The sequence below is a fragment of the Triticum aestivum genome, chromosome 4A (genome assembly GCF_018294505.1).
Source record: "Triticum aestivum cultivar Chinese Spring chromosome 4A, IWGSC CS RefSeq v2.1, whole genome shotgun sequence".
NCBI lineage: Eukaryota > Viridiplantae > Streptophyta > Magnoliopsida > Poales > Poaceae > Triticum > Triticum aestivum.
This window is the reverse complement of record NC_057803.1, coordinates 427,149,321-427,280,563: the sequence shown is the minus strand read 5'-3', so window position 1 is coordinate 427,280,563 and position 131,243 is coordinate 427,149,321. Positions and strand designations below refer to the sequence as shown.

General features: G+C 47.1%; 1 protein-coding gene and 1 pseudogene across 2 annotated transcripts; both read left to right on the top strand.

Annotated features, from left to right (window-relative positions):
- The first annotated feature begins 10,718 nt into the window (after positions 1-10,718).
- Positions 10,719-107,522, top strand: LOC123082038 (uncharacterized; annotated as a pseudogene).
- A 2,363-nt stretch (positions 107,523-109,885) lies between these two features.
- LOC123086213 (kinesin-like protein KIN-14P) lies at positions 109,886-116,317 on the top strand. Of its 2 annotated transcripts, none has more exons than XM_044507928.1 (19): positions 109,886-110,250; positions 111,012-111,175; positions 111,255-111,398; positions 111,588-111,842; positions 111,961-112,032; positions 112,116-112,184; positions 112,277-112,381; positions 112,502-112,723; positions 112,809-112,890; positions 112,986-113,081; positions 113,186-113,362; positions 113,457-113,563; positions 113,639-113,814; positions 113,938-114,099; positions 114,177-114,430; positions 114,519-114,682; positions 114,778-114,930; positions 115,276-115,658; positions 115,751-116,317. In XM_044507928.1, the coding sequence occupies exons 1-19, from the start codon at positions 110,094-110,096 to the stop codon at positions 115,896-115,898; spliced, it is 3,090 nt and encodes a 1,029-aa protein (XP_044363863.1). In that variant the 5' UTR covers positions 109,886-110,093; the 3' UTR covers positions 115,899-116,317. The 2 variants fall into 2 exon arrangements, with proteins under 2 accessions (XP_044363863.1, XP_044363862.1); XM_044507927.1 differs by having other exon boundaries at positions 109,887-110,250; positions 111,009-111,175.
- The last annotated feature ends 14,926 nt before the right edge of the window (positions 116,318-131,243 follow it).

The following is a 131,243-nucleotide window of genomic DNA, read 5'->3' as shown; positions in this document are numbered from 1 at the left end:
AGTTAATAATGATAGTGCAACTTATTTGTGGCACTACCGTTTAGGTCATATTGGTGTAAAGCGCATGAAGAAACTCCATGCTGATGGGCTTTTGGAATCACTTGATTATGAATCAGTTGATGCTTGCGAACCATGCCTCATGAGCAAGATGACTAAGGCTCTGTTCTTCGGAACAATGGAGCGAGCAACATATTTGTTGGAAATCATACATACTGATGTATGTGGTCCGATAAATATTGAGGCTCGCGACAAGTATCATTATTTTCTGATCTTCACAGATGATTTGAGCAGATATGAGTATATCTACTTGATGAAACATAAGTCTGAAACATTTGAAAAGTTCAAAGAATTTCAGAGTGAAGTGAAAAATCATCGTAACAAGAAAATAAAGTTTCTATGATCTGATCGTAGAGAAGAGTATTTGAGTTACGAGTTTGGCCTTCAGTTAAAAACAATGTGAAATAGTTTCACTACTCACGCCACCTGGAACACCACAATGTAATGGTGTGTCCGAATGTCATAACCGTACTTTATTAGATATGGTGCGATCTATGATGTCTCTTACCGATCTACCACTATCGTTTTGGGGTTATGCTCTAGAGACGGCCGCATTCACGTTAAATAGGGCACCATCAAAATCCGTTGAGATGACGCCTTATGAACTGTGGTTTGGCAAGAAACCAAAGTTGTTGTTTTTGAAAGTTTGGGGTTGCGATGCTTATGTGAAAAAGCTTTAACCTGATAAGCTCGAACCCAAATTGGAGAAATGTGTCTTCATAGGATATCCAAAGGAAACTATTGGATACACCTTCTATCACAGATCCAAAGGCAAGACTTTTTTTGCTAAATTCGGAAACTTTCTAGAGAAGGAGTTTCTCTCGAAAGAAGTGAGTGGGAGGAAAGTAGAACTTGATGAGATAACTGTACCTGCTCCCTTATTGGAAAGTAGTTCATCACAGAAATCTGTTCCTGTGACTACTAGACCGATTAGTGAGGAAGCTAATGATGATGATCATGTAACTTCAGATCAAGTTACTATCGAACCTCGTAGGTAAAAACAGAGTGAGATCCGCACCAGAGTGGTACGGTAATCCAGTTCTGGAGGTCATGTTACTTGACCATGACGAGCCTACGAACTATGAGGAAGCAATGATGAGCCCAGATTCCGCGAAATGGCTTGAGGCCATGAAATCTGAGATGAGATCCATGTATGAGAACAAAGTATGGACTTTGATTGACTTGCCCAATGATCGGCGAGCCATTGAGATTAAATGGATCTTCAAGAGGAAGACGGACACTGATAGTAGTGTTACTATCTACAAAGCTAGAATTGTCGCAAAAAGGTTTTCGACAAGTTCAAGGTGTTGACTACGATGAGAGTTTCTCACTCGTATCTATGCTTAAGTCTGTCCGAATCATGTTAGCAATTGCCGCACTTTATGAAATCCGGCAAATGGATAAACAAAACTGCATTCCTTAATGGATTTATTAAAGAAGAGTTGTATATGATACAACCAGAAGGTTTTGTCAATCCTAAAGGTGCTAACAAAATGTGCAAGCTCCAGCGATCCATCTATGGACTGGTGCAAGCATCTCGGAGTTGGAATATACGCTTTGATGAGATGATCAAAGCATATAGCTCTATACAGACTTGAAGTGAAGCCTGTATTTACAAGAAAGTGAGTGGGAGCACTACAACATTTCTGATAAGTATATGTGAATGACATATTGTTGATCGGAAATAATGTAGAATTATTCTGCAAAGCATAAAGGAGTGTTTTGAAAGAAGTTTTTTTAAAGAAAGACCTCGATGAAGCTGCTTACATATTAAGCATCAAGATCTATAGAGATAGATCAAGACGCTTGATAAGTTTTTTTCAATGAGTACATACCTTGACAATATTTTGAAGTAGTTCAAAAATTGGAACGGTCAAAGAAAGAGTTCTTGGCTGTGTTACAAGGTGTGAAATTGAGTAAGACTCAAAGCCCGACCACGGCAGAAGATAGAAAGAGAATGAAAGTCATTCCCTATGCCTCAGCCGTAGGTTCTATAAAGTATGCCATGCTGTGTACCAGATCTATTGTATACCCTACACTGTGTTAAGCAAGGGAGTACAATAGTGATCTAAGAGTAGATCACTGGACAGCGGTCAAAATTATCCTTAGTGGAATAAGGAAATATTTCTCAATTATGAAGGTGACAAAAAGGTTTGTCGTAAAAAGTTACGTCGATGCAAGTTTTGACACAGATCTGGATGACTCTAAGTCTCGATCTAGATACATATTGAAAGTGTATAGACAAGTAGAGTGTCACTAGTATGCCTCTACTTGACTAGCTCGTTAATCGAAGATGGTTATGTTTCCTAACCATGAACAAAAGAGTTGTTATTTGATTAACGGGATCACATCATTAGAAGAATGATGTGATTGACATGACCCATTCCATTAGCTTAGCACCCGATCGTTTAGTATGTTGCTATTGCTTTCTTCATGACTTATACATGTTCCTATAACTATGAGATTATGCAACTCCCGTTTGCCGGAGGAACACTTTGTGTGCTACCAAACATCACAACGTAACTGGGTGATTATAAAGGAGCTCTACAGGTGTCTCCAAAGGTACATGTTGGGTTGGCGTATTTCGAGATTGGGATTTGTCACTCCGTTTGTTGGAGAGGTATCTCTGGGCCCTCTCGGTAATGCACATCACATAAGCCTTGCAAGCATTGCAACTAATGAGTTAGTTGCGAGATGATGTATTACGAAACGAGTAAAGAGACTTGCCGGTAACGAGATTGAACTAGGTATTGAGATACCGACGATCGAATCTCGAGCAAGTAATATACCGATGACAAAGGGAACAACGTATGTTGTAATGCGGTCTGACCGATAAAGATCTTCGTAGAATATGTAGGAGCCGATATGAGCATCCATGTTCCGCTATTGGTTATTGACCGGAGACGTGTCTCGGTCATGTCTACATTGTTCTTGAACCCGTAGGGTCCGCACGCTTAAGGTTTCGATGACAGTTATATTATGAGTTTATGGTTTTTGAAGTACCGAAGTTAGTTCGGAGTCCCGGATGCGATCACGGACATGACGAGGAGTCTCGAAATGGTCGAGACATAAAGATTGATATATTGGACGGCTATATTCGGACACCGGAAGTGTTCCAGGTGATTTTAGAGAAAACCGGAGAGCCGGAGGGTTACCGGAACCCCCCCGGGAGAAGTAATGGGCCATATGGGCCTTAGTGGAGAGAGAGAAGGGCAGCCAGGGTGGGCCGCGCGCCTCCTCCCCCTGGTCCGAATTGGACTAGGAGAGGGGGGCGGCGCCCCCCTTTCCTTCTCCCTCCCCACTTCCTCCCCCTCCTAGTAGGAGTCCTACTCCTACTAGGAGGAGGACTCCTCCTTGGCGCGCCATAGGGCCGGCCGGCCTCCTCCCCTTGCTCCTTTATATACGGGGGCAGGGGCACCCCTAGACACACAAGTTGATCCACGTGATCGTTTTCTTAGCCGTGTGCGGTGCCCCCTTCCACCATAATCCTCGATAATATTGTAGTGGTGCTTAGGCGAAGCCCTGCAACAGTTAAGCATCAAGATCGTCACCACGCCGTCGTGCTGACGGAACTCTTCCCCGACACTTTGCTGGATCGGAGTCCGGGGACCGTCATCGAGCTGAACGTGTGCTAGAACTCGGAGGTGCCGTAGTTTCGGTGCTTGATCGGTCGGGCCGTGAAGACGTACGACTACATCAACCGCGTTGGCATAACGCTTCCGCTGTCGGTCTACGAGGGTACGTAGATCACACTCTCCCCTCTCGTTGCTATGCATCACCATGATCTTGCGTGTGCGTAGGAATTTTTTTGAAATTACTACATTCCCCAACAACAGCTACATGGGTCAACTCACCCAAAGCAATGGGCGGCAGGGTGGTCCTAGTCACCAACACCGGCTCTGGCTCCATCTCTGCGATGGCCATCTCCTCGCTAGCCAGGTCCGTCTGTCCTGTGGCAGCCCTGGTTTGCGTCCCCCCAGGCGAAGCACGAGGAGGGGATGTTTCTCCCTGCGCCCCAACGGAAGGCGCTTCTGCATTGCCCCGAACGGTTGAGGGAGGGCCCAGTGCCGCGGTTGCGACAGTGCCCGTGAGCGCGTCCACCAGCGACTGGCCCGCTGCCGCATGCACATGCACGTCGGGTTCCGCGGCATGATTGGCATCCGTGGATCTGATGCACATATCAACGTTAGGGTTCGGTGGCTCGTCTCCGGCCGACGCCGGCAAGGACGGCGTGCGCTCCACGCCCTGGAGGAAGCCACAGACCTGGTTGTCGTTGATGAGGGCGACACGTCACCGTGGTATGGCGCAACTTGGCTGGACATGCGGTGGAACACTGAGGGGCGGCCTGATGGCACCGACGCCGAGCGGGAGCCGTCGATGTAGTTCGTGCCCAGGGCAGCGGCCGAATGTCGATGCGGCCCCCCTTCCTTCTCGTGCCAGGTCCCTGCGGCCCTCCGGTGACGGCGAACTCCTCCAGCTCATCGAGGTGCACGAGGACGAGGCCGGCCTGAACGCGTGGGCATAGCGGGAGCGGCGAGGAGGCGTCGGTCGTCTGGACGAAGCCCGATGGGAGGGCGAGGTGGTTCAGCGGGTCGATGTTGCGGTGGGGCTCGTGGGTGCCCAGCTCCACCAACCGGGGAAGCTTGTCCGGCATTTCCACCCAGGCATAGAGGACGTAGAATGAGGTCTCGATTTCGTGGAGAGACTCTATCTCGATGGCGTGGCGTCGATCCGCACCATGGGGAGCATCTTGGCGACGTGCTGCAGCGACCAGGACTGCAGCGGCACGCCCTCGAGGAAGAGCCGCGCCCGGTAGCGCAACATCTTAAGCTCGGAGCGGGTGCGACGGGACCAGTCCTTGACCAGGTACGGCGAACCTTGGTTGTCGTGGAAGACGCCACGGTCAAAGACGATGTCGCGCCACCGCAGGTCGGCGAATCGGGCGATGAAGGAGTCAAAGAAGAAGGAGACGGAGATCCCTGCGGGCGGCATGTCCGGGAACTCTACCAGGACGCCCTCCTTGACCTTGGCCAGGTACATTCCCTCCGCAGCCACAGAGATGATGAGCGCCGTGGCCCGGAGCTGGATCTCTCGGTCCGCCATCTCCTGGGTGAAGTCGAGTAGCACCGTGGCGCTGAGCGGGCGGCGGTCTGCATCTCCAGGCCGCGATGCGGGGTTCACATCGGATGCGGAGGCCATGGAGGGGAGGGCGGCGGTTGGAGTGGGGTTGGGCCCTGGGAAGACTAGGCGGTCGCGGACGGGTGGCCTGAGAAGCGAAGGGGTGGCGGAGCGCGGCGGCGGAGCGTGGTGCATAGGCGTGGCGGCGGTGCGGCGCGTGCCAGGAAGTGGCGGGAGGGGGTTGCGCGGTAGGTGCTTGAAATGGCAGTCCTTGCGGCGGTGACCAGCCCGGGCGCAATGGATGCAACGCAAACGGTTGTGGCAACTACCAGAGTGGTGAACTGCTTCAAGGCACCGGAAGCAACGGCCCCTGAGGTCTCCCTTAAAGGAGTAGTGGAAGTGGTGCGAGGTGGGGGCTCTAGCCGGTGGAGGCGCCACCTGAGCCCGTCTCCTGGAGACCAGCTGCCACCCATGCCCAGCCTCGTCGACATTGAAGGCCGGCCCAGGTTGTCCAGGGGTAATGACCACAGGGGTAGGCGCAACCGGTGGCCCGGAGGTAATAACCTTAGGCGCTGCCGCAGCCGGAGACTCGGAGGCATGGACCGCCGTGGTGCCCGCAGTCGTGGGGCTTCGTGCAGCGACCTCCGCGTATGACCGCTGGACGGAGGGCGAGCCCTCATCCTCAGATCCGCTGTCCGAGAGGCAGATGCGTGCCTCAGAGCCAGGGGATCCGTGGCTGCGCGGGGAACCCGGAGAGGAGGGCGAAGGCGGGGCGGCGAGCGCCATAGTGGCAGCCAGGCCGGCGGCGGACTAGGGGACAGAGCTCAGGTGCCGTGGCCGAGGTGGCCACAGGCGGAGCAGAGCGGAGCTGGTGTCGAAGGCTGGTCGTAATGACAAGTATCATAGACTAGTATCATGCATATGATACTAGTGTATAATACTATATCCGTAATGCATAGTATCATATGTTAGTATCATAGATGATTTTATTTATTGCCATGCATGACACATAGTAGCACAACATTTAATATGATACGGTATCATGATACGATACTCAACCCCCTCTTTCTTCATTTAATTCTATGCCACCTCATTAAATTTGCCTAGTTGGCATGCATGATACTACCTATGATACTCCCATTACGACCAGCTGAAGGGACCGAGCTCGTAAAGTTGTTTTCACTTACTGGGCCATTTCCATCGAGCAGATATCCTATCACATGCTTATGGAAGCTAATCATGTCATTGATGACTTGTATTTACTGCATGCGTATATATTATTAAAATTCAAATTGTTTTAGTGGTTCATCCAGCACGGCAGATTTCTTGCTGGCAAATCTTAAACATTGTGCAGAACTGTGCTGATGCTTGTTGTGTGCTGTTGCAGGCAATGGAGCTCGACCCTTTTAATGCGACCTTGCGCTCAAACAGTAGCCTATGCTGGATTCGCTTCGGTAATGGGACGCAGGCCCTGAAGGACGCTCAAGCTTGCAGGATGATGCGACCTGGCTGGGCCAAGGGCTGCCACCGCGAAGGAACTGCTCTGATGCTACTGAAGGTGAGATGCGATGTTTTTTTAGATGAGTCGTGTGTCTTGTTTGTGTGGGAAAACCGTTTCGATACAAGTACACAAGTTGTGTTATTTTCTGTGGCAACAGAATCGTATTTGATGTAGTATGTACAATTCAAACTCCTTGTCTTCAGGACGATGAAAAGGCATGTGGTGCATTTCTTGATGGTCTTAAGTTGGAGCCTGGGAACGTCGAGATGGAAGACGGGTTACGGTATCCTCTTTGTTCCTGTTGGCTACATTTTATACTTACTGTGATAACCATGGATGGTCAATGATGTTTCTTCCTTGTTGCGGTGATCTTTCAGTTAGAACAGCCTGCCCCGTAGACACCATACTTAACTTACTTAGAGTTGGAACTGAACTGAAATATGCAGGGAGGCCTTGGAGTCCATGAAGATATGTGGCAAAAAGAAAAGGGGTTAGCTGGCCTAGCTGGACCAGCACCCGCGATTACTGCAAGTAGAAGTAGATGCCAGATATATACTCTTACCAGAAACTTGTACGCATGCACTTGATTTGGTCCACTCACTGAAGAAACGGAGGTGCCTTGTTTGGCTGAATTGTTAGGTTAATTGCTAGATGTCCTCTTGCTAATCATCATGAGCTAGCTGCCAGAAACGACCGGCCGGGACGCGAAACTGTTATAAGGGCGTGAGAGGGCTGAGAAGTGCTTCAGTTTTACTGAACTAAGAGCATCTCCAACAGACGCGTTAAACTAGCGCCGCGCTGCAAAATTTCTCGTTTTAGCGCGCGTAACCGGAATAGTTGTTTCAGCGGGCGCGCGAAAACAGCGCGCGCGACATACGTAGTCCAGCGCGCTGGCCGGAACTCAATCGCGCGCCGTTTATTTGTTGCGCCCGCTCTCGCGCGCTGGACTCTCGCGCGCTCGCTCGCACCTCCCACCTCGCCATCCAGCCGCGCCGCCGCCGCCGACCACGCCACCCGGCGACCGTTCCGGCGCTTCCCCGGCCTATCCCCGCCCCGCGCGCGCTTTCTCCGGCCCCCCTCTAGTCCCGCCGCCCCGCCCGCGTGCTCGCTGCCGCTCGGCGCCCGCAAGGTGTTCGAGAAAACGCCTAGAAGGTATGTATTGCTCAAAAGCCATGAATTTCGTGCATGTTGATTGTAGTTTTTTATTTATAGCATAGTATTCAACATTGTAGATGAGTTCGTCATATGATTCTTCCGAAGAAGAATTTGATATGGAAGAGGAGGAGGATCTTGCAATGATCCTAGCTATGCATATTAATGAAAAACCAAAGCACGGTGGTTCGGTTATGGGTCGGCAGAAAATTTGGAGGGATAGGATCGATGCCCACAACAGATTGATCAGGCATTATTTTGCGGAGAATCCCACATACCTCGAGTCATATTTTCGTCGCCGGTTTAGGATAAGCACCGAGTTGTTCAGGCGCATTGCAGAGAAACTAGCGAGCTATGACCGCTTTTTTCAGCAAAGGAGGAATGCCGCCGGAGAGCTCGGGCATAGCATCTTTCAGAAGGTGACAGCCGCTTTGCGTATGTTGGCATACGGTATACCGGCTGATCTAGTTGATGATCACTTGGCTATGGGTGAGAGCCAAGCCATCATGTGTGTCAAGCGCTTCGCAGTCGGAATTGTGCAAGTGTTTGGCGAGGAGTATTTGAGATCTCCCAACGCTGAAGACGTCGCAACATGATCATCGAGAATGAGCGTGGCCAAGATGCTTTGGTACATAATGCATGCTTGTGTGATCATGCACAACATGATCATCGAGAATGAGCGTGCCCAAGATGTAGACTACTCTCAGTATGAGCTCTTGGGATATCCCGTGCGAGTGCGACGGAGGGCTGAAAGGGTGGCCCGTTTTGTTGCCTTCTATCATGCCATTCGACGTCCCGCAGCGCATAACGATCTTCAGAAGAATCTCATTGAGGAGTGGTGGGCATGGAATGGACGACAAAGAGCAACATGATTTGTGCGTTCGTTATTGTATTGTTGAACTATTTGTTGTGTTTAATTGCACTATTTGTTGTATTGAACGATAAACTGTTTGTTTGAGTTGTAATAAACGAAATTGAACTATTTATTTTTGTTTGTTTGATCTTTTTGCTTCTGTTTTCGAATGCATATGTTGTTTGTGCGAGTGTCGCGCGCGCTGTTTTAACGGCGCGCGTGCTGCATTTTAGCGCGGCTGCTGGAGCCAGCGCTGCGCGCCGCGCCAAACCAGGCGATGGGCGCGCGCTATAAGCTGTTTTTTGCGCGCGGCGCGTTCGGCGCCTGTTGGAGATGCTCTAAATGCTGTTAGCTTTTCCGATTGTTCTTGCTGACCATCTATCGTCTGAGCCCTCGCCGGATCGCCTTTTGAGGGCCTTTTTTTGTACTGTGTTTGCCTCTCGTTACTTAAAGCATCTCCAACAGACGCCCAATATTAGCGCCCAAAAAATCGCAAGTTTAGCGCGCCCGGAGTTGAAAATAGCTCTCCAACGGACGCTGTATAATAGAGCATCCTGTAAAAAGCGTTCAGCGCGCCGGACAAAATTGGATCGCAAGCCGTATATTTAGCGCTTGAGCTCCAGCGCGCTGAACTTCTCACACACGTGAAAAGTGTGTCCCGTGCGTCCGGAGCCGCCGTTGGCCTCCTCGTATGCGCGCGCCAGCTCGCCAGCCGGCCACGGGCGGGGCGGACCGCTGCCACGACCACGGCGGCGGCGGGGCAGGGAGGAGCACAGGCGCGGCTAAGGCCACGGCGGCGGCGGGCCGGGAGGGGCGCAGACGCGAGCCCGACCATGACGGTGGCGGGGCGGGGCGGGGCGTGGGCCACGGCCACGAGTGGCACCGCGCGGGCGCGGCCACGGCGGGGGCGGGACGGGGAGGAGCGCAGGCACGGGCCCGGCCACGACGGCGGCAGGGCGCGGGCGCGGCCGCGATGGCGGCGGGGCGGGGCGCGGGCCACGGCCACAGCCACGAGCGGCAGCGCGCGGGCGCGGCGGGCCGCGGCCACGGCCACGAGCGGCATCATGCGGGTGCGGCGGGTCGCGGCCACAGCCACGAGCGGGAGGGAGCGGGCGCGGCGGGCCGCGGCCACGGCCATGAGCGGGAAGGCGCGGGCGCGACCATGTCCACGGCAATGGCGGGGCTGGGAAGAGCGCGGCCACGGCCACGACGAGGCGGAGCACGCCCATGGCCACAGGCGGCACGGCCACGACAAGGCGGAGCGCGGCCACGGCCACGGCGGGGCGAGCTGGGTACGGACGGGCATAGTTAATTTTAGGCGCCTGTTGAAATTGCTATTGTTGCTAGCTGGACAGTATATTTTTAAGCATCTGCGGGAAATACTCGATCATCCGATGCGCTAAAACACTATTTTGACGTTGTAAAAAAAATTTAGCGCGCGACTACGTAGAGCATCTGTTGGAGATGCTTTTACATGCATACTCCTAGAAGATTACCGAACATGTGAACGCATTTGGTATGGATACCAGTGCTACCAGTGTAATCCGCGAGTCGTAGTCTCGAGTTATACTGTTTTATTGTGAACTGTACTTTTCATCCTTTCGTCTCATCCGTACAAGGGTTTATGCATGAAAAGAAAATCATGGGTGCAGTCTGTTGCCGGCCTCCCACGAAGAGAAGATTAATCCTTACAAGTTGATCATTGCCGTTGTCCAAGTCGGCAAAAACAATAGTAATCAAATCGCTTGAAAATCGCACTATCATACTAGTAGTACAGTACACTCTTCAAATTTCATTAATCTGGCCAAACAAACTACTTTTTTTTTGCGGGCAACCAAACAAACTACCAGTAGTATCAATCATCGAATCATCATAACCAAACCAACACATTTCATGTGAATCATACGCACCAACTCTACTGCGACCGTACGTGCGGAGGAGGATCTTCTTGGCGCGCGCCAATATTAATTAATGGTTATGGTGTCCGGCAGTGGCGCGGGCGTGTCGGAGTCGGAGGTGGTGACACTGCGGTTCGCCCGACAGGTGGTGGCAGGGCGGTGGTTCATGGCGCTCGCGTGCCTGCTCATCCTGTCCGCGTCGGGGCGACCTACGCCTTCGGCATCTACTCCACGGCGCTCAAGTCGTCGCTGGGCTACGACCAGTGCACGCTCAACACGCTCGCGTTCTTCAAGGACCTCGGCAGCAACGTCGGCGTCGTCGCCGGCCTCCTGAACGAGGTCGCGCCCCCCTCGGCCGTGCTCGCCGTCGGCGCCGCCATGAACCTCACCGGCTACCTCATGGTCTACCTCGTCGTCGCCGGCCGGACGACGCGCCCGCCGCTCTGGCTCATGTGCGCCTACGTCTGCGCTGGAGCCAACTCGCAGTCCTTCGCCGGCACCGGCGCGCTCATCACCTGCGTCAAGAGCTTTCCAGGGAGCGGCCGCGGGGTCGTGCTGGGCCTGCTCAAGGGCTACGTCGGCCTCAGCGGCGCCATCCTCACGCAGCTCTACCTCGCCATCTACGGCGGGGACGACTCCAAGTCCATCCTTGTTAGACTGTATCTACATGTGTATATTGTAACGTTGTATACCACCTCATTATATATATATATATGTGTGATAGGCCACCCCTAGAGGGTTGTGCCGGTTCCCCCCAAAGCCTATTGTCTTACATGGTATCACGCTAGGTTACGTCCGCTTCCGCCTAAAAACCCTAAACCGCCGCCGCCGCCGCCGCCGCCACCGCCGCGCCCGCCGCCGCCGTCGCCCGACTGCTATGACGTCCGCCGCTGCGTCCGGCTCCACCGCCACCGGTTTTCTGCCGGCCTCCCTCGCGGCACTTCTCTCGAGGCCGCTGGATGCCGCCTCCCTTCAGGCGCCGATCGGGACACGGAGCGTCGGCTCCCTCTTCGCGCTCCCGCCGGCTGCTACTTCGCCCGGGCAGGCGCTTGTGGCCCACACCACCGCCGCCCCGTCAACCGCGGCTGTCGCGCCCTCGGCCACTGCGCTGCTGGTGGCGGAGGACGTCGCGCTGGCAGGCTTCGCGGCGTCAACCGCGGCCATCGCGCCCTCTGTCACCGCGCCGGCTGCCCCTCCGACTGTCTCCACGGTGTTCTCACCTCAGCCAGTCTCCTCGATGGGATCGCAGCCGCCGCCGCCGTTTCACTTCGGCCATCTCATCACCATCAAGTTGTCGTCGGACAATTACATCTTCTGGCGCGCGCAGGTTCTTCCGCTTCTTGGGAGTCACTACCTGCTTGGCTATGTCGACGGCTCTCTCCCTTGCCCTCCTGCGCTGGTTGACAGCGTGCATGGTCCGGTCTATAATCCGGCTCACCGTGTCTGGACAGGGCAGGATCAGGCGAACCTCTCCTCCATCCAGGGGTCGCTCTCTCCGGCCGTTGCTGGGCTTGTTGTCTTCGCCAAGACGTCCCACGAGGCATGGACTATTCTTGAGCGCTCGTTTGCGGCACAGTCGCAGGCTCGTGTATCTGGACTCCGTCGCCAACTTGGGGAGTGTCAGAAGCTTGACTCCACTGCCACTGAGTTCTACAACAAAGTCAAGAGTCTCGCCGACACGCTGGCCTCCATTGGACAGCCCCTCACCGACTCCGAGTTCAACTCCTTTATTGTCAATGGTCTTGATGAGGAGTATGACGCCCTAGTCGAGATCATCAATGAGAGGGGCAACTCCACGCCCATGCCAGCACACGAGGTCTTTTCACGCCTCCTGCTTACTGAGCAACGAGTCGAGACGCGCCGATCCAGGGGCAACGGAGCCCTCTCGGCAAACGCCGCCACCAAGGGTGGTCGCTCCTCTGCTTCATCCAGGGCTCCTTCGGGGCAGTCACCATCACCCGCCTCGGCCCCTCCTCCTACTGCGACGCTACCAGGGGCTGGCGGTCCACGTGTGTGCCAGCTTTGTGGTCGCGATGGGCACTGGGCCTCGAAGTGTCACAAGCGCTTCCAGCGGGGTTTTCTTGGTCTTGGCAATGACGGGAAGGATACACGCAACTTTGCTCGTCAGGTCGCCATGGCTGATCGTCCGCCGCCGCAGAAGCCACAGGGACACACTCAGTCCTACTCCATTGATCCCCACTGGTACATGGACTCTGGGGCGACAGAGCACCTGACCAGTGAGATGGGGAAGCTTCACACTCGTGAACCCTACCATGGCTCCTACAAGATCCACACCGCCAATGGAGCAGGTATGCACATCTCTCATATTGGTCAAGCATCACTTCTCACTAGACATGCCAATAGGAGTCTTCAACTTCGCAATGTTCTTCGAGTTCCATCTGTGACACGTAATCTTCTTTCAGTTCCTAAACTCACTCGTGATAATAATGTGCTTTGTGAATTTCATCCTTTTGATCTTTTTATTAAGGATCGGGGCACGAGGGACATTCTTCTTAGTGGGCGGCTCTGCCAAGGTCTCTATCGTCTGGAGCATCCTGGCGTCGCTCGCGTCTTCAGTGGAGTTCGGGTATCTCCGTCACAGTGGCATGCTCGTCTTGGTCACCCGGCCACACCTATTGTCCGACATGTTTTGCGTCGTCATGAGCTTCCTAGTGTGTCTAGTAATAAAGATGTAGCAGTGTGTGATGCTTGTCAGCAGGGGAAGAGTCATCAACTTCCTTTTTTGGAGTCCAGTTGTGAGGTGAAACATCCTTTAGAACTTGTGTTTTCAGATGTATGGGGTCCTGCTTAGACTTCTGTTAGTGGTCACAATTATTATATCAGTTTTGTTGATGCTTACAGCCGCTTCACCTGGCTTTATCTTATCAAACGTAAATCTGATGTGTTTGACATTTTTGTTCAGTTCCAAAAACATGTTGAACGCCTTCTCAAGCACAAAATTGTTCACGTTCAGTCAGACTGGGGTGGCGAGTATCGCAACCTCAACTCCTTCTTTCAGTCGCTTGGGATCACTCACCGTTTAGCATGTCCACATACACATCAGCAGAATGGTTCAGTAGAACGTAAGCATCGTCACATTGTTGAAGCTGGTCTGACTCTTTTGGCCCATGCATCTGTTCCGTTTCGTTTTTGGAGTGATGCTTTCACCACTGCATGTTTTCTCATCAATCGTACTCCCACTCGTGTTTTGAATATGAAGACTCCCACTGAAGTTCTCCTTAATGAACAACCGGACTACACCTTTCTCAAGGTGTTTGGGTGTGCTTGCTGGCCCCATCTTCGTCCATATAACAAGCGTAAGCTCGAGTTTCGTTCCAAGAAGTGTGTTTTTCTTGGTTATAGCTCTCTTCATAAAGGATACAAATGTCTTCATGTTCCCACTAATCGTGTCTACATCTCTCGGGATGTTGTGTTTGATGAGCATGTTTTTCCCTTTGCCAAACTCCCTGTGTCCACTACCGAGCCACCTGTCATGCATTCATCCTCTGTTGCTTCTGACCAATTTGATGATGTTATTCTCCTCTATTGTTGCCTAACCATGGTGCAGGCACTGGTCGTGGGGCTCGTTTGGAGATTCTGGAAGCGTCATCTTCCTCTTCGTCGCCATCGCCTTCATCCTCGGCACCTTCTGTTGTGCATGAGGAGCACATGGCGCCCCTGCATGGCCTCGGTTTCCGTGCTCATGCACGGCCGATCGACGTCCTGGCCCGGTCGCCTCTGGCTTCTGGGCTGCCTTCGCCATCGTCGCGCCCTGCAACCCCGCCGACTGGGCCGGCCTCCTCGGTCCCCGTCTCGCCCAGGGCGTCGGGGCAGTCATCACCAGGCCTGGCCTCGCCCGCCCCTGCCTCGCCCAGGGTGTCTGGGCCCTTCTCACCAGGGCCGGCCTCGCCTGCTCTCGCCTCGCCAAGGCCGTCTGGGCTGGTGTCACCGGAGCTGGCCTCGCCCACCCTCGGTTCGCCCATGGCCTCTGAGCCCCTGTCGTCGGACCAGTCTTCGCCATGCAGCCCGGAGTCGTCTGTCCCGAGCTCGCCTGAGGTGATTCCTGCATCTCCGGCGACCGTCACGTCTCCGTCACCTTCGCCTCCGCCGGCTCCTGCTGCTGCTCTACGTCCACATACGCGCAGTCGGAGTGGCATTTTTCAGCCTAAGCAACGTCACGATGGCACAGTTGCTTGGTTAGCGGCGTGCATGTCTGCTGCTCTCGCAGATCCATCCTCTGAGCCACGCACGTATCAAGCTGCTATGCGCATTCCTCATTGGAGAGAGGCCATGGAGTAGGAGTATCAAGCGCTTCTTCGCAATCAGACATGGACTCTTGTTCCTCCAGAATCACGGGTAAATGTCATTGATTCCAAATGGGTTTTCAAAGTGAAGAGGCATTCTGATGGGTCCATTGAGCGCTATAAGGCTCTCTGGTTGCTCGTGGTTTTCGACAGCGTTTTTGACTTGACTATGAAGACACCTTCAGTCCAGTGGTCAAGCCTACTACCATCAGACTTCTTCTCTCTCTGGCTGTTACTCGAGGTTGGTTTCTTCGTCAGCTTGATGTTCAAAATGCTTTTCTTCATGGTGTCTTGGCGGAGGAGGTTTACATGCGCCAGCCTCCGGGTTTCTCTGATCCGGATCGCCCTGATCATCTCTGTCGTCTGTCCAAGGCAATTTATGGTCTGAAGCAGGCTCCTCGTGCTTGGCATGCTCGTCTTGCAATGGCTCTTCGTGCTCATGGTTTTGCATCATCAACTGCTGACTCCTCATTGTTTCTTCTTCAAAGGCCTGAGGTTACTATGTACTTGTTGGTCTATGTAGATGATATCATTTTGGTCAGCTCCTCTCAGTCGGCTGCTACTGCGCTTGTTCGCTCACTTGGTGCTGATTTTGCGGTCAAGGACCTTGGGAAGCTTCATTACTTTCTTGGTGTGGAGGTTACTTCTCGTGCTGCTGGCCTTGTTATGACGCAGAAGAAGTACTCCCTGGATTTGTTGCAGCGAGCTGGGATGCTTAAATGCAAACCGACGACTACACCCATGTCTACCACTGATAAGCTCAATGCTGTTGATGGTGTGCTTCTTTCTTCTTCTGATGCGACCGAGTACCGGAGTATTGTTGGTGGGCTCCAGTACTTGACGATCACGCGACCAGACATTTCCTATGCTGTTAACCGAGTCTGTCAGTATCTGCAGTCACCCCGTGACACTCATTGGTCTGCTGTTAAGCGGATTTTGCGCTATATTCGTTTCACGGTGGCTCATGGTTTGCATATTCGGCCGTCTGACTCTGGTTGTCTTTCAGCATATTCTGATGCAGACTGGGCTGGCAATCCGGATGATAGGCGATCCACGGGGGGTTATGCTGTCTTCTTTGGCTCTAACCTGATTGCTTGGAGTGCTCGGAAACAGGCTACTGTCTCGCATAGCAGTACTGAGGCTGAGTATAAGGCTGTGGCCAATGCCACATCAGAGATTATCTGGGTACAGTCCTTGCTTCAGGAGTTAAGTATACCCCAATCACAGCCTCCTGTTCTTTGGTGTGATAACATCGGTGCTACATACCTTTCTGCAAATCCGGTATTCCATGCCCGAACGAAACACATTGAAGTTGACTATCACTTTGTGCGTGAACGTGTCTCTTAGAAGCAACTACAGATCAAGTTTATTTCTTCCAAGGATCAACTTGCTGACATCTTCACCAAGCCATTGCCTTTGCCACAGTTTGAGACTTGCAGGCGCAATCTTACCCTTCTAGATTCATTAGAAAGTGGCTAAGATTGAGGGAGGGTGTTAGACTGTATCTACATGTGTATATTGTAACGTTGTATACCACCTCATTATATATATATATATGTGATAGGCCACCCCTAGAGGGTTGTGCCGGTTCCCCCCAAAGCCTATTGTCTTACAATCCTGCTGCTCATCGCATGGCTCCCCGCATCCGTCTCCGTCGTCTTCCTCCCCGTCGTTCGCGTCAAGCCGCCGCCGCCTAGACGAAACGAGGATGGCGCTTTCTTCTGCTTCCTCTACATTTCCGTCGCCCTCGCCTCCTACATACTCGTGATGATCATCGTCCAGAAGCAGAGCGGCTTCTCGCACGCTGCCTACGCCGCGTCGGCCACCGCGCTGCTCATTCTCCTCACCCTTCCCCTGCTCTCTGTCGTCGTCCGGCAGGAGTACTATGTTAGCGTCCCAGCTACACCTGGGCCGAGAGAAGCCACGGTACCAAGCCGGCCCAGAAGGGAGAGGAGGCCTTGCCATAAGTTTACTGGACCCCAATGGATCTCCTACATGTTCAGCTCAGGAGACCAGGTTGCAGAAGGATATAAGGCACGTAGAAGGTAGAGAGCGGGCATGCCCACTAGGATCAGGCGGCGGCGGCGGCGTGTGTGTGTGTACCTCTCTGTAATCCTGATCCCCTTCTCATCTCCTTCCCCAATTGTACTGCTACCTGATTCAGATCACCATAGTTGAGAGGAGAAGAACTAGTGTGTACCTAACACGTCGTATCAGTCGCCAAACCGCCCCTCTTCCTACACGCTGGAGACGTGCAAGCAAGCCGTCGATCGCCAACGACTCCTCGCCACCATGGATCCGGCGTGTAACGCCCCGAGATCGATGTGCCAAGTGTCCTTCAGTTATTCGCTGTTGTTGCCTTGTCTTTTGCTTGCGTGTTGCATCTTGTCATGTCATCATGTGCATTGCATCTTCATGTTTTCAAAACTTGCATCCGTCCGGGTTCCCCCAGTTCCATTCGTTGTCCGTTCTGAGCCCAGACACACTTGCACGCGTCCGCGGCACGTCCGAATTATTATTTTATAAGTGGCCGAAAAATGTTCTCGGATTGGATTGAAAGTTGGCGTGTGGTCTTATTATAGTGTAGATAGACTGCCTGTCAAGTTTCATCGCATTCGGAGTTCGTTGGATAGCCCAACCGTTAATCTATAGCGGCAATATAGTCGGTCTAACGTCGGACATTTTCGGTCTCGGAAACAGTCGTCGGGCCTCTCTTCTCTTCTCTCAGCCTGAGACCTTCTGCACAGTCCACTACTCACCGTCAGACCCTACCTAACCTCTCTCGTCCGCCCGAGGCCAATCCTCGCGCGCGCGTTCAAAAGTTGTCCCGGACCCGACCCGAGCAGTCGTCACCGTTGGATCCGGATCATCCCCAAACATCTACAAAATATCTCCATTTTGTTAATTGGACTCTCTAGCTATTTTATCCGCGATCGTCCGATTACGATCGTAGGGTCGAGATAGCCCCTAACCTAACCCGTGGTGTATATATTCGCCCACCCCTAGTCCTTTTTGGTCAAACCCTAGAAATTAGGAGGTTTGTCCCTTCACCCGCCGCCGCACTTTCCACCTAATCCCCTCTCGGGATCCTCCCAGATCTGATCCAGCCAACCAGCGCCAGCCTCTGCTTCCCCTCGATCCACCAATCCAGCCTCGTCTCGCCTCCCGCGTCTGCTGCGCGTCGAACCAGAGGAGCCCGAGGCATCCCGCAGCCGCCGCCTCCCGTCCGATGCGTTTTCTTCCTCCCTGCCCCGCTCGAACCCAAAGGAGAGGAGCTCCTCGAGTCCCTCGTCGCCGGCCGGTCTCGTCGGAGACCACCTGCAGCAGGACCTGCGCCCCTGCCTCTTCCTTCCTCGTCCTTCTCTCCTCTCTCTCTCTCTCACCGCGTGCTCCCTCTCTCTACCGTGGCGCTGCAGGAACCATACAACGCCGCCAGCCATGGATGCCGCCAAGCTCCCCCGCTGCTGCTGCCGTTTCCCTGCCATGGCGCCTCGGCCCCTCTGCTCCCGCACCTGAGGCCCGAGCTCCTCCAGCTCTCCCTCACAGGGACGATGCCAGGATTGCCTGAAGCTTTGCGCCCGCGCCACTGGAGCTCCACCGCACCGGAGTCGTCTCCCACCGCCGGGAATGGATCGGCCCCGCTCGGATCTGTTCGGATCCGGCCAACCTCGCTGCCTCCCGCCGTCCACCGCCCCAGGTTTCTGCAGCCGCGCCGCCATCAGCCTTCGACGTCCATGCTTCTCCATGTTCATCCCCATGATCTCTGCTTCCTTCTGCATCGAGCAATGCCAGGCAACTGCGCGCGCGTTGACCGCATCGTCAACCCGCCCAAGCAGGTCGATCTCCTCTCCAGCCATGCGCCTAGGCCCAGTCCCCTCCCCTTCGCCGTTGACCGCGGCCCACAGCCCTAGCCGATCTGCTGCAGCCCGCTGACTGGGCCGTGGCCCATGGGTAAGCCACCCACATCCCAGCGCCCTCCATTTTCATTACCTGATGGGCCAACCAGATCCGGCCCGTATCCTATTTTTTTTTACATAGAACGTTTTTCCTATTTTTCAGAGTCAGTAGTTTTTACAGAAAAACCCTCCTGTTTCAAGCATATAATAACTCATCATCTATGTACTGGATTAAAATGATTTATATATGAAAGTTGCTTAGAATTTTGTGTAGTTTCATAATATGTCATTTCCATACATGTTCAAAATGTTTATAATGCTGTTTGTTTAACTTTGCTTAAATAACTTGCTAAAATGATTTAATTCATAACTATTTAACCGTAACTCGGTTTGTAACAAACTTTATATGTAAATGGGGTAGAAAAATGCCTAGTTTAACATGGTGGCACCACTTTGCATGTTTAACAACTATAAAATATGGTTTAGGGGCAGAACAGTACCAAACCTAATATATGCATATGGGGATTTACCGGAATTGTTGTCCGTTGCTTCCGGCCTCATTTAAACGTGACTAGATAGGTAGTTTTACTTTGCTTCACCCTCTTGCCATGTTAATCAACATTTAATATTGTTGGGTACACAAATGGGAGAGAACTAAATAAGTCACGTGGTGTTTCGTCAATATGCAACGGAGTTGCATATCGAGCTCCACTTAAGTTGTAGGATTGCTTTTGCACTTTGCCATGCCATGCTTCATTAAACCGGACATGCATCATACTTGGTTGTGCATCATGCCATGTTCAGGTGTTGGTTGTTTACTATGTTGTGTGCTTCTTTTCGGTGTTGCTTCTTCGGGTTGGTTCCGATAACGTCGCGTTTGTGAGGATCCATTCGACTACGTCTGGTTGTCTTCTTCATGGACTCGTTCTTCTTCCTTGCAGGATTTCAGGCAAGATGACCATACCCTCGAAATCATTCCTATCTTTGCTTGCTAGATGCTCGCTCTTTTGCTGTGCCTATGCTGCGATACCTACCACTTGCTTATCCCGCCTCCTATATTGTTGAATCAAGCCTCTAACCCACCTTGTCCTAGCAAACCGTTGTTTATACCGCTTTGCTTAGCCCCTCTTATAGCGTTGTTAGTTGCAGGTGAAGATTGAAGTTTGTTCCTTGTTGGAACATGGAGATGTTGTTCCTTGTTGGAACCTGTTTACTTGTTGGGATATCACAATATGTCTTATTTAATTAATGCATCTATACACTTGGTAAAGGGTGGAAGGCTCGGTCTTATGCCTGGTGTTTTGTTCCACTCTTGCCGCCCTAGTTTCCGTCATATCGGTGTTATGTTCCCGGATTTTGCGTTCCATACACGGTTGGGTTATAATGGGAACCCCTTGACAGTTCGCCTTGAATAAAACTCCTCCAGCAATGCCCAACATTGGTTTTACCATTCGCCACCTAGCCTTTTCTTTCCCTTGGGTTCTGCAGACTCAAGGGTCATTATTATTTTAACCCCCCCGGGCCAGTGCTCCTCTGAGTGTTGGTCCAAACTAGAGCCCTGTGCAGCGCCCCCTCGGGGAAACTCGAGGTTTGGTTTTAGTTGTATGGAGAGCTCATCTGAGTGTGCCCTGAGAATGATATATGTGCAGCTCCTATCGGGATTTGCCGGCACATTCGGGCGGTGTTGCTGGTCTTATTTTACCAATGTCGAAATGTCTTGTAACCGGGATTCCGAGCCTGATCGGGTCTTCCCGCTAGAAGGAATATCCTTCGTTGACCGTGAGAGCTTGTGATGGGCTAAGTTGGGACACCCCTACAGGGATTTGAACTTTCAAAAGCCGTGCCCGCAGTTATGGGCAGATGGGAATTTGTTAATGTCCAGTTGTAAAAAACCTGAAGTTTATCTTAATTAAAATACATCAACCGCGTGCGTAACCGTGATGGTCTCTTTCTGGCGGAGTCCGAGAAGTGAACACGATGTTGGAGTTATGTTTGACGTAGGTTGTCCTAGGATCACTTCTTGATCATAGTTTCTCGACCGTGCTTTGCCTTCTCTTCTCGCTCTCTTTTGCGTATGTTAGCCATCATATATGCTAGTCGCTTACTGCAGCTCCACCTCACACCTTTTACCTTACCATGAGCTTAAATAGTCTTGATCGCGAGGGTGTGAGATTGCTGAGTCCCTGTGACTCACAGATACTTCCAAAACCAGTTTGCAGGTGCCGTTGAACCGTGCAGATGACGCAACCAAGCTCAAGGAGGAGCCTCGATGAAGATCGTGTCCTTTGTGTTGTTTCGTTCTTGTTGTTTAGTAGTGGGGCCCAGTTGGGGTCAATCGGGGATCTGTGTAACATTTGGGGTAGTCTTCTTTTATTTTGGTTCTGTGGTCGGACCTTGATTGTATCTGGATGATGTAATGCTTTATTCATGTATTTGTGTGAAGTGGCGATTGTAAGCCAACTATGTATCTTTTCCCTTATTGTATTACATGGGTTGTTTGCGAAGATTACCTCACTTGCGACATTGCTTTCAATGCGGTTATGCCTCTAAGTCGTGCTTCGACACGTGGGAGATATAGCCGCATCGAGGGCGTCACAAGTTGGTAATCAGAGCCTTCCCCGACCTTAGGAGCCCCCTACTTGATCGAACCGCTGGCGTTATTGAGTCTAGAAATGTTTTGAGTCTTTTAGGAATTATATATATCGGAGAGTTAGGACTTCTTTTTACTCCTCAGTCCCTTCGTCGCCCTGGTGAGGCATCCTGACGTAGAGTTTTGACTCTTCTCTTCTCAAATTTCACTAAAAAAAATTTAGGATCACGCGGGTATCTTGAATCGTTCCGATCGATTTGTGACGAGAACATTGTTCTTGGTGGCTCTTGACATTTAGGGGTTGTGGCAGTGTCCCGGAGAGTTGAGCTCCGAGGTGTTGTCGTCACAATTTTATCGTTGCAGTTCTGGAATACCAGAGTTTAGTTTCGCCGACATTGAAAATCTCTTTTATGCAGTTGTTGGTGAGATAACCTCGACACCACCCAGTACTGGGGCGGGATTTCCGGAGTATTGCCATAACTCGTATAACGGATGCTTTTCGAAGGTTGAGGTAAACGATTTTCGACGGTTTCTTGGTTATGTGTTGAAGGATGGATACAGCTGGATGTAGGATTTGCTAGTTTTGGGTGAGATATTATGCTTCCCCTGTATCCCCAACACCTGATTGCATAACCGGGAAAGTTTCGGGAGTTTATAAGTGGGAATTCAAGTAGCTCCTAGGATTTCTTTCCGACAGATGTATGATTTGAAATTAGGGTTCGACGTCTAGTGGTCCGCCTATTCACGGTTGGTTTTACAGTGGTCTCGTTGTGTCTTAAAGAGTCCTTGGCTATGCCGACTCGGGGACGCTTCGTATGTCTTGTGCGCTGCCTTATACATGATGGTGCCGTACGATCGAGCCCGTGTAGGCCCCACCACGAAAACTTCGAATGAAATCTCTATCATATGTTTGTTCCGGCTTATTCTGCAAGCCAACCCTTTGTTTTTGTTTTGAGTTGTGGTATTCGAGTTGCTTCAAAGTCAAATGTTGATTCCATACCTTGTCTAAACGGTGTTCTCATGTTCCTATGTGAATACTAATCCTTCTTGATAATCGAGATTGTCATGTCAATCCTTTTCAACCGGTGTGTCTCTCTTCAAGTGGATCCGATCATTTCAATATCAGCAAGATCAATTATCAGTTCTTCTCAACGGTGTTTGTTCCATTCGTCCCAAGCTGCCTTTGTTTTCCCACCCACCCACCCCTTTTTCTTCAAGGACTCAGATTTCTTAATCAAGTATCCTTTTATTCATGTGAAGTCTCTCCATTCTTTTTCGTCAATATTCTTACCCGGTGATTCTCATGATGATCCTAACGGAGCCTCAAGTTCATCATTATTTGCTCTTTTCTTCTCCGGTGGACCAATTCAAGCTCTGTTGATCATATTCTTTCCTCGTTTCAAATACCACCTCTTACCAGTGCACCTCTTAATCATTCACCTCCTGCTTTACATTTGTTCCGGAGTGCTGAAGATAGCTTAGAAGATTCGTGTTTCCACTCTGCAGTCGTTCAAGGTCTTTTGAGGATGTTATCTCATTCTAGCCATTTAATTCAACCAGCGCAATCTATCTTTTAAATCATTTCAACGGTGTATCTTTTCAGTGGGCCCTAACCCACAGGTCTTTTTCCAGGATCTTACTTGACTCTTCTTATTTTTCCGGAGCTATCCTCAAATTCTTTCAAAGTTTGACGTAAGAATGAATTGTCATCAGTCAAATGCCTTCTCCTAGATCTTTCACAATTATTTTGATAGTTGGCTCAACCTCTTCGCTTTTTGATTCTTCCGGAGTGTCTAAATAATTCATGGTGGTGTTTCTCATCGTAACTCTCGGATTTTGAAGACAGAAAAAGAGTTTTACCTCCATATCTTATACGTTCTCTCAGAGATTTGTGATTCTAGCTTGTTGCCATCCGCTCATAATTATTTTCGATTGTGAGAATTCTTTTCACCCACCCGAAGCAATTCAAGAGTCTTCTCAGTTTAATTATCCGGATTCCATCAAATTCAGGTTTATTCATTCTCAGCTTTCTGTTATCATCCTCTAAATCTTACCGGTGCATCGATCAAATATCCTCTAATCAGTTCGTGATCTATTCGTCCTCTTGTATCTAAATTCTCTCAAGTATCTTCGTTCATTTCATAATTCTTCACGGTGTTCCTTTATATTTTCTTGGGCCATTTTAATTCTTACGGTGGTTCATTCAAGATTTCTTTTCCTTCGTTATCATATCAATTTATTCGTTGTTCCAATCCTACCGGTGGTTCGTTGAAGACCTTCCCAAGTTGATGCTATCTTAATTTTTTTCTATGAGAATAAGTAATATGCCAAATTCGTTGATTGTCATCAATTTAAAAATTGGTGATGGATACGCATAACATAATTCTTATTCTTGCTTCATCGAGTGATTAATTCCCTATTCCGGAGGCTCATCAAATTCTTGTTTCCATTTGTTCATCTTTCTTTTTCGGAGTTCCAAGTTTCCTCTTTATCACGTCGCAAAGCTTCATCTAATCATTGCAAGGATTCAACCTTACTCTTCTCATCTTTCTTTTCGTTTGATCATTCTTTTGTTTATCGGAGTTCTTCATGAAGTTTCTGCATGATGGTCCATAAAGGACTTAATCCGTTCTCGAAACGTTCATCAAGATTATTTTCAGAGGAGTTCAAGCTTTCTTCTTCTTGCAATCCGGAGTGCAATTCTTTCTACCATATTATTGGAGGTGGTATTATGTCATTCTTGATAATTTGAGTTCATGCTTCATGATTCACATGTTGTTAAGAATGATGTATTTTAAATCCATAAATCTCTTCGTTGGAGTTATCTTGTGTCATGTTTCACCTAAAGCCTTACCTAAGAATTGTTGATATCTATGGTGCTTATAAATGATCCAAGTTCTTCATTTATCCTCTCGGTGACATAAGCTTCTCGTCTCCTTGTTGATATCAATCCAATCTATCGTTTCCGTCAGTGGCAGAATTTCAACTCAGTTTTGAGATGTTTTTCCATAAGCCCACAACAAGCTTACTCTTTTCGTTTTTTTTCCAACAACTCTGTTCTAGCATATGTTGTAAACGTACTCTCTCAAGATCTTGTTTTTTTCCTCCGTTGATTCCATTCCTTTCTCTCATTTCTTCTGGAGGCATTGTGGTGTTGTTCTTTTCACCCATCATCTCGTTTTGTCAAAGATCACGTTCTTTCCTTTGCTTATCCATTCAACCGGAGTGTCGTGTTTTTATTCCAGTTCAATCATCTTATCAAGTTTTACCTCCATTCTTGACCGGAGTGATGTCTGCAATCTTTCTTACCCCTTGTGCCATTTTTTGCAATAGTTTCGGAGGCATTGTGTTATTGTTTTCGTCAAGTATCATCCCATCTCCTCAAATTCATGTTCAATTCCTTCCATTTACAGTCGGAGTGCTGTCCAAATTATATCATTCTTTTCCCTTCTCTATCTTTTTTTAACCGGAGTGTTATCGTAATTGATCCTTATCGTCCCTTGTACATCTTGTTTCAACTGGAGTACATGCATGTACTTCTTGTTCATTGCAACCTTTTTTCTTATGCTTTCAACCTACAAGGTTCTAGTAATGTTCCTTGTTCCTCTTGTCTAACGGAGAGTTTTCAACTTTGTTCACCTTCGTTGTGTTCTTTCTCGAATTTTGTTCAACCTATCAAGGTTCGTGGTTTCACTCGTTTGTCAAAGAAGCAACTTAGCTTTACCTCTCCTCTTTCTCTTCCGTTTTCCCTCCGGTGCCATCCTAGATCTCGGGACGAGATCCTCTCGTAGTGGTGGAGTGTTGTAACGCCCCGAGACCGATGTGCCAGGTGTCCTCCAGTTATTCGCTATTGTTGCCTTGTCTTTTGCTTGCATGTTGCATCTTGTCATGTCATCATGTGCATTGCATCTTCATATTTTCAAAACTTGCATCTGTCTGGGTTCCCCCAGTTCCATCCGTTCTGAGCCCAGACACACTTGCACGCACCCGCGGCACGTCCGAATTATTATTTTATAAGTGGCCGTAAAATGTGCTCGGATTGGGTTGAAAGTTGGCGTGTGGTCTTATTATAGTGTAGATAGACCGCCTGTCAAGTTTCATCGCATTCGGTGTTCGTTGGATAGCCCAACCGTTAATCTAATGCGGCAATATAGTCGGTCTAACTTCGGACGTTTTCGGTCTCCGAAAACAGTCGCCGGGCCTCTCTTCTCTTCTCTCAGCCTGAGACCTTCTGCACAGTCCACTACTCACCGTCAGACCCTACCTAACCTCTCTCGTCCACCCGCGGCCAATCCTCACGCGCGCGTCCGAAAGTTGTCCCGGACCCAACCCGAGCAGTCGTCACCGTTGGATCCGGATCATCCCCAAACATCTAAAAAACATCTCCATTTTGTTAATTGGACTCCCTAGCTATTTTATCCGCGATCGTCCGATTACGATCGTAGGGTCGAGATAGCCCCTAACCTAACCCGTGGTGTATATATTCGCACACCCCTAGTCCTTTTTGGTCAAACCCTAGAAATTAGGAGGTTTGTCCCTTCACCCGCCGCCGCACTCTCCACCTAATCCCCTCTCGGGATCCTCCCAGATCTGATCCAGCCAACCAGCACCAGCCTCTGCTTCCCCTCGATCCACCAATCCAGCCTCGTCTCGCCTCCCGCGTCTGCTGCGCGTCGAACCAGAGGAGCCCGAGGCATCCCGCAGCCGCCGCCTCCTGTCCGATGCGTTTTCTTCCTCCCTGCCCCGCTCGAACCCAAAGGAGAGGAGCTCCTCGAGTCCCTCGTCGCCGGCCAGTCTCGTCGGAGACCACCTGCAGCAGGACCTGCGCCCCTGCCTCTTCCTTCCTCGTCCTTCTCTCCTCTCTCTCTCATCGCGTGCTCCCTCTCTCTACCGTGTCGCTGCAGGAACCATACAACGCCGCCAGCCATGGATGCCGCCAAGCTCCCCCGCCGCTGCTGCCGTTTCCCTGCCATGGCGCCTCGGCCCCTCTGCTCCCGCACCTGAGGCCCGAGCTCCTCCAGCTCTCCCTCACAGGGACGATGCCAGGATTGCCTGAAGCTTTGCGCCTGCGCCGCTGGAGCTCCACCGCACCGGAGTCGTCTCCCACCGCCGGGAATGGATCGGCCCCGCTCGGATCTGTTCGGATCCGGCCAACCTTGCTGCCTCCCGCCGTCCACCGTCCTAGGTTTCTGCAGCCGCGCCGCCATCAGCCTTCGACGTCCCTGCTTCGCCATGTTCATCCCCGCGATCTCTGCTTCCTTCTGCATCGAGCAATGCCAGGCAACTGCGCGCGCGTTGACCGCATCGTCAACCCGCCCGAGCAGGTCGATCTCCTCTCCAGCCATGCGCCTAGGCCCAGTCCCCTCTCCTTCGCCGTTGACCGCGGCCCACAGCCCCAGCCGGTCTGCTGCAGCCCGCTGACTGGGCCGAGGCCCATGGGTGAGCCACCCACATCCCAACGCCCTCCATTTTCATTACCTGATGGGCCAACCAGATCCGGCCCGTATCCTATTTTTTTACATAGAACGTTTTCCCTATTTTTTAGAGTCAGTAGTTTTTACAGAAAAACCATCCTGTTTCAAGCATATAATAACTCATCATCTATGCACCGGATTAAAATGATTTACATATGAAAGTTGCTTAGAATTTTGTGTAGTTTCATAATATGTCATTTCCATCCATGTTCGAAATGTTTATAATGCTGTTTGTTTAACTTTGCTTAAATAACTTGCTAAAATGATTTAATTCATAACTATTTAACCGTAACTCGGTTTGTAACAAACTTTATATGTAAATGGGGTAGAAAAATGCCTAGTTTAACATGGTGGCACCACTTTGCATGTTTAACAACTATAAAATATGGTTTAGGGGCAGAACAGTACCAAACCTAATATATGCATATGGGGATTTACCAGAATTGTTGTTCTTTGCTTCCGGCCTCATTTAAACTTGACTAGATAGGTAGTTTTACTTTGCTTCACCCTCTTGCCATGTTAATCAACATTTAATATTGTTGGGTACACAAACGGGAGAGAACTAAATAAGTCACGTGGTGTTTCGTCAATATGCAACGGAGTTGCATATCGAGCTCCACTTAAGTTGTAGGATTGCTTGTGCACTTTGCCATGCCATGCTTCATTAAACCGGACATGCATCATACTTAGTTGTGCATCATGCCATGTTCAGGTGTTGGTTGTTTACTATGTTGTGTGCTTCTTTTCGGTGTTGCTTCTTCGGGTTGGTTCCGATAACGCCACGTTTGTGAGGATCCGTTCGACTACGTCCGGTTGTCTTCTTCATGGACTCGTTCTTCTTCCTTGCGGGATTTCAGGCAAGATGACCATACCCTCGAAATCACTTCTATCTTTGCTTGCTAGATGCTCGCTCTTTTGCTATGCCTATGCTGCGATACCTACCACTTGCTTATCATGCCTCCTATATTGTTGAACCAAGCGTCTAACCCACCTTGTCCTAGCAAACCATTGTTTGGCTATGTTACCGCTTTGCTCAGCCCCTCTTATAGCGTTGTTAGTTGCAGGTGAAGATTAAAGTTTGTTCCTTGTTGGAACATGGAGATGCTGTTCCTTGTTAGAACCTGTTTACTTGTTGGGATATCACAATATGTCTTATTTAATTAATGCATCTATACACTTGGTAAAGGGTGGAAGGCTCGGCCTTATGCCTGGTGTTTTGCTCCACTCTTGCCGCCCTAGTTTCCGTCATATCGGTGTTATGTTCCCGGATTTTGCGTTCCTTACGCGGTTGGGTTATAATGGGAACCCCTTGACAATTCGCCTTGAATAAAACTCCTCCAGCAATGCCCAACATTGGTTTTACCATTCGCCACCTAGCCTTTTCTTTCCCTTGGGTTCTGCAGACTCAAGGGTCATCATTATTTTAACCCCCCCAGGCCAATGCTCCTTTGAGTGTTGGTCCAAACTAGAGCCCTGTGCAGCGCCCCCTCGGGGAAACTCGAGGTTTGGTTTTAGTTGTATGGAGAGCTCATCTGAGTGTGCCCTAAAAACAAGATATGTGCAGCTCCTATCGGGATTTGTCGGCACATTCGGGCGGTGTTGCTGGTCTTGTTTTGCCATTGTCGAAATGTCTTGTAACCGGGATTCCGAGCCTGATCGGGTCTTCACGCTAGAAGGAATGTCCTTCGTTGACCGTGAGAGCTTGTGATGGGCTAAGTTGGGACACCCTTGCAGGGATTTGAACTTTTGAAAGCCGTGCCCGCTGTTATGGGCAGATGGGAATTTGTTAATGTCCGCTTGTAAAAAACCTGAAGTTTATCTTAATTAAAATACATCAACCGCGTGTGTAACCGTGATGGTCTCTTTCCGGCGGAGTCCGGGAAGTGAACACGGTGTTGGAGTTATGTTTGACGTAGGTTGTCCTAGGATCACTTCTTGATCATAGTTTCTCGACCGTGCTTTGCCTTCTCTTCTCGCTCTCTTTTGCGTATGTTAGCCACCATATATGCTAGTCGCTTGCTGCACCTGCACCTCATACTTTTTACCTTAACATGAGCTTAAATAGTCTTGATCGCGAGGGTGTGAGATTGCTGAGTCCCCGTGACTCACAGATACTTCCAAAACCAGTTTGCAGGTGCCGTTGAACCGTGTAGATGACGCAACCAAGCTCAAGGAGGAGCCTCGATGAAGATCTCACTACAGGAATCAGCTATTTTGCCGTCTGCCACGGCGGACGGCAAAGGCATGAACGGCGAACGGCAAAGGCCTTTGCCGTCAGCCGCGGACGGCAAAAGGCTCCGGCAAAGTAGGCTACGGTAAATAGCTACTTTGCCGTCTGCTTCCTGGCGGCTGACGCCAAAGGCCCTTTGCCGTCTGCGGCGGACGGCAAAGAGAGCAGACAACAATAATTGCGCTGTCAGTCCGTTAAGTGGCTAACGGCAGGCCTTTGCCATCCGCCGCTGACGACAAAATTTCTAGTGTCTTTGCCGTCCGCCGTATGATGTCATCTACACGTCACTACATGGCAGGTTCTTTGCCGTCTGCCACTGATGGCAAAGTGCAGGTTCTTTGCCGTCTGCCACTGATGGCAAAGTCTTTGCCGTCTGCCACTGTAAGCACAGCTGGATGCCACGTGTCTTCTTTGCCGTCCGCGGCGGACGACAAAGAGCCCGTTGCCGTCGGTGGCAGACGGCAAAGAGCCTGCATATTGGCTCTTTTATCTGTTTTTTATTAAATCCAACAATTTTCATCACAAATATATATGACATATATAGATATATTTCAAAAGGCCATTACAGAGCAAACATATAAGATATCCAACACATAACTTCATCATCCAACCATATATATTACATGCATAGTTCCATCATACATAACAAGTTCAACATAGAGGCATCCAACCATATATATTACAATAGTTTCATCCAACGATACATGCATAGTTCAACGATACAAAAGAAACATAGAAAGGGATAAGGAGCACTCCATCTATGCAAGCTTTCGTCAAGTGAATGAAATCTGCAAAATGAAAAATAAGAAAGTTAGAACAAGAAGAGTAGAACAAGAAGAAGAGTAGAATAAGAAGAAGACTAGAACAAGAAGAGTAGAACAAGAAGAAGACTAGAACAAGAAGAGTATGCCATTTATGAGCTAACTTACGTGAAATGGATCGTATATGAGCTAACTAAGTTGAAATGGGTCGTTTATGAGCTAGCTAAGGTGAAATGGATCATTTATGAGCTAACTTAGTTGAAATGGGTCGTTTATGAGCTAAATAAGGTCAAATGGATCATTTTTGAGGTAACTAAGGTGAAATGGATCGTTTTTAGCTAACTTAGGTGAAATGGATCATTTATGAGCTAACTTAGTTGAAATGGACCGTTTTGAGCTAACTTAGGTGAAATGGATCATTTATGAGCTAATTTAGTTGAAATGGATCTTTTTGAGCTAACTTAGATGAAATGGATCATTTAAGAGCTAATTTAGGTGAAATGGATCGTTTTTAGCTAACTTGGTGAAATGGATCGTTTATGAGCTAAATTAGTTGAAATGGATCGTTTATGAGATAACCTAGGTAAGATGGGTCATTTTGGAGTTAACCTAGGTGAAATGGGTCATTTTAAAGCTAACGTAGGTAAAATGGATCATTTAGGAGCTAATCTAGGTAAAATGGGTCATTTTTGAGCTAACTTGGATGAACTGGATCATTTATAAGCTAACCTAGGTAAAATGGGTCATTTTAGAGCTAACTTAGGTAAAATGGATCGTCTATGAGCTAACTAAGCTAATTATGCAATTTTTGACATAAGTAAGCTAAGTACAGATCATTTTAGAGCTAACTTAGGTAAAATGGATGGTTTTGGAGGTCAGTAAGCTTATTAAGTCATTTTGGAGGAGAAGAAGCTAAGTCTAGGTCATTATGGTAAGCATTGGAGGAAATAAAGCTAAGTCTAGGTCTTTATGCATGTGTTAAGCAAAACACTAGATAAACTTACCAAGATCCAGGAGGTGTAGGAGCGGGGTGGCTCGTGTCGGTAGCTGGAGAAGGATTGTGCGATGCTTGTCTGGAGTTACGCTGCACCAAAGATCATTTCCAATGTCTTGTTAGCATGATGACACTCAAATGTTAAGACTAGCAAGTAATGTCCATTCAAATAAAACTCACCGTGGTCCCAGGAGCAATCACTGGCATCGGCGGAGCGGTCTGACCTGTCTTCTCGCACACAGACTGCACATTTGGTTTTGACGACTCAGTCATACTAGTTAGTAATGAGACAAACACTACATGAATGTTTTGGCTAATCTGCAGAAGAAACTTACCACAAGGAGCTCGTACATGGCCCTTGCCTGTATGTCATTCCGTGCCCTCTCCTCCTCCATCATATTTGTCGTCCTCTCCTCCAACTCCCGCTGCCTCTCCGCCGCCTCCGCCAGAAGTTTCTCCGTTCTATCTCTCTCACTCTGTATAGAAGCCTGCAACACCACTCACATGACCATTTGTAATCATTGATGGAAGCGCACACAATGTAATGGAGAAAGATAACTGAGTACGTATCACTAACCTTGATGGCGAGTTGCACTGGCCGTTCACGAGGCCTTATCTCAGGAGCGGAGCTCGACTGGCGCACCTTGATCTCTGGGAGAGTGCTAGGACAACGGATAAGTCCATCTCCAATGGCTATGGAGCCATGGGACCTCCCGCCACCAGATATCATCACCATCTCTGGATCAATGGGACCCTGGCTCGGGTTAAAGTCCTCCCCTTTCCTCGCCTTCCCCTCATCTCTATATCTCACGAGCTTGTTGTGGGAGGAGATGTTGGTGAAGTTGTTTGCATCATCGAGGTCAGACTGAGAGAAAGCCTTGACTTTCTTGAAAGAGGCAGTGTGGGCCATGGCATACAGGTCGTACACCTCTGGCACCTTATCCGCCTTATTGTAGCGTGCCTGAAAGAGAGAAACAATGAAAATTAGTAATTAAAGGGCTCAAGCTAGCATGATGAATGAATTGCATGAATCATGAAGCAAACCACATACCCAGTTGCGCCCGAACTGATATAAGTTGGAGCTGCCTTGATGGTGTGGCACACCTTCCATTTGGGCACGTTTGTCCTTGGCCTCGTTGTGGAGGGCTAGCCATTGTTTTGAGCACCACTCATCGACCAACACCTCCCAACAATCCATCCGATCCGCACACCATCTCGGAGGCGCCTAAGTTAGCAAATAGAAACTTGAGCGCTACGGCTAAGAATTACTAAATGAAGGAACTTAAGTAGAGAAGGCCTTAAGAATTACCTTCATGTACTTCTCCTTACTCAGGAACTTATCGCGGCACACCGGCTTGGTCTTCTTAATACCATGCAAGGCGTAGTAGTCTCGAACAGCCTGCACCCGAGCCTCGTGCCGTAAGTTCTGGAGTAGGCGCTTGCAGACGTTCTCGATAACATGTGCCGCGTCCTCCTCGTATCCCTCCTCACACCTGTAGAATGTCTGCAATCAAATGAGACAATATTGATTAGTACAATTAATAACTAGCTAGTTGAAGATTTTTAAATGTGTAAAGGAGAAATTACCCAGAACTTTCTGATCACCATGTCTGCCCTCGTGTCGCACACGACACCGTCGATAATCTCATCCGGTGGGGCCGGGGCAGCCACGTAGTGCTCCCAGTTCAATCCAAGCTCTGGAAGCCGACCCTCACCAGGAAACCTGACAAACCCCGGGAAGATCAGCTCTGCCAGACATGGTGGATTGGCGTGATGTGGGAGGCGTCACCCCACCCCGTGGTCCCCGCAGACCATCGTTTGTTGGTCCAAGACCTCATCCTAGCCCCTATGGTCCATAGGATCCTCAGGACTGTCTATTCCCGGATAGTCACGTTGAACTTCCAGGCTATGGAGGTGACTTCTATGAGAACTACTACGGAGCTGTCTGAGTTAGTAGTAGTATCATTAGTAATGTAGTAGTTGTATCTCCACCGTCCTGCGAGACTTGTGGAATATGACTTTGTGTGTAATTAAATCCGGAGGTGTAGACAAATAATGTATAGGAGCTTGGAATGCCTCCGATGAGATGTAATGTCTTTCATCATAGTTGTACTGTAGCCTGGGCTTGTACTAAACTATGTATGATGTGTATGACCGTTGGTATATATATGGCAGTTTTATATTACCATGACATACGGATGAACATCTCTGCATTCCGTGTTATCCATTACATTCTGCACTTCCTTGCTAAGTTTGAGCCATCCTTATCTAAACCATTGTCTTGTTTTCTCCTAGGATGGTCAACACCCACAGCAACCCTGCTGCCTCGGAGCAGGGGGAAGCCAGTGCAGCTAGGGGTGAAAATCTGCCTCACCCGCCTTCTCTGGCCGAAGTAATGCTAGAGGCGGAAAGAAACAAGCGTGAGACTAACCTCCTGCCGGAGTGGATTGAGCAGAACACTGCACGCCACCCGCGAAATGACCTGGTGTCAATCAATGACTTTATCAAGCTGTACCCACCAAAGTTTAACCATTCCGTCGAGCCCCTCGACACGGATGACTGGCTTCGCAGCATCACCCACAAGCTACGTTCTGCCAACGTAGCCGAAGCCGACAAGGTTACCTATGTTGCCTATCACCTCGAAGGCCCTGCTAGCTTTTGGTGGGAAAACTTCGAAGCTATGCACCCGGTCGGCCAAATCACTACTTGGGCTGAATTGAGTGAGGCTTTCCGTGAGCATCACATTCCGGAAGGTCTCATGGATCGCAAGAGGGAGGAGTTCTGCAACTTCACCCAAGGAATACTGACTGTGGATGCTTATAGTCGTGAATTTGGGAATCTGGCACGTTATGCTCCTGAAGAGGTATCTACTGACGCTAAGAAGCAGGCAAGGTTCCACAAGGGACTTAGCCCTGAGCTTCGCCGGGATCTCCGTCTGCATGAGTGCACATCCTTTCAGAAGTTGGTCAATAAAGCCATCAGTGCTGAGACGGGCCAGACTGATTATGACGCTTCACGCAAGCACTCCCGTGATTTTGGCTCTTCATCCGGCTCTGGAACTCAGAAGCGCCGGGTGTGGATTCCAAGCATGGCACTGCCACCCAGGTTCATCCCGAGTCCATCCTTTGAGGCGCCTCATCCCAACCAACAATTTGCACCGCCCAAGCCCTATGGTGGCCCCGCTGCTAATGCTACTCCACGCCCCAATGTGGTGACATGCTTCAAGTGTGGAGAGCCGGGTCACTATAGCCGAGAGTGTCCCCAGAACAACAACCCCAATCAAACTGGAAAGTCCGTTGGCCGTGGTAAGCCAGCGGGGAAGACTTTCTACGCCAAGCCGGCCACCACTGCACGTGGCCATGTCAACTATGTTTCAGCCGAGGAGGCTCATGAGGATCCTAACGTCGTCCTTGGTATGCTCCTTGTTAACTGCCATCCGGCATCTGTTCTTTTCGATACTGGAGCATCTCATTCATTCATATCCGAGAACTATGCTCGATTGCATAACACGACATTCTGTGACATGCCCTCTACAATGGAAATTCAAACCCCTGGCTCTAGATGGCAAACTTCTAGAGTAAGCCATGGGAACGAAATTCTTGTCGATAGGCTTGTCTTCCTTGCATCCTTAATAGCTCTCAAGTCCTCGGACATAAACATCATCTTGGGTATGGACTGGATGTCAGCTCATTATGCTAAGATTGATTGTGCCACTAGAACCGTTCAACTTACTCACCCGTCGGGCAAGATAGTTAACGTCATAACCCGAGTGGGCAAGCGCCAACTTTACTCCCTAAATGCCAACCCCCTTCTAGACCTTGAGGACGTTCCGGTAGTCCGAGACTTTCCGGATGTCTTTCCAGAAGAACTGCCATGTGTTCCACCTGACAGGGATGTTGAGTTTGTGATAGACCTTGTTCCAGGAACCATTCCAATTTCTAGAAGACCCTACAAGATGGCACCCTTAGAACTAGCCGAGCTTAAGAACCAACTCGATGAGTCCTTGAAAAAGGGTTTCATCCGTCCTAGTTCCTCTCCTTGGGCTTGCCCCGTCATCTTCGTTAAGAAGAAGGATGGAACGGATCGAATGGTTGTGGATTACCGACCTGTCAACTTGGTCACCATCAAGAACAAATATCCGCTTCCCAAGATCAACGATCTGTATGATCAGCTCGCTGGATCCTCAGTCTTCTCCAAGATGGATTTGAGGTTGGGTTACCATCAAATCAAAATCAGAAACGGGGACATTCCCAAAACGGCCTTTGTTACTCGTTATGGCCAATACGAGTACACCGTCATGTCCTTCGGTTTAACCAATGCCCCAGCCACCTTCTCGTGGTTAATGAACTCGGTTTTCATGGAGTACTTGGATAAATTCGTCGTAGTATACCTCGATGACATACTCATCTACTCCAAGAATGAAGAGGAACATGCCGTACATCTAAGGCTGGTATTGATGAAACTTTGAGAGCATAGCCTTTATGCCAAATTCTCCAAGTGTGAATTTTGGTTGCCAGAAGTGACCTATCTAGGCCATGTAATCTCTGGTAAGGGTATTGCTGTCAATCCCGAGCGAGTTCAAGCCGTCCTTGATTGGACTCCACTTGAAACGGTCAAGCAAGTTCGGAGTTTCCTTGGCTTAGCGAGCTATTGCCGCTGCTTCGTCGAGAATTTCTCCAAGGTTGCTAAACCTCTAACTGAACTCCTCAAGAAAGATAAAAAGTTCGAGTGGTTCTCCCGGTTTGTATATCATTGAGGATTTTCTCGACGGGATGATCTTTGGCAATTCTTGCTCGAACTCGTGAGAGCTTTTGGTTGGGTCTTCGTTGAACATCTTCTTCATCTTGTTCTTCTTCTTGGCCTTCTTCATTGTTGACGTCGTCGTTCTCTTGTCGTGGTGGAGAAGGAGGTTGTTGATGTTCATCTTGACGTACTTCCACGTTTTCTTCATCTTGGTGTGTCCCACTTGTGGATGCTTCCGTGTCGATTCTTGGTTCACCTTGTCGTGAAGTAGAAGCTTCCACTTGGATGGATGAAGTACAATCCTTCACCTCCATTGGACGAATTTTGCCAATGGACAAGTCTTGAATTGCTTCTGAAGGGTCCATGTCTCCTACATCAATTGGCAATTGCTCTACTTGCGAGCCATTAGATTCATCAAACTTCACATCTACCGTCTCTTCAACCTTTCGGGTGAAGTTGTTGTAGACACAGTAAGTGTGAGAGTTTGAGCCATAACCAAGTAGAAAACCTTCATGAGATTTAGGAGCAAACTTTGAACGATGATGCTTATCAAGAATGTAGCACTTTGAGCCAAATACTCGAAAGTATCCAACTTGGGGTTTGTTACCGGTGAGAAGCTCGTATGTCGTCTTGCTGAGTAGCTTGTGAAGATATAAGCGATTTGTTGCATGACAAGTTGCCTCAACCGCTTCTGCCCAAAAGTGCTTTGGCGTCTTATATTCATCAAGCATCGTTTTTGCCATTTCGATGAGCGTCCGGTTCTTCCTCTCAACAACTCCATTTTGTTGAGGTGTGTACGTAGCCGAGAACTCGTGTGAAATCCCTTCTTCGTCAAGAAAGGTGTCCACATTTGTGTTCTTGAACTCCGTTCCGTTGTCACTCCGAACCTTCTTGATCTTCACATCAAACTGATTTTGGGCCTTCCTAGCGAAGTTTCTGAAGATCTTCTGGACCTGCGACTTGTCATTAAGAAAGAACACCCACGTAAATCTTGAAAAATGATCAACTATAACTAGACCAAAGGAATTTCCACCGAGACTCTTGTAGGCGTTGGGACCAAAAAGATCCATGTGAAGTAGCTCGAGTGGCCTCCTTGTGGTCATGATGTTCTTCACGGGATGTCTTCCTCCAACCTGTTTACCTGCTTGACAAGCACTGCATAGTCTATCCTTATCAAATATGACATCGTTGACTCCAAGGATATGATTTCCTTTAATAAGCTTGTCAAGGTTTCTCATACCAAGGTGACCTAGTCGTCTATGCCACAACCAACCTTTTGAGGATTTAGCAACAAAGCAAGTTTTGGGTTGTGCCTTTTTAGAGAAATCGACAATGTAAAGATCACCTCTACACATACCCGTAAAGACCATTTTATGATTGTCTCGACGAAATACTTGGCAATCTACCTCAGTAAATAGGACATTCAAACCGAAATCAGCAAGTCTAGATACTGAAAGTAAGTTGTAGCCAAGGGATTCAACGAGCATGACATTTTGAATGGAACTATCATGTGAGATGGCCACCTTACCAAGGCCAACCACTTTACCCTTTGAATTATCACCAAAGGTGACATATTTTCGAGGGCCGTCATTTTCAGCAAGCTCACGGAACATCTCTTCATCTCCGGTCATATGATCAGTACATCCACTATCAAGAACCCATTCCTTTCCTCCTGATTCATATCCCCGAAGATTTGCCATAAGACCAAAATGTCTCATTGCATCATCAAGATCGAAGTCACTATCATCATCATCATAATATTCATGTTCATCATGATCTTGTGACTCATCATTTCCTTGAGAGGGTAATTCATTAGATAAATGATCATCAAAGTGGTCACCTTTATGAATTCTTATAGCTTTGAATATGATATCATTAATGATTCCAACATCTCTTTTAGCATGCTTAAGATTGGTAAGTTCAAATAGACATTTACCAAAACTAGGATCACTAGGGTTCATCTTACTCAAGGTAATAGATTTATGGAGAATTTCATCCAAAGTTTTTAAGGAATGATCGGGAAATCGTTCCTCAAGAAATTTCCATATAGTATAGGCACAATTTTGAGTAGGCAAACTAGCAATCAAATTTTTGGGCAATCCTCTAATGATGAGCTCACTAGTTCTAAGATTGCGAATCATGTCAATATCTTCGTCTAGGGTAGGATGCAAAGGATCAATATGAGATGCACAAGGGCTAGCAATATACTTGTTCAAATGATATTGATTGAAGATTACAAGCATCTCATTTTTCCACTCATGAAAATACTCTCCATCAAGAATAGGCACTCTATGTCTAAGACTCCCTAATGTAGACACATCCATCTTCCTCCAATGGTGATTAAACCAAGGCAATGGAGACCAAAGCTCTGATACCACTTATAGGATCTAGAAGTAGATGTGTCTAGAGGGGGTGATTAGACACTTAATGCTAAAGTTGCAATTTTTAAGCTTTTTCGGTTTAAGTGGAGTTTAGGCACAATTTCAACACACACAATACATATCAAGCAAGCATGCAAAGAGTATATGAGCAGCGGAATGTAAAGCATGCAACTTGCAAGAATGTAAAGGGAAGGGTTTGGAGAGATCAAACACAATTTTAGACACGGATGTTTTTCCCGTGGTTCGGATAGGTGGTGCTATCCTACATCCACGTTGATGGAGACTTCAACCCACAAAGGGTAACGGTTGCGAGAGTCCACACAGGGCTCCACCCACAAAGGGTAATGGTTGCGCGAGTCCACACAGGGCTCCACCCACGAAGGGTCCACGAAGAAGCAACCACCCACAAAGGGTCCACGTAGAAGCAACATTGTCTATTCCACCATGGCCATCGCCCACACAGGACTTGCCTTACTAGCGGTAGATCTTCACAAAGTAGGCGATCTCCTTGCCCTTACAAACTCCTTGGTTCAACTCCACAATCTTGTCGGAGGCTCCCAAGTGACACCTAGCCAATCTAGGAGACACCACTCTCCAAGAAGTAACAAATGGTGTGTAGGTAATGAACTCCTTGCTCTTGTGCTTCAAATGATAGTCTCCCCAACACTCAACTCTCTCTCATAGGATTTGGATTTGGTGGAAAGAAGATTTGAGTGGAAAGCAACTTGGGAAGGCTAGAGATCAAGATTCATATGGTAGGAATGGAATTTCTTGGTCTCAACACATGAGTAGGTAGTTCTCTCTCAGAACATGTGAGTTGGAATGGTGTATGTGTTCTGATAGCTCTCTCTTCGAAAGAAGAATGGGTGGAGGGGTATATATAGCCTCCACACAAAATCCAACCGTTACACACAGTTTTCCAATCTCGGTGTGACCGAATCAACAAACTCGGTCGGACCGAAAATGTAAACCTAGTGACCGTTAGAGATTTCGGTGGGACTGACTGGATCAACTCGGTGGGACCGATGTGCTAGAGTTAGGGTAAATCCAAAACTCGGTTTGACCGATTACTCAAACTCGGTGGGACCGATTTGGGTAATAAGTGAAACTGAGATTTGGCCAAGCAAACTCGGTGGAACCGATTGCATATATCGGTGGGACCGAGAATATTGCAATGGGTAACAGAGAGTTTGCAAGCCCATCTCGGTGAGACCGAGATCCCATCAGTGAGACCGAACTGATTAGGGTTTGGCAGTGGCTTATGACAAGTGAAACTCGGTGGCGCCGGATAGGAAGAATCGGTAGGACCGAGTTTGGCTTAGGGTTTAGGTCATATGTGGAAGTGGGAAAGTAGCTGAGGGTTTTGGAGCATATCACTAAGCACATGAAGCAAGAGGCTCATTAAGCAACACCTCATCCCTCCTTGATAGTATTGGCTTTTCCTAAAGACTCAATGTGATCTTGGATCACTAAAATGTAAAATGATGAGTCTTGAGCTTGAAGCTTTAGCCAATCCTTTGTCCTTAGCATCTTGAAGGAGTTCCCACAACCTTTAGTCCATGCCACTCCATTGTTGAACTTATCTAAAACATGCTAGATCGAAATGTTAGTCCAACAAGAGATATGTTGTCATCAATTATCAAAACCACCTAGGGAGCACTTGTGCTTTCAATCTCCCCCTTTTTGGTAATTGATGGCAACATACATCAAAGCTTTAGATAAAGATATAAGGAACAACAAGTAAAGCTTTGGAAGGACATGTAACAAGCATAGGCTCCCCCTACATGTATGCACTCATGTAAATATGAAATATAGAGACATGTGAGAGCATAACCATGACAGAGTAGGCAATATGTTACATGCATCTTTGCCATATGCATCGGAGCAAAAGATTATCAAGGAAAATACCTTCATGCTCATGAGTCCTTCTTGCAAAAAGTATGTACATAAGCAAGAACTCCTCATACTCATGATTTTGATGCATATACTTACCTTGTGGTCTTGAGTTGTATTAGGATGCAATGAACCTGCACAAACAAGGTTAGATAACACAGGTACGTCCACTAGCCAGAGCAAACAAAAAAACCACAAGAATACCAAGACTGGGATGACATGTAGAGAGTGAGTACAAATTCAACATGTCCCCAAGAATAAAGATATGCAATGAATTTGACTGATTTCTTTTCCTTAGGTGTCTTGCTCCCCCTGAATCTTACATGGGATATTGGGAGAAGATAGGAAACAAAAAAATAGGGCTGAAAGATATGAATAGAACTTAATTCAAATGAGTTCATATGAACATGTCTTTCCCCCAAAAAGACATGTGGCATCTCTCCTCTTGAACATCAAGCATCTGGGATCCTTGAGTATTCTCTCCCCCTTAATATATGGGATCCTTGAGTATTCTCTCCCCCTTAGTACTTTCTCCTTTGTTAGGTGATAAGCTTTTGATGTGATCTCTCTCTCCCTGATGATAAGCTTTGATGTGATCTCTCTCTCCCCCTTTGACATCAATTTCCAAGAAGGTTTTTCCTGGAATCCGTCGAATAGGTTTGGTCCTTGAGATTCATTACAAAGCAGGGAATAAAACTGTGATGCTTGTAGAGGACAAGATTCATTGAGTGGAGCTGGATCAGAAGAAATATAGAATATGTGGCAAACTGTTTTTCCTGTTGCGAAATCGGTGGCACCGAGTGGCATGTTTCGGTAGTACCGAAGGGATTCGGTTGGACCGAAAATGGCAATTCGGTGAAATCGAGTTCATCACAGAGAAAAACACTTGTCACCTCAGCTCACTAGTCAAGTAAGATCTCACAAAGATTTGCAATAAATTAGCTGAAAGATTTGCAAGGAATTTGATGTAGAAATATGCAGAACAAAAATCAAAGAGAAAAGAGTGAAAGTTTCTAGATGAGGTTTTTTTTTTGAAGACGAAGGAAACAAATATGCAAGGGACAAATGCAATAACTCAGAAAAGAACACATGCGAACTTCATCTAGAATTGGGCGGTGACATAGTCACCTATGTTAGAGTATATTGACTTAGGAGTCAAGTGAGGACACTTGATCGTAGGTCATACTCATCGTTTTAAGCTCAAAATGGGGTTACCATTTTCTCGTTTAAGCATCTTGATGTATTCTCACCTTGTTAAGTTGCTTTGACTCATGTCTTGGAGTAAAGCTTCTCTAAGATGGAATAACATACCTTGGGTGGTGGTGTGGTTCTTGCTCATGTAGTTGAACTTGTGTGGGTGCTCAAGGTTGATGTAGCTCATCAAGAGTTGGGAGCACCACTTGGAGTTTGAGTTCATCTACCTACATGGGTTAGTTCTTGCAAGGAAGAGCACTTGTGTATCCAAAAATGACAATCATGAGCTTAACATAGAATTTGTCAAAGGATATGTTTGAATGGTTTTGTGCTTCCTTGTCTTCAACCACTATTGTGTAGAGTCTTGGTCTTGTAGAGATTGCTCAAGATGTGAGTGAGTCGCAATCTCATGGAATTAGATTCAACCAAGCACCTACATGGGTTAGGCAACATGCAAGGTGCAAATATATCCAAGACATAAGATAGTTATCATAAGAGATACATCATGGATTAGTCATAAGCTCATGTCCTGCATGTATCCAATGGAGTTTCTACTCCAAGTTCGAAGCATCAATGATGTTCAATTCTCCTCTCAACCTGCAAAACACTTTCTCATCAAGTGGTTTAGTGAATATATCCGCTAATTGCTTGTCGGTGCGAACATGCTTAAGATTGATGTCACCCTTAGCAACATGATCTCGAATGAAATGATGACGAACTTCAATATGCTTAGTTCGAGAATGTTGTACAGGATTATGACCAATTTTGATAGCACTTTCATTGTCACAAAGCAGTGGAACATGTTTCACATAAATCCCATAATCTTTAAGAGTTTGGGTCATCCAAAGTAATTGAGCACAACATGAACCAGCGGCAATGTATTCCGCTTCGGCGGTGGATAAGGATACCGAGTTTTGTTTCTTGGAAGACCAAGACACAAGAGATCTACCAAGAAATTGACAAGTACCCGAAGTGGACTTTCTATCAACCTTGTCTCCGGCATAATCCGAGTCGGAATAGCCAACAAGATCAAAAGAAGACCTCTTAGGATACCAAATGCCAAAATTTGGTGTATGGATTAAATATCTCACTATCCTTTTCACAGCCTTAAGATGACAATCTTTAGGAGCAGCTTGATATCGTGCACACATGCACACACTTAGCATAATATCGGGACGTGAAGCACATAGGTATAACAATGAACCAATCATAGAGCAATAAACCTTTTGATCAACTGGTTCACCGTCTTTGGTTAAATCATCATGTCCACTAGTAGGCATGGGTGTAGACATACCTTTGCATTCTTGCATATTAAACTTCTTGAATAAGTCCTTGGTGTACTTTGTTTGAGAGACAAATGTACCTTCCTTAGTTTGCTTGATTTGCAACCCGAGAAAGAATTTGAGTTCACTCATCATAGACATCTCAAACTTCTCTGACATTAGCTTTCCAAACTTTTCACTAAAGAGAGGGTTAATTGAACCAAATATGATATCATCAACATAAATTTGGCATACAAATAGTTCTCCATTAACCCTTTTTGTAAAAAGAGTAGAATCAATTTTACCAATTTCAAAACCACTTGTAGTAAGGAACTTGGTCAAGCATTTATACCAAGCTCTAGGAGCTTGTTTAAGACCATAAAGAGCTTTGTGAAGTTTGTAAACATGATTTGGTTTCTTAGGATTGATAAAGCCGGGAGGTTGTTCGACATAAACTTCCTCCTCTATTTCACCATTTACAAAAGCACTTTTAATGTCCATTTGGTACAAGGTGATATTATGGTGATTAGCATAGGCAAGTAAGATGCGAATGGACTCAAGTCTAGCAACGGGAGCATACGTCTCACCATAGTCCATACCTTCGACTTGTGTGTACCCTTGGGGCGACGAGACGTGCTTTGTTGCGAACCACTTGTCCATCTTCATCTTGCTTGTTGCGAAACACCCATTTGGTACCAATGATGTTGTGGTTGTTGTCGGGCTTCTCGACCAATGTCCAAACTTGGTTTCTCTCAAAATTATGTAGCTCTTCATGCATAGCGTTTATCCAATCCGGATCTTCCAATGCTTCTTCAACCTTCATAGGTTCAATGCTAGAGATGAATGAATAGTTTTCACAAAAGTTAGCTAAGCGAGTTTTTGAGCGAGTGATTCTCCCGGTTTGTATATCATTGAGGATTTGCTCGACGGGATGATCTTTGGCAATTCTTGCTCGAACTCGTGAGAGCTTTTGGTTGGGTCTTCGTTGAACATCTTCTTCATCTTGTTCTTCTTCTTGGCCTTCTTCATTGTTGACGTCGTCGTTCTCTTGTCGTGGTGGAGAAGGAGGTTGTTGATGTTCATCTTGACGTACTTCCACGTTTTCTTCATCTTGGTGTGTCCCACTTGTGGATGCTTCCGTGTCGATTCTTGGTTCACCTTGTCGTGAAGTAGAAGCTTCCACTTGGATGGATGAAGTACAATCCTTCACCTCCGTTGGACGAATTTTGCCAATGGACAAGTCTTGAATTGCTTCTGAAGGGTCCATGTCTCCTACATCAATTGGCAATTGCTCTACTTGCGAGCCATTAGATTCATCAAACTTCACATCTACCGTCTCTTCAACCTTTCGGGTGAAGTTGTTGTAGACACAGTAAGTGTGAGAGTTTGAGCCATAACCAAGTAGAAAACCTTCATGAGATTTAGGAGCAAACTTTGAACGACGATGCTTATCAAGAATGTAGCACTTTGAGACGAATACTCGAAAGTATCCAACTTGGGGTTTGTTACCGGTGAGAAGCTCGTATGTCGTCTTGCCGAGTAGCTTGTGAAGATATAAGCGATTTGTTGCGTGACAAGTTGCCTCAACCGCTTCTGCCCAAAAGTGCTTTGGCGTCTTATATTCATCAAGCATCGTTCTTGCCATTTCGATGAGCGTCCGGTTCTTCCTCTCAACAACTCCATTTTGTTGAGGTGTGTACGTAGCCGAGAACTCGTGTGAAATCCCTTCTTCGTCAAGAAAGGTGTCCACATTTGCGTTCTTGAACTCCGTTCCATTGTCACTCCGAACCTTCTTGATCTTCACATCAAACTGATTTTGGGCCTTCCTAGCGAAGTTTCTGAAGATCTTCTGGACCTGCGACTTGTCATTAAGAAAGAACACCCACGTAAATCTTGAAAAATCATCAACTATAACTAGACCAAAGGAATTTCCACCGAGACTCTTGTAGGCGTTGGGACCAAAAAGATCCATGTGAAGTAGCTCGAGTGGCCTCCTTGTGGTCATGATGTTCTTCACGGGATGTCTTCCTCCAACCTGTTTACCTGCTTGACAAGCACTGCATAGTCTATCCTTATCAAATATGACATCGTTGACTCCAAGGATATGATTTCCTTTAATAAGCTTGTCAAGGTTTCTCATGCCAACGTGACCTAGTCGTCTATGCCACAACCAACCTTTTGAGGATTTAGCAACAAAGCAAGTTTTGGGTTGTGCCTTTTTAGAGAAATCGACAATGTAAAGTTCACCTCTACGCATACCCGTAAAGACCATTTTATGATTGTCTCGACGAAATACTTGGCAATCTACCTCAGTAAATAGGACATTCAAACTGAAATCAGCAAGTCTAGATACTGAAAGTAAGTTGTAGCCAAGGGATTCAATGAGCATGACATTTTGAATGGAACTATCATGTGAGATGGCCACCTTACCAAGGCCAACCACTTTACCCTTTGAATTATCACCAAAGGTGACATATTTTCGAGGGCCGTCATTTTCAGCAAGCTCACGAAACATCTCTTCATCTCCGGTCATATGATCAGTACATCCACTATCAAGAACCCATTCCTTTCCTCCTGATTCATATCCCCGAAGATTTGCCATAAGACCAAAATGTCTCATTGCATCATCAAGATCGAAGTCACTATCATCATCATCATCATAATATTCATGTTCATCATGATCTTGTGACTCATCATTTCCTTGAGAGGGTAATTCATTAGATAAATGATCATCAAAGTGGTCACTTTTATGAATTCTTATAGCTTTGAATATGATATCATTAATGATTCCAACATCTCTTTTAGCATGCTTAAGATTGGTAAGTTCAAATAGACATTTACCAAAACTAGGATCACTAGAGTTCATCTTACTCAAGGCAATAGATTTATGGAGAATTTCATCCAAAGTTTTCAAGGAATGATCGGGAAATCGTTCCTCAAGAAATTTCCATATAGTATAGGCACAATTTTGAGTAGGCAAACTAGCAATCAAATTTTTGGGCAATCCTCTAATGATGAGCTCAATAGTTCTAAGATTGCGAATCATGTCAATATCTTCGTCTAGGGTAGGATGCAGAGGATCAATATGAGATGCACAAGGGCTAGCAATATACTTGTTTAAATGATATTGATTGAAGATTACAAGCATCTCATTTTTCCACTCATGAAAATACTCTCCATCAAGAATAGGCACTCTATGTCTAAGACTCCCTAATGTAGACACATCCATCTTCCTCCAATGGTGATTAAACCAAGGCAATGGAGACCAAAGCTCTGATACCACTTATAGGATCTAGAAGTAGATGTGTCTAGAGGGGGGTGATTAGACACTTAATGCTAAAGTTGCAATTTTTAAGCTTTTTCGGTTTAAGTGGAGTTTAGGCACAATTTCAACACACACAATACATATCAAGCAAGCATGCAAAGAGTATATGAGCAGCGGAATGTAAAGCATGCAACTTGCAAGAATGTAAAGGGGAGGGTTTGGAGAGATCAAACGCAATTTTAGACACGGATGTTTTTCCCATGGTTCGGATAGGTGGTGCTATCCTACATCCACGTTGATGGAGACTTCAACCCACAAAGGGTAACGGTTGCGAGAGTCCACACAGGGCTCCACCCACAAAGGGTAATGGTTGCGCGAGTCCACACAGGGCTCCACCCACGAAGGGTCCACGAAGAAGCAACCACCCACAAAGGGTCGACGAAGAAGTAACCTTGTCTATTCCACCATGGCCATCGCCCACACAGGACTTGCCTTACTAGCGGTAGATCTTCACGAAGTAGGCGATCTCCTTGCCCTTACAAACTCTTTGGTTCAACTCCACAATCTTGTCGGAGGCTCCCAAGTGACACCTAGCCAATCTAGGAGACACCACTCTCCAAGAAGTAACAAATGGTGTGTAGGTAATGAACTCCTTGCTCTTGTGCTTCAAATGATAGTCTCCCCAACACTCAACTCTCTCTCATAGGATTTGGATTTGGTGGAAAGAAGATTTGAGTGGAAAGCAACTTGGGAAGGCTAGAGATCAAGATTCATATGGTAGGAATGGAATTTCTTGGTCTCAACACATGAGTAGGTAGTTCTTTCTCAGAACATGTGAGTTGGAATGGTGTATGTGTTCTGATAGCTCTCTCTTTGAAAGAAGAATGGGTGGAGGGGTATATATAGCCTCCACACAAAAACCGTTACACACAGTTTTCCAATATCGGTGTGACCGAATCAACAAACTCGGTCAGACCGAAAATGTAAACCTAGTGACCGTTAGAGATTTCGGTGGGACTGACTGGATCAACTCGGTGGGACCGATGTGCTAGAGTTAGGGTAAATCCAAAACTCGGTTTGACCGATTACTCAAACTTGGTGGGACCGATTTGGGTAATAAGTGAAACTGAGATTTGGCCAAGCAAACTCGGTGGAACCGATTGCATATCTTGGTGGGACCGAGAATATTGCAATGGGTAACAGAGAGTTTGCAAGCCCATCTCGGTGAGACCGAGATCCCATAGGTGAGACCGAACTGATTAGGGTTTGGCAGTGGCTTATGCCAAGTGAAACTCGGTGGCGCCGGATAGGAAGAATCGGTAGGACCGAGTTTGGCTTAGGGTTTAGGTCATATGTGGAAGTGGGAAAGTAGCTGAGGGTTTTGGAGCATATCACTAAGCACATGAAGCAAGAGGCTCATTAAGCAACACCTCATCCCTCCTTGATAGTATTGGCTTTTCCTAAAGACTCAATGTGATCTTGGATCACTAAAATGTAAAATGATGAGTCTTGAGCTTGAAGCTTTAGCCAATCCTTTGTCCTTAGCATCTTGAAGGAGTTCCCACAACCTTTAGTCCATGCCACTCCATTGTTGAACTTATCTGAAACATGCTAGATTGAAATGTTAGTCCAACAAGAGATATGTTGTCATCAATTATCAAAACCACCTAGGGAGCACTTGTGCTTTCAAGCTGTAGTCCATGCACTTAAAACTTGGCGACATTACCTTCTCGGTAATCGTTGCGAGATCTTCACCGATCACCAAAGTTTGAAATATATCTTCACCCAACCAGATTTGAATCTCAGGCAAAGACGTTGGGTTGAGTTGATCTCGGATTACGACTTAGGAATAACTTACACCCCGGGCAAAGCCAATGTCATGGCTGATGCACTAAGTCGTAAATCCTATTGTAACAACCTGATGTGACAACAAAGTCAACCACTTCTCCATGAGGAATTCCGTAAGCTTAATCTTCACATTGTTCCTCGAGGATTCCTATCCACCCTGGTGGTGAAACCTAACCTTATGGATCAGATCATAACCGCCCAGCGGTATGATAAGGGCATATCCTGGATTAAGGAAAACATTGCTAGCGGAGTTGCTAAATGTTTTTTCCATGGATAAGCGGGGTGCTGTCTTCTTTGAGAACCGTTTGGTGGTTCCCAAGAAACAACATCTACGCCAATTGATCCTTAAGGAAGCTCATGAATCCCCTCTCACCATTCATCCCGGTAGTACCAAAATGTATCAAGACCTACGCTAGAGGTTTTGGTGGACTAGGATGAAAAGAGAAATCGCTCAATACATTGCTAATTGCGATGCTTGTCATCGTGTTAAAGCAGAGCATCAATGACCTGCTGGCACCCTTCAACCTTTGGCTATTCCTGAATGGAAATGGGATAAAATCAGTACAGATTTCATCACTGGGTTTCCCAGGACCAAGAGAGGGAATAATGCCATCTTCGTTGTGATCGATCGACTTTCCAAAGTAGCCCACTTTCTACCTGTTCGTGAGAGTATCACCGCCAGCCAGCTAGCTGAGTTATACATCTCCCGAATAGTGTCTCTTCATGGTGTTCCATTGGAAATTAACTCAGACCGTGGGAGTCTCTTCACCTCTCGATTTTGGGAAAGTTTCCAAAATGCTATGGGAACTCATCTCTCCTTTAGCACTGCCTTCCATCCTCAATCAAGTGGTCAAGTAGAGCGAGTCAATCGAATTCTGGAAGATATGCTCCGAGCTTCTGTCATCTCGTTCGGAATAAGTTGGGAGAAATGCCTTCCATTCGCGGAGTTTGCTTATAACAATAGTTATCAAGCCAGCTTAGGCAAGGCTCCTTTTGAAGTTCTCTATGGACGAAAATGTCGAACGCCTCTTAACTGGTCAGAAACCGGGGAAAGACAACTCTTTGGCCCGGATATGATTCAGGAAGCAGAAGAGCAGGTTCGCGTTATTCGTGAGAAATTGAAAACAGCCCAATCTCGTCAAAAGAGTCAATATGACCGTAAACATAAGCCTATGACTTATGAAGTCGACAAGAAGGCTTACCTTCGGGTTACTCCGTTAAAGGGAACCCATCGTTTCGGTATCAAAGGCAAATTGGCCCCTCGTTACATCGGACCCTTTCACATTCTTGCCAAACGAGGAGAAGTTGCCTACCAATTGGAACTACCTCCGCATCTTTCCAGAGTTCACGATGTCTTCCACGTTTCACAACTCAGGCGTTGCTTCGCGGATCCTATCTGTAAAGTGGACCACCAAATGCTTGATCTACTAGATAACCTCTCTTATCGGGAATATCCCGTTCGTATCCTTGATCAAGCCGAGCGTACCACTCGACGTCATAATATCAAGTTTCTCAAGGTTCAATGGTCACATCATTCCAAGGAAGAAGCCACTTGGGAAAGGGAGGATCGTCTTCGACTCGAGTACCCCACCTTCTTTCCAGAGGATCCTAAATCTCGGGATGAGATTCTTTTGAGTGGGGGTGAGTTGTCACACCCTAGCTAGTCCATGCATTAGAATGTGCATCATGTTTAAATTTCTCTTAAATTTGAAATGGGGAAAGCAGAAACCCCCAACACCCCCCCTGGAAAAACTAGGGTTTACTAAAATTATTTTCAATGAACCTGAAATGCCCTTCTAAAAAGTTCACCCTCTTTGTCTTGGGTTAGAACCTCTGGCAAAATTGGTGCACAATTTTCTAGGTCAACAGAAGGTCATTGAATTAAATCATAAGTATTTGAATTTGGGCATTTAAATGCTATAAAATAATTTAAATGCTCAAATAATTCTGGGAGTAAATGTTTCCTATTGCAAATAATCTAAACAGAGGCCACATTTATTTTCAGGATTTTTGGAAATGTTTTAGTATTTTTAATAAAGCTAAATAGTTGCAATTTAATAGAAAACAGAAACTAAATCAAAAAAAGGAGAAAGAAGCCCACCTGGGCCTTACCTGGCTTGGCCCAGCCTACTAGCTCGGCCAGTCACCCCCTACCTCGCGCCAGGAGGTAGGGGCGCGTGCTCGCCGTGCGCCGGCCACACGCCGGCCACCTCTTGCTTCTGCCGACGTCGGGAGACGCCCAGAGGACGCCACGCGACCCCCACGTCTCCCTCTCATCCTCTCTCACTCTCCCCCTTGTCTCCCTCATCCTCTCCCGCGATGGCCAAGCGCGTCCCTCGCCGCCGATCACTGTAGTTGCCACCATAGCCACTCCCTCGCCCCTCCGACGAGCTCATCAGCTCCGCCTCGACTCCCTCGTCCTCCCCTCCGAGCCACGCATCGCCGGAAGCCCTGCAACGCCGCCTTCGCCCTCGTCTTCAACCTCGGGCATCCGAGATCGCCGACGATCGCACCTCGTCTCCAGCCCGTCCCCGAGCCCGCTGACCCCCTCTCCGACTCCGCTGTGAGCTCCTCTTCCTTTCCCCTAGCTCCCGTGCTCGTTTGGCCCCTGTAGCCGCTGTTTCCACCGCACCCGAGAGCTCCTCGCCGCCGGCCATGTCGCCGTCGTGGCTACGGCCGTGCAAGCACGCGTCCGAGCACACCACCGCATTCAGTGCAACCCCAGGAGCCTAACGCACGCACTTCCTAGCCCTGCCGTGCACCATACCCCCTTTTCCCTCTCCGCCCAAACTCCGGCCGCCGCCACGAGCTCGATTCCGGCGATCTCGCTCCACCCCAGCTCCTCACACTTGCTCCTTTGGATGCGCGAGAGCCTGGGCTTCACACGGGTGGTCTCCACCGTTGATTTGGTCGCCTGAGGGCGTTTTCCGAAGCCCTCCGCCGTCTCGGCCTCGCCGGCGACTCAACGCCGGCGGGATTAGCCCTGTTGACCGGCGGATTTGACCACTGACGTGAACTGGGTGGGCCCAGTTGACTCCCCTGAGTCAATGACAAGTGGGCCCCCTGCTAATTATCTAGATTAGTTTCTAACTAAAATTAGTTAGTTTAACTAGTATAGTCACTGACTAGTGGGCCCTGCCCAGTAATTAGGCTAACTAAACGTAGTTAGAGCACTGAGAGGCTGACAGAAGGGGCCCACCAGTCAGGTTTGACCTGGGCTGGCGCCTTTGACCTGCTGAGGTCAGCATGATGCAATGCTGACGCAGTAATGCATTTTCTGGATTTATTTTTATTCAGGAAATTCCAGAAAATGTTTAAAACTTCTAAAAATCATAGAAATTCAACCGTAACTCCAAATGAAATAATTTATATATGAAAAGTTATCAGAAAAATTCAATCTATCCATCTGAAATGATTTCATGCATGACAAAAGAAGTTTACCTTGTTGTTTAGGCAGAATAAGGTAATGCACTATAAATGCCATGTTTAATGAACTAATATTTGAATCTTTGATTCAAATGAGTTCATTTCTTTCTGTTATAGCGTGCATTAGGCCAAGACACATTCATATCGCCATGTCATAGCATGCATCATATTGTTGCATATCGTCATGTGTTGATTGTGTTCCGATGTGTTCTTCGTGGTAGGTTCTGCCTCCGAGGATATTCACGAGTATCCAACTGAAGGGCAGTATCCCACTACCACTCCATCAGGCAAGCAACCGTTGATCATTCCGATACAAACCCATGTTCTCGCTTCTGCTCTTGCTTACTGCATTAAGACAACGCGATTCAAACTGCTGTGTGCTACGGTAGTTGAACCCTTATCCTCTACATGACCTGTCATTGCCACAATAACTAGATGAAACCCACTAGCATGTGTAGGAGTTGATTGAGCCATGTATGTGATTCCTACCTTGCTATGCCTGCTATGCTTAGAGTTGTGTCAGGTCTGGTTCATCTGGGAGATGGGCTAGAGTGAAATGCTTATGTCGGTAATGTGAGGGATGCGTTGAACATGTTTTGGTAAAGGTATCTATGAGAGGCCATGTAGGAGTACATGGTGGGTTGTTTCATTAAGGCCGTCCCTAAGAACTGAGATCTGTATGTGTGATTTAAGATTCAGCTACTACCATGCATTGGGATCCTTAATTGACCCTCTCGGCTTCTTAATCACCCTAGTACTCTGTCCAGGAGTTGCAATTAGTTTCTGGTGTTTGTAGGTTATGTGTTGGCGGCCGTGCGTAGCGCTGACCCTAGGGGTGGGCTATGTTGCGGTAGATACACCGTGGCCGGGTATGCCGGGCGCCCGTTTGGCGTCTCGGGACCCTGTTCACATCGTTCGGGGCCCTATGTGGAAACCTCGGCCGGACTCCTTGCAGATGGAACCTGGATAGGCGATAAACCTGGACTAGAGACTTAAGTGTTTAGGTAGGCCGTGGCCGACACCCTCGCTGGGCTTCCGCTTGAAGGTTGCCGAGTACATGTCGTGTAAACGGCGATAAGTGGTGAAAGCGTGTATGACGAAGTACACCCCTGCAGGGTATAAACTATTCGAATAGCTGCGTCCACGGTAAAGGACTACTTGGTTGCCTATACAGTTCATAGACAAGTTAATGGATACTACTAAAAGCCTCAAGATAAGTGTGAGTACCGAGGATGGCCCTCTCGTAGGATGACGAGGGAGGATCCCCGGTGGAGTATTGTGTTGGTGAGTAGTGGATCATGTGCGAAAACTATTTACTGGTGGAGTTCCGTAGGATAGCTTAGCCAAGAGTCAAAGCTGGCTTGCTGCATCAACCCCACCGCCTTCTTGAAAATAAGCATGTATAGTAGGTTCTGATGTAAGACTTGCTGAGTACCTTTGTACTCATGTTTGCTTAATTACTGTTTCAGACGACACCGCCCACTCCGATGGGTTCTACGTAGACCTTGACATCGACGAGTGACTAGCCACCCAGGTGGTGATCCTGGCCATGGAGGGCTTTATGTAGATAGACAGGCTTCGAGAAGCCTTCTTTCTTTCTAGAGTCTGTACTCAGACTAGTTGCTTCCGCATGTGCTTGTATGTTTGTATGACTTGAGTGTCGGGTCATGTGACCCCTATCTGTATGAACATGTTATGTATGGCTCTCTGGAGCCTTTAGATAAAGTACTTGAGTTGTAGAGTTTTGTTGTGATGCCATGTTGTATGTACTCATATCGGGCATATTGTGTGTATGATTGAAATGCTTGGTATGAGTGGGATCCGACAATCTAGTTGTTTATCCTTGGCAGCCTTTCTTATGGGGAAATGTAGTCTAGTGTTCCTCGAGCCATAGTAGTCCGCTACAGCCCGGTTCACCGGAGTCCTGCTAGCCCAGCACTACTGTTCAGGACACTTGACTGGCCGGCATGTGTTTCACTTCGTCCCTATGTCTGTCCCTTCGGGGAAATGTCACACGGTGACTTCCGGAGTCCTGCCTAGCCTGCTACAGCCCGGGGTTTCCCTGGAGTCCTGTCAGCCCAGTGCTACAGCCCGGAATCACTCGCTGATGACGGACATGCTCGATGTGATTCATGTATGCCTGTCTCCATAGGTCTGAGCCGCTTTGGGTTCACGACTAGCCATGTCGGCCCGGGTTCTCTGTCATATGGATGCTAGCGACACTATCATATACGTGAGCCAAAAGGCGCAAACGGTCTCGGGCCATGGTAAGGCGACACCCGTGGGATACCGTGCGTGAGGCCGCAAAGTGATATGAGGTGTTACCGACTAGATCGATGTGACTTGGAATCGGGGTCCTGACAGCAGCAGTAACCTCTTCTTGTTCCGGCTCTTCTTGTTCCTCCTCTGGGGTGATGTCGGATTCATTGTCGCTGTCTACTTCAATGTTTTGGGGTGAAGTATAGCGGTTCTTGAAACGCTTTTTGGAAAGACGTGTCTCTTGGAAGAATTCTCCTTCATATGTGTCTGGGTTAATGTGAGGTTCATAATCCTCTTCCTTTGGGGGAGAAAGTCTAGCACGTGGCGGCACTTCATAAACGACATCCCAACCTTTCAGATTTGGATTAGTTTGGCAGGCCCACGGTAGATAGAATACTTGGGTCGCCTGTTGAGCCATAATATAGACATCAGGAACATCTAAATGAGTGCTTTGGTTGATTTCAACTAGCCCTATATGTTCATGAGTCCTTCTAGTCTCCTTCGGCTGAAACCAATAACATTTGAAGACTACGACATTCAGTGGGTTTTCACCATAGAACAGAAGTTCATAAATTGCTTCAACTCTCCCATAATACTCGGTACCTCCTTCGCCGATAGCAGATACACAATAATTTGTAGACTTTCGGTCGTCCATAGATAGCTCTTTGCCATAGGTACGAAAGCGATACCCGTTGATGTCGTACTTGTCAAATGAACGGACCTTATAGTCAAAACCATTAGTGACTTGTCTCAATTCGGCGTCCATAGACTCTGAATTAGCCTACAAGTTTAATATGAAAGGATTGTTGCATTATGCACAAATTAGCGAATGAAATGAAATTGTCTAATAGAAATTACCGTTTGTTTGAACCAAGAGATGAAACCGGGATAGCCACCTCCTTGCTTTGCGAGAAGCTCATACTCTTCGATGGAATCCTTTTGGATCTCCGCTCCATACGAGAATATGGCGATGTATCGACTGTATGACATATCCAGGAATAAGAGTAGTTCAAAGGAAATAGAAGTTGCGAAACAATGTACCGAGAACTTACTCGATGTACGGCCGCACTTTTATCAGGTTGTTGAAGATATACAACGAAATGGTCCGACATTCTTCGTTATCCAAAGATACTGGATGTGAAACACTAGCTGGTGCGAGATTCCCTTTGAATAGGCTGAGGTTGGATCCACCCTTTCTAGGCTCGTCAGCATTGTACCGAGGCTTCGGGTTATGCAAATGACGATTTTTGGCTTCATAGTGTGCTGTTACGAAGTTTGCCGCCTCCTCTGTGATGAATGCCTCAGCCATCGATGCTTCAATTCTACGTTTATTTTTACATTTTTCTCGAAGCGTCTTCTGCATCCTCTCAGTTGGGTAGCACCAACGATTTTGCACGGGCCCCCCCAATCTTGCCTCGGTCGGGAGATGCAAAATCAAATGCTGCATTGGATTAAAGAAGCCCGGTGGAAAGATCTTCTCTAACTTGCAGATCAACTCCGGCGCCAACTCTTCCATTTCTTCTAGCACCCCAGGCGATAGTTCTTTCGCACAAAGAACACGGAAGAAATAGCTGAGTTCTGCCAGTACTAGCCATTCATCCTCAGGGATGAAGCCACGCAACATCACCGGCATTACCCGCTCAATCCATATGTGCCAATCATGACTCTTGAGACCAAATATCTTCGGTTTATCAAGATTCGCTCCCCTCTTTAGATTCGCTGCATACCCATCGGGGAACATCAACTGCTGTTGCACCCACAAGAGAATTTCCCTCATAGCTGGCCTTCCAAGATTGAACCATGCCTTTGGCTTCGTCCAGTTCTGCTTTCCTTTTGGTTCTTTCATGTTTTGTAACGGCCTATCACATAGCGCCTCCAGATCGACTCAAGCCTTAGTATTATCCTTTGACTTCCCATCTATGCCGAACAATGTACCAAAAAGTGCCTCGGCAATATTCTTCTTAGTGTGCATCACGTTGATGTTGTGTGGGCAAAGGAGGTCTTTGAAGTAAGGCAGATCCCATAAGCATGTTTTGTGAGTCCACGCGTGCTTAGTATTATACCCCTTGAAGTACCCTAGACGTTGTGGATCTGGCTCGAGAGCGTTTAACTGATCCAGGGTCTATTGGCCTGTCAATGCAGGTGGTGCAGAGTTTTTGACAACTCTACCCCTGATGAAGTTCTTCTTGTCTTTCCTGAACTTATGGCGAGGATCCAGGAACTGTCTATGCATGTCGAAGCAAGAAAACTTGCGACCGGCCTGAAGCCAACGAAACTCAAGAGCTCCCTTGCATGTGGGGCACGAGAACCTTCCATGCACACACCAGCCAACGAATAGCGCATACGCCGGCAAGTCATGCGTCGAGTACATGTACCAGACACGCATTATGAAGTTCCGTTTGCTAAAGGCGTCGTATGTCTTGAACCCATTATTCCAGGCTTCTTGCAATTCGTCCTTAAGCGGCTGCACGTACACATTCATATTTTTGCCCGGATAGTTGGGTCCTGGAATTATCAACGTCAGGAAAATGTTCTTTCTTTGCATAATCTGTCCGGGGGGGGGGGAGATTGAGTGGAAAGACAAATACGGGCCAACAACTGTATTGGGCTGCCGTCATACCAAACACACTAAACCCATCCGTGCTGATGCCGACTCGAGGATGCCTCGGATCTGCCGCTTTGTCAGCATGTAATTCATCAAACTTTTTCCACGCAACACCATCCGATGTGTGTACCATCATCAGATTCCCATCTGCATCTAGTTCGGTTCTTTTGCCTGTTTTGTGCCATGTCATCTGTCTGGCCGTCTCTTCGACCATGAAAAGACGTTGAAGTCTTGGTACGATTGGCATATACCGAAGAACACTAACGGGGATTTTGGTCTGTGTCTTCTCACCCATACCGTTGTCTACCACAATATACCTTGGGACAATAGTTCAAGTCTGCATAGTCAAGCCTAAATAAGGCACATCCTTTCTCACAGGCATGTATCTTCTCATAGGGCATCTTCAGTGCACGGAGGATTTTGTCCGACTGGTACAGGTTTGCAGGCATTACATGGCCTTTGGGTAGAAAGCGTCCAAATACTGTCATAATTGCGTCATAGCATTCTCTGCCCAAGTTGAACTGAGCCTTCAGAGCCATTACTTGTGAGATGGCAGCCAACTGACAAAGCTCAGTGTGCTCGTGGAGCGGACGTTTCGAAGACTCCAACATTTCATTGAAGGCCTTTGCAAATTCCTCCATCTCCTCGTCCGAATCCCGAGCATCATCATAGCCTTGCACCATGTTTTCCATCCTGGTACCATGCTCGTCGGTGCGACGACGATCCACCTCAGCTCGGTCACGTTGGGCAGACTCACCATGAAATGTCCACACCGTATAATCGGGCGTAAAACCACTCTTCTGCAGGTGTTTGCCCATTTCAGCCTCTGTCTTCTTTTCCCAATTGCCGCACCGGAAACAGGGGCACCAGGTTTTCTTTTGGCCATTTGCAAATGCGGCTTGCACAAACCCCTTAGTTTTTGTGAACCATTCAGCGCTCCATTTGTTCTGACCAGTGTGACCGGTATACATCCAAGCACGGTCACTCATCTTGACTTTCAGAGCTACTGGACACACAACAATTATATATGTAATTCACCATGTATATATTCATCAGTTGATCTACTTTGTCAATTTTATTACGTCCATGCAACCTACACTCTAATAGGTAATGATAGGTCCTAATCCCACCCGTGTATGTGTAGATTGGGTTCATTTTCCCATGCTATGCTCCGGATCCGACGCAAAATTTCGGCAGCACCTCCCCGCTGTTCTCCTGATACACGTCTCTGCAATAAACAGAGAGGATGTGTACCCGGAGAACAACAGGGGAGGCACTGACGAAATATATGCGTCGGATCCGGAGCAAAGCATATGGGAAAACGAACCCAATCTACACATACTCGGGCTGTCCATGGATAGCGTTGGACAATTCGAAAGAATCAAGGTTATAAATATGCAAATGCATGCATATTTATAACTATGACGCTTTCGAACGGGAGACACATATTGGTTACGCATACTGATGATTCAAGACACATATATAGCTAGCTATCAAGTTTCATCGGAATAGATCAAATAATTAATGGGGGAGGAGGACTTGTCATTTGTGCTCACCCACGAACGAAGGGGCAGAGCTCGTCAAACGCACGGCGAGGTCGTCGAACACCAAACCTCGCAGCGATGGAAACAACTGCACATTTAAAACTACACGATCAACACAATTATATATGATGTTTTTCATAACAAAATCGAAAAATATATGACCTAACTAATAATTCACAAATATATGACCCCGTCGGCCTCTGGAAGGCCAAAGAACACCTTTTCGGGAGGTGTCGGTGGTCGGGGTGTCTTGTCGGTGTCGGGGTGCCGTGTCGGGGTCGGGGTGCTGTTTCGGGGTCGGGGGGTCGGGGTGTCATGTCGATGTCGGGGTAGTGCCGTGTCGGTGTCGGGGTGTTGTTTCAGGGTCGGGGTGTGGTGTCGGGGTCAGGGTGTCGGGTCAGGCTCGGGGTCGGGTTGTTGGGTCAGGCTCGGGGGGTCGGGGTGTCGGGGTCGGGGTCGGGGTGTCGGGGTCGGGGTCGGGGTCGGGGTGTCGGGGTCGAGGTCTCGGGGTCGGGGTGCCGGGTCGGGGTCTTTTTTCCTTTTCTTCTTCTTCCTCTTCTTCCTTTTCTTCCTTTTCTTCCTTTTTTCCTTCTTCTTCTTCTTCTTCTTCTTCTTCTTCCTCCTCCTTTCCTTTTCCCTCTTCTTCTTCTCCTCCTCTCCTGTTTTTTTTCTTCTTCTTCCTCTTCTTCTTTTTTCTTCTCCTCCTCCTCTTCTTCTTCTTCCTTTCCTTTTTCCTCTTCTTCTTCTCCTCCTCTCTTGTTTTTTCTTCTTCTTCTTCCTCTTCTTCTTTTTTCTTCTCCTCCTCCTCTTCTTCTTCTTCCTTTCCTTTTTCCTCTTCTTCTTCTCCTCCTCTCCTGTTTTTTCTTCTTCTTCTTCTTTTTCTTTCCTAAAACTGAACTAAACCTAAAACTAAACCTAAATCTAATCTAAACATAAACCTAGAACTAAAAAACAGAAGAAAAAAAAGGAAAAAACTAAATCTAAACCTAAAACTAAACTAAAACTAAACCTAAACCTAAAACTAAACCTAAACCTAAAACTAAAACTAAATCTAAACTAAACATAAACCTAAAACTAAAAAAACAGAAAAAAAGGAGAGGTAGAGCTCACCTGGGCCGGTGGAGGAGGTGGCCGGTGGAGGAGGGGGGCGGGGCGGCCTGGGGCGGCGACGCTGGTCCCAGGGCGGTGGGGCGCGGGGGGGCCGGGGCGCCGGGGGGGGCGGGGCGCGGCGGGGGCGACAGGGCGGGCGACCGATGGAGCGACGGCGCCCGGGGCGGTGGGGCGCGGGGGGCCGGGTCGCTGGGGGGCCTGGGCGCGGCGGCGCCGAGACGGGGCGGGCGGCTGGTGGAGCGACGGCGCCCGGGGCGGTGGGGCGCGGGGGGGCCGGGTCGCCGGGGGGCCTGGGCGCGGCGGCGCCGAGACGGGGCGGGGGGCCGGGGCGACAAGGCGGTGGGGCGACGGGGCGGGGGGCGGTGGGGCGGCGGGGCGGTGGTGCGACCGGGCGGCGGCGCGCGTGTGTGGGAGGGAAACAGAGAGAGAGGGGGTGGGGCGCGCCGGCCGTTAATTAGATATGTTTAATCTTTGCCGTCCGCCACCTTTGTCGTCCGCTAATGTGCGCTTTGCCGTCCGCTAGCGGACGGCAAAGAGGGGGGCCATTAAGTATTTTTTAACCAGCTCCTCAGTGGGGCCCCCTCCCTCTTTGCCGTCTGCTAGCGGACGGCAAAGATTCTTTGCCATCAGCTAGCTGACGGCAAAGAACAGGCTGATGGCAAAGGCTTTCTTTGCCATCAGCCTGTTCTTTGCCGTCTGCTTTCAGGTAGCTGATGGCAAAGAGCTTCTTTGCCGTCCGCTAGCTGACGGCAAAGAGCTGGCAGATGGCAAAGTAGCTGATTCCTGTAGTGTCTTGTCCTTTGTGTTGTTTCGTTCTTGTTGTTCAGTAGTGGGGCCCAGTTGGGGTCGATCGGGGATCTGTGTAACATTTCGGGTAGTCTTCTTTTATTTTGGTTCCGTAGTCGGACCTTGATTGTATCTGGATGATGTAATGCTTTATTCATGTATTTGTGTGAAGTGGCGATTGTAAGCCAACTATGTATCTTTTCCCTTATTGTATTACATGGTTTGTTTGCGAAGATTACCTCACTTGCGACATTGCTTTCAATGCGGTTATGCCTCTAAGCCGTGCTTCGACACGTGGGAGATATAGCCGCATCGAGGGCGTCACAAGTTGGTAATCAGATCCTTCCCCGACCTTAGGAGCCCCCTGCTTGATCGAATCGCTGGCGCTATTGAGTCTAGAAATGTTTTGAGTCTTTTAGGAATTATATATATTGGAGAGTTAGGACTTCTTTTTACTCCTCAGTCCCTTCATCGCCCTGGTGAGGCATCCTGACATAGAGTTTTGACTCGTCTCTTCTCAAATTTCACAAAAAAAAATTTAGGATCACGCGGGTATCTTGGAATCGTTCCGATCGATTTGTGACGAGAACATTGTTCTTCGTGCCTCTTGACATTTAGGGGTTGTGGCAGTGTCCCGAGGAATTGAGCTCCGAGGTGTTGTCGTCACAATTTTATCGTTGCAGTTCTGGAATACCTGAGTTTAGTTTCGCCGACATCGAAAATCTCTTTTATGCAGTTGTTGGTGAGATAACCTCGACGCCACCCAGTACTAGGGCGGGAGTTCGGGAGTATTGCCATAACTCGTATAACGGACGCTTTTCGAAGGTTGAGGTAAATGATTTTCGACGGTTTCTTGGTTATGTGTTGAAGGATGGATACAGCTGGATGTAGGATTTGCTAGTTTTGGGTGAGATATTATCCCTCCCCTGTATCCCCAACACCTGATTGCATAACCGGGAAAGTTTCGGGAGTTTATAAGTGGTAATTCAAGTAGCTCCTAGGATTTCTTTCTGACAGATGTATGATTTGAAATTAGGGTTCGACGTCTAGTGGTCCGCCTATTCACGGTTGGTTTTACAGTGGTCTCATTGTGCCTTAAAGAGTCCTTGGCTATGCCGACTCGGGGACGCTTCGTATGTCTTGTGCACTGCCTTGTACATGATGGTGCTGTACGATTGAGCCCGTGTAGGCCCCACCACGAAAACTTCGGACGAAATCTCTATCATATGTTTGTTCCGGCTTATTCTGCAAGCCAACCCTTTGTTTTTGTTTTGAGTTGTGGTATTCGAGTTACTTCGAAGTCAAATGTTGATTCCATACCTTCTCTAAACGGTGTTCTCATGTTCCTATGTGAATACTAATCCTTCTTGATAATCGAGATTGTCATGTCAATCCTTTTCAACTGGTGTGTCTCTCTTCAAGTGGATCCGATCATTTCAATATCAGCAAGATCAATTATCAGTTCTTCTCAACGGTGTTTGTTCCATTCATCCCAAGCTGCCTTTGTTTTCCCACCCACCCACCCCTTTTTCTTCAAGGACTCAGATTTCTTAATCAAGTATCCTTTTATTCATGTGAAGTCTCTCTATTCTTTTCCGTCAATATTCTTACCCGGTGATTCTCATGATGATCCTAACGGAGCCTCAGGTTCATCATTATTTGCTCTTTTCTTCTCCGGTGGACCAATTCAAGCTTTGTTGATCATATTCTTTCCTCGTTTCAAATACCACCTCTTACCAGTGCACCTCTTAATCATTCACCTCCCGCTTTACATTTGTTCCGGAGTGCCGAAGATAGCTCAGAAGATTCGTGTTTCAACTCTGCAGTTGTTCAAGGTATTTTGAGGATGTTATATCATTCTAGCCATTTAATTCAACTGGCGCAATCTATCTTTTAAATCATTTCAACGGTGTATCTTTTCAGTGGGCCCTAACCCACGGGTCTTTTTCCAGGATCTTACCTGACTCTTCTTATTTTTCCGGAGCTATCCTCAAATTCTTTCAAAGTTTGACGTAAGAATGAATTGTCATCAGTCAAATGCCTTCTCCTAGATCTTTCACAATTCTTTTGATAGTTGGCTCAACCTCTTCGCTTTTTGATTCTTCCGGAGTGTCTAAATAATTCATGGTGGTGTCTCTCATCGTAACTCTCAGATTTTGAAGACAGAAGAAGAGTTTTACCTCCATATCTTATCCGTTCTCTCCGAGATTCGTGATTCTAGCATGTTGCCATCCGCTCATAATTATTTTCGATTTTGAGAATTCGTTTCACCCATCCGAAGCAATTCAAGAGTCTTCTCAGTTTGATTATCCGACTTCCATCAAATTCAGGTTTATTCATTCTCAGCTTTCAGTTATCATCCTCTAAATCTTACCGGTGCATCGATCAAATATCCTCTAATCAGTTCGTGATCTATTCGTCCTCTTGTATCTAAATTCTCTCAAGTATCTTTGTTCATTTCATAATTCTTCACGGTGTTCCTTTATCTTTTCTTGGGCCATTTTAATTCTTACGGTGGTTCATTCAAGATTTCTTTTCCTTCGTTATCATATCAATTTATTCGTTGTTCCAATCCTACCGGTGGTTCGTTGAAGACCTTCCCAAGTTGACGCTATCTTAATTTTTTTCTACGAGAATAAGTAATATGCCAAATCCGTTGATTGTCATCAATTTAAAAATTGGTGATGGATACGCATAACGTAATTCTTATTCTTGCTTCATCGAGTGATTAATTCCCTATTCCGGAGGCTCATCAAATTCTTGTTTCCATTTGTTCATCTTTCTTTTCCGGAGTTCCAAGTTTCCTCTTTATCTCGTCGCAAAGCTTCATCTAATCATTGCAAGGCTTCAACCTTACTCTTCTCATCTTTCTTTTCGTTTGATCATTCTTTTGTTTACCGGAGTTCTTCATGAAGTTTCTGCATGATGGTCCATAAAGGACTTAATCCGTTCTCGAAACGTTCATCAAGATTATTTTCAGAGGAGTTTAAGCTTTCTTCTTCTTGCAATCCGGAGTGCAATTCTTTCTACCATATTATTGGAGGTGGTATTATGTCATTCTTGATAATTTGAGTTCATGCTTCATGATTCACATGTTGTTAAGAATCATGTATTTTAAATCCATAAATCTCTTCGTTGGAGTTATCTTGTGTCATGTTTCACCTAAAGCCTTACCTAAGGATTGTTGATATCTATGGTGCTTATAAATGATCCAAGTTCTTCATTTATCCTCTCGGTGACATAAGCTTCTCGTCTCCTTGTTGATATCAATCCAATCTATCGTTTCTGTCAGTCGCAGAATTTGAACTCAGTTTTGAGATGTTTTTCCATAAGCCCACAACAAGCTTACTCTTTTCGTTGTTGTTTTTTTCCAACAACTCCGTTCTAGCATATGTTGTAAACGTACTCTCTCAAGATCTTGTTTTTTTCCTCCGTTCATTCCATTCCTTTCTCTCATTTCTTCCGGAGGCATTGTGGTGTTGTTCTTTTCACCCATCATCTCATTTTGTCAAAGATCATGTTCTTTCCTTTGCTTATCCATTCAACCGGAGTGTCGTGTTTTTATTCCAGTTCAATCATCTTATCAAGTTTTACCTCCATTCTCGACCAGAGTGATGTCTGAAATCTTTCTTACCCCTTGTGCCATTTCTTGCAATAGTTCCGGAGGCATTGTGTTATTGTTTTCATCAAGTATCATCCCATCTCCTCAAATTCATGTTCAATTCCTTCCATTTACAGTCGGAGTGCTGTCCAAATTATATCATTCTTTTCCCTTCTCTATCTTTTTTTAACCGGAGTGTTATCGTAATTGATCCTTATCGTCCCTTGTACATCTCGTTTCAACCGGAGTACTTGCATGTAGTTCTTGTTCATTGCAACATTTTTTCTTATGCTTTCAACCTACAAGGTTCTAGTGATGTTCCTTGTTCCTCTTGTCTAACAGAGAGTTTTCAACTTTGTTCACCTTCGTTGTGTTCTTTCTCGAATTTTGTTCAACCTATCAAGGTTCGTGGTTTCACTCGTTTGTCAAAGAAGCAACTTAGCTTTACCTCTCCTCTTTCTCTTCCGTTTTCCCTCCGGTGCGATCCTAGATCTCGGGACGAGATCCTCACGTAGTGGTGGAGTGTTGTAACGCCCCGAGACCGATGTGCGAGGTGTCCTCCAGTTATTCGCTGTTGTTGCCTTGCCTTTTGCTTGCGTGTTGCATCTTGTCATGTCATCATGTGCATTGCATCTTCATGTTTTCAAAACTTGCATCTGTCTGGGTTCCCCCAGTTCCATCCATTCTGAGCCCAGACACACTTGCACGCGCCCGCGGCACGTCCAAATTATTATTTTATAAGTGGCCGGAAAATGTTCTCGGATTGGGTTGAAAGTTGGCGTGTGGTCTTATTATAGTGTAGATAGACCGCCTGTCAAGTTTCATCGCATTCGGTGTTCGTTGGATAGCCCAACCGTTAATCTAATGCGGCAATATAGTTTGTCTAACATCGGACGTTTTCGGTCTCCGGAAACAGTCGCCGGGTCTCTCTTCTCTTCTCTCAGCCTGAGACCTTCTGCACAGTCCACTACTCACCGTCAGACCCTACCTAACCTCTCTCGTCCGCCCACGGCCAATCCTCGCGCGCGCGTTCGAAAGTTGTCCCGGACCCGACCCAAGAAGTCGTCACCGTTGGATCCGGATCATCCCCAAACATCTACAAAATATCTCCATTTTGTTAATTGGACTCCCTAGCTATTTTATCCGCGATCGTCCGATTACGATCGTAGGGTCAAGATAACCCCTAACCTAACCCGTGGTGTATATATTCGCCCACCCATAGTCCTTTTTGGTCAAACCCTAGAAATTAGGAGGTTTGTCCCTTCACCCGCCACCGCACTCTCCACCTAATCCCCTCTCGGGATCCTCCTAGATCTGATCTAGCCAACCAGCACCAGCCTCCGCTTCCCCCCGATCCACCAATCTAGCCTCGTCTCGCCTCCCGCGTCTGCTGCGCGTCGAACCAGAGGAGCCTGAGGCATCCCGCAGTCGCCGCCTCCTGTCCGATGCGTTTTCTTCCTCCCTGCCCCGCTCGAACCCAACGGAGAGGAGCTCCTCGAGTCCCTCGTCGCCGGCCGGTCTCGTCGGAGACCACCTGCAGCAGGACATGCGCCCCTGCCTCTTCCTTCCTCGTCCTTCTCTCCTCTCTCTCTCACCGCGTGCTCCCTCTCTCTACCGTGTCGCTGCAGGAACCATACAACGCCGCCAGCCATGGATGCTGCCAAGTTCCCCCGCTGCTGCTGCCGTTTCCCTGCCATGGCGCCTCGGCCCCTCTGCTCCCGCACCTGAGGCCCGAGCTCCTCCAGCTCTCCCTCACAGGGACGATGGCAGGATTGCCTAAAGCTTTGCGCCCACGCCGCTGGAGCTCCACTGCACCGGAGTCGTCTCCCACCGCCGGGAATGGATCGGCCCCGCTCGGATCTGTTCGGATCCGGCCAACCTCGCTGCCTCCCGCCGGCCACCGTCCCAGGTTTCTGCAGCCGCGCCGCCATAAGCCTTCGACATCCCTGCTTCGCCATGTTCATCCCCGCGATCTCTGCTTCCTTCTGCATCGAGCAATGCCAGGCAACTGCGCACGCATTGACCGCATCGTCAACCCACCCGAGCGGGTCGATCTCCTCTCCAGCCACGCGCCTAGGCCCAGTCCCCTGCCCTTCGCCGTTGACCGCGGCCCACAGCTCCAGTCGGTCTGCTGCAGCCCGCTGACTGGGCCGAGGCCCATGGGTGAGCCACCCACATCCCAGCGCCCTCCTTTTTTCCTTACCTGATGGGACAACCAGTTCCGGCCCGTATCCTGTTTTTTTTGCATAGAACGTTTTCCCTATTTTTCAGAGTCAGTAGTTTTTACAGAAAAACCCTCCTATTTCAAGCATATAATAACTCATCATCTATGCACCGGATTAAAATGATTTGTATATGAAAGTTGCTTAGAATTTTGTGTAGTTTCATAATATGTCATTTCCATCCATGTTCAAAATGTTTATAATGCTGTTTGTTTAACTTTGCTTAAATAACTTGCTAAAATGATTTAATTCATAACTATTTAACCGTAGCTCGGTTTGTAACATACTTTATATGTAAATGGGGTAGAAAAATGCCTAGTTTAACATGGTGGCACCACTTTGCATGTTTAACAACTATAAAATATGGTTTAGGGAATAACAGTACCAAACCTAATATATGCATATGGGGATTTACCGGAATTGTTGTTCGTTGCTTCCGGCCTCATTTAAACTTGACTAGATAGGTAGTTTTACTTTGCTTCACCCTCTTGCCATGTTAATCAACATTTAATATTGTTGGGTACACAAATGGGAGAGAACTAAATAAGTCACGTGGTGTTTCGTCAATATGCAACGGAGTTGCATATCGAGCTCCACTTAAGTTGTAGGATTGCTTGTGCACTTTGCCATGCCATGCTTCATTAAACCGGACATGCATCATACTTGGTTGTGCATCATGCCATGTTCAGGTGTTGGTTGTTTACTATGTTGTGTGCTTCTTTTCGATGTTGCTTCTTCGGGTTGGTTCCGATAACGTCGTGTTTGTGAGGATCCGTTCGACTACGTCCGGTTGTATTCTTCATGGACTCGTTCTTCTTCCTTGCGGGATTTCAGGCAAGATGACCATACCCTCGAAATCACTTCTATCTTTGCTTGCTAGATGCTCGCTCTTTTGCTATGCCTATGCTGCGATACCTACCACTTGCTTATCATGCCTCCTATATTGTTGAACCAAGCCTCTAACCCACCTTGTCCTAGCAAACCGTTGTTTGGCTATGTTACCGCTTTGCTCAGCCCCTCTTATAGCGTTGTTAGTTGCAGGTGAAGATTGAAGTTTGTTCCTTGTTGGAACATGGAGATGTTGTTCCTTGTTGGAACCTGTTTACTTGTTGGGATATCACAATATGTCTTATTTAATTAATGCATCTATACACTTGGTAAAGGGTGGAAGGCTCGGCCTTATGCCTGGTGTTTTGTTCCACTCTTGCCGCCCTAGTTTCCGTCATATCGGTGTTATGTTCACGGATTTTGCGTCCCTTACGCGGTTGGGTTATAATGGGAACCCCTTGACAGTTCGCCTTGAATAAAACTCCTCCAGCAATGCCCAACATTGGTTTTACCATTCGCCACCTAGCCTTTTCTTTCCCTTGGGTTCTGCAGACTCAAGGGTCATCATTATTTTAACCCCCCCGGGCCAGTGCTCCTCTGAGTATTGGTACAAACTAGAGCCCTGTGCAGCGCCCCCTCGGGGAAACTCGAGGTTTGGTTTTAGTTGTATGGAGAGCTCATCTGAGTGTGCCCTGAGAACGAGATATGTGCAGCTCCTATCGGGATTTGTCAGCACATTCGGGCGGTGTTGCTGGTCTTGTTTTACCATTGTCGAAATGTCTTGTAACCGGGATTCCGAGCCTGATCGAGTCTTCCCGCTAGAAGGAATATCCTTTGTTGACCGTGAGAGCTTGTGATGGACTAAGTTGGGACACCCCTACAGGGATTTGAACTTTCGAAAGCCGTGCCCATGGTTATGGGCAGATGGGAATTTGTCAATGTCCGGTTGTAAAAAACCTGAAGTTTATCTTAATTAAAATACATCAACCGCGTGCGTAACCGTGATGGTCTCTTTCCGGCAGAGTCCGGGAAGTGAACACGGTGTTGGAGTTGTGTTTGACGTAGGTTGTCCTAGGATCACTTCTTGATCATAGTTTCTCGACCGTGCTTTGCCTTCTCTTCTCGCTCTCTTTTGCGTATGTTAGCCACCATATATGCTAGTCACCTGCTGCAGCTCCACCTCATACCTTTTACCTTACCATGAGCTTAAATAGTCTTGATCGCGAGGGTGTGAGATTGCTGAGTCCCCGTGACTCACAGATACTTCCAAAACCAGTTTGCAGGTGTCGTTGAACCTTGCAGATGACGCAACCAAGCTCAAGGAGGAACCTCGATGAAGATCATGTCCTTTGTGTTGTTTCGTTCTTGTTGTTCAGTAATGGGGCCCAGTTGGGGTCGATCGGGGATCTGTGTAACATTTGGGGTAGTCTTCTTTTATTTTGGTTCCGTAGTCGGACCTTGATTGTATCTGGATGATGTAATGCTTTATTCATGTATTTGTGTGAAGTGGCGATTATAAGCCAACTATGTATCTTTTCCCTTATTGTATTACATAGGTTGTTTGCGAAGATTACCTCACTTGCGACATTGCTTTCAATGCGGTTATGCCTCTAAGTCGTGCTTCGACACGTGGGAGATATAGCCGCATCAAGGGCGTCACAAGTTGGTAATCAGAGCCTTCCCCGACCTTAGGAGCCCCCTGCTTGATCGAATCGCAGGCGTTATTGAGTCTAGAAATGTTTTGAGTCTTTTAGGAATTATATATATCGGAGAGTTAGGACTTCTTTTTACTCCTCAGTCCCTTCATCGCCCTGGTGAGGCATCCTGACGTAGAGTTTTGACTCTTCTCTTCTCAAATTTCACTAAAAAAAATTTAGGATCACGCGGGTATCTTGGAATCGTTCTGATCGATTTGTGACGAGAACATTGTTCTTGGTGCCTCTTGACATTTAGGGGATGTGGCAGTGTGCCGGGGAGTTGAGCTCCGAGGTGTTGTCATCACAATTTTATCATTGCAGTTCTGGAATACGAGAGTTTAGTTTCGCCGACATTGAAAATCTCTTTTATGCAGTTGTTGGTGAGATAACCTCGACGCCACCCAGTACTGGGGCGGGAGTTCGGGAGTATTGCCATAACTCGTATAACGGATGCTTTTCGAAGGTTGAGGTAAACGATTTCCGACGGTTTCTTGGTTATGTGTTGAAGGATGGATACAGCTGGATGTAGGATTTGCTAGTTTTGGGTGAGATATTATGCTTCCCCTGTATCCCCAACACCTGATTGCATCCGGGAAAGTTTCGGGAGTTTATAAGTGGGAATTCAAGTAGCTCCTAGGATTTCTTTCCGACAGATGTATTATTTGAAATTAGGGTTCGAAGTCTAGTGGTCCGCCTATTCACGGTTGGTTTTACAGTGGTCTCGTTGTGTCTTAAAGAGTCCTTGGCTATGCCGACTCGGGGACGCTTCGTATGTCTTGTGCACTGCCTTGTACATGATGGTGCTGTACGATCGAGCCCGTGTAGGCCCCACCACGAAAACTTCGAACGAAATCTCTATCATATGTTTGTTCCAGCTTATTCTGCAAGCCAACCCTTTGTTTTTGTTTTGAGTTGTGGTATTCGAGTTGCTTCGAAGTCAAATGTTGATTCCACACCTTGTCTAAACGGTGTTCTCATGTTCCTATGTGAATACTAATCCTTCTTTATAATCGAGATTGTCATGTCAATCCTTTTCAACCGGTGTGTCTCTCTTCAAGTGGATCCGATCATTTCAATATCAGCAAGATCAATTATCAGTTCTTCTCAACGGTGTTTGTTCCATTCGTCCCAAGCTACCTTTGTTTTCCCACCCACCCACCCCTTTTTCTTCAAGGACTCAGATTTCTTAATCAAGTATCCTTTTATTCATGTGAAGTCTCTCCATTCTTTTCCGTCAATATTCTTACCCGGTGATTCTCATGATGATCCTAACGGAGCCTCAAGTTCATCGTTATTTTCTCTTTGCTTCTCCGGTGGACCAATTCAAGCTTTGTTGATCATATTCTTTCCTCGTTTCAAATACCACCTCTTACCGGTGCACCTCTTAATCATTCACCCCCCGCTTTACATTTGTTCCGGAGTGCCGAAGATAGCTTAGAAGATTCGTGTTTCCACTCTGCAGTCGTTCAAGGTCTTTTGAGGATGTTATCTCATTCTAGCCATTTAATTCAACCGGCGCAATCTATCTTTTAAATCATTTCAATGGTGTATCTTTTCAGTGGGCCCTAACCCACAGGTCTTTTTCCAGGATCTTACCTGACTCTTCTTATTTTTCCGGAGCTATCCTCAAATTCTTTCAAAGTTTGACATAAGAATGAATTGTCATCAGTCAAATGCCTTCTCCTAGATCTTTCACAATTCTTTTGATAGTTTGCTCAACCTCTTCGCTTTTTGATTCTTCCGGAGTGTCTAAATAATTCATGGTGGTGTTTCTCATCGTAACTCTTAGATTTTGAAGACAGAAGAAGAGTTTTACCTCCATATCTTATTCGTTCTCTCAGAGATTTGTGATTCTAGCTTGTTGCCATCCGCTCATAATTATTTTTGATTGTGAGAATTCTTTTCACCCATCCGAAGCAATTCAAGAGTCTTCTCAGTTTGATTATCCGGATTCCATCAAATTCAGGTTTATTCATTCTCAGCTTTCAGTTATCATCCTCTAAATCTTACCGGTGCATCGATCAAATATCCTCTAATCAGTTCGTGATCTATTCGTCCTCTTGTATCTAAATTCTCTCAAGTATCTTCGTTCATTTCATAATTCTTCACGGTGTTCCTTTATATGTTCGAGAATAAGTAATATGCCAAATCCGTTGATTGTCATCAATTTAAAAATTGGTGATGGATACGCATAACGTAATTCTTATTCTTGCTTCATCGAGTGATTAATTCCCTATTCCGGAGGCTCATCAAATTCTTGTTTCCATTTGTTCATCTTTCTTTTCCGGAGTTCCAAGTTTCCTCTTTATCTCGTCGCAAAGCTTCATCTAATCATTGCAAGGCTTCAACCTTACTCTTCTCATCTTTCTTTTTGTTTGATCATTCTTTTGTTTACCGGAGTTCTTCATGAAGTTTCTGCATGATGGTCCATAAAGGACTTAATCCGTTCTTGAAACATTCATCAATATTATTTTCAGAGGAGTTCAAGCTTTCTTCTTCTTGCAATCCGGAGTGCAATTCTTTCTACCATATTATTGGAGGTGGTATTATGTCATTCTTGATAATTTGAGTTCATGCTTCATGATTCACATGTTGTTAAGAATGATGTATTTTAAATCCATAAATCTTTTCGTTGGAGTTATCTTGTGTCATGTTTCACCTAAAGCCTTACCTAAGGATTGTTGATATCTATGGTGCTTATAAATGATCCAAGTTCTTCATTTATCCTCTCGGTGACATAAGCTTCTCGTCTCCTTGTAGATATCAATCCAATCTATCATTTGCGTCAGTGGCAGAATTTCAACTCAGTTTTGAGATGTTTTTCCATAAGCCCAAAACAAGCTTACTCTTTTCGTTGTTGTTTTTGTCCAACAACTCTGTTCTAGCATATGTTGTAAACGTACTCTCTCAAGATCTTGTTTTTTTCCTCCGTTCATTCCATTCCTTTCTCTCATTTCTTCCGGGGGCATTGTGGTGTTGTTCTTTTCACCCATCATCTCGTTTCTTCAAAGATCATGTTCTTTCCTTTGCTTATCCATTCAACCGGAGTGTCGTGTTTTTATTCCAGTTCAATCATCTTATCAAGTTTTACCTCCATTCTCGATCGGAGTGATGTCTGAAATCTTTCTTACCCCTTGTGCCATTTTTTGCAATAGTTCCGGAGGCATTGTGTTATTGATTTCCTCAAGTATCATCCCATCTCCTCAAATTCATGTTCAATTCCTTCCATTTACAGTCGGAGTGCTGTCCAAATTATATCATTCTTTTCCCTTCTCTATCTTTTTTTAACCGGAGTGTTATCGTAATTGATCCTTATCGTCCCTTGTACATCTCGTTTCAACCGGAGTACTTGCATGTACTTCTTCTTCATTGCAACCTTTTTTCTTATGCTTTCAACCTACAAGGTTCTAGTAATGTTCCTTGTTCCTCTTGTCTAATGGAGAGTTTTCAACTTTGTTCACCTTCGTTGTGTTCTTTCTCGAATTTTGTTCAACCTATCAAGGTTCGTGGTTTCACTCATTTGTCAAAAAAGCAACTTAGCTTTACCTCTCCTCTTTCTCTTCCGTTTTCCCTCCGGTGCCATCCTAGATCTCGGGACGAGATCCTCTCGTAGTGGTGGAGTGTTGTAACGCCCCAAGACCGATGTGCCAGGTGTCCTCCAGTTATTCGCTATTGTTACCTTGTCTTTTGCTTGCGTGTTGCATCTTGTCATTGTTGGGTTACGTAGTAATTTCAAAAAAATTCCTACGCACACGCAAGATCATGGTGATGCATAGCAACGAGAGGGGAGAGTGTGATCTACGTACCCTTGTAGATCGACAACGGAAGCGTTAGCACAACGTGGTTGATGTAGTCGTACGTCTTCACGGCCCGACCGATCAAGCACCGAAACTACGGCACCTCCGAGTTCTAGCACACGTTCAGCTCGATGACGATCCCCGGACTCCGATCCAGCAAAGTGTCGGGGAAGAGTTCTGTCAGCACGACGGCCTGGTGATGATCTTGATGTACTACCGTCGCAGGGCTTCACCTAAGCACCGCTACAATATTATCGAGGACTATGGTGGAAGGGGGCACCGCACACGGCTAAGAATATGATCACGTGGATCAACTTGTGTTTCTAGGGGTGCTCCCTGCCTCCGTATATAAAGCATCAAAGGGGGGGTGCAGCCGGCTAGGAGAGGGCGCGCCAGGAGGAGTCCTACTCCCTCCGGAGTAGGATTCCCCCCCTTTCCTAGTTGGAATAGGATTCGGGAGGGGGGAAAGAGGAGAGAGAGAAGGAAGGGGGGCACCGGCCCCCTCTCCTTGTCCTATTCGGACTAGGGGGGCAGGGGCGCGCGCCCAGCCCTGGCCACCTCTCCTCTCTTCCACTAAGGCCCATATACCTCCCGGGGGGTTCAGGTAACCTCCCGGTACTCCGGTAAAATCCCGATTTCACCCGGAACACTTCCGATATCCAAATATAGGCTTCCAATATATTAATCTTTATGTCTCGACCATTTCGAGACTCCTCGTCATGTCCGTGATCACATCTGGGATTCCGAACAAACTTCGGTACATCAAAATGCATAAACTCATAATATAACTGTCATCAAAACCTTAAGCGTGCGGACCCTACGGGTTCGAGAACAATGTAGACATGACCGAGACACGTCTCCGGTCAATAACCAATAGCGGAACCTGGATGCTCATATTGGCTCCTACATATTCTACGAAGATATTTTATCGGTCAGACCTCATAACAACATACGTTGTTCCCTTTGTCATCGGTATGTTACTTGCCCGAGATTCGATCGTCGGTATCTCAATACCTAGTTCAATCTCGTTACCGGCAAGTCTCTTTACTCGTTCCGTAATATATCATCTCACAACTAACTCATTAGTTGCAATGCTTGCAAGGCTTATGTGATGTGCATTACCGAGAGGGCCCAGAGATACCTCTCCGACAATCAGAGTGACAAATCCTAATCTCGAAATACGCCAACCGAACATGTACCTTTGGAGACACCTGTAGAGCACCTTTATAATCACCCAGTTACGTTGTGACATTTGGTAGCACACAAAGTGTTCCTCCGATAAACGGGAGTTGCATAATCTCATAGTCATAGGAACATGTATAAGTCATGAAGAAAGCAATAGCAACATACTAAACGATCGGGTGCTAAGCTAATGGAATGGGTCATGTCAATCAGATCATTCACCTAATGATGTGATCCCGTTAATCAAATAACAACTCTTTGTCCATGGTTAGGAAACATAACCATCTTTGATTAACGAGCTAGTCTAGTAGAGGCATACTAGCGACACTCTGTTTGTCTATGTATTCACACATGTATTATGTTTCCGGTTAATACATTTATCATGATATAAGGAAATAAATAATAACTTTATTATTGCCTCTATGGCATATTTCCTTCAGTCTCCCACTTGCACTAGAGTCAATTATCTAGATTATACAGTAATGATTCTAACACCCATGGAGCCTTGGTGCTGATCATGTTTTGCTCGTGGAAGAGGCTTAGTCAACGGATCTGCTACATTCAGATCCGTACGTACCTTGCAAATCTCTATGTCTCCCACTTGGACTAGATCCCGGATGGAATTGAAGCATCTCTTGATGTGCTTGGTTCTCTTGTGAAATCTGGATTCCTTTGCCATGGCAATTGCACCAGTATTGTCACAAAAGATTTTCATTGGACCCGATGCACTAGGTATGACACCTAGATCGGATATGAACTCCTTCATCCAGACTCCTTCATTTGCTGCTTCCCAAGCAGCTATGTATTCCACCTCACACGTAGATCCCGCCACGACGCTTTGTTTAGAACTGCACCAACTGACAGCTCCACCGTTTAATGTAAATACGTATCCGGTTTGCGATTTAGAATCGTCCGGATCAGTGTCAAAGCTCGCATCGACGTAACCACTTACGATTAGCTCTTTGTCACCTCCATAAACGAGAAACATATCCTTAGTCCTTTTCAGGTATTTCAGGATGTTCTTGACTGCTGTCCAGTGATCCACTCCTGGATTACTTTGGTACCTCCCTGCTAGACTTATAGCAAGGCACACATCAGGTCTGGTACACAGCATTGCATACATGATAGAGACTATGGCTGAAGCATAGGGAACATCTTTCATTTTCTCTCTATCTTCTGCAGTGGTCGGGCATTGAGTCTTACTCAACTTCACACCTTGTAACACAGGCAAGAACCCTTTCTTTGCTTGATCCATTTTGAACTTCTTCAAAACTTTGTCAACGTATGTGCTTTGTGAAAGTCCAATTAAGCGTCTTGATCTATCTCTATAGATCTTAATGCCTAATATGTAAGCAGCTTCACCGAGGTCTTTCATTGAAAAACTCTTATTCAAGTATCCCTTTATGCTATCCAGAAATTCTATATCATTTCCAATTAGTAATATGTCATCCACAAATAATATCAGAAATGCTACAGAGCTCCCACTCACTTTCTTGTAAATACAGGCTTCTCCAAAAGTCTGTACAAAACCAAATGCTTTGATCACACTATCAAAGCGTTTATTCCAACTCCGAGAGGCTTGCACCAGTCCATAAATGGATCGCTGGAGCTTGCACACTTTGTTAGCTCCCTTTGGATCGACAAAACCTTCTGGTTGCATCATATACAACTCTTCTTCCAGAAATCCATTCAGGAATGCAGTTTTGACATTCATCTGCCAAATTTCATAATCATAAAATGCGGCAATTGCTAACATGATTCGGACAGACTTAAGCATCGCTACGGGTGAGAAGGTCTCATCATAGTCAATCCCTTGAACTTGCCGAAAACCTTTTGCGACAAGTCGAGCTTTGTAGACAGTAATATTACCGTCAGCGTCTGTCTTCTTCTTCAAGATCCATTTATTCTCAATTGCTTGCCGATCATTGGGCGAGTCAACGGAAGTCCATACTTTGTTCTCATACATGGATCCCATCTCGGATTTCATGGCTTCAAGCCATTTTGCGGAATCTGGGCTCACCATCGCTTCTTCATAGTTCGTAGGTTCATCATGATCTAGTAGCATGACTTCTAGAACAGGGTTACCATACCACTCTGGTGCGGATCTTACTCTGGTTGATCTACGAGGTTCAGTAGTATCTTGTTCTGAAGTTTCATGATCATTATCATTAGCTTCCTCACTAATTGGTGTAGGTGACAGGTTTCTGTGATGTACTACTTTCCAATAAGGGAGTAGGTACAGTTACCTCGTCAAGTTCTACTTTCCTCCCACTCACTTCTTTCGAGAGAAACTCCTTCTCCAGAAAGTTTCCGAATTTAGCAACAAAAGTCTTGCCTTCAGATCTGTGATAGAAGGTGTATCCAATAGTTTCCTTTGGATATCCTATGAAGACACATTTTTCCGATTTGGGTTCGAGCTTATCAGGTTGAAGCTTTTTCACATAAGCATCGCAGCCCCAAACTTTCAGAAACGAAAACTTTGGTTTCTTGCCAAACCACAGTTCATAAGGTGTCGCCTCAACGGATTTTGATGGTGCCCTATTTAACGTGAATGCGGCCGTTCCTAGAGCGTATCCCCAAAATGATAGCGGTAAATCAGTAAGAGACATCATAGATCATACCATATCTAGTAAAGTACGATTATGATGTTCGGACACACCATTACGCTGTGGTGTTCCGGGTGGCGTGAGTTGCTAAACTATTCCACATTGTTTCAAATGTACACCAAACTCGTAACTCAAATATTCTCCTCCACGATCAAATCGTAGGAATTTTATTTTCTTGTTACGATGATTTTCAACTTCACTCTGAAATTCTTTGAACTTTTCAAACGTTTCAGACTTGTGTTTCATTAAGTAGATATACCCATATCTGCTTAAGTCATCTGTGAAGGTGAGAAAATAACGTTATCCGCCACGAGCCTCAATATTCATCAGACCACATACATCTATATGTATGATTTCTAACAAATTTGTTGCTCTCTCCATAGTACCGGAGAACGGTGTTTTTGTCATCTTACCCATAAGGCACGGTTCGCAAGTACCGAGTGATTCATAATCAAGTGGTTCCAAAAGCCCATCAGTATGGAGTTTCTTCATGCGCTTTATACCGATATGACCTAAACGGCAGTGCCACAAATAAGTTGCACTATCATTATCAACTCTGCATCTTTTGGTTTCAACACTATGAATATGTGTGTCACTACTATCGAGATTTAATAAGAATAGACCACTCTTTAAGGGTGCATGACCATAAAAGATATTACTCATGTAAATAAAACAACCATTATTCTCTGATTTAAATGAATAACCGTCTCGCATAAAACAAGATCCAGATATAATGTTCATGCTTAACGCTGGCACCAAATAACAATTATTTAGGTCTAATATTAATCCTGAAGGTAGATGTAGAGGTAGCGTGCCGACTTCGATCACATCGACTTTGGAACCATTTCCCACGCGCATCGTCACCTCGTCCTTAGACAATCTTCGCTTAATCCGTAGTCCCTGTTTCGAGTTGCAAATATTAGCAACAGAACCAGTATCAAATACCCAGGTGCTACTGCGAGCATTAGTAAGGTACACATCAATAACATGTATATCACATATACCTTTGTTCACCTTGCCATCCTTCTTAGCCGCCAAATACTTGAGGCATTTCCGCTTCCAGTGACCAGTCTGCTTGCAGTAGAAGCACTCAGTTTCAGACTTAGGTCCAGGTTTGGGTTTCTTCTCTTGAGCAGCAACTTGCTTGCTGTTCCTTTTGAAGTTCCCCTTCTTCTTCCCTTTGCCCTTTTTCTTGAAACTAGTGGTCTTGTTGACCATCAACACTTGATGCTCCTTCTTGATTTCTACCTCCGCAGCTTTCAGCATTGCGAAGAGCTCGGGAATAGTCTTATTCATCCCTTGCATATTATAGTTCATCACGAAGCTCTTGTAGCTTGGTGGCAGTGATTGGAGAATTCTATCAATGACGCAATCATCTGGAAGATTAACTCCCAATTGAATCAAGTGATTATTATACCCAGATATTTTGAGTATATGCTCACTGACAGAACTGTTCTCCTCCATCTTGCAGCTATAGAATTTATTGGAGACTTCATATCTCTCAATCCGGGCATTTGCTTGAAATATTAACTTCAACTCCTGGAACATCTCATATGCTCCATGACGTTCAAAACATCATTGAAGTCCCGATTCTAAGCCGTAAAGCATGGCACACTGAACTATCGAGTAGTCATCAGCTTTGCTCTGCCAGACGTTCATAACATCTGGTGTTGCTCCAGCAGTAGGCCTGGCACCCGGCGGTGCTTCCAGGACGTAATTCTTCTGTGCAGCAATGAGGATAATCCTCAAGTTATGGACCCAGTCTGTGTAATTGCTACCATCATCTTTCAACTTTGCTTTCTCAAGGAACGCATTAAAATTCAACGGAACAACAGCACGGGCCATCTATCTACAATCAAACATAAATAAGCAAGATACTATCAGGTACTAAGTTCATGATAAATTTAGGTTCAATTAATCATATTACTTAAAGAACTCCCACTTAGATAGGCATCCCTCTAATCCTCTAAGTGATTACGTGATCCAAATCAGATAAACCATGTCCGATCATCACGTGAGATGGAGTAGCTTCATTGGTGAACATCACTATGTTGATCATATCTACTATATGATTCACGCTCGACCTTTCGGTCTCTGTGTTCTGAGGCCATATATGTATATGTTTGGCTTGTCAAGTATAACCTGAGTATTCCGCGTGTGCAACTGTTTTGCACCCGTTGTATTTGAACGTAGAGCCTATCACACCCGATCATCACGTGGTGTCTCAGCACGAAGAACTTTTGCAACGGTGCATACTCAGGGAGAATACTTCTTGATAATTAGTGAGAGATCATCTTATAATGCTACCGTCAATCAAAGAAAGATAAGATGCATAAAAGATAAACATCACATGCAATCAATATAAGTGATATGATATGGCCATCATCATCTTGTGCTTGTGATCTCCATCTTCGAAGCACCGTCATGATCACCATCGTCACCGGCACGACACCTTGATCTCCATCGTAGCATCGTTGTCGTCTCACCAATCTTATGCTTCCATGACTATCGCTACCGCTTAGTGATAAAGTAAAGCATTACATCGCGATTGCATTGCATACAATAAAGCGACAACCATATGGCTCCTGCCAGTTGCCGATAACTCAGTTACAAAACATGATCATCTCATACAATAAAATTTAGCATCATGTCTTGACCATATCACATCACAACATGCCCTGCAAAAACAAGTTAGACGTCCTCTACTTTGTTGTTGCAAGTTTTACGTGGCTGCTACGGGCTTAAGCAAGAACCAATCTTACCTACGCATCAAAACCACAACGATAGTTTGTCAAGTTGGTGCTGTTTTAACCTTCGCAAGGACCGGGCGTAGCCACACTCGGTTCAACTAAAGTTGGAGAAATTGTCACCCGCTAGCCACCTTTGTGCAAAGCACGTCGGGAGAACCGGTCTCGCGTAAGTGTACGCGTAATGTCGGTCCGGGCCGCTTCGTCCAACAATACCGCCGAACCAAAGTATGACATGCTGGTAAGCAGTATGACTTATATCGCCCACAACTCACTTGTGTTCTACTCGTGCAAATAACATCAACACATAAAACCTAGGCTCGGATGCCACTCTTGGGTTACGTAGTAATTTCAAAAAAATTCCTACGCACACGCAAGATCATGGTGATGCATAGCAACGAGAGGGGAGAGTGTGATCTACGTACCCTTGTAGATCGACAACGGAAGCGTTAGCACAACATAGTTGATGTAGTCGTACATCTTCACGGTCCGACCGATCAAGCACCGAAACTACGGCACCTCCGAGTTCTAGCACACGTTCAGCTCGATGACGATCCCCGGACTCCGATCCAGCAAAGTGTTGGGGGAGTTCCGTCAGCACGACGGCGTGGTGACGATCTTGATGTACTACCATCGCAGGGCTTCGCCTAAGCACCGCTACAATATTATCGAGGACTATGGTGGAAGGGGGCACCGCACACGGCTAAGAATATGATCACGTGGATCAACTTGTGTTTCTAGGGGTGCTCCCTGCCTCCGTATATAAAGGATCAAAGGGGGGGGTGCGGCCGGCCAGGAGAGGGCGCGCCAGGAGGAGTTCTACTCCCTCCGGGAGTAGGATTCCCCCCCTTTCCTAGTTGGAATAGGATTCGGGAGGGGGGAAAGAGGAGAGAGAGAAGGAAGGGGGCGCCGGCCCCCTCTCCTTGTCCTATTCGGACTAGGGGGAGGGGCGCGCGGCCCAGCCCTGGCCACCTCTCCTCTCTTCCACTAAGGCCCATATACCTCCCGGGGGGTCCGGTAACCTCCCGGTACTCCGGTAAAATCCCGATTTCACTCGGAACACTTCCGATATCCAAATATAGGCTTCCAATATATTAATCTTTATGTCTCGACCATTTCGAGACTCCTCTCATGTCCGTGATCACATCCGGGACTCCGAACAAACTTCGGTACATCAAAATGCATAAACTCATAATATAACTGTCATCAAAACCTTAAGCGTGCGGACCCTACGGGTTCGAGAACAATGTAGACATGACCGAGACACGTCTCCGGTCAATAACCAATAGCGGAACCTGGATGCTCATATTGGCTCCTACATATTCTACGAAGATCTTTTATCGGTCAGACCGCATAACAACATACGTTGTTCCCTTTGTCATCGGTATGTTACTTGCCCGAGATTCGATCGTCGGTATCTCAATACCTAGTTCAATCTCGTTACCGGCAAGTCTCTTTACTCATTCCGTAATACATCATCTCACAACTAACTCATTAGTTGCAATGCTTGCAAGGCTTATGTGATGTGCATTACCGAGAGGGCCCAGAGATACCTCTCTGACAATCGGAGTGACAAATCCTAATCTCGAAATATGCCAACCCAACATGTACCTTTGGAGACACCTGTAGAGCACCTTTATAATCACCCAGTTATGTTGTGACGTTTGGTAGCACACAAAGTGTTCCTCCGGTATACGGGAGTTGCATAATCTCATAGTCATAGGAACATGTATAAGTCATGAAGAAAGCAATAGCAACATACTAAACGATCGGGTGCTAAGCTAATGGAATGGGTCATGTCAATCAGATCATTCACCTAATGATGTGATCCCGTTAATCAAATAACAACTCTTTGTCCATGGTTAGGAAACATAACCATCTTTGATTAACGAGCTAGTCTAGTAGAGGCATACTAGTGACACTCTGTTTGTCTATGTATTCACAAATGTATTATGTTTCCGGTTAATACAATTCTAGCATGAATAATAAACATTTATCATGATATAAGGAAATAAATAATAACTTTATTATTGCCTCTAGGGCATATTTCCTTCAGTCATGTCATCATGTGTATTGCATCTTCATGTTTTCAAAACATGCATCCGTCTGGGTTCCCCCAGTTCCATCCGTTCTGAGCCCAGACACACTTGCACGCGCCCGCGGCACGGCCGAATTATTATTTTATAAGTGGCCGGAAAATGTTCTCGGATTGGGTTGAAAGTTGGCGTGTGGTCTTATTATAGTGTAGATAGACCGCCTGTCAAGTTTCACCACATTCGGAGTTCGTTGGATAGCCCAACCGTTAATCTAATGCGGCAATATAGTCGGTCTAACGTCGGACGTTTTCGGTCTCCGGAAACAGTCGCCGGCCCTCTCTTCTCTTCTCTCAGCCCGAGACCTTCTACACAGTCCACTACTCACCGTCAGACCCTACCTAACCTCTCTCGTCCGCCCGCGGCCAATCCTCGCGCGCGCGTCCGAAAGTTGTCCCGGATCCGACCCGAGCAGTCGTCACCGTTGGATCCGAATCATCCCCAAACATCTACAAAACATCTCCATTTTGTTAATTGGACTCCCTAGCTATTTTATCTGCGATCGTCCGATTATGATCGTAGGGTCGAGATAGCCCCTAACCTAACCCGTGGTGTATATATTCGCCCACCCCTAGTCCTTTTTGGTCAAACCCTAGAAATTAGGAGGTTTGTCCCTTCACCCGCCGCCGCACTCTCCACCTAATCCCCTCTCGGGGTCCTCCCAGATCTGATCCAGCCAACCAGCGCCAGCCTCTGCTTCCCCTCGATCCACCAACCAGCCTCATCTCGCCTCCCGCGTCTGCTGCACATCGAACCCGAGGAGCCCGAGGCATCCCGTAGCCGCCGCCTCCTGTCCGATGCATTTTCTTCCTCCCTGCCCCGCTCGAACCCAAAGGAGAGGAGCTCCTCGAGTCCCTCGTCGCCGGCCGGTCTCGTTGGAGACCACCTGCAGCAGAACCTGTGCCCCTGCCTCTTCCTTCCTCGTCCTTCTCTCCTCTCTCTCTCACCGCGTGCTCCCTCTCTCTACCGTGTCGCTGCATGAACCATACAACGCCGCCAGCCATGGATGCCGCCAAGCTCCTCCGCCGTGTTGGAAATATGCCCTAGAGGCAATAATAAAATGGTTATTATTATATTTCTTTATTCATGATAATTGTCTATTGTTCATGCTATAATTGTGTTATCCGGAAATCATAATAGATGTGTGAATACATAGACCACAACACGTCCCTAGTGAGCCTCTAGTTGACTAGCTCGTTGATCAAAGGATAGTCATGGTTTCCTGACTATGGACATTGGATGTCATTGATAATGGGATCACATCATTAGGAGAATGATGTGATGGACAAGACCCAATCCTAAGCTTAGCTCAAAGATCGTGTAGTTCATTTGCTGTAGCTTTTCTGAATGTCAAGTATCATTTCCTTAGACCATGAGATTGTGCAACTCTGGATACCGTAGGAGTGCCTTGGGTGTGCCACACGTCACAATGTAACTGGGTGACTATAAAGGTACATTACAGGTATCTCCGAATGTGTCTGTTGGGTTGGCACGAATCAAGACTGGGATTTGTCACTTCGTATGACGGAGAGGTATCTGTGGGCCCACTCGGTAATGCATCATCATAATGAGCTCAATGTGACCAAGTGGTTGATCATGGGATCATGCATTACTGTACGAGTAAAGTGACTTGCCGGTAACGAGATTGAACGAGGTATTGGGATACCGACGATCGAGTCTCGGGCAAGTAACATACCGATTGACAAAGGGAATTGTATACGGATTGATTGAATCCTCGACATCGTGGTTCATCCGATGAGATCATCGAGGAGCATGTGGGAGCCAACATGGGTATCTAGATCCCGTTTTTGGTTATTGACCGGAGAGTCATCTCGGTCATGTCTACATGTCTCCCGAACCCGTAGGGTCTACACACTTAAGGTTCGGTGACGCTAGGGTTGTTGAGATATTAGTATACGGTAACCCGAAAGTTGTTCGAAGTCCCGTATGAGATCCCGGACGTCACGAGGAGTTCCAGAATGGTCCAGAGGTGAAATTTATATATAGGAAGTCAAGTTTCGGCCATCGGGAAAGTTTCGGGGGTAATCGGTATTGTACCGGGACCACCGGAAGGGTCCCGGGGGTCCACCTATCCCAGAGGGCCCCATGGGCTGAAGTGGGAGGGGAACCAGCCCCTAGTGGGCTGGTGTGCCCCCCTTGGGCCTCCCCCTGCGCCTAGGGTTGGAAACCCTAGGGGTGGGGGCGCCACCCTTGCCTTGGGGGGCAAGGCACACCCTTTGGCCGCCGCCCCCTAGGAGATTGGATCTCCTAGGGCCGGCGCCCCCTTTGGCACCCTATATATAGTGGGGGGGAGGGAGGGCAGCCGCACCCAAGCCCCTGGCCTCTCCCTCTCCCTCCCGTGACACTCCTCCGTCTCCCTGCGCTTGGCGAAGCCCTGTCGAGATCATCGTTGCTTCCACCACCACGCCGTCGTGCTGCTGGATCTTCATCAACCTCTCCTTCCCCCTTGCTGGATCAAGTTGGAGGAGACGTCTTCCCAACCGTACGTGTGTTGAACGCGGAGGTGCCGTCCGTTCGGCACTAGGTCATCGGTGATTTGGATCACGTCGAGTACGACTCCATCAACCATGTTCTCTTGAAAGCTTCCGCACGCGATCCACAAGGGTATGTAGAGGCACTCCTCTCTCCCTCGTTGCTAGATGACTCCATAGATTGATCTTGGTGATGCGTAGAAAATTTTAAAATTCTGCTACGTTCCCCAACAGTGGCATCATGAGCTAGGTCTATGCATAGTTACTATGCACGAGTAGAACACAAAGCAGTTGTGGGCGTCGATATTGTCAATTTGCTTGCTGTTACTAGTCTTATCTTGATTCGGCGGCATCGTGGGATGAAGCGGCCCGGACCGACCTTACACGTACGCTTACGTGAGACTGGTTCCACCGACTGACATGCACTAGTTGCATAAGGTGGCTGGAGGGTGTCTGTCTCTCCCACTTTAGTCGGATCGGATCCGATGAACAGGGTCCTTATGAAGGGTAAATAGAAATTGGCAATTCACGTTGTGGTTTTGGCATAGGTAAGAAACGTTCTTGCTAGAAACCTATAGCAGCCACGTAAAAACTTGCAACAACAATTAGAGGACGTCTAACTTGTTTTTGTAGCATATGCCTTGTTATGTGATATGGCCAAAAGGATGTGATAAATGATATATGTGATGTATGAGATTGATCATGTTCTTGTAATAGGAATCACGACTTGCATGTCGATGAGTATGACAACCGGCAGGAGCCATAGGAGTTGTCTTAATTTATTTATGACCTGCGTGTCAACTTAAATGTCATGTAATTACTTTACTTTATTGCTAAAGCGTTAGTCATAGTAGTGGAAGTAATAGATGACGAGACAACTTCAAGAAGACACGATGATGGAGATCATGGTGTCATGCCGGTGACAACGATGATCATGGAGCCCCAAAGATGGAGATCAAAAGGAGCAAATGATATTGGCCATATCATGTCACTATTTGATTGCATGTGATGTTTATCATGTTTTACATCTTATTTTCTTAGAATGACGGTAGCTTAAATAAGATGATCCCTCGTAATAATTTCAAGTAAGTGTTCCCCCTAACTGTGCACTGTTGCGAAGGTTCGTTGTTTCGAAGCACCACGTGATGATCGGGTGTGATAGATTCTAATGTTCGAATACAACGGGTGTAAGCCATATTTACACACGCAATACACTTAGGTTGACTTGACGAGCCTAGCATGTACAGACATGGCCTCGGAACATGGAAGACCGAAAGGTCGAGCATGAGTCGTATAGGAGATACGATCAACATGAAGATGTTCACCGATGTTGGCTAGTCCGTCTCACGTGATGATTGGACACGGCCTAGTTAAGTCGGATCATGTTTCACTTAGATGACTGGAGGGATGTCTATCTGAGTGGGAGTTCATTGAGTAATTTGATTAGATGAACTTAATTATCATGAACATAGTCTAAATTGTCTTTGCAAATATGTTGTAGATAAATAGCTCACGTTGTAATTCCCTGTTTCAGTATGTTCCTAGAGAAAGATTAAGTTGAAAGATATTGTAAGCAATGATGCGGACTAGGTCCGTAGTCCGTGGAGTGTCCTCACTGCTACACAGAAGGCTTATGTCTTTGATACACCGCTCGATGTGCAAACCCCTACAACGTCATCTGTGGATGTTGTGAACACCTGACAGACACATCCTGATGACTACTTGATAGTTTAGTGCACCATACTTTACGGCTTAGAATCAGGATTCCAATGACGTTTTGAACGCCATAGAACATATGAGATGTTCCAAGAGCTGAAATTGGGATTTCAGGCTCATGCCCGTGTTGAGAGGTGTGAGACCTCTGACAAGTTCTTTTGCCAACAAGATGGAGGAGAATAGCTCAGCTAGTGAGCATGTGCTCAGAATGTCTGGGTACTGCAATCACTTAAATCAAGTGGGAGTTAAACTTCCAGATAAGATAGTGTTTGATGGAGTTCTCTAGACACTATCACTAAGCTACTAGATCTTCGTGATGAACTATGACATGCAAGGGATGGAGTTGATCCCGGAGCTGTTCGCGGTGCTTAGGACCACAAAAGGTAGAAATCAAGAAGGAGCATCAAGTGTTGATGGTTTAACAAGACCACTGGTTTCAAGAAGGGCAAGGGCTAGAAGGGAAACTTCATGGATGGCAAACCAGTTGCTGCTCCAGTGAAGGAACCCAAGGTTGAACCCAAACCCGAGACTAAGTGCTTCTATTGTAAGGGGAACGGTCACTGGTAGCGGAATTACCCCAAATGCATGGTAGATAAGAAGGCTGGCAACTTCAAAGTATATACGTGTTATTAATGTGTACCTCACTAGTACTCCTGGCAGCACCTGGGTATTGGATACCGGTTCAGTTGCTATTATTGGTGACTTGAAGCAAAAGCTACAGACTAAACGGAGACTAGCTAAGGGCGAGGTGACGATGTGTGTTGGAAGTGTTTCCAAAGTTGATGAGATCACCATCGCACGATCCATCTGCCTTCGGGATTAGTATTGAACCTAGATAAATATTATCAGGTGTCTACGTTGAGCATGAATATGATTAGATCATGTTCATTGCAATACGGTCATTCATTTAAGTTAGAGAATAATGGTTATTCTGTTTACATGAATGATACCTTTCATGGTCATGCACCCTATGTGAATGGTTCATTGAATCTCGGTCGTGGTAATACACATGTTCACGCCAAAAGATGTAGAGTTAATAATGATAGTACCACTTTCTCGTGGCACTGCCGCTTAGGTCATATTGGCATAGGACGCATGAAGAAACTCCATGTTGATGGATGTTTGGAGTCACTTGATTTTGAATCACTTGACACATGCGAGCCATGCCTCATGGGCAGGATGACTAAGACCCCGTTTTCAGGTACAATGAAACGGGCAAGTGACTTGTTGGAAATCATGCATGCTGATGCGTGTGGTCCAATGAGAATTGAAGTGTGCGGTGGATATCGCTATTTTCTGATCTTCACTGACGATTTGGGTAGATATAGGTATATCTACCTAATGAAGCACAAGTCTGAAACGTTTGAAAAGTTCAAGCGATTTCAGAGTGAAGTTAAGAATCATCATAACAAAGAAGGTCATGTTCCTACTATCTGATCAAAAGGGGATTTTCTGAGTTATGAGTTTGGCAATCACTTAAGACATTGTGGAATTGTTTCATAGTTGAAGCCACCTGGAACACCACAAGGTAATGGTGTATCCAGACGTCGTAATCGAACCTTATGAGATATGGTGTGATCTATGATCTACCGCTATTATTTTGAGGTTATGCATTAGAGACAGCTGCATTCACTTTAGATAGGGCACCATCTAAGTCCGTTGAGACGACGTCGAACATTGGTTTGGCACGAAACCAAAGTTGTCATTTCTTAATGTTTGGGGCTGCGATGCTTAAGGCTTCGGCCGGAGAAGCTCGAACCCAAAGCGGACAAACACATCTTCATAGGATACCCAAAGGTGACAGTTGGGTATACCTTCTATCTCAGATCCGAGGGCAAATTGTTTGTCGCTAAGAACGGGTCCTTTCTCGAGAAGGAGTTTCTCTCGAAAGAATTGAGTGGGAGGAAGATAGAACTTGATGAGGTTGTCGAACCTTTATTTCAACCAGAGAGTGATGCAACACAGAAAGATGTTTTCTGTGGAGCCTACATCTGTTGAATAGGAAGTTAATGATAGTGATCATGAAGCTTCGGATCAAGTTGCTATCGAACCCCGTAGGTCGACAAGGATATGTACTACTCCTGAGTGGTACGGTAATCCTGTCTTGGATATCATGTTGGTAGACAACAATGAACCTACGAGCTATGGAGAAGCGATGGTGGGCCCGTATTCCAACAAATGGTTAGAAGCCATGAAATCCGAGATAGGATCCATGTATCAGAACAAAGTATGGACTTTGGTGGACTTGCCCGATGATCGGCAAGCCATTGAGATAAATGGATCTTTAAGAAGAAGACGGACATGGGCGGTAATGTTACCGTCTATGAAGCTCAACTTGTGGGAAAGAAGCTTTTCACAAGTTCAAGGAGTTGACTATGATGAGAATTTCTCACCCGTAGCGATGCTTAAGTCCGTCAGAATCATGTTAGCATTAGCTGTATTTTTCGATTATGAAATCTGACAGATGGATGTCAAAACGAGTTTTCTTACCAGTTTTCGTAAGAAAAAGTTGTATGTGATACAATAAAAGGTTTTGTCGATCCTAAGGATGCTAAAAGGTATGCTGGCTCCAGCAATCCTTCTATGGACTAGAGCAAGCATCTCGGAGTCAGAATATATGCTTTGATGGAGTGATCAAAGCTTTTAGGTTTATACAATGTTTGCTAGAAACTTGTATTTACAAGAAAGTGAGTGGGAGCACTACAACATTTCTGATAAGTATATGTGGATGACATATTGTTGATTCGAAATAATGTAGGATTTCTGGAAAGCATAAACGGTTGTTTGAAGAGTGATTTTCAAAGGAAGACCTGGATAAAGCTGCTTACATATTGGGCATCAAGATCTATAGAGGTAGATCAAGACGCTTGATGATACTTTCAAAGAACGCACACCTTCACATGTTTTTGAAGGAGTTCAAAATAGATCAGTCAAAGAAGGGGTTCTTACCTGAGTTGTAAGGTGTGAAGTTGAGTAAGACTCGAAGATTGACCACGGTAGAAGAAAGAGGAAGGACGAAGGTCGTCCCCTATGCTTTTGTCATAGGCTCTATACGGTATGCCATGCTGAGTACCGCACTAGATGTGTGCCTTGCCACATGTCTGGCAAGAGGGTACAAAGGTGATCTAGGAGTGGATCACCAGATAGCGGTCAAAGTTATCCTTAGAGGAATAAGGAAATGTTTCTCGGTTATGGAGGTGATAAAGAGTTCGACGTAAAGAGTTACGTCGATGCAAGCTTAACACCTATCCAGATAGCTCTGAGTAGAGATACCGGATACGTATAATGGAGCAACAATTTGGAATAGCTCCAAGTGGAACGTGGTAGCAGCATCTACGATATGACATAAAGTTTTGCGAAATACATAGTGATCTGAATATGGCAGACCCGTTGACTACAACCTCTCTCACAAGCATAACATGATCAAACCCAGAACTCATTGAGTGTTAATCACATAGTGATGTGAACTAGATTAGTGACTCTAGTAAACTCTTTGGATGTTGGTCACATGGCGATGTGACCTATGAGTGTTAATCACTTGGCGATGTGAACTAGATTATTGACTCTAGTGCAAGTGGGAGACTGTTGGAAATATGCCCTAGAGGCAATAATAAAATGGTTATTATTATATTTCTTTGTTCATGATAATTGTCTATTGTTCATGCTATAATTGTGTTATCCGGAAATCGTAATACATGTGTGAATACATAGACCACAACACGTCCCTAGTGAGCCTCTAGTTGACTAGCTCGTTGATCAAAGGATAGTCATGGTTTCCTGACTATGGACATTGGATGTCATTGATAACGGGATCACATCATTAGGAGAATGATGTGATGGACAAGACCCAATCCTAAGCTTAGCTCAAAGATCATGTAGTTCGTTTGCTGTAGCTTTTCTGAATGTCAAGTATCATTTCCTTAGACCATGAGATTGTGCAACTCCCAGATACCGTAGGAGTGCCTTGGGTGTGCCAAACATCACAACGTAACTGGGTGACTATAAAGGTACATTACAGGTATCTCCGAAAGTGTCTGTTGGGTTGGCACGAATCGAGACTGGGATTTGTCACTCCGTATGACGGAGAGGTACCTGTGGGCCCACTCGGTAATGCATCATCATAATGAGCTCAATGTGACCAAGTGGTTGATCACGGGATCATGCATTACGGTATGAGTAAAGTGACTTGCCGGTAACGAGATTGAACAAGGTATTGGGATACCGACGATCGAGTCTCGGGCAAGTAACGTACCGATTGACAAAGGGGATTGTATACGGATTGATTGAATCCTCAACATCGTGGTTCATCCGATGAGATCATCGAGGAGCATGTGGGAGCCAACATGGGTATCCAGATCCTGTTGTTGGTTATTGACCAGAGAGTCATCTCGGTCATGTCTGCATGTCTCCCGAACCCGTAGGGTCTACACACTTAAGGTTCGGTGATGCTAGGGTTGTTGAGATATTAGTATACGGTAACCTGAAAGTTGTTCGGAGTCCCGGATGAGATCCCGGATGTCACAAGGAGTTTCGGAATGGTCCAGAGGTGAAGATTTATATATAGGAAGTCAAGTTTCGGCCATCGGGAAAGTTTCGGGGGTAATCGGTATTGTACCGGGACCACCGGAAGGGTCCCGGGGGTCCACCGGGTGGGGCCACCTATCCCGGAGGGCCCCATGGGCTGAAGTGGGAGGGGAACCAGCCCCTAGTGGGCTGGTGTGCCCCCCTTGGGCCTCCCCCTGCGCCTAGGGTTGGAAACCCTAGGGGTGGGGCCGCCACCCTTGCCTTGGGGGGCAAGGCACACCCTTTGGCCGCCGCCCCCCTAGGAGATTGGATCTCCTAGGGCCGGCGCCCCCCTTGGCACCCTATATATAGTGGGGGGAGGGCAGCCGCACCCAAGCCCCTGGCCTCTCCCTCATCCTCCCGTGACACTCCTCCGTCTCCCTGCGCTTGGCGAAGCCTTGCCGAGATCACCCTGCTTCCACCACCACGCCGTCGTGCTGCTGGATCTTCATCAACCTCTCCTTCCCCCTTGCTGGATCAAGTTGGAGGAGACGTCTTCCCAACCGTACGTGTGTTGAACGCGGAGGTGTCGTCCGTTCATCACTAGGTCATCGGGGATTTGGATCACGTCGAGTACGACTCCATCAACCCCGTTCTCTTGAACGCTTCCGCACGCGATCTACAAGGATATGTAGATGCACTCCTCTCTCCCTCGTTGCTAGATGACTCCATAGATTGATCTTGGTGATGCGTAGAAAATTTTAAAATTCTGCTACATTCCCCAACACGCCGCTGCTGCCGTTTCCCTGCCATGGCGCCTCGGCCCCTCTGCTCCCGCACCTGAGGCCCGAGCTCCTCCAGCTCTCCCTCACAGGGACGATGCCAGGATTGCATGAAGCTTTGCGCCCGCGCCGCTGGAGCTCCACCGCACCGGAGTCGTCTCCCACCGCCGGGAATGGATCGGCCCCGCTCGGATCTATTCGGATCCGGCCAACCTCGCTGCCTCCCGCCGGCCACCGTCCCAGGTTTCTGCAGCCACGCCGCCATCAGCCTTCGACGTCCTTGCTTCGCCATGTTCATCCCCGCGATCTCTGCTTCCTTCTGCATCGAGCAATGCCAGGCAACTACGCGTGTGTTGACCGCATCATCAACCCGCCCGAGCGGGTCGATCTCCTCTCCAGCCGCGCGCCTAGGCCCAGTCCCCTCCCCTTCACCGTTGACCGCGGCCCACAGCTCCAGCCGGTCTGCTGCAGCCCGCTGACTGGGCCGAGGCCCATGGGTGAGCCACCCACATCCCAGCGCCCTCCTTTTTCCTTACCTGATGGGCCAACCAGATCCGGCCCGTATCCTGTTTTTTTACATAGAACGTTTTCCCTATTTTTCAGAGTCAGCAGTTTTTACAGAAAAACCCTCCTGTTTCAAGCATATAAAAACTCATCATCTATGCACCGGATTAAAATGATTTATATATGAAAGTTGCTTAGAATTTTGTGTAGTTTCATAATATGTCATTTCCATCCATGTTCAAAATTTTTATAATGCTGTTTGTTTAACTTTGCTTAAATAACTTGCTAAAATGATTTAATTCATAACTATTTAACCGTAACTCGGTTTGTAACAAACTTTATATGTAAATGGGGTAGAAAAATGCCTAGTTTAACATGGTGGCACCACTTTGCATGTTTAACAACTATAAAATATGGTTTAGGGCAGAACAGTACCAAACCTAATATATGCATATGGGGATTTACCGGAATTGTTGTTCGTTGCTTCCGGCCTCATTTAAACTTGACTAGATAGGTAGTTTTACTTTGCTTCACCCTCTTGCCATGTTAATCAACATTTAATATTGTTGGGTACACAAACGGGAGAGAACTAAATAAGTCACGTGGTGCTTCGTCAATATGCAACTGAGTTGCATATCGAGCTCCACTTAAGTTGTAGGATTGCTTGTGCACTTTGCCGTGCCATGCTTCATTAAACCGGACATGCATCATACTTGGTTGTGCATCATGCCATGTTCAGGTGTTGGTTGTTTACTATCTTGTGTGCTTCTTTCCGGTGTTGCTTCTTCAGGTTGGTTCCGATAATGTCGCGTTTGTGAGGATCCGTTCGACTACGTTCGGTTGTCTTCTTCATGGACTCGTTCTTCTTCCTTGCGGGATTTCAGTCAAGATGACCATACCCTCGAAATCACTTCTATCTTTGCTTGCTAGATGCTTGCTCGTTTGCTATGCCTATGCTGCGATACCTACCACTTGCTTATCATGCCTCCTATATTGTTGAACGAAGCCTCTAACCCACCTTGTCCTAGCAAACCGTTGTTTGGCTATGTTACCACTTTGCTCAGCCCCTCTTATAGCATTGTTAGTTGCAGGTGAAGATTGAAGTTTGTTCCTTGTTGGAACATGGAGATGTTGTTCCTTGTTGGAACCTGTTTACTTGTTGGGATATCACAATATGTCTTATTTAATTAATGCATCTATATACTTGGTAAAGGGTGGAAGGCTCGGCCTTATGCCTGGTGTTTTGTTCCACTCTTGCCGCCCTAGTTTCTGTCATATCGGTGTTATGTTCCCGGATTTTGCGTTCCTTACGCGGTTGGGTTATAATGGGAACCCCTTGACAGTTCGCCTTGAATAAAACTCCTCCAGCAATGCCCAACATTGGTTTTACCATGCGTCACCTAGCCTTTTCTTTCCCTTGGGTTCTGCAGACTCAAGGGTCATCATTATTTTAACCCCCCCGGGGCCAGTGCTCCTCTGAGTGTTGGTCCAAACTAGAGCCCTGTGCAGCGCCCCCTCGGAGAAACTCGAGGTTTGGTTTTAGTTGTATGGAGAGCTCATCTGAGTGTGCCCTGAGAACGAGATATGTGTAGCTCCTATCGGGATTTGTCGGCACATTCGGGCGGTGTTGCTGGTCTTGTTTTACCATTGTCGAAATGTCTTGTAACCGGGATTCCGAGCCTGATCGGGTCTTCCCGCTAGAAGGAATATCCTTCGTTGACCGTGAGAGCTTGTGATGGGCTAAGTTGGGACACCCCTGCAGGGATTTGAACTTTCGAAAGCCGTGCCCGCGGTTATGGGTAGATGGGAATTTGTTAATGTCCGGTTGTAAAAAACCTGAAGTTTATGTTAATTAAAATACATCAACCGCGTGTGTAACCGTGATGGTCTCTTTTCGGCGGAGTCCGGGAAGTGAACACGGTGTTGGAGTTATGTTTGACGTAGGTTGTCCTAGGATCACTTCTTGATCATAGTTTCTCGACCGTGCTTTGCCTTCTCTTCTCGCTCTCTTTTGGGTATGTTAGCCACCATATATGCTAGTCGCTTGCTGCAGCTCCACCTCATACCTTTTACCTTACCATGAGCTTAAATAGTCTTGATCGCGAGGGTGTGAGATTGCTGAGTCCCCGTGACTCACAGATACTTCCAAAACCAGTTTGCATGTGCCGTTGAACCGTGCAGATGACGCAACCAAGCTCAAGGAGGAGCCTCGATGAAGATCTTGTACTTTGTGTTGTTTCGTTCTTGTTGTTCAGTAGTGGGGCCCAGTTGGGGTCGATCAGGGATCTGTGTAACATTTGGGGTAGTCTTCTTTTATTTTGGTTCCGTAGTCGGACCTTGATTGTATCTGGATGATGTAATGCTTTATTCATGTATTTGTGTGAAGTGGCGATTGTAAGCCAACTATGTATCTTTTCCCTTATTGTATTACATGGGTTGTTTGCGAAGATTACCTCACTTGTGACATTGCTTTCAATGCGGTTATGCCTCTAAGTCGTGCTTCGACACGTGGGAGATATAGCCGCATCGACGGCATCACATGGCGCTCAAGGCCTACCTGGACAAGTTACAGGAGAACATGAACAAGGCCAACGACGACATCCGCACCGATATCAAGCAGCTTGCGGGGCGGATCGACCACCAATCCGCCCAGGTGGACGAACTCACCGCCTGGAAACACTGGAGACGCGCCTCGCCAAGCTCCAGGCGTCGGTTAGCGTGCTGCAGGGCGAGCAGACAGCCAAGGCAAGTCCGCCGGCGAGTGGATCGAAGGTGGTGGATCTCTTCGATCCATCATCTGGCGGTGTGATCCACGGGACCGATGGCCACGGCGAGTCTCATCTTCTACGGGGCGGGTTGTCGGTGGGTGCCATCCCACCGGCGACCTCTCCGGCCAATGGTATGCCCAACTTCCACCTTCCTATGCAATCACGTCTGCTAGATACTGCCATGGCCTCCAATTCCAATTTGCATCAGATAGTCACTGGGCTAGGAGCACCGCCGCCATCCATTTCGTTTCCCCAATTTTCGGGTGAAAATCCAAAAATCTGGAAGACGATGTGCGAACAATATTTTAGCATGTTCCAGACTCATGCATCTTACTATGTTCCCATGTCCACCTTACATTTCACTGGACCAGCAGTGATCTGGCTCCAATCGGTTCAAGGCAAAATAGCCGAGCTTGATTGGGAAGCATTTTGCAATCTCCCTTGTGCTCGTTTTGGATGAGACCGTCATCAATTGCCGATCCGTCAGTTTTATTCATTACGACAAACTAGTTCCGTGGCAGATTTCATTGAGCAGTTTGAAAATTTGATGAATCATTTAATCTCCTATTCTGATGCTATCCATCCCTTGTATTTCCTAACGAGGTTTGTGGAGGGACTGCGGCAGGACATCCGTGTCGTGGTCATGGTTCAGAGGCCCAAGGATCTTGACACAGCCTGTGCCTTGGCCATTCTGCAAGAAGTAGCCGATGGGCAACGGGGGGGGGGGGCTAGTACAATCATTCCGAAGGAGTACCCCCCTCAACTCGTCTGCGGCAGGCTACACCACTTCCATTACCACCTCCACCTGCACCAGCAAGAGCACCAACTATATCACCAGCAGCAGATGATCATCACGCAACTGAAGTAGCTCATGCAGGCAGCGATGCATCCAAAATCACTGCCCTGCGTAATTTTCAGCGTGCGAAGGGGTTGTGCTTCAAGTGTGGAGAACGTTGGGGGCATGGTCATGTCTGTCCCCCAACTGTTAAGCTGCACGTGATCGAGGAAATGCTCAGCCTATTCAGTATGGACGCACCACTCGAAGATGCAGGGAACATTTCTCAACCAGGGCAGCATGACGCAACAGAGCAGGTTTGGCAACTCTCCATCAACGCAGTTTCAGGCACAGAGGCCCCTAACTGCCTTCAATTGCATGGATGGTTGCAAGGTCGGGAAGTGTTAATGCTAGTGGACTCCGGCAGCTCGGCATCCTTTGTCTCTCAGAGTTTGCTACCCCGTTTGCAAGGGGTACAGGACATGGCCAAGCCTGTGAAAGTGGCAGTAGCCAATGGATCTCAGTTGTGGTGTGATAAAGAAGTTCCAGGTTGTTCCTGGTATACACAGGGTCATGTGTTTACCACCAACTTCAGGGTTCTTCCCTTGGGCTCTTACGATGTAATATTGGGGATGGATTGGTTGGAATACCACAGCCCCATGCTCATTGATTGACCAAAGAGACGCATGCAAATTGAACATCAAGGATTCACGATCATCCTGCAAGGTATCACGTCATCAACCACCTCATGTGAGTCTCTTATCAAAATATAGCTTGCGAGTATGGAGAAGCACTCAGCGGTGGCCTATGCAGTTCAATTGTGCTTTGCAAAGGATTTAGAGGATGTCGCTGACATCTAGTACACAGAACTACCTCCGGAAGTTGCCCAAGTTCTGCTGGACTACCAGGACCTCTTCCGGGAACCCACAGAGCTGCCCCCAAAACACGAATGTGATCATACCATACCTCTGATGCAAGGAGCACAACCGATGAACATACGAGCATATCGCCACAAGCCGGAGCTGAAAACAGAGATCGAACGCCAAGTTGCAGAACTGCTGAGGGCAGGCCTCATTCAGAAAAGTAAAAGCCCTTTTTTCTCCCTGATCATATTAGTCAAGAAAAAGGACGACACATGGCGCATGTGTGTCGATTACCGATGGTTGAATGCTATGACCATCATCAGTAAATACCCAGTTCCAGTACTCGAAGACATCTTGGATGAATTGGCAGGGGCCCGGTGGTTCTCTAAACTGGACCTTCGCGCCGGATATCATCAAATCCGTCTAGCTGAGGGCGAGGAGTTGAAAATAGCGTTTCAAACACATGAGGGACACTTCGAGTACAAAGTGGTTCCTTTTGGCCTGGGAGAGGCCCCAGCAACATTCCTTGGAGGCATCAGTACCACCCTGCAACCTGTCTTGAGGGTATGTGCCATGTATTTCTTCGATGACATTCTGGTTTTCAGCAAATCCCTTGCTCTGCATGTCCAACACCTGCGGCAAGTGCTCTCACTCCTCCGACGTGATCAGTGGGTTGTCAAGAGGTCTAAATGTGTTTTCGCCCAACGGGAACTCAACTACCTTGGCCACACTATTTCAGCCCAAGGGGTTTCCACTGACAGTGCCAAGATCCAACAAGTGATTGATTGGCATGTACCAGTCTGCGTCAAGGATGTCCGTGCCTTTTGGGGGCTTGCAGGATACTACAGGCGTTTTGTCCAGCAGTTTGGCATGCTCGCTCGGCCTCTCACTAACCTGTTGTGCAAACAAGTACCATTCTAGTGGACAGAAGCAACCCAATCTGCATTTGAAGCCCTGAAGCAAGCTTTAACATCAACCCCCACCTTGGCACTTTCGGATTTCACAAAACAGTTTGTTATCGAGACAGACGCTTGTGAATATGGAGTGGGCACTGTCCTCCAGCAAGATGGACACCCCATTGCATATCTCAGCAAGGCATTGGGGCCCCGGACCAAAGGGTTGTCAACATATGAAAAAGAATACCTCGCAATTGTCTTGGTTGTTGAGCAATGGCGTCCATATCTTTAGTTTGGGGAATTCTTAGTCAAGGCTGACCAGCGCAGCCTGGTCCATCTAGAAGAGCAACGCCTACACACTCCGTGGCAGCAAAAAGCATTTACCAAGCTCTTGGGCCTACAATATCGTATTTGTTATCGCAAGGGTACGGAGAATAGTGCCACAGATGCTCTATCACGGCGCCCCATCCCTGCTCCGGAGCAACTACACGTTCTCTCAATTTGCCAACCAACATGGTTGCAAGAAATTGTCAAGGGTTACGAGTCTGACCAGAAAACACAGCAATTGATTACTCAGCTGGCTGTAGCACCCGTAGCCGGAGGAAAATTCACCATCAGTAAGGGTATAGTGTGTTTCAGAGGTCGTGTCTGGTTAGGTAACAATGCACATCTCCAGCAACAAATCATGCGCGCCTTGCACGATAGTGCTATCGGAGTCCACTCAGGATTTCAGCTACTTATCGCCGTATCAAGCACCTGTTCGCCTGGCCGGGTATGAAACAATAAATTAAAGGGTATGTGCAATCTTGCCAAGCCTGACCGTGTGCAATATCCCGGCCTCCTGCACCCCCTGCCCGTTGCCAAGCGCTGCTGGGATCTCGTCTCGATGGATTTCATTGGAGGGTTACCACCATCCAGGCAATACAACTGCATACTTGCCATTGTGGACACCTTTTCCAAGTAAGCCCACTTTCTTCCAGTTAAGCATCCTTACACTACACAGACTATTGCACAGCTATACATTGATCAAGTCTATAAGCTCCGTGGGATGCCAGAAGCAATCATTTCAGATCGGGACGCGGTCTTCACCAGCAAAGTATGGAAAGAGATTTTCAAGCTGCAAGGGGTGGAGCTGAAGATGAGCTCCTCACACCACCCACAAACGGATGGGCAAACTGAGCGCGTCAACCAATGCGTTGAGACATACCTGCGTTGCTTCGTACACAGCGCCCCTACAACATGGAGCAGATGGTTGCCATTAGCAGAATTCTGGTACAATTCAACATACCACTCAACATTGGGTAAGACCCCGTTCTTTGTGGTTTATGGGCAAGAACCACGGCAATTAGGAGTGGTACCAGAACATGCCACTCCTTTACCTGAGCTCAACGAGTGGCTTGAGGAGCGCCAGCAGATGGAAGACGTGCTCCGCCAACACCTGGTCCGGGCCAAGCAACTTATGAAAACCCAAGCTGATCAAAAGCGAACCCCCAGAGAATTCCAAGTGGGTGATCAGGTTTTCCTCAAATTACAGCCATACATTCAAACGTCAGTGGCGTGACGAGCCAACCACAAGCTCAGCTTCAAATTCTTCGGGCCTTTCCTAGTCATCCGACGAATCAACGAGGTCACCTATGAACTTCAATTACCAGAGGGATCATCCATATTTCCTGTCTTCCACGTCTCTCAGCTTCGCAAGGCGCTAACACCAGGTACAAGCGCTTCCTCATCTCTCCCAGCCATGTCAGACACTGCCAATGTGCTTGTCAAGATACTGGACAAACAGTGGTGTCGCAGCTCCCACAAGATGCGCGAGCAGGGCCTCGTGCACTGGCAAGACAATCAAGCTACTCCAGATACTTGGGAAGATCTCGAAGACATCCGGCAACGTTTTCCTACTGCACCAACTGAAGGAAATATGCCCTAGAGGCAATAATAAAGTTATTATTTATTTCCTTATATCATGATAAATGTTTATTATTCATGCTAGAATTGTATTAACCGAAAACATAATACATGTGTGAATACATAGACAAACAAAGTGTCACTAGTATGCCTCCACTTGACTAGCTCATTAATCAAAGATGGTTATGTTTCCTAACCATAAACAAGGAGTTGTTATTTGATTAACGGGATCACATCATTAAGTGAATGATCTGATTGACATGACCCATTCCATTAGCTTAGCACCCGATCGTTTAGTATGCTGCTATTGCTTTCTTCATGACTTATACATGTTCCTATAACTATGAGATTATGCAACTCCCATTTACCGGAGGAACACTTTGGGTGCTACCAAACGTCACAACGTAACTGGGTGATTATAAAGGAGTACTACAGGTGTCTCCAAAGGTACATGTTGGGTTGGCGTATTTCGAGATTAGGTTTTGTCACTCCGATTGTCGGAGAGGTATCTCTGGGCCCTCTCGGTAATGCACATCACATAAGCCTTGCAAGCATTACAACTAATAAGTTAGTTGTGAGATGATGTATTACGGAACGAGTAAAGAGACTTGCCGGTAACGAGATTGAACTAGGTATTGGATACCGACGATCGAATCTCGGGCAAGTAACATACCGATGACAAAGGGAACAACGTATGTTGTTATGCGGTCTGACCGATAAAGATCTTCGTAGAATATGTAGGAGCCAATATGGGCATCCAGGTCCCGCTATTGGTTATTGACCGGAGATTTGTCTCAGTCATGTCTACATTGTTCTCGAACCGTAGGGTCCGCACGCTTAACGTTACGATGACAGTTATTATGAGTTTATGCATTTTGATGTACCGAAGTTAGTTCGGAGTCCCGGATGTGATCACGGACATGACGAGGAGTCTCGAAATGGTCGAGACATAAAGATTGATATATTGGATGACTATATTCGGACACCGGAAGGGTTCCGGGGAAGTTTCGGATAAAACCGGAGCACCGGGTCGACCCGGGGGTTACCGGAACCCCCCGGGGGGTTAATGGGCCTTATGGGCCTAATGTGGAGAAGAGGAAGGGGCTGCCAGGGCAGGCCGCGCGCCCCCTCTCCCCCTAGTCCGAATTGGACAAGGAGGGAGGGGCGGCGCCCCCCCTTTCCTTCTCTCCCTCCACCTCTCCTAGTTGGACAAGGAACGGGAGGGGAGTCCTACTCCCGGTAGGAGTAGGACTCCTCCTGCGCGCCTCCTCTAGGCCGGCCGCACCCCCCCCTTGGATCCTTTATATACGGAGGCAAGGGGGCACCCTAGGACACAGAAGTTGATCTTCGTGATCGTTCCTTAGCCGTGTGCGGTGCCCCCTTCCACCATATTCCACCTCGGTCATATCGTAGTAGTGCTTAGGCGAAGCCCTGCGTCGGTAGAACATCATCATCGTCACCACGCCGTTGTGCTGACGAAACTCATCCCCGAAGCTTTGCTGGATCGGAGCCCGGGGAGCGTCATCGAGCTGTACGTGTGCCAAGAACTCGGAGGTGCCGGAGTAACGGTGCTTGGATCGGTCAGATCGGAAGACGTACGACTACTTCCTCTACGTTGCGTCAACGCTTCCGTTGCGGTCTACAAGGGTACGTAGACAACACTCTCCCCTCTCGTTGCTATGCATCATCATGATCTTGCGTGTGCGTAGGAATTTTTTTGAAATTACTACGAAACCCAACAGTGGCATCCGAGCCTAGGTTTTATATGTTGATGTTATATGCACGAGTAGAACACAAGTGAGTTGTGGGCGATATAAGTCATACTGCTTACCAGCATGTCATACTTTGGTTCGGTGGTATTGTTGGATGAAGTGGCCCAGACCGACATTACGCGTACGCTTACGCGAGACCGGTTCTCCCGACGTGCTTTGCACAGAGGTGGCTTGTGGGTGACAGTTTCTCCAACTTTAGTTTAACTGAGTGTGGCTACGCCCGGTCCTTGCGAAGGTTAAAACAACACCAACTTGACAAACTATCGTTGTGGTTTTGATGCGTAGGTAAGATTGGTTCTTTCTTAAGCCCGTAGCAGCCACGTAAAACTTGCAACAACAAAGTAGAGGACGTCTAACTTGTTTTTGCAGGGCATGTTGTGATGTGATATGGTCAAGACATGATGTTGATTTTTATTGTATGAGATGATCATGTTTTGTAACCGAGTAATCGGCAACTGGCAGGAGCCATATGGTTGTCGCTTTATTGTATGCAATGCAATCGCGCTATAATGCTTTACTTTATCACTAAACGGTAGCGATAGTCATGGAAGCACAAGCTTGGCGAGACGACAACGACGCTACGATGGAGATCAAGGTGTCACGCCGGTGACGATGGTGATCACGACGGTGCTTCGGAGATGGAGATCACAAGCACAAGATGATGATGGCCATATCATATCACTTATATTGATTGCATGTGATGTTTATCTTTTATGCATCTTATCTTGCTTTGATTGACGGTAGCATTATAAGATGATCTCTCACTAAATTATCAAGTAGTGTTCTCCCTGAGTATGCACCGTTGCGAAAGTTCTTCGTGCTGAGACACCACGTGATGATCGGGTGTGATAGGTTCTACGTTCAAATACAACGGGTGCAAAACAGTTGCACACGCGGAATACTCAGGTTAAACTTGACGAGCCAAGCATATACAGATATGGCCTCGGAACACGGAGACCGAAAGGTCGAGCGTGAATCATATAGTAGATATGATCAACATAAAGATGTTCACCAATGAAACTACTCCATCTCACGTGATGATCGGACATGGTTTAGTTGATTTGGATCACGTAATCACTTAGAGGATTAGAGGGATGTCTATCTAAGTGGGAGTTCTTTAAGTAAATTAACTGAACTTAAATTTATCATGAAACTTAGTACCTGATAGTATCTTGCTTGTTTATGTTTGATTGTAGATAGATGGCTCGTGCTGTTGTTCCGTTGAATTTTAATGCGTTCCTTGAGAAAGCAAAGTTGAAAGATGATGGTAGCAATTACACGGACTGGGTCCGTAACTTGAGGATTATCCTCATTGCTGCACAGAAGAATTACGTCCTGGAAGCACCGCTGGGTGCCAGGCCTGCTGCAGGAGCAACGCCGGATGTTATGAACGTCTGGCAGAGCAAAGCTGATGACTACTCGATAGTTCAGTGTGCCATGCTTTACGGCTTAGAATCGGGACTTCAACGACGTTTTGAACGTCATGGAGCATATGAGATGTTCCAGGAGTTGAAGTTAATATTTCAAGCAAATGCCCGGATTGAGAGATACGAAGTCTCCAATAAGTTCTATAGCTGCAAGATGGAGGAGAACAGTTCTGTCAGTGAGCATATACTCAAAATGTCTGGGTATAATAATCACTTGATTCAGTTGGGAGTTAATCTTCCAGATGACTGTGTCATTGACAGAATTCTCCAATCACTGCCACCAAGCTACAAGAGCTTCGTGATGAAATATAATATGCAAGGGATGAATAAGACTATTCCCGAGCTCTTCGCGATGCTGAAAGTTGCGGAGGTAGAAATCAAGAAGGAGCATCAAGTGTTGATGGTCAATAAGACCACTAGTTTCAAGAAAAAGGGTAAAGGGAAGAAGAAGGGGAACTTCAAAAAGAACGGCAAGCAAGTTGCTACTCAAGGGAAGAAACCCAAACCTGGACCTAAGCCTGAAACTGAGTGCTTCTATTGCAAGCAGACTGGTCACTGGAAGCGGAACTGCCCCAAGTATTTGGCGGATAAGAAGGATGGCAAGGTGAACAAAGGTATATGTGATATACATGTTATTGATGTGTACCTTACTAATGCTCACAGTAGCACCTGGGTATTTGATACTGGTTCTGTTGCTAATATTTGCAACTCGAAACAGGGACTACGGATTAAGCGAAGATTGGCTAAGGACGAGGTGACAATGCGCGTGGGAAATGGTTCCAAAGTCGATGTGATCGAAGTCGGCATGTTATCTCTACATCTACCTTCGGGATTAATATTAGACCTAAATAATTGTTATTTGGTGCCAGCGTTGAGCATGCACATTATTTCTGGATCTTGTTTGATGCGAGACGGCTATTTATTTAAATCGGAGAATAATGGTTGTTCTATTAATATGAGTAATATCTTTTATGGTCATGCACCCTTGAAGAGTGGTCTATTTTTGTTAAATCTCGATAGTAGTAATACACATATTCATAATGTTGAAGCCAAAAGATGTAGAGTTGATAATGATAGTGCAACTTATTTGTGGCACTGCCGTTTAGGTCATATCGGTGTAAAGCGTGTGAAGAAACTCCATACTGATGGACTTTTGGAACCACTCGATTATGAATCACTTGGTACTTGCGAACCGTGCCTCATGGGCAAGATGACTAAAACGCCGTTCTCCGGTACTATGGAGAGAGCAACAAATTTGTTGGAAATTATACATACAGATGTATGTGGTCCGATGAATATTGAGGCTCGTGGCGGATATCGTTATTTTCTCACCTTCACAGATGATTTAAGCAGATATGGGTATATCTACTTAATCAAACATAAGTCTGAAACGTTTGAAAAGTTCAAGGAATTTCAGAGTGAAGTTGAAAATCATCGTAACAAGAAAATAAAGTTTCTACGATCTGATCGTGGAGGAGAATATTTGAGTTACGAGTTTGGTGTACATTTGAAAAATTGTGGAATAGTTTCGCAACTCACGCCACCCGGAACACCACAGCGTAATGGTGTGTCCGAACGTCGTAATCGTACTTTACTGGATATGGTGCGATCTATGATGTCTCTTACTGATTTACCGCTATCGTTTTGGGGATACGCTCTAGAGACGGCCGCATTCACGTTAAATAGGGCACCATCAAAATCCGTTGAGACGACGCCTTATGAACTGTGGTTTGGCAAGAAACCAAAGTTGTCGTTTCTGAAAGTTTGGGGCTGCGATGCTTATGTGAAAAAGCTTCAACCTGATAAGCTCGAACCCAAATCGGAGAAATGTGTCTTCATAGGATATCCAAAGGAGACTATTGGATACACCTTCTATCACAGATCCGAAGGCAAGACTTTTGTTGCTAAATTCGGAAACTTTCTGGAGAAGGAGTTTCTCTCGAAAGAAGTGAGTGGGAGGAAAGTAGAACTTGACGAGGTAACTGTACCTGCTCCCTTATTGGAAAGTAGTACATCACAGAAAACTGTTTCTGTGACACCTACACCAGTTAGTGAGGAAGCTAATGATAATGATCATGAAACTTCAGAACAAGATACTACTGAACCTCGTAGATCAACCAGAGTAAGATCCGCGCCAGAGTGGTACGGTAATCCCGTTCTGGAAGTCATGCTGCTAGATCATGATGAACCTACGAACTATGAAGAAGCAATGGTGAGCCCAGATTCCGCAAAGTGGCTTGAAGCCATGAAATCTGAGATGGGATCCATGTATGAGAACAAAGTATGGACTTTGGTTGACTTGCCCGATGATCGGCAAGCAATTGAGAATAAATGGATCTTCAAGAAGAAGACTGACGCTGACGGTAATATTACTGTCTACAAAGCTCGACTTGTCGCAAAAGGTTTTCGGCAAGTTCAAGGGATTGACTACGATGAGACCTTCTCACCCGTAGCGATGCTTAAGTCTGTCCGAATCATGTTAGCAATTGCCGCATTTTATGATTATGAAATTTGGCAGATGGATGTCAAAACTGCATTCCTGAATGGATTTCTGGAAGAAGAGTTGTATATGATGCAACCAAAAGGTTTTGTCGATCCAAAGGGAGCTAACAAAGTGTGCAAGCTCCAGCGATCCATTTATGGACTGGTGCAAGCCTCTCAGAGTTGGAATAAACGTTTTGATAGTGTGATCAAAGCATTTGGTTTTATACAGACTTTTGGAGAAGCCTGTATTTACAAGAAAGTGAGTGGGAGCTCTGTAGCATTTCTGATATTATATGTGGATGACATATTACTAATTGGAAATGATGTAGAATTTCTGGATAGCATAAAGGGATACTCGAATAAGAGTTTTTCAATGAAAGACCTCGGTGAAGCTGCTTACATATTAGGCATTAAAGATCTATAGAGATAGGTCAAGACGTTTAATTGGACTTTCACAAAGCACATACCTTGACAAAGTTTTGAAGAAGTTCAAAATGGATCAAGCAAAGAAAGGGTTCTTGCCTGTGTTACAAGGTGTGAAGTTGAGTAAGACTCAATGCCCGACCACTGCAGAAGATAGAGAGAATATGAAAGATGTTCCCTATGCTTCAGCCATAGGCTCTATCATGTATGCAATGCTGTGTACCAGACCTGATGTGTGCCTTACTATAAGTCTAGCAGGGAGGTACCAAAGTAATCCAGGAATGGATCACTGGACAGCGGTCAAGAACATCCTGAAGTACCTGAAAAGGACTAAGGATATGTTTCTCGTATATGGAAGTGACAAAGAGCTCATCGTAAAAGGTTACGTTGATGCAAGCTTTGACACTGATCCGGACGATTCTAAATCGCAAACCGGATACGTGTTTACATTAAACGGTGGAGCTGTCAGTTGGTGCAGTTCTAAACAAAGCGTTGTAGCAGGATCTACATGTGAAGCGGAGTACATAGCTGCTTCGGAAGCAGCAAATGAAGGAGTCTGGATGAAGGAGTTCATATCCGATCTAGGTGTCATACCTAGTGCATCGGGTCCAATGAAAATCTTTTGTGATAATACTGGTGCAATTGCCTTGGCAAAGGAATTTAGATTTCACAAGAGAACCAAGCACATCAAAAGACGCTTCAATTCCATCCGGGATCTAGTCCAGGTGGGAGACATAGAGATTTGCAAGATACATACGGATCTGAATGTAGCAGACCCATTGACTAAGCCTCTTCCACGAGCAAAACATGATCAGCACCAAGGCTCCATGGGTGTTAGAATCATTACTGTGTAATCTAGATTATTGACTCTAGTGCAAGTGGGAGACTGAAGGAAATATGCCCTAGAGGCAATAATAAAGTTATTATTTATTTCCTTATATCATGATAAATGTTTATTATTCATGCTAGAATTGTATTAACCGGAAACATAATACATGTGTGAATACATAGACAAACAAAGTGTCCCTAGTATGCCTCTACTTGACTAGCTCATTAATCAAAGATGGTTATGTTTCCTAACCATAAACAAGGAGTTTTTATTTTATTAACGGGATCACATCATTAAGTGAATGATCTGATTGACATGACCCATTCCATTAGTTTAGCACCCGATCGTTTAGTATGTTGCTATTGCTTTCTTCATGACTTATACATGATCCTATAACTATGAGATTATGCAACTCCCGTTTACCGGAGGAACACTTTGGGTGCTACCAAACGTCACAACGTAACTGGGTGATTATAAAGGAGTACTACAGGTGTCTCCAAAGGTAAATGTTGGGTTGGCGTATTTCGAGATTAGGTTTTGTCACTCCGATTGTCGGAGAGGTATCTCTAGGCCCTCTCGGTAATGCACATCACATAAGCCTTGCAAGCATTACAACTAATAAGTTAGTTGTTAGATAATGTATTACGGAACGAGTAAAGAGACTTGCCGGTGACGAGATTGAACTAGGTATTGGATACCGACGATCGAATCCCGGGCAAGTAACATACCGATGACAAAGGGAACAACATATGTTGTTATGCGGTCTGACCGATAAAGATCTTCGTAGAATATGTAGGAGCCAATATGGGCATCCAGGTCCCGCTATTGGTTATTGACCGGAGATTTGTCTCAGTCATTTCTACATTGTTCTCGAACCGTAGGGTCCGCACGCTTAACGTTACGATGACAGTTATTATGAGTTTATGCATTTTGATGTACCGAAGTTAGTTCGAAGTCCCGGATGTGATCACGGACATGACGAGGAGTCTCGAAATGGTCGAGACATAAAGATTGATATATTGGATGACTATATTCGGACACCGGAAGGGTTCCGGGGAAGTTTCGGATAAAACCGGAGCACCGGAGGGTTACCGGAACCCCCCGGGGGTTAATGGGCCTTATGGGCCTAATGTGGAGAAGAGGAAGGGGCTGCCAGGGCAGGCCGGGCGCCCCCTCTCCCCCTAGTCCGAATTGGACAAGGAGGGAGGGGCGGCGCCCCCCCCCCCTTTCCTTCTCTCCCTCCACCTCTCCTAGTTGGACAAGGAACGGGAGGGGAGTCCTACTCCCGGTAGGAGTAGGACTCCTCCTGCGCGCCTCCTCTAGGCCGGCCGCACCCCCCCTTGGATTCTTTATATACGGAGGCAAGGGGGCACCCTAGGACACAGAAGTTGATCTTCGTGATCGTTCCTTAGCCGTGTGCGGTGCCCCCTTCCACCATATTCCACCTCGGTCATATCGTAGTAGTGCTTAGGCGAAGCCCTGCGTCGGTAGAACATCATCATCGTCACCACACCGTTGTGCTGACGAAACTCATCCCCGAAGCTTTGCTGGATCGGAGCCCGGGGAGCGTCATCGAGCTGTACGTGTGCCAAGAACTCGGATGTGCCGGAGTAACGGTGCTTGGATCGGTCGGATCGGAAGACGTACGACTACTTCCTCTACATTGCGTCAACGCTTCTGTTGCGGTCTACAAGGGTACGTAGACAACACTCTCCCCTCTCGTTGCTATGCATCATCATGATCTTGCGTGTGCGTAGGAATTTTTTTGAAATTACTACGAAACCCAACACCAACTTGGGGTCAAGTCGTATCTGAAGAAGGAGGGGGTGTTAGCGTCCCAGCTACACCTGGGCCGAGAGAAGCCACGGTACCGAGCCGGCCCAGAAGGGAGAGGAGGCCTTGCCACAAGTTTACTGGACCCCAATGGATCTCCTACATGTTCAGCTCAGGAGACCACGTTGCAGAAAGATATAAGGCAGGTAGCAGGTAGAGAGCGGGCATCCCGACTAGGATCAGGCGGCGGCGGCGGCGTGTGTGTGTATCTCTCTGTAATCCTAATCCCCTTCTCATCTCCTTCCCCAGTTGTACTGCTACCTGATTCAGATCACCATAGTTGAGAGGAGAAGAACTAGTGTGTACCTAACATACTACTACTGGCTCGAGAAAAGAGAGCTCCAGCAAGAGCCTCCGCCGGAGCCCCGGACATCGACATGGGTGACCGTGGAGAAGCTAACCGCTGAAGTCGTGCAAGTGGCAGAGCATCCGCCGCCGTCGTCTTCTTCTTGCCTCGGCTCTGGCTTGAAGCACATGTTCAACCCGCCGGCGCACGGGGAGGACTACTCCATCCCTCAGGCGCTGGTGAGCGTGGACATGCTGGTGCTGTTCCTGGCCACCATCTGCGGCGTGGGCGGGACGCTGACGGCGATCGACAACATAGGGCAGATCGGGCAGTCGCTGGGGTACCCGGCGCAGAGCGTCAACACCTTGGTCTCCCTCGTCAGCGTCTGGAACTACGCCGGGCGGGTGACGGCCGGGTTCGCGTCCGAGGCCCTGCTGGCGCGGCACGGCGTCCCGCGGCCGCTGGCGCTCACGCTGGTGCTCCTCCTCTCCTGCGCCGGCCACCTACTCATCGCGCTCGCCGTGCCGCGGTCGCTCTACGCCGCCTCCATCATCGTGGGCTTCTGCTTCGGCGCGCAGTGGCCGCTCATCTACGCCATCATCTCCGAGGTGTTCGGGCTGAGGTACTACGCCACGCTCTACAACCTGGGCGCCGCGGCCAGCCCCGTGGGCGCCTACGTGCTCAACGTGTGCGTCGCCGGGCGGCTCTACGACGCGGAGGCGGCGAGGCAGCGCGGGAACGGCGAGAGCAGGACGTGCATGGGCGTGCGTTGCTTCAGAGAGTCGTTCCTCATCGTAACGGCCGTCACCGTGGGCAGCGCGCTCGTGTCGCTGCTGCTGGTGTGGAGGACCTGGAGCTTCTACAAGGGAGACATCTACGCCAAGTTCAGGGATGCCGTGGCCGTCCAGGAGTCATCCCACGGTGCTTGCGCGGTTCAGCAGCGGTAAACACCAAGGAAGCACAAAACCTCTACTTGCTAGACTCACGGACGGTTTTACGTGCCTAGGTCTCAGTTGACGAGACTTCAAATTTAAGTCAATTGATATGGCATGTAAAAAAATGCTAATAAAAAATTTGCATGAATTTTCACATAAGATCCCACGAATATAACATCAGCTAAGGCTTATTTAAGTTTCAGTCGACTCAGATTTAACAAATCCTGTTTTTGCCACCTGCTCCGCGCCCCCATGCCTCTGACCGCCCTGACCTCGTCCACTCACGGTCAGTGTCGTCGCCCCGGCCTAGGCGATCCGAAGGGAAGTGACTCGTCCGCAGCGGCCTCATGGGGGAAGGAAGGAGGCACCGATCGTTGCCGCCCCGTTGCACCGGGCAGTCGGGAGTGATGCTCTATGTTTGATCTTCGTGCTTTTTGCTTTATGTTTGATGTCTGTGTTTAAGTGCATATTTAATTTTTATGTTATGTTTATTTCAAATCATTTGAAGTATTTGTTATGTCTACTTTGAATCAAACACTGTATTTTTTACGTTTCAATTTCATTTTGCATTTTAGATCTAATTTCACAAATTGTGGTTTTGAAATGATGCTCTATTATGTGTGTTGCTCTGCCCATGGTGGCGAGTGTCTTCGTCGACTTAAAACCGGCCCAGTCCAAGGAATGTTTGCTCAAAGAAAACAAGGAATAGAAAAGGACATGGATTTCGTCTGAATTTTGATAGATGTTCGATAGTGATGCAAATTACTAAACAAAAGACAGTTATTTGAGATAGTTTCACTATGTAGGAAATCATATACTTCAACGGATTTAATTTTACAAAATTAACAAAATTTCGTAACTCTTATGTCATTTGATTTTGCTCGGAGATTCATGTTGGTTTTTCTAAGTAAAAAAGCAAAATTTTCTGATGGTTAAAACGGTATATCAAATCAAACTAATCAAAGCAAAGGCAAACACCAAAAATCCATGGTAGAACTTAAAGTCACATTATGGTTTTTGAAGTCGCCGTCTCTAGTTTTACCTTTTACATCTTGACTTCCCACCATGGCTCGGGTGAAAGTCCGGAAAAATACGAAACATGCACAATCTACAGTAACCTCAAAGTTATTGAATAAACACTTGAGCTAGCCATATTAATAGGTGAGAACCTGATATCACTAAACAAACCTCTACTTGGGACAGACCCTTTTGCATGACATTCGTGAAACAACTGATTCATCGCAATATTGTCAATGAAGAAGATCGGGAGCCCAAAAATTGAAACGAGAGAACCACTTGCCAAAACTCATTCGACACCATCATTGCCGCCGAGAAGGGCCTAAGCAGAGGGCGAAAATCCAAAGGATTTGAGATCATCAATTAGTGGGACCAAACACCACATGCTTTCTAGTGTTTGCAATGTTGTTCGTAAAACTAATAGCCGTGTGACTTTGATGTGAGACACCGCTTTTATCGTTGTGACACCGTAGTCAAAGACACACAAATCTAGCATCGTAGAAACTGTAATTGCATTTCAACGTGCATCCTTGGGTTCTCTTCACCTCCTGTGGTGGCTTAGAGGCCATAAGACAAAGGAAACTAACAAACACAAGCGAAAAAGAACGAATAATAACTCTTTGACAGCTAGGTTCAGCACAAGAAGCCGGGGGCTAGGTTCAACACAAGCGAAAAAGAACGTTTTTATTTAATAATATGGCCGCATGCATCGATTGATGCAGAGGCCGAGGGTTATCCTTCTTTTTAGAAAAAAAAAGAGGTTCAACACAAGAGACAATCCAATCATCGTACGAACGAGAAAATCTCCCAACATTCTAATATAGAACTAGCATGATGCTTCGAGGTTTGGACGATGTAGGGTAATTTCATTTTGTTTGTCTGTATATACAATGAGAGGCCGGCATGAACTATGCTGACCTGGTCTTTTGCAACCGGAGCTACTCCTTTTTTTCTTTGCGGCAACCGGAGCTACTCCTTAATTTTCTTCCAAACAATAAACTACATTAATTGGACTTCATTTGACCAAAGTCTTACTACAACTGATTGGCAGCTTGGAAAGAAAATTGCCACGTTCCCCTTCTCAATCCAAACGAAGTAAACAAATTAGGCACAACTCGTAGCAAAGATTCGTTGGTATTTTTATTTTTGATGGGAAGATCCATTGGTGCTAACAAACCACAGGTGACCAAATGGCAAATGCTAGACCATGCTTAGCTAAGCGAGGCCTCACTTAATTGTGTTTTTTCTTTCTTCATTGTGCTCTTTCCGTGCATGACTTGTTTATGTCACGTAATCGTTCTCGGGGTACCACATTATTTTCTTCTATTAATACAAAGATACACAACCAACATTGCATATATTCCGAAAAGATCGATGACAAATATCATTTGAGACACGGGACACAGTTGTGCGTCCAAATTAATGAGAATCCAGTCAGTATACACCTAGCCAAATCTCGGTAATATACAGAACACACCCTGAAGTTTCGCTCGAGTTAGTTTGGAGTTCCCGTCTACCAATCTTTGTTCGTTTAAGTCCACACATTTTCCCAAAATCTTTATTCCGGCATTGTGAAATGCACAACACATTTTGATTGATTCATGATTTTTTTTTTCTTTCTACTCTTGTTTTCCCAAACGAGGGAAACGAGCTGCAAAAGCCAGAAATAGTCTTGAAAAGAAAAAGCTCCCATTTTTAGTCGCCCCTAATCCCCTAGCGATATATGGAGTCCACACCCTCAAAGTTTTCCTATTTCCACTCCCCACCCTCGCCACCACCTCAAAAAAAGGAAAACACCAACCCGCTCGTGAGCGCCACCACCACCGTTTGGAGGAGAAGGAAGAGCGCCCCTCTCCTCTTCCACCGATTTCTTCCCCCCCAATCCACCCGCGATCGTGCCTCCCCCCTGTCGCCGCCTCCTCCCGGGCGTTCCAGCCGTGTTCGGGTCGCCTGACCCGGGGCTTCTATGGCGTCGCCGGAGCGGGAGGCGGTGGCGGCGACAGCCATCGTGGAGGACATGCTGAGGATGCACGGGGAAAGATTAGGGGGAGGAGGGGGTGTAGGCGAAGTGCTGGTGATGGGGAGGAACATTGACATGGCCTGGCGCAAGGCCGAGGTGGCCGGTGAGCTGTTCTCTTGGCTCCTTCCCTTCTTCATTAGGGGCTTATAATCTTTTTGATTTCGTGAAATCTTGTACTCCCTCTGTAAACAAATATAAGAGCGTTTAGATCACTAAAGTAGTGATCTAAACGCTCTTATATTTCTTTATGGAGGGAGTACTAGTTGATTGATGATGCTTGGACCCGGGTACATCTCAACCAAGGATTGAATTACACTTTTGGTCCATACGTTTAGTGTTTTCTTTCTGGGCTGGAGCTTAGATTGTGCTCAAACAGTGGCAGCCACACCTTTAGCCGACATCTAATGAAGAATTACAGTCTTTTGCATGTTCAGCACAACGAATTCATCTTTACTTGTTACCGGCAAGTGGAGGAAAGAATTAGAAGAAAACCTTGTTCGATAATAAGATGATCAGATGAAGACGCCCCCCCCCCCCCCCCCCCCCCCCCCAAACGCAATGATGTTAGACCATGCTTCAGTAACTTTTTCCTGCACTCTCAGTGATGATAGCTGAAACTATCTATCCAGTTGAATTTCGCATTCATGATCTAGCTGTACCATCTATCCAGTTGACGACAAAATGTAATCTCATTAAGTCAACAAAGTGTTCAATGTGTTCTGTACCAGTATTTCAGAATTCAAGCATCAGCCTGTCAGTAACTGTTAATCTGAACACCTAAATTCTACAGCTAACGCAGTGTGGTCGCTAACGTATCTGAATTGGTTGAAAATTGTGCTTGTTTCGGGTTGATAAATGCAGCAGTAAGAAGGAATGAAGCAGCCAGCTGGTTGAGAAGGACAGTAGGGGTAGTCTGCGCGAAGAACCTTGCCGAAGAACCGTCTGAGGAGGAATTCCGGGTTGGCCTGAGGAATGGCATCATTCTTTGCAATGCAGTCAACAAGATTCAGCCTGGCACCGTGCCGAAGGTTGCATTCGTCCCCTTCAAGTCTTTAAAATTTCAAGTTCCCTTTTGGTGATTTTGCATGCTGAGTGTGATGATTCTAGGTTGTGGAGGTCCACTCGGTTTCTACTATCCCTTCAGATGGTTCAGCTCTCTGTGCATACCAGTACTTCGAAAACGTGAGGAATTTCCTCACAGGCCTACAAGATTTAGGTCTCCCAACATTTGAGGTGTCCGACCTGGAAAAGGTGACACTATCATTTTCAGTTAAATCTAGACGTCTACGGCTAATCCCCTTGGGAGTACAGTTTTGCAGTGTTAACTCCTGCCTCATACTGCACTTTCAAAGGAATGTTGCTTCAGCTTGTGCAAAAAACATGCATTGTGTTTCTTTCGCCACAGTGAACTTAACGAATTCGTCTTAAACTCAACTATAGGGTGGACAAGGGGTCCGAGTTGTAGACTGTGTTCTTGCCCTCAAGTCATTTGCTGAAACTAAGCAACTCGGCAAACAATCTTTATTTAAACATGGCGGCATTGTAAAGCCTTCAATGTCTGCAAAATGCTCTGTTCGTAAGAACGAACCTTTTATGAAGGCGATGACGAGGAGTCACTCAGCTGAGCTACTCCGGGATGGCGTATCACTGGAGCAAACTTTAGGTCTTGATTGTTCCCTAGAACCCGCTGAAACAGTAAGTGCCTATTCATTCAAAGACAGAATAGTTAGTACTCTATATATTTGCGGCTCTTACATCAAACTAGGTGATTTTCTTTACTCTGAAATTATATTTGTTACATTCGCGGTTGTAGATTACTTCAGACTCCATCAGAATGCTTGTTCAAACAATTCTATCAGATAAGAAACCAGAAGAAGTTCCATTGGTGAGCCTACTGGATAATTTACTTTTCACGCAACGTGATTCACGAGGATCAATTTTTGTATAAGGGGCTCTGCTAATTTGCAGCTTGTAGAATCACTCTTGAGCAAGGTTATTCATGAATTTGAGCGTCGTATGGCAAACCAGAATGTTTTGGTATGTTCACATATTTCAGATTGTTCTGATGACCTTGTAGTTGTGGTTATGCTACCTCATGCGCTGCTGGACTAATAGAGAACTCTTAATAGGTGAAATACACTATAGATCCTAATGACAGTAGCTCAGTATGTAAAACAGAGTCATCAGACACACCACAGGAAATGGAGGCAACTTCCACCAGCGATCATGGGAAGGTATCTATTTTGTTGTCTTGACATATCTAACATACTGTTGAAATGAAATTTATTCCCTTTTCCATGGCTGAAATGGATAAATAACCAAGTATTTTTCATTGACTCGCTAATAATGTAAAGATGGACGAAGAAGATCACGAGTCTGTCACTAATCATGTGAAGACGGACGAAGAAGACAACAGTTGTGTCACTAATAACGTGAAGATGGACGACGAAGATCACAATTCTGTGGGTAGTACGGGAGATGTCAGTGCTGTTGTGCTGGTGAACGGTGATAGTGTGGCAAAAGACATACAGGCAAGGGCAGATATACATTTTGAGCTACAAAAGAAACAGATCCAGGTATTTATAAAGTTCAAGCTTCTTTTCTGATTTCTGTTACTTTGCATTTCCACCATCTTCCTCTGGGTGTTGATGTTTTCTGTAGGATATGAAAAGTAACCTTTGTACTGTTAAGTCTGGGATAGAGCAGTTCAAATTGCAATACTCTGAAGACCTTGCTAAGCTTGGTAAACCAAATCCTCAGTTTTGGGCGTTTATAATATTTTATACATTTTTCTTCGAAATCATTGAAGCCATCTTATGTTCTTTCTTGTTGAAATAGGAAATCATCTGCGCACTATTTCTCATGCGGCTTCTGGGTATCATAAAGTTCTCGAGGAAAACCGTAAGCTGTACAACCAAATACAGGATCTTAGAGGTACTATTGTTTGAGTCATACAAAATGAGGTCTTCATGATTGCAGACTCATCCTTCGTGGTGGAATGCTGCATACTAATACTTCAGTTTGTCCTTTGTCACCAGGGAATATTAGAGTGTACTGTCGAGTGAGACCTTTCCTGCCTGGAAAAGTAAGTTCCTCAAGCTGTGTTGCTGGCATAGAAGATAGAACTATCACTCTCATGACTTCATCGAAACAAGGAAAAGATGCGCGGAAATCTTTTACTTTCAATAGGGTCTTTGGGCCCTTAGCCACACAAGGTTGTACCTACAAGTTGCTCTACCGTGTTATTTCTTTTATATAGTAGTAGTATCTTTGGCAATCAAAATGACATGCACACTTTCATTACTGCAGCGGAGATCTTTGTTGACATGCAGCCTTTAGTCCGTTCTGTTCTTGATGGTTACAACGTATGTATATTTGCGTATGGCCAAACTGGGTCAGGGAAGACCTTTACAATGGTACACAATTTTCCCATCTTTGTGGTAATTTTAGTTTCATTGCAAAATCAAAACAATATTTTTGTGATGTTGCAGAGTGGTCCTAAAATACTGACAGAAGAAGGGCTTGGTGTCAATTATAGGGCTTTAAATGATCTGTTCGATATTCAAGCACAGAGGAGGGACACATTTTGTTATGAAATTTCTGTGCAGATGATGGAGATCTACAATGAACAAGTGAGAGATCTTCTTCACAGTGGTCCAAACAAGAAATATCCTTTGCTGCTGGATTAGATACTGATCATGTCAGACTGTCAGTAGTCATCGTTATCCTAATACAAAAAAGAATCTCCTTTTTTTTGACGATATACTTGATCTCCTTAACATCAATCAACATTAGAGATTCGAAATAGCTCTCAGAATGGCATTGCAGTTCCAGATGCAAACAGAGTTCCGGTCGCGTCGACCTCCGATGTGGTTGATTTGATGAATCTTGATCACAAGAACCGTGCAGTTTGCTCAACGGCTATGAATGACAGAAGTAGTCGCTCCCATAGGTAGTGCTTGATTTTTGAATGTTGCCTTTCATGCCAACGTGGTGTTTTAGCTGATGGTTGAGAATTGCACTTTACAGTTGTGTAACAGTCCATGTTCAAGGGCGAGATTTAACATCAGGTACCGTGCTAAGAGGCTGCATGCATCTTGTGGATTTAGCTGGCAGCGAAAGAGTCGATAAATCCGAGGTTGTGGGAGACAGACTGAAGGAGGCACAACACATAAACAAGTCACTGGCAGCACTAGGGGATGTCATTGCATCCCTCGCCCAGAAAAATGCTCATGTTCCTTACCGGAATAGCAAACTTACTCAATTACTGCAGGACTCTCTTGGTATCTCTAAAACTTGACATCCTTAATTTGCACCTTCTTGGAGCCGAAAATATGTATAATACTAATAATATGTGCTTGCTATTCTCAGGAGGACAAGCAAAAACATTGATGTTTGTTCACATAGCCCCCGAACCGGATGCCGTTGGTGAATCAATAAGCACTTTGAAGTTTGCTGAGAGAGTTGCCAGTGTTGAGCTTGGAGCAGCCAAGACAAACAAGGAAGGAGGAGAAGTCAAAGAGCTCAAGGAACAGGTTAATTTAGTTACCAGCCTCCTCTATGTTACTGTCATAAGGACTAGCTTTAGGTGGCTCTAAAGCAACTTCTGCTCATGTTTATCTTACTGCAGATTGCTTGCCTCAAGGCAGCTTTGGCTAGCAAAGATGGAGAAAATGAAAGCATACGAAGTACACATTCGAGCCCAGATATATTAAGAGACATTAGGATCAGTCATGCATCCCCCGCATCCGGGCACCCAAGGGAAGAAGCTGGATGTCTAGAGGTATTCATTTTCCAAGCTGAAATTCATAGCACAACTTTTTCTTGATCAAAATTTGTAATGCAAAGCTGCAAAAATAGTTCTAACTAGCCACAGATACCATTAGACTCATATACTCGGATGATTCTTCTTTGCCTGAAAGTTTGGTGTGTTTACTAGTCTATCTAGTGAACATACATATATATCTTGTAGCATGTATTATATGAGGGTAAAGGCATTCTGTTTTACAAAAATGAAGTTATAGAGATACTTGACTGCATTTGCCGAACAACTTTAAATACAACGTAAGCATCAGCAGAGCTAGCACACAGTATAATCAATCTAATTTTCTACATTGTAATATGGAAGAATCGAAGCAACGGTACTCCTACAAGGCAGACCAAGCCAAACTTCGAATTGTCAGACATGCTTGTCAGCGATCCATCTTCGTGGCTTGATGGTTGTAATGGCGACAATACCCGGTTGAGGAGCAGCAATTCCTTACCAGAATTGGGACCTGATGCTACACATGATCTAGCATTGTATCAACGAAGCAGTCCTGACCAACAATGGAGTCGGGCCGGGTCTGTCGCAACAGAGGATTCAGATGACGGCGAAGTTGAAACTACTTGCTCATCAGAACAAGATTCGGTGCGGCCAGCCAGCGCCCCAAAAGCTTCTGTTACTGCCAATGGGGGCGGCTCAGTTGCAAAGAAGGCCCAAACCAAGAGTGTAAAAAGTACAGACATCAGGTAAGTTCAATTACTAACTATTGAATTTCTCTAGCAATTATCAAGTTTGTGCACTGCTGTTGTGAGTTACACTGGTTTTGAATCTCTTTCAGAGGGATAAATCCTGCGAAAAGGACATCTCCGTTACCCAAAAAGGCTAATGGAACGGCTCATATCCCAATCAAGAATGGTAAACAATCAACTTTGGGTGGGGTGGATGGAAAGAAAACTCCAAATGGTAAAGTGAGCACCAAGAAGTAAGCAATACATATGGGAGGACCTGGATTTTGTTGCGACCACCTTTACCATGGCCAGAGATAGCTAGACAAATATGCCGGCCCTACTGAAGGATAATCGGGCAGCTAGATATGCTGGCCCTCTGGAAAGGGTTACTGGATTTTGAGTGATGTGTACATTGATTAATCATTTATCCATCCATCCATCCATTCATTCATTCCATTAGTGCAAATAGAGAAGATGCTCAGAGAAACAATGAGGTCGAGAGAAATGATCAGCAAGGAGGACTTGTTTTGGACATGTATACCTATGGAAGCTGGGTAATTTTCTATGTACATTGTAGTCATGTCATGGGCCATAGCAACACCTTTGTGATCAGTTACTTGTAATCATGAGCGATGTTCTCAGTTGTTTGAGTTGCACATCAGTTGGGTATTTCAACCTTTTCCCTGGTGTGTTTGCTTTTTTATCTGCGCTTTATTTAAAAATTGACCAACAGGGGACTACCCCTGAGGCATTTGGAATTAAGACAAGAAGAAGCAACCCAGGCACACACCCTTGGGCCCCGCTTGGAATCGGTGTATCTTTTTATGCACTCTTATTTATTTTACAGGTGTATATCACCAGCCACACTTGATTTTCACTTGGAAAAAGAACAACGAATGGAGGCGTGTATATTTTACAAGGGTATAGCGCTGCGAAACGACAATCCAATTGTGGCCTTGGTGAGAAAGATGTATGTTGGCGAGAATCTAATTCAAGATAATTGCTCAAGACAAAACAAGGCATACAATGAAGAAAACCCACGCTGATGTGCAAAATTTGCATGATTGCATCCCATGCATACAAAACATCTCCAGTGGCTCCCTTTCTCCAATAAAATCCCGGTATTGGAGGAGTTAGGCCATAAAAACTGCTGCGACACGTCCTCTTTCCCTAATAAATTGTTGGTGACGTCTGCAGATGATGGCTGTAGATAGATAATTTGCAATACGATATATTGATTGAGGTGCTGGTGCACGTATATATAATACAAGAGAAGGCATCTATCTTAACTATACAAGACTAGGAGGTGGGCCATAACTCCAATACACGTGCAATATAAAATATATACTCAACACCCCCCCTCCCCCCCGCAGTCGAAGCGTCGCTGGAGACACACAGACTGGACTGAAACTCCTCGAAGACGGGAGTAGGCAATCCCTTAGTCATCACATCAGCAAACTGTCGCGTCGTCGGCACGTGGAGAACCCGAACACGGCCAAGGGCAACCTGCTCGCGCACGAAGTGAATATCAAGCTCAATATGCTTCGTCCGTCGATGGTGCACCGGGTTGGCGGAGAGGTAGACCGCGCTGACGTTGTCGCAGTAGACAAGAGTGGCCTTGTGAACATCACAAAGCAACTCCTGGAGCAGCTGATGTATCCAAGAGCACTCGGCCACGGCATTAGCCACGGCGTGATACTCTGCCCCAGCGCTGGAGCGGGAGACCGTGGGCTGCCGCTTCGATGACCAAGAGATCAACGAGGGCCCAAGGTAGACGCAATAGCCTGACGTAGAGCGTCGCGTGTCGGGGCAGCCAGCCCAGTCAGCATCCGAGTAGGCCACGAGGTCGGTGGAGGCGGAGGCCGTCAGGGTGAGTCCCAAGGACATGGTGCCGCGTATGTAACGGAGAATACGCTTCACCAAAGTCCAGTGAGAGTCACGCGGGGCGTGCATATGGAGGCACACCTACTGAACAGCGTACTGCAGGTCGGGGCGAGTCAGCGTCAAGTACTGTAAAGCACCGACGATAGAGCGATAAAACGCTCCATCGGACGTGAGAGACCCCTCCAGAGCAGAGACCTTCGCCTTCGTGTCGACAGGGGTGGGCGCCGGCTTGCAATTAAGCATACCGGCACGCTCAAGGAGCTCGTGGGCGTACTTCTGCTGATGCAGAAAGAAACCGTCAGCCCGGCGGATCACCTCGATGCCGAGAAAGTAGTGCAGGGGCCCCAAGTCCTTGAGGGCGAACTCATCACGAAGACGAGCAGTCAGCCGCTGAAGGAGATCGGGGGCGGACGCCGTGAGGATGATGTCGTCGATGTAGAGCAGCAGATATGCAGTGTCAGCTCCCTGATGATACACAAAGAGTGAGGCATCGGAGCGAGTGGACCGAAAGCCCAGAGACTGCAGGAAGGCTGCGATACGCTGGTACCAAGCCCTAGGCGCCTGCTTCAACCCGTAAAGAGAGCGGGAGAGTAAGCACACGAAGTTGGGGTGCTCAGCGTCGACGAAACCAATAGGCTGCTCACAGAACACCAACTGATGCACAGGCCAGGCGCGCGAGACGGCCAGCTGAAGGACGGCGCGGATCGTGCCCAGTTTCACAACCGGGGCGAAGGTGTCGGTGAAGTCCACGCCCGCGCGTTGCCGAAAGCCACGAACCACCCATCGAGCCTTGTAGCGCTCGAGAGAACCGTCTGGGCGAGTCTTGTGGCGAAACACCCACTTGCCAGAGATGATGTTGGCACGAGGGGGTCGCGAAACAAGCGGCCACGTGCGGTTGCGCTGCAGGGCGTCAAACTCCTCCTGCATCGCAGCCAGCCAATGGGGATCCCGAAGGGCGGCACGAGCGGAGGTGGGGATGGGTGATGGCGTCGATGTCGAGGCAGCGCACGCATACTCGTCGGAGGAGTAGCACGTGCTCGGCCGATGCACTCCTGCACAGGCACGGGTGACCGGGTCGGCGAGGGCGGCGGGTGCCGCGACAGCGGGGGCCACAGCGGCGTCGGGGGCCATGACCACAACAGGGGCGCCCGCGGCGGCGGGGGCCGCGACCACAACAGGGGTGCCCGCGGCGTCAGAGGCGGGGGCCGCGGTGTCAGGAGCCGCGACGGTGCCAGCCGAGCCAGCCGCGGAGGAGGCGACGGGCGAGGTCGAGGTCGAGCCCGTCGCAGGAGTAGCGGCGCCGGCCGGGGTGGCGGGTAGGGTGCCCGCGGGCTCGACCTCGGGCGAGGGAGCCGGGGACCCGGGGGCCCGGTAGGACTCAACCTCGGGGGAGGGAGTCGAGAACCCGGGATGGGGTGGCAGAAGGCGCCGGGCCGGGGGGCCGAGGGGTGCCGCCGCGCATCGTGCCAGGTAGGGGGTGCGGGGTCCAGAGCCGAAGGAGCCGCGGCCGGAGGAACCTGAAAAAAAGGGAACACCGTCTCGACGAAGTACACGTGCCTCGAGGTGTACACACGATGAGTGACAGGATCATAGCACCGGTAATCTTTGGTGTTGGGAGGGTAGCCAAGGAAGATGCATGGGACGGAGCGGGGTGCAAGCTTGTGTGGCGTGGTGGATGCGGTGCTGAGATAACAGAGACACCCAAGTATGCAAAGACCATCATAGGACGGTGGTGTACCGAAAAAAAGGTGGTGAGGGGCGTAGTTCCACCAGGGACGACACGGACGAATGTTGACTAAGAGAGAGGCGGTGGCGAGGGCATCGGGCCAGAACCGAGCGGGCACGTTAGCGTGAAAGAGCAACGTGCGAACGCAGTCATTAAGAGTGCGGAGAATGTGCTCGGCGCGGCCGTTCTGCTGTGAAGTGTAGGGCAAGTTAGACGGAAGGTGGTGCCGTGAGAGGCAAGAAGTGAGCGAAGAGCGATGTTATCAAATTCTTTTCCGTTATCAGTTTGGAGTGCAAGTATGGGCGACCGAACTGAGTAGTGACGTAGGAATAAAAGATGATGAGTGTGGCTAAAGCATCGGATTTACGACGAAGAGGAAAAGTCCACACATAATGAGAGTAATCATCTAAAATCACCAAATAGTATAGATAGCCCGTGTTACTCGCAACGGGAGACGTCCAAACATCACTATGAATCAACTGAAACGGAAAAGTGAAAACTGAAGTAGACGCACTAAAGGAAAGACGCACGTGCTTGCCCAAACGACAAGCTTCACAAGTATGCTCGTCGAGCTTATTACATGAGAAAGAAAATTTTCTAAGAATCTGACACAAAACGGCGGGGTTGGGGTGGCCCAAGCGAGCATGCCAAAGGTCGACGCCGGCGGAGAGAGCGACGGGTGTGGAAGTGGAGGCGCCGACGTGCACGGGATAAAGCTCGTCAGAGCTATCACATCGGTGAAGCACCATCCGGGTACGGGCGTCCTTCACAAAAAAACCAACACCGTCAAATTCAACAGTAAGAGGATTCTCACGAATAAGACGACCAACAAAGACTAAGCTAGTGACTAAGTCAGGTGAAACAAGAACGTTAGACATAATGATAAGTGTGGAACTAGAAGGAAAACTAGTGGTACCGACATGGGTGATGGGTAAAGAGGAACCGTTGCCTACGGTGATGCGAGTGGGAGTGTGAACGAGAATGGAGGAGGAAAGGTTACCGGGATGAGCTGTCATGTACGCAGTAGCACCTGAGTCCATGTACCAGTCGCCTCCACTGCCATAGTTGCTCGGCCACGACGCCGAGTGTAGGGCGGCCAGGAGGGCTGGGTCCCACGGTGCAGGTGCCGGCGGCGGCAGCTGGCCTCCATAGGGCGGCGCCTGGGCGGGCGCGCCGTAGCCACCGAGGGTGGCGGCGCGAGTGGGGCACCGTAGGGCTGGTAGGGGGCGCCAACGAACGCCTGATGGCCCGCTGGACGGGGGCCAAGGAGGCCCGGTGCAGGAGCCCGCGGGACGGGCATGTGATAGGCGTGGACGACGCCTGTCCACGGATTCTGCCCCGCAGCCCACGGTGGAGGCGGCTGTTGGAAGTGGGGCGCCCCCCCCCCCCCCCGCGCCCTGCGCCTGCTGCTGCTGGCGGAGGCCACCGCCACCCTGCCGGTTGCGCCGGCCCCCGCCACCTTACGACTGCTGGGGAGGCGCTAGGGGCGCGGGTGGCAGCGGGTAGTAGCCGGCGGGTGCCGGCGAAGCGGACTGGCGGGGGGCGGCCGGAGGAGCAGGGCCGCCACGGGTGGTACCGACGACGAGAGCGGTGTGCTGGCCCCGCTGCTTCAGCTTTGTCATCCGACGCTCCTCAAGTTTGAGGTACGCGACGACGCGCTGGAAAGTGGGTTGCGGCAGCAGGGTGAGGTTGGACGCCGCGTTGCCGAAGTCCTTATTAAGCCCGGCGGTGAGGGTGCTCAACATGAGGTCGTCAGAGACCTTAGCGCCGATGTCGCGAAGCTCGTCGGCGAGCATCTTGAGCCTCATGCAGTACTCGTCGATGATGGAGTTGTCCTGGTGACAGCCGAAGAACTCCTGCTGCAAGAAAACAAGGCGCTGGAGTTTGTTGTCGTTGAAGAGTGCGTTGATCTTGGCCCACACGGTGCAGACATCGTCGTCCTCGGCGACAACCGTGTGGAAGGTGTCCTTCGAGACCGTCTGATAGAACCAACGGATGATCGTGGCCTCGATGGCAGACCACTCCGGGTCGCCGCGCATGTACGCGCTGTCCACGAAACCGTCGATATGCTCGGTGAGATAGTACTCGCGGAAGACAAAGTTGAAGTAGGTCTTTCACGCATAATACGATGTGCTGGAGCTGTCGAGACGGATGAGAATCCGGGCTTCAATATTAAAACTACGGATGGTGGCGGCGGAGGGCTCAGGACCAGCAAACGGATTAGACGAGTGCGTGATGAAAGAGCCGGAGGAGGAAGGCCACGACATGACGGCGGCGTACAGATGGGATGACGCAGCGGCTGGCTAGGTAGGCGCGCGTGGGACAGAAGAAGGCGACGGCACGGCACGAGATACGCAAAACAGCAGCCAAGCTAGCTAAGCAGCTGGATGGATTCTTAGTCTAGCTAGCTTGTGCACGCGTTGGACAAGACGACGGAACACACACGCGAGACGAACGCGGCTGCAGCGACACGGGACGTAGCGGCTCAGCGGCGTGGGACGCACAGGCGGAAGCGGTGGTGGGGTGCGGCGGCGGCGGCAGCGGCGCGTGGAGGCGCGGCGGTGGCAGTTACCCTAGGGTTAGACTGAAAAAAATAATACTTTGTAGATAGATAATTTGCAATACGATATATTGATTGGGGTGTTGGTGTACGTATATATAATACTCCCTTCGTTCGAAATTACTTGTCGTAGAAATAGATGTATCTAGACGTATTTTAGTTCTAGATACATCCATTTTTTAGACAAGTAATTCCGAATGGAGGGAGTACAAGGAAAGGCCTCTACCTCAACTATACAAGACTAGGAGGTGGGTCACAACTCCAATACACGTGCAATATAAAATATATACTCAACAATGGCGGCGTCTCTAACATCGTTTTCTTCTCAAGACATCATTGTTTTGTAGGTTGCGTCAGCACGCTTGGAATGTTATTGGGGAAACCCTATATCTTCGGGTCTCCTGAATCGGACGATAACGGTGCTTTGGGTGTTGTTCTCTTTTCTGGGGGCATCGTTTTGGAGCAGGAGCTGGCTGGAGTAGACAAGTGGAAGAGCGGTGTTCCATCTATCGCAAGGCGGACAACGGATCTTGGCGGCGTGGCGCAACGGAGTTTCGGCGACGGACGCGTGTGGATGGACACGCGAAGGATGATGGCGTTGTCTGACGTTGCAGTGACGTCGACGGCAGAATGGCCTGATAAGGTGAATGTGTTGATCCTTTTTGAAGGTGGGACGGCGGAAGATGACGGCGGCTGATTTTAGAATGTATGCACGCGGTGTACGCAGAGGGTCTAGCTAGACCGGGTGTAGGGGTGGGCACGGTTAAATCGAAAACCCAAAAACCAAACTGAACCGAATCGTATTAACCGATATGTCTGTTAATTCGGTGGTTTGGTTTTTGGTTCGGTGGGATTTTGAGGTTGTTCGGTGTTTGGCTTGCGTTCGGTTTTCAGTGCCAAGAAACCGAACAAACCGAACAAAACTCATATGTAGGATGCCCCATGTACATATCATGTTCACTCCATCAGGCGGAGGTCTCTTCAAAAAGTAAATTAGGCGGCAGCCTCTTCAGCAATTGGCAAACAACTAAACATCCGCCCTGGCTACGGCGAGCTAGCAATCACCGGCAAATCCTTATTGGTTGTGGCAGACACCCGGCTAGCCGCTAGATCACATGTACTTTTACAACTGCTCTGAGTTTCTAATCTCCCAATCTAAATAATAATGTCCATGTATATCAGATATGTATGCATGCCTCTTGGTTGTGCAAGTAACTACTAGTGTATTATTTAGTGCATGAGCTGCTCAGTTTGGAGGCAGCACTAGTTTGCTTGGCCGAATAAAGCATTGCCTTATGTTTGCTAGCTCTTGTGACTATTTTATGCATTCTATACAATGCAAATCAGTGCTCATGAATTATTACACTTACATTGACGAGTGCATGTATTTTGGTTTTTCGGTTAACCGAAGAAACCGAACCAATATATTATTGTTAATATGGTTCGTTTCTTAACTTCGTGTGCTTGTTTCAGTTTCCATTTCTTCAAAACCGAAATTGTAAAGACCGAATAAACCGAACCATAATAACCATATAAACCGAATGCCCAACCCTATCTGGGTGATGCTTTCAGCTTGTCGGCAGGCGGCTTGGTGAGGCCATCGAAATAGATGGCGTGTGTTGATGCGAGGTCAGGGCACATCATCAAGCTTAGAGGTGTAGCAATAATAGTTGCTAGAAAGGTGACTTTAGATTGATCAATGTATTTGTTTTGTTGGGTTCTGTTGAATAATACTTCATCCGTCTCAAAATAAGTGTCGCAACTTTATACTAACTCTAATACAAAGTTATACTAAGTTTGAGACACTTATTTTGGGATGGAAAAAGTATAATATAATGGCCGTGTATATCGCTCAATGCAGAGGTCAGGTAAACCTTCTTTTCGGAAGAAGTAAATTTATGGGTGATCTTCAAGAAAATAAGAGTGGGAAAACTGATACTCCCTCTGCAAAGAAATATAAGAGTGTTTAGAACACTTTTTTAGTGATCTAAATGCTCATATTTTTTTTAAAGGGGGAGTACATTGTTAAAAGTTACTCCCTCCATTCTTTTATATAAGGTGTATAATTTTTCGGCACGGTGAGCAAAACATATAATTATAGACAATTTAGTACAAAACTACCTTGTCTAATTCATTGATTATCAGCAAGTGAATCATTTAGATCGGGAAAGATATAGTTTCCTTGTTTTTCTTTACAGGAAGAGATACATGCAATCATGTGAAAGATACTTTCCTTTTTCATAGAAGGTTATAAATGAAATTACGAGAAATTAGAATAAATGCATCTTACATTATGAAAATTTATAAAAAAACAAATATGGAGAGGGATTTTCTATAATAGCTTGCCCTAGAAATAGCTATTAGTATCATTGGTGTGCTTTGTGATTCGCACTGGCTGCTTGGTGTGGTACCGCCTGCAGCCTATGTGATGGATTAATATAGGTGTGGTGGCAGGCCATTTCTCGCCGCTTTATGCCTAATGGGCTGGCAAAAGCCTGCCATCCGTGCACTGGCGAAGGAGTGGCGGCCACAAGCGTGCATATTTCTCAGGTTCCACGATCGATCCATATCTTTGCAGGTTCCGACACGTACGGCACGCCGTTACGTCCTCACCCGTTTTTGCACATGACGCCCATCGCGCCAGTTGAATGCAGGTTCGGACGGCCAGCCACGACAGATCCATGTGTATGCCAAGCGTTGAACCTACTAGTTGTATACGTACATATTCGTGTATCGCTCGTATCCTTCTGATGTGCAACACGTCATTCCGGCATCTCGTGAAACGCATGTTATCCTCCACGTACGACTCTCATATCTGTCTTGTGTTTGAAATACGTACGGATCGTACGTATTAGATGCATAGTCTGACGAACGACCTTAGTAATACATGCCAGCTTCGGCTCTTTAGCGAGCAGCAGTTGAGCACGTGTGCGTACCGGCCTGCTCGAGAATCAGGGGTCTCGTCCGACGATGCAAATTCATTTGTACGTTTTTTCCATCTGTCTCGCCAGAAAATGTCCCGGTTTTCCATGCAGGTACACACAAAGTTCTTCGGATTTGCTAGGCTACGCTTTGCACTGCGTGGGTTACTGGAAGTTAGGGATGGAAACGGATCGGATGCGGATCGGATAATGCTCTTGTCACTTCCATTTTCATATTTTTAAAACGAATACGAACCCGAATACAGATGTTATCCGATACGGATGCGGTTCGGATATTGTTCAAATACAGACACGTATCGAATATTTTCTTGATTCGGAACGGATACGAATAATATCAACATATTGCTTAAGTAAATTAGTCGATAGCTATGTGACCTCAAATAATCAACTTGTGACATACAATAAGTCAATGATAAATAGGTTTATGAATAAATACTATTGTAATGCATAATAATTTATAAGTTTAATCATATAAAAAGTAAAATTTGACCACTTATTTGGCTTTTATGTTCGATAATTGAAATATTGGGTCTAGAATTTTGAAAATTACCTTCCATAATCTTATTCGGATACGGATATATCCACTTCCATATTCATATTTGTCTCAAAATCTCGTATCATATTTTATTTTTTATTTGTTTAATAAATTCGGATACGGATAATTTCCATTTCCATTTTAGTTCGGATGCAGATGTTTCGGATATGAACAGGCATTTTCTCGAATACGAATATCGGATATTTCGAATTATCCACTACCAATTTCCACCCCTAACTGGAAGGGCGAAGCAGGCTGCAGGCCCAGCCCTGTTTGCCGAAGCAAAAGCGTCAGGCACCATTGTCCTTTTCATGGGTTGATCATATACGAGAGAAAAGCATGTACGCACGTCACGCATACAAACACGCCCTTCTGCCACCCTGTAGAAAAGAAAATGAATAGACTATTGAACGCTTGGGTCAAATATTTGAATTGGTTAGGACATCTTCAACGCCAACCCTCAAACCGTCAAAGTCCGGACTCTCGGTAACCGATATCGGTTCCACGAACAAAAGGGTAACCGTGCTTCAGGGTTAACTTGAATGGGCCCATCGTTGATTTTAGGCGGTTCCCGATATCGGTCCCTAAGATCGTTAGTTTCGTCGGTTCGGAGTGTGTGATAAAACGGTTCGCACTCGCAATAACCGATATCGATTCCACGAACAAAAGGGTACATGTGCTTCGGAGTTAACTTCAACGGACCCATCATTGATTTTTGGCGGTTCCGAGTCCCCCCTTCCCTAAATCCATCGGCTCCATCTTTGGTCTCGTCGGTTCCACGTTGGTCTCATCGGTTCCTCCTAAGATCGTTAGTTTCATCGGTTCGGAGTGTGTGATAAAGCGGTTCGCACTCGCGATAACGGATATCAATTCCACGAACAAAAGGGTACATGTGCTTCGGAGTTAACTTCAACGGACCCATCATTGATTTTCGGCGGTTCCGAGTCCCCCCTTCCCTAAATCCATCGGCTCCATCTTTGGTCTTGTCGGTTCCACGTTGGTCTCATCGGTTCCGCCTAAGATCGTTAGTTTCGTCGGTTCAGAGTGTGTGATAAAGCGGTTCGCACTCGCGATAACCGATATCGATTCCATGAACAGAAGGGTACATGTGCTTCGGAGTTAACTTCAACGGACCCATCATTGATTTTTGGCGGTTCCGAGTCCCCCCTTCCCTAAATCCATCGGCTCCATCTTTGGTCTCGTCGGTTCCACGTTGGTCTCATCGGTTCCGCCTAAGATCGTTAGTTTCGTCGGTTCGGAGTGTGTGATAAAGCGGTTCACACTCGCGATAACCGATATCGATTCCACGAACAAAAGGGTACATGTGCTTCGGAGTTAACTTCAACGGACCTATCATTGATTTTCGGCGGTTCCGAGTCCCCCCTTCCCTAAATCCATCGGCTCCATCTTTGGTCTCGTCGGTTCCACGTTGGTCTCATCGGTTTCAAGTGTGCGATAAAGCGGTTCGCGTTCTCGGTAACCAATATCGATTCCACCAACAAAAGGGTACGCGTGCTTTGGGGTTAACTTCAATGGGCCCATCATTGATTTTCGGCGGTTCCCGAACCGCGGCTACTAGTCCCCCCTTCCCCAAAATCCATCGGCTTCGTCGTTGGTCTCGTCGGTTCCACCTAAGATTGTTGGCGCTAATTTGACCCGAAGGCTAGCCCCTACCTTAGGCAACTCCTTCTCGATATGCGAAGCGAGATCGTTCGCATGGTGGGCGAGAACGCACTGCTGCACATGTCTGTGGTGCAAGCCCTCTGCCAAGCAAGACGCTGACAAAGCTTCAGCTCGCGGCTCGTTGCGATTCTACTATGGTAATTTTGTTCTTCATCTGTGTCTCGGTTTGGTCCAGTGTACCGTCAGCTTGATCTTTGCATCTGTCATGTCGATGGTCATAAGTTATATATGCCCTCTGTCCCGTAATATAAGTGCAAGGGAAGAAATAAAATTCATCCGAGGCATACCTTTCCACCTCATCTATGCACTTGTGTCCAGCTTGGTTAACTTTTATGGTTCAAAACAAACTTTGGAGATGCAATAAAGAGCAGAACTTTGAAAATAGATAGATTGGTATTTTGAGACTGACTACCTTCAGATTCCATGGTTTAGAAAAAACAGCTCGCCCAGTAGCTTTGAACAAGGCATGATCATCCCCGTGTGCGAATACAGGAAGTTTGATTTGCTAACTATGGTACAGGTACTTAACTAGTAGCTGATACAGTAACTTATAACTAGCTAATGCTCCAAGAAAAATAGGCTTATGAACTGCAGAAACTGCAGAAAACTGGTACCTTGATAAGCGCCACTCCCAATTCTTGTCACGTGACTCACCTACACGCTCACGCGACACGAAACGTTCGTGTGCATTCTCCGTTTTGGCTTCAGGTTCCAAAGATGCTACTAGCGTCATTGCACATGGAGCCTTGCGGCAGAAATCACATATTTGACCTGAGGGCGAAATCAAATCACAAACTGATCTGCTCTCGAATTTTTTTCACAATGGTGACCCTTTCGTGTGGCGCCCGACAGCTAGGCGCTGCACACTACTGTGCAGCGCCTCGGGTTGAGGCATCGCACCTCCTGCCGGCGTGGCATCCCTGGTCCAGTTGCGGCCCCACAGATAGCACTGCAGCGCCTAAGGCCTAGGCGCCACACTTGTAATGTGCAGCGCCCGTCTCTTAGGCGCTGCACAGTCTGTGTGCCACTTAGGCTGGCCCCACCCTCTCTCCCCTCCCACCCCACCCCACACACCCCCAACCCACCCAAACCCTTAGCCTTGCGCCTCTCCTCTCTTCCCCTCTTCCTCCCTCTCAAATCCTTCTCAAATCTTGCAAATCCGGAGTATTTGACCGTGGATTTCAAAGCCAACCCCTCCCTTAAGGTAATCTCCTCCGATCCCCTCGTTTTCATCCATAGGAATTGTCACATTTGCTCAAATGTAGCTAGTTTGGGGAAACCCTAGTTTTGGCTTGGTTTTCGAAGGGCATGTGGTATGAAGGAGTTGGCCGATGATCTTCAAGATTGTTGTCTCGCTTTCACCAACAAGCGGTTTGCCACATTGTTCAATGCATTGCTCAGACACAAGAAACTTGACCCCTGTGGTCTTGAATTTCTCAATAAGAACATTGTCGAAAGGAATATGTGGGCACGTGCTTTCGATGAAGATGGCCGGAGGTACGGTCAAATGACAAGCAATATGGCAGAATGCTTCAGCAAGGTGCTCAAGGGTGTAAGTGCATTACCCGTGACGGCAATAGTTCAATACACATTCGACAAGATGAATGGATACTTTTTAAAGTACTCAATGGAGAAGGATAAGCAGATTGCTGGTGAGAACAAGGATAAGCACAAGTACTATTTCCCACCAAAGGTTGAAGAATGGTTGGACTTTCAATCACGAAAGGCAGACTCCCAAGCTATACTATATGACGACAACGAGTGGAAGTATGAGGTGAAAGAGCCTGGAGGAACCACAAACGATGGCCACCAACACGGAGGCCGCGCTTTCAAGGTCTCCCTAACACGGTGTGATTGCAGCTGCATGAGGCCATCGTTGCTTCATCTCCCATGCTCGCACTTGTTAAACGCATCTTGTGTTAGGAATGTGGACGTCAATCACCCTCTTACCGTGAGGGAGTCCGAGTTCTCAATCATGACAGTAAAGAATACATGGGCTCCCCGGTTTCGGCCATACTTGGACCAATCACAATGGCCGGAGTATCATGGAGTTCAACTATGGCCAGACCCGGAATTGAAGGTCGTTAGACGGGGAATACGTAAGACAAAGCATCTTAGAGGTGACATGGATGGATGGGGCCGTGGTGGCGGTGGAGAATACGACACCGGTCAATTCCAAGAGCCTCGTGAGCAATCCCGTTGTGGGGACTGCAGTCATCGGGGACACAACACAAGAACTTGTCCCAAACCAAGAAAAAGGTCAAAGAAAAATGATGCAAGCACAAGCCAAGCAAATGATAGCCAACCAAGTCAACCAAGGAGTAGCCAACCAAGCCAAACAAGCCAACGAGGAACTAGGCAACAAAGAGGGAGTCAACTAGGTCTTAGAAGAGGCCGTGGTGATGGTCTTGGCCGTGGTGGTGGTCTTGGCCGTGGTGATGGCCTAGGCCGTGGGGATGGTCTTGGCTGTGGTGAAGGCCTAGGCCGTGGTGATGGTCTTGGCCGTGGTGAAGGCCTAGGTCGTGGTGACGGTCTTGGCCGTGGTGAAGGCCTAGGCCATCGTGACGGTCTTGGCCATGGTGATGGTCTTGGCCGTGGTGATGGTCTTGGCCGTGGTGATGGTCTTAGCCGTGGTGATGGTAGAGCCCGTGGTGGTGGTCTAGGCCGTGGTGGCGGTAGAGCCCATGGTGGTGGTCTAGGCCGTGGTGGTGGTAGAGGCCGTGGTGGTGATCTTGGCCTTGGCGGCGACCGTAGTGGAGGAATGTTCTCTTGGCTCAATGGACCATTGCCGTATGTGACTTACTATGATCTTGTTCGTTTGGCTCAATGCTTGTGTTGTCATTTTGCATTGTGTGACTAACTATTATATTGCCATTTTCATAGGTATGGAAACAATGAAGGGGGTGGAGGACACGGAGGGGGAAGGTGAGATACCTTGGTGGTGGGAGGAGGAAGGAGGGAGAAGAAGAAGAAGAAAAGAGAGGAAGAAGAAGGGACAAGGACCGTGACCTTCTTATGAACCAAATTGTGTGCTACTATGTGCTATGAGACGTAAATGACTATGTGTTTTGGCTCAATGTTTGTGTATGACTATGTGATTGGACTACTCTATTGCTATGTGTGTATGACTATGTGAATTGGAGTACTATATGTGCTATGTCTTCTTTCTGTGTTTTGGACTACTACATGTGATTTGGATATGATATATGTGCCATCTATGTGAATCACAAAACATAAAAAGCACTTGGAATTTGAAAACAACAGATAGTGCAGCGCCTAAGGCCACGGCGCCACACTACACAGTGCAGCGCCTTGCCCTTAGGCGCTGCACAGCTGGACATGCCAGTCCAGAGAGCAACAGAACCATTCCAGTAGCTTTTGCACCCGAAAAATTTGCTAAGTCCGCGTGCAGCGCCTAACTGCAAGGCACTGCACTATACTATGCAGCGCCTCTCCCTTAGGCGTTGCACTGTACTATGCAGCGCCTGCATGCCTAAGGGAGAGGCGCTGCATAGTACAGTGCAATGCCTAAGGGAGAGGCGCTGCACAGTACAGTGCAGTGCCTTGCAGTTAGGCGCTGCACGCGGACTTAGCAATTTTTCGGGTGCAAAAGCTACTGGAACGGTTCTATTGCTCTCTGGACTAGCATGTCCAGCTGTGCAGCGCCTAAGGGCAAGGCGCCACACTACACAGTGCAGCGCCTTGCCCTTGGGCGCTACACACCTGGACATGCCAGTCCAGAGAGCAACAGAACTGTTCCAGTAGCTTTTGCACCCGAAAAATTGCTAAGTCAGTGTGCAGCGCCTAAGGGATAGGCGCTGCACTATATTGTGCAGCGCCCTGCAGTTAGGCGTTGCACAGTACAGTGTAGCACCTTGGCCTTAGGCGTTGCACACTGACTTAGCAAATTTTTAGGTGCAAAAGCTATTGGAACGGTTCTGTTGCTCTCTGGACTGGCATGTCCAGGTGTGCAGCACCTAAGGTCAAGGCGCTGCACTGTGTAGTGTGGCGCCGTGCCCTTAGGCGCTGCACATCTGAACATCTATTAGGCTTCACTCACCCCCTCCCACCCATCCCCACCCCACACACCCCCACCCCCACACAAACCCGAAGCTCAGTGCCTCCCCTCTGCCCTCCTCTCTCCCCCTCTCAAATCCTTCTCAGACCCCGAGTCCTTAACCGTTGATTTCGAAGCCAACCCCTCCCTTAAGGTATTCTCCTCCGATCCCCTCGTTTTCATCCATAGGAATTGTCATATTTGCTCAAATCTTGC

Excerpts from the sequence above, each read along its gene's own strand:
- LOC123086213 (XM_044507927.1), top strand. The coding sequence starts at position 110,094 with ATGGCGTCGCCGGAGCGGGAGGCGGTGGCGGCGACAGCCATCGTGGAG. Across the intron at positions 113,815-113,937 it reads CACAGTGGTCCAAACAAGAA|ATTAGAGATTCGAAATAGCT; the intron begins ATATCCTTTGCT and ends ACATCAATCAAC. Across the intron at positions 114,431-114,518 it reads ATTACTGCAGGACTCTCTTG|GAGGACAAGCAAAAACATTG; the intron begins GTATCTCTAAAA and ends TGCTATTCTCAG.